At 45.0% G+C, this 121,896-nt stretch overlaps 1 protein-coding gene across 1 annotated transcript; it reads right to left on the bottom strand.

Annotated features, from left to right (window-relative positions):
• Positions 1-1,468: 1,468 nt before the first annotated feature.
• Positions 1,469-115,802, bottom strand: LOC142765573 (uncharacterized). Its single transcript, XM_075866766.1, has 16 exons — positions 115,613-115,802; positions 112,295-112,330; positions 108,576-108,605; positions 88,920-88,934; positions 87,406-87,468; positions 85,947-85,956; positions 84,164-84,255; positions 73,313-73,435; positions 62,888-63,148; positions 61,232-61,363; positions 51,041-51,276; positions 47,838-47,959; positions 46,009-46,129; positions 38,472-38,639; positions 35,964-36,083; positions 1,469-2,311 (listed from the first exon to the last, which is right to left on the bottom strand). Exons 1-16 carry the CDS (start codon positions 115,650-115,652, stop codon positions 2,120-2,122), a joined length of 1,761 nt encoding a protein of 586 aa, XP_075722881.1. The 5' UTR covers positions 115,653-115,802; the 3' UTR covers positions 1,469-2,119.
• Between the last annotated feature and the right edge of the window lie 6,094 nt (positions 115,803-121,896).

Raw genomic sequence — 121,896 nt, 5'->3', positions numbered from 1 at the left:
GTTTTATCGCGTGACCAAAATGTGGTAAGATCACGTCAATATTTCTGCCCGCCTGAGCCGCATCAGCTATCCATAAAGTGTAAAAAGGTATTTCGCACACAGAGCTGCCTTTTTTACTCTCAACTAGGGGGTTATGATCATGACGACTTAAATTTGGCTCATACCCACTCAGGGAGATCGGCAAAGAACTGATTATCTGAGCTCATTTTTCTTTTTAATTTATCAAGAAAAACTTGGCGAACCTATCTTTCCTTGGGAAAAATAAGAATATTTCATGGCAATGGCTGTCAGAAAACATGTCTAGGTAAGCAGTTGAGATTGTCATTTGAGTGAAACCAATAAGAAATGCAGTGGACCTAAGGGTGGCAGTACCGCCTGCAATAGATACTTTGGAGGTATATACATGCACTCTCTCTTGAGGTAACCTGCATGGCATGTAATGTATCAATATTACAAGCACATGTGCAACCTCCAAAAATGCACTGCCATAGCTGTTTCAAAAAGTTCTGCACTCCTAAATTAACTGTGGCGCCGCTCCTACTATACTACCTCTCAGTTCGTCAATGAAAAACAGTGACGAATATATGTACATGAACGGAAGATATGGTTCCGTCACGCTTTTAATTTGCCACAATAAAAAGAAGCAAACGTGTTCATTTTGCAACTTTCTGTAGTCTCCTAAACCTTAGAACTCTAATATAGTGAAATCTCACTTTTTTTTCAGTAAAAATGAATCGCACCATTGGGAAAGGTTGCATCACACAAGCCCCCAATGGATATGTAAACCAATATTCATGGTGCGAGTCTAGGTTGACGTTGCAGAACATCACATAGGAATGGCCGAACAAGCCTATGAAGGTACAGTCACCTGTGATACTCACGCTGCTATGGGAGCCTAGGCAGGCCTTCCTCGCCCAAGCTGACCTCAGGAGTCCTCTACCGAGTGAAGCTAATAGGTAGTCACAGAGCGTTCACTAAAAATAGTCGTCTAAGACTCTGCATATAGACAAGATAGTCACCTGCTTAAAGGTGTTTAGTAGTACTGCATTTTCTCATGACAGAAAGTTACTGAAGATAGCCTCAAAATTTAGGTACCCTCTTCCGTGCATTATAAACGCTTCAAAAGGCAATTCACGTAAAAAGTGCCTTCCTCCTCGACAGAAAAAACACAACTACAATACTTGCTCTCTCACGAAGCCTTGCTGTTTTATTGTTTTATACAATAGGCAGAGTATGTGCTGTCGGAGCGTGAAAAAATCATCAGACGAGGAACCGTTTTGAGCAAAAGTAAACTCAAGGTTTAATTTAATATACTTCGCCACCACAGTTCTGCGTCTAGCACACTAGACGCGTGGCTAGTGGCATTTTCGTACAAGTCGATTGCCAAAGAACAAGCTCGATCCAATAGAGCCCACCAAGATGGACGACCGGTGCTAAAGCAGTCTTCCAAAAGTGACTTTATTGTTTTTCTCCTTCGACCACAACTTTTCGTAACATTCGTTTCCTTTTTTATGCATGAAGCAGGACCTAACACTAATAAATAAACATACTACAGGCGCACTTTATTGCTCCTTCCGGTGTTCAGTCGTTTACCACCACAGATGTGTTGCGCCTCAGTACAGATCGCGACGCTAAATTTAGCTTGCATTACTTCTATTCAAAATAAATACCTTCAATAACTAAATATACCTAGCCATAAAACACGGCAGCCCTGAAAAATTAACTGACAGTGGCCCGTTATCCGTTAGCGAAAAGAAAATTCGTGTATGGCTGTCAAAACATTCGTCTCAGTGCGGGATTTGAACCTGGAACAAACGCCTTTGCGGGCAGTCGCCCAATCAATTTAGCTCACCAAGAAGCTAGAAAGTTTCAGAGTGATGTGCAGCCAATGAAGTGCGAATCAAGTCAAAGACAGGCGAAAAAACAAAAAAACAAAAATACTAGGATATAGCTAGAAGCATCGATAAAATGCACCAGCTCAGAAGTTCGTCTTCATAAAGTCAAGAAGCGGTGCGTAACGAGCGCCTAGAAACAATGGCCTTTCTCAAGGTTATTCTCGCGATATATTTTTAAGGGCTTTCGAAGCGGGAAGGCCGAGCTGGGTGGTGCCTATGTGCTTTCAAGCGGCTGGCGCCTTGCTGTCGGCCATGTTCTTCAGCAATTGCTTGACCTGCACGATCCTGTTGACGTTGGCTTCGTTTTGGGCCTTGTTCACGCATGCGGTGTTATGGTCCTCCAGGTCGACGTCATACATGGCCCAGCCAAATGTGGCGAATCCAGCCGTGCGCATCAGCTGGTAGCACTTTCGCACCTGCGCACGCCACGTTGTGAATACGCGTATAGTTAACATTACTCCGCATTCCAGTAGATACCTTTCAGCGTAGTATTTCACCCTGCTAGTGTATGGCTATGCCCTCAAATTAGGAATCCCGACAAGGATCGACGGAAAACTCAAACTATCACCATCGTCATCATTATTAGCCCTACTAATATCCCTGCCGAGAAAAGGTCTCCCCCATGTCCCGCCAATCATCCCAGTCCTATGCTTGCTTCTGCCAAGGTATACAGGAAACTTCTTAAGCTCATCGGCCCACCTACATTTCCATCTTCGTTGCATATTTGCCTTCTCTCGGAATGCAGACAGTTACCCTTATGACCAGCGATCGTCCTGTCTACGCGCAACGTGCCCGATCCATATACATTTTTTCTTCCCCTTTTCAACTATGATATCCTTAACCCCCATTTGTTACCTCACCCACTCTGCTCTCTATATCCTAAGGCTACACCTGTCATTTTTCTTGCTATTGCTCACTGCATCCCCCTCAATTTATGTTGAACACTCTTCGTAAGCTTCCAGTTTTCTGTCACATAAGTATAACGTAGCGAGTGCCGAAACCGACTCACATCGGTGTCACATTTGACAAGCCGGAAGGGCAGGCTTAACTTAAGGTCATCACGGCTGTTGTCTTCGGAAAGGGTAATGCAATGAAGGTGCAAGTAAACAGAGAAATACTCTTATATTGCAGCACTGCGTTACTCTTGTATTCCACTCGGGTGCCTCGTCCTAAGAGCAGTACGAGTTCCCACTATATCGGCACAGCGCGCTTTCAAAACACCGTTATTTCACCAAGAAGACGATTGGCGAGCCAGTGAACACCCAGCATGTCAACACAAGCGGCGCAGCCATGTTCAAGGTAGCGTACCATCTATAGATGTGACTTTAGATACTTTAAGAGCTTCGTCAGCTGCTGCATAACTGCGTATAGGTGAAAATAATTCAACAGACAAAAGTTTTATAACGTAAGTTATGGGTCCTTTCGTTCAGTCAAAGCGGCTCTAATACACTAAGTTTTTGCTTGAAAATAGGGACATTGCACACATATTCATGTGCCAATTAATGGTCTATAGTAATAAAGTTAGGATCCAAAATTGTGATGAACATCCTGACAATGCAGTTTTTTAACTTTTTATCAGATAATACCACTGTAATTTATCACTTCATTGACTACTTGAATATCAGCCTTAGAAGACAACAGGCCGGCCATTTCTGAGAAAACAAAGCAGAGTCGCCTGTCGAACACATATATACACGGAACTCCGACCCAGTTTAAAGGCCCGTTTTCCTTTAAAAAACCCAAAAAAAGTCCTCTGATGGTGTGCGTCTTTTGTTTGCGACAAACACTGCAAGTGGATGAGCTCTGCGTTTTACACCCGCCAACTTCTTAATCTAATCTGGAATTCGTGTCTTCAAGCATTCACTGCAAACTATTTCAGACTTTTAAGGATGTAGTTTCTATAAAACCACCCAACGTACAACTACTTTTTTCTGCCAAGATTGTCCGATTATCCCATTTGTCATTTTTGGGTGTACAAGAGATGTATGTTCCCAAATTACACCTAACGGTGTTTTCTTCAAAGTTACACCTTATATATATATATATATATATATATATATATATAATCAGCCTGTCCACTGCAGAATGAAGGCCTCTCCCATGTACTGCCAGTCAACTCGGGGTCCTGTGCTTGCTACTGCCGTTTTATACCCGCAAACTTCTCAATCTGATCTGCCCACCTCACTTTTTGTCTCCCCTAACCCGCTTTCTTCTCTGGGAATTTTGTTAGTTACCCTTAATGACCAGCGGTTATCCTGTCTACTCGCTGCATGCCGGCCCATGTTCATTTACTCTTTTTGATTTCAACTGTGATATCTATAGCCCTGGTTTCTTCCCTGATGCACTGCTTTCTTCTTGTCTCTTAAGGTTACACCTACCATTTTCCTTTCCATTGTTCGCTGCGTCGTCCTCAATTAAGGCTGAACCATCTTTTTAAGTCTCCAGGTCTCTGCTCCGAAGCTAAGTACCGACAAGATGCAGCTGTTACATACCTTCCTCTTGAGGCATAGTGGCGAACTACCGGTCATGATTTCAGAGTACTTTATAAATGTGCTCCACTCCATTCTTATTCTTCTAGTTACTTCAATCTCGTGGTTCTGCTCCGCGGTTATTACCTGTCCTGCGTAGACATAGTATTTTACAGCTTCATTGGCACTATTACCTGTCTCGAAGCACTGTTTTCTTCCGAGGTTGTTGTACATTACACTGCAAACCATTTCACACATTTAGGGGTGTATTTTCGATAAATCACCCATCTCCCACTTATTTTTTTGCCAAAATTATCCGAAAGAATGTAATTTAGGGTAACTCCCCCTTCATACACCCATATGTGAGTTTGAGGTGCACTAAAGCTGTATGTTCATAAACTACACCCAAGAGTGTTTTCTTGAATGTTACACCTATCAAATATGTATATATTTTAGAGCATCAATACATATCAAATTTCAAAAGATGCAATCAAACTGCATGGCAAATTTTGGTGAAAGTCAATGTTTTGGCATCTGTTTTCATTTCACGTTTCATCCGCTATGATATATAGCGCTATATACTATATATATATGTATACATTTATTTTACCAGCCCCTATTTACGTTAGGCAGAAGATTCTTAACATGTTCAAAGACCAAATAATAGGTGAGTGTGTGATTTTTATTAAAAATGCCTGCCGCTCGTGTCTATTCATCACTAATTATCACTGACACATCGGTAAAAGAGATATATGTTGCGCTTAAACATAAGGTGAAGTGCGTACACACTCTTTTTGACATTGTGCGCGCTTTCTCATTCGAAATCACACTAAGATTTTCTTACAAGAGCACTTGTTTTATTTACAATGGAATTCAAATATTTCTTCACACTGAAGCGTTTCACATCAATCCTCAAGTCACTGATTTATTCAGTGAATTATATTTAGGCTTATGGTTTTGAATCAGCCGAAATTAACTGTATGCAGCATCCGCATTGACATGGAAGTAAGCATTTTTACATTGAATTGGCTGAGCTCACTCTGCTGCAGCTGCTGGGCACGCATGCTGCACCACAGCACCAGTTTGGCGCACAAATGCTAAGCACAGGTGAACTCGTCCTTTATGAAACGCTCTACTCTGTGGGCACTTGCATCTTTTTTTCCTAATGGGAATGCTTGTGGGTCGTACAATATACGCGTGAACGATCACAGTCGACACTAGCGCACTGTACCTGTGCCAAAAGGAGGGAGAGTAGTTTACTAATTGCGGCATTGTAATTGACAGTTCTGTCTATGACGTTACGACGCATTGATATATCGCACATTCATATGCTAACACGAAATTTAACACATGATTTAAAAGGAAGCTTCATTCATACTTTGTCGGCAGAAAAAGCATATTCCCCAGGTTCTTATCAGTGATTGCTGAATTGAAAGGAAGCGGATAGCACAGCAGGGGTGTTGCTAGGATTTATGTATGGAGGGGGATAGAAAGACGAAAGAAGAGATATGAGCTATCTGTATGTACATTTATTCCCGCGATTATATACGCGCGGATCGAAATGAAAAGCTTTTTTTTTTGAAATGGGCAAACCCTGACTCAAATGTAGCTCACATAATGCTCTATTGGCTCATACATTCTCTCAACTTTCCTCTAATACAGTAATAATAAAATATTATTAATAATTAGAATTGTATCATTACTGCTGTAGAATAAAGTTGATAACATGTATGTGCCAATGCAACGTTATTTGAGCTTGTTTTGGTTCAAGACTTCGCCCTTTTATAATAAAAAAAGCTCCTGAAATGAACATAAAAAGAGGGCGGAGATATGTCGAATACAGAACAACCCCCGCCGCCCTTCGCTTACTTCCTACTTATAAATATGATACCTACGTAACAAATTTCAACTCCAAAATTGTCGAAACAACGCCGCGTTGACCCCTCACTATAGCAAAAAGAAAATGTGCATCTCGAAGGCTACGCATTTGCCGCCTGCACACATCAGTGGCGAAAAAAAAAAACAATGCTCCAGCTTTGAGAAAATGGGCGATTTAACCTGAAGTACACGAAAAAGGTTCCTAGAGCCTGTTACGAGCTCAAATATGAACAAAAAAAATCGGCAGATTCCACGTGCAGTGGGAATCGATTATATGCGAAGCACGAATGAGAAACTTGATATGTCTTATTAAATTCAGCACAGCGTTACGAGGTGCGGGTAAATGAGGCCGTACATGACTTCCGTCTCATGATTATCATGCTTGAAGATGTCGTTTTAGGGGCGAAGCTCCTTAGGGCATGGGCTGTGCGTCCCCTGTAGCCTGTATGTAGCCACCTCTAGTTTAGTTCTTGCAGTGTTCACTAGATGGCGGTACCGTCCCCTGTATGTAGCCACCTCTAGTTTAGTTCTTGCAGTGTTCACTAGATGGCGGTACTGTCTCCTGTATCTAGCCACCTCTCGTTTAGTTCTTGTAGTGTTTACTAGATGGTGGTACTTGTAGCTGATGATGAAAAGATGCAAGATGTTATGAACTAGAAAGCGGTACTTGTAGTTGATGAAAGACGCGAGATCTTATAAAATAGGAATGATGTCACATATGGCGCGTGCCATTGGTTGAAGGCAATCGTTCGATTTAGTGCGGCGACGTACGCTAGGGAGAGCGTTGTAATAAAATCCGTTCGCTGTTGGCGCGCGCTCGGAGTCGCCGGATGGATAAGGCTGCACAGCGGAGAGAGCGAAAGGCGGCAGCAGCGCGCGCTCGCAGACAGAATCCCGATGTGCAAGCGCGCGAGGCAAGGGACATGGCAAGCCATCCATCGTCTAAGAACAAATAAAAGTTGATTTGTGTATATACACACAAAGCGTTTCTCACGTCTTTACATGATGATCGACTGGGCGAATTACACGGAAGATTCACAGTTTACCGATGAATCCCTCCGGAGCTTCGCCCATTCATCATCATTCACCCCGTGAATATGCCGTAATTTTTCTTCCTTATCTATTCACCAAGTTCACCCATTCAACATCTGTACACCTTCGTCATCTATTTACGTGATACCAAATTTAGTATGTGTGGGGCTAGCGGAACGGCCGCTAGCAAACTATGAGCGTGGTAAGTTGTCACGTGCTTACATTACACATGTGTCAGGTTTATTATGATTGCACCAGCCATATATTCCGTCATGCAACGACGTCGCCTAACATCAAATTTGGTATATGTAGAGCTAGCAAAACGACCGCGAGCGCATCATGAAGGGTCCTATATATTTTAACGTAGCGTTGACGCGCTCATGCTGGGCACAGCGACGCAACGTTAGCAAAATGCAAGAACTCTATAGTCTGACGCCCGGTGCGACCGGCGCGACTAGTGTCCATTGGCGTGGCCCGAAGGCAACCAGCGCGACTTGCGACATGTTGCATTTCGCACCAATGCATTACCAGACGATACTGCGTCTCCCCCTTTTCGTGACGAAGGGACGCCGGACGCGCTGAAACGTGCATGCGTCAAAGCAACGCAGCACAACGCGCGTCTGCGAGCATTTGGCAGGACCAGCGCCTGGCGTGGAAACGCAGGCATGACGCGATAGAATGAATGCCAGCGAGCACGTGCACCGCGTCACATTGAAATGTAAAGGCGTTTTGTTTGTGGCCTCTAGTCATGTTCTCGCATGACACACATCTCATCATTATCATGTTTGTACCAGTAACATACCGTAGTCATCCATTGACGATAAGTAATACTAAATTTGGCATATGTGAACCTAACAAAATGGCCACGAGTGCATCATGAACGTGGCATGTAGTCATCTTGGTACATGACATGCATGTCGTCATTATGATGTTTCGATGTGTCATTTACTTATGTCGTCCGTTCGCGTCGCGTAATACGGAGTTTGAAACATGTGAAGCTAGCGAAACGGCCGCGAGCGCATCCTGAGCGTATCATGTAGTCATGTTGTTACTTGACACGCATCTCAAGTTTGTCATTTTTGCACCAGTATCATACTTTCGCCATCCATTCACGCCCCCCAATACCAAATTTGGTAAAAGTGAAGCTAGCGAAACGGTCACCAACGCATCATGAGCGTGGCATGTAGTCATGCTGTTACATGACACGCATACCATGATTGTCTTATTTGCGCCAGTCCCATACCTTCGTCATCCATTCGCGTACTATAATACCAAATTTGGTATATGTGACGCTAGTGAAGCAGCCGCGAGTACTTACGAGCTTGGCATGTAGTCATGTTGTTACATGACACGCATGTGATGATTTTCATGCTACGGCCTTTCGCTTGTGCTCGCCATGCAATCACGTTATACCATACCAGTTTTTCAACATACCATGTGAACGAAACCACCGCGAGAGCTGCTGAACCATAAAATGTAAATCATGACATTCATGACATCCATGCCACGATTTTCATGTTATGACTAGTCAAATATGTTCTTCATAGAGTCACGTTATGCCATACCAAGTTTGGTACTGATACCATTAGCGAAACGGCCAGGAAAGCTAAAAAGTATACTAAGGAGTAAAAATATTTATAGTGATTCACTTGATTGGTTTCTTCCTTTAGTTTGACATGACTAGAAGGGAAGGCCGAGCAATTTCGGCAACTAACAACTTCACCCTGTTATGCCTACATGAGTGTAATTTGATTTGCTGTGATAGGGAGTAGATGTGAGGTTGGCACATAGTTTCACTTCAAGCAGCGACTTGAAATGCTGTTGGAAACGGATGTAACATCGTCGGGGAGCCGTCGTCATCACTGTTTTCTCAGAGTATCCGAACGTTCATGGTAACATCATAAAGAATTTCTAACTAAAGAAAATAACGTGAAAATGGCGCACGATTCCTGAAAGTTTTAAGCCATGTGCTAATATAAACATCTCGGATTAGTCACACATATTGAATGAGAAGTGGTGGTACCTACATTCGAATACAGATATGATGCGTTGTGCTCCCATAACGCCAAGAAATGCTGTACTGGAATTTTTACTTCAAGGTAGGAAGAGTGACAATGTATATTTACAACTCTAGTGCAAAGCCATGAATGACACTCGGACCGTAAATCGACATGCAAATGAAAGAAAAAACAGGAAAGTCATGACTTGATTGAAACTTCAAGTCTTGCCGTAGGAGAAACTATTGGGCAAGCATGAACAGAGATTGCAAAAAAACTTCCAAGCATTTCCCCGAGGGTGAACATGGTTAAGTGCGAATGCACGGGGTGATGCTATGAGGGGTATTTATTAATTCGCACTATTATATTTATTAATCACACTATGGTGCCTTTATGGTGTAATGATTCCTGGGAATCGCAATTTGATCACATGGGGGAGTTTACGTTAACTCACTGGCGAATGCCAACGGATTTTAACTTTACTCCCCCTCATAGCATCACCCCATGCATTCGCATTTAACCATGTTCACCCTCGGGGAAATGCTTGGGAGTTTTATTACTGATGGTGAGGATTAAAGTGTAATTAATGCATTTAGGTGTTGTTTGTCATGAAGCATTTGTACACAGATACATTATATACGAAGTATTATTTATTTACACTTCACGATTTTCGTACGACGCATTAAATGCACACATCGCGAGCGCGTCACACACACACACACACACAAACTACACTACAGATTAGCACCTATTCGTGTTATCGTTGTAGCTCACGGTTAGTACCAGCGCTTTGTGATCCGAGAAATGTACGGTGAGCGGATCCGGCAAGACGGAGCGGACCGTACAGTTCCTACTGAACGCCAAGTCTATGAAGCCACCGTTGATCGTGGTTGGAAACTCGAGAGACAGACACGTCATCAAGTAATTGTTCAACATGTGGTCAACCAACCAGCCATTGTCCTTTCTAACGTCCACGTTAAAGTTACCCACCACCACAATCGGAACCGAGGGATGCGCGCGCATAGACTCACTCTCCATCGCCGCATCCATTTGCTCCAAGACGTCATCTCTCGAGAGGTTCGGGGCCAGGTAGACGGTCACAACCAGGACGGCATCGCCGGAGTAGGCACTGGTGTAGATTGACCGTTGCCCCGCGTGAGCCGCCTGATGCTCATGAAGGGGAGTCGAGGCGAGATGAGGCGCTCTTCCACCGGGTTCAGATCGGGGAGGTCCGCGGGACGAGGCAGGTACGCGTAGCCATGGCTCTTGCTCAACGGCGGAACCCGCCCGGCCAGCAGGGACTCTCGGCAGGACGCACACACCTGGAACGCACCGAAGGGAGCCAGCCGCGGGTCTTGCGCATACATGTCGTCGCATCGGTGTTCACCCGACCGTCTTCCAAACTCGTTCCAAAGAACCCGCAACGCGTTCAACCTCTCGTTCCTCACGCCGGAAATGCAGCTCAGGTTCTTATTGAACCACAGGCGGTCACACACGGCGCAGCTGTGACCGAAGCTGCGATCCACAAAGTCGCGTTTGAAACGCGCGTCCGGACGAGCGAAGTCCAGGGCTCGCACCTTCTCCCGCGCGGCACGTTCACTGGCTCGAACGGCTTCGGGAACGTCCACTCGCCGTTGACGATTGCGAGCGGCGTCTTGACGCCGGCCTTCATCGCCCTTCTCCGCCTGACGCTTGCGTTGTCGTTCCGCTTCTTGGGCCGCGTTCGCGGCTCGATGCTGACGCCTCATCTCGGCCTCGCGAGCGCGCAGTTCACCATCCGCTGCACGCTTCGCCCGCTTGTCCTTGGCCTCGTGAGCGCGAAGTTCGGCATCCTCTGCACGCTTCGCCCGCTTGTCCTCGGCCTCACGAGCGCGCAGTTTGGCATCCGCTGCACGCTTCACCCGCTTGCACTCGGCCTCGCGAGCACGCAGTTCGGCATCCGCTGCACGCTTCGCCCGCTTACGTTCGCTCTCACGAGCCCTTCGCAGCGCCGCCTTGTCTTCCAACGTCGGCGAAACCACCGCGGTACCGTCATCTCCAACGACGGGTGCAGTGCTGGCATTCGGTTGTACTGCATTCGTTGTTGATGATAGCGTTGCCTCCTGGACATCCATCGCACGTCCCGCTCTCGACGGGAGACTGAGAGAGAAGGCGGGCGCGCGAGAGAGAGGGGTGTGCGCGCAGCTGCAGCGAGCGAGGAGAGCGGAGGAGCGAGCGAAGGGGGAGGGGGACGCGCGCAGCGGCGTTAAAGATATAAGGCGCGTTACTGACACCGATATCAGCGTCGCGTCCGTGGCTTATTCGGTAGAGCGTCGCGCTGCGGCCCGCCAAGGCCTCTTTCTTTTAAAGATAGAGAGAAGACTGCGGACGCCACAGACGGCGGTGGATGGTTTGGGGTCGCTTATAAAGTGTATTCACACTTACAAATCACAGAATATCGACCGAGTGCCCGAGGATGAGTGCGGTGAAGCGTCCATCAGTCCATTTGCGACCCGTCTAACCGTTCGTCCTTGCTTCCGTACGTGTGTCTGTCGGTCTGCGCGACCGTCCGTGCGTCCATTCGTATGCGCATCCATCCGTCCGTGCGTTAGTCCATGCGTCCATCAGTCCTTGCGTCTGTTTGTGCATCTGTGCGTTCATTCCTTTATGCGCCTGTTCATGCATCCGTCCAGCTAGTGAACACGTTAAGTACCGCCATCTCACATCTTTTCATCATATATTCAGCACATAGAAGTACCACCATCCAGCGGACATTCCAAGGTATAAACGAGAGGTGGCACGGCCGGACTAGAGGAGCGGCACGCGTGCACTCCCTCACGGCCTGGGCTTCCCGTCTAGTTTCCACCTTTCACCTCCGCTAGTTGATTACACTGTGTCCCAACCTTGCTAAACATTGCTAGTAGAGAGTATTAGTACTGCGGAATGGTGCTACGTACGCAATACGCAAGCGCCTTATGTTACGGGGCGTCGTTTGCAACTAATCGGCTTTTAGTACGCCGCAGTACCCGCGTACGTAATGAGCGTGAAGCGTGCTGTGCCATCTGGTAGATCAAAATAGAAGCGCGTGTTGTTGACAGCCAATGTGAGCCAATCCAAGTGTTATAGCCACATTACGGCCATATTTTAAGCCACAGAGCCGGTCGGTGCTTGCCTTCGATGCCGCCATTTCGCAAAACGAAGTCTCGCGCTTTCGCGAACTTGTTCGAGAGCGGCGCGATCAGCTCATACGTACGCACGCACGCATCTCATGCGTGCGTTCGTAGCAGCTGCGTACGTAACGCGATACGTGTGCGTTGCGGTCTGCGCATGCCCACTACGCAGAACGTGGCGTCCTTACGTACGCAACGCTGCCACGTACGCAGCGTACGCAGTACTAAAACTCTCTAATATCAAGGAGGTTATGCACAGCGAGGCCTTTTTCTCTGTTTTTACGAATGAGAGTTCAGTTCCCGATTTTTCTTCACCTGCGCGCAGCACCGAGTCTATGCCCCCGATTGCATTTTCTACGGACGGCATCATTTCGATTATAGAAAAGATTAAGCTTTCTTCTTCTGCAGGTGTGGATGACATTAATTCAAAACTTCTCATAAATGTTAAACATGTGTGTGCCGCATACCTTACATTGTTATTTTCGCAGTCATTATCATCAAGCATTCTGCCAGCAGACTGGAAAGTAGGCAAGATCGTTCCAGTCTACAAATCAGGTAACAGAGATTCTCCACTAAATTACCGTCCCATATCCTTAACAAGTATCCCCTGCAAAATCATGGAACATGTCATCTACTCCCATATCATCAACTTCTTGGACTCAATGCACTTTTTTCATCCTTCTCAACACGGGTTCCGAAGGGGTTATTCTTGTGAAACGCAGCTGGCCATTTTCATTCACGACTTACATTCTAACCTTGACTGCAACATTCAGACCGATGCTCTTTTCCTGGATTTCGCCAAAGCATTTGACACTGTCCCTCACAAACGCCTAATTCTTAAATTATCTCTGTTAAATCTAGATCCTAATGTACTTGCATGGATAACATCTTTCCTGACTAATCGTTCCCAATTTGTGTTTGTTAATAATCACTCATCTAACCGACTACCTGTAACCTCAGGTGTCCCGCAAGGGTCTGTCTTAGGGCCTCTACTCTTTTTAATTTACATTAACGACCTACCATTGCATGTATCATGTAACTTTCGTATGTTTGCCGATGACTGCGTAATCTACCGATCAGTAACCAACATTCATGACCAAACACTAATTCAGCATGATCTTAACAACATACAAACATGGTGTGATCGTTGGTTAATGAACTTAAATCCTAATAAATGTAAGCTCGTTTCTTTTTCTCGCCACCGTAACCCTTTTGAGTTTACCTATTCCATCACTAATGTTCCCATACAATCAGTTCAATCATTCAAATACCTCGGCATCACCTTGGCTCATGACCTGTCTTGGCGTCATCACACTACTAACATCATCTCGTCTGCTAATAAATCACTCGGGTTTCTCAGACGACACTTACGCCATACTCCGCCTCACGTCAAGACGCTTGCATACAAATCATTTATCAGGTCCAAACTCGAGTATGCATCTTCCATCTGGAGCCCTCATCAATCATACATCATAAGTGAACTCGAATCACTTCAAAATCGGGCTACCAGGTTCATTCATTCTGCATATTCATACGATATCAGCATCTCATCTCTAAAGGCGGAATCAGGTCTAGAAACCCTTGCTTCACGCCGACGGTGTGCCACCCTCTCTCTTTTTCATATGTTTTATTTCAGTTCACTGAATCATCCACCGTACATCACGCCCCCTCCGCACATATCCCATCGCACTGGTCATCCGTTACAAGTCGCATTACCACGTACCCGGACCACTGTATTCCAAGCCTCCTTTTTCGTAAGAGCAGCAAAAGACTGGAATGGCCTTCCTCACGCCACCTGTGCCATCACTAACCCATCTATGTTTGCAGAAGCCATTAAAAACACCGTTGTATAGTTCTCTTTTTTTTTTTTTGTTATGCACCACCCCTTATGTAATACCCCTACAGGGGGTCTTTAAGGAAATAAAAGTGAAGTGAAGTGAAGTGAAGTTTAGTTGTGCTACTTAACCATTTCAAAATTTTGTGTTTACTTTCCACCAAGACCTTTTCAAAGACAACCAAATCTTCAAAGTTCACCTGTTTTCAGAAGCACACGCAAATAAATAAATAAATAAATAAATAAATAAATATATATATATATATATATATATATATATATATATATATATATATATATATATATATATATATATATATATATATTGTGAAGAAGAACATGTGCCTGCAGCGAGCAGCATCGCCAACGCCCGGCACTCTCGGCTCGTGCTTCAGTTTGTTGCTGTGCCGATCGCTGGACGGTTCTTCACGCTGTCTCGTCGCTGTCTTTAACGGCTAATAAACCTCCTCACATTTGGTGGAAGGTGCTGTTAATCCCCGTTGCTACACCCTGGAGCTGCGAAGCCGCACGCTACCACCTGTCATGACTGCCAACGCCACTACATCGACGCCTTCGCTCCAGTTCAACTGCCCTGGCCATCCTATACGCTACGGGAGCCGAAGGTCTTCAGCGGTGTGGATAGGACCGACGTCGAAGACTGGCTCGAGCACTACGAACTGGTGAGTGCCAACATTAAGTGGGATGAAGCCGACAAGTTGGGCCACGTGATATTTTATCTCACTGGCGTCGCCAAATTGTAGTTTAATAACCACAAACACAACATCCCCACATGGAGCGTCTTCAAGACGTCATGTGCTGAAGTGTTCGGTCGGCCGGCTGTCCGCAAGCAGAGGGCAGAACAGCGCTTGCGCGTCCGCTCTCAGCAGACTGGAAAGACTTTTACCAGCTATATTGAGGACGTCATTGACCTTTGTCGACGTGTGAATGACACCATGCCCGAATCTGACAAGGTCAAAAACATCCTGAAGGGCATCGACGACGGCGCATTTCAAATGCTCTTGGCAAGGAATCCAAGCACAGTTTCTGAAGTCGTCAGCTTGTGTGAGAGCTACGACGAGTTGAAGAAGCAACGCACTCTGACTAGGCAGCCTCAGCCGGGTGGTGAGTCGCTGTCCAGTTTCGACTCCATGCCCGACAATTCACCATTGCTTCAACAAGTCCGAACCTTCGTCCGTGCACAGTAAAAATTTTAAAACCGAAAAGGGTGTAAAATGGGTGCTTTTACAAGAAAGCACCCTTTGCAACACCCTTTAACACCCATTAATGGTCGATTGAAAAAAAGCACCCATTCGTTTGGGTGCTTTCCTCGATAGCACCCAAAAATAGGCTCTAAGGGTGCTTTTGTGCCTGAGAAGGGTGTAGGTGACGATTCATCAGATGGAATATGCAGCATAAGAAGAACACATAATTATAATATTTAGGATTTTACGTTTCAAAAACCTCGATATGATTATGAGGGTCGTCGTAGTGGAAAGTTCTAGAGATTTTGACCATTTGGTGTTCTTTAATGGGCGCTGATATCGCACAGTGCACAGGCTTCTACCTTTTCGCCTCCATCTGAATTCGACTGCCACGGCCGGCATCGAACCCGCGACCTTCGGATCGGCGGCCGAGCAGCGTAGCTACTGCACTAATATGTGGACCTTGCGTTAAATGACGGCCTAGACTTAGAATGTGTGGAGGTGCTCTCCGAATACAGCAGAATGCCAGCAGAAGCAAATCGCGTTTCATCTATAATGGCAATTAACTGCAATCCACGTTACGAAAGCTCACCTTAGCGTTGGTTATAAGCTACATGTTTGCTGTGGATTATATACAGGAACATAATGTTTGCCCCAGTATGGGTGTGTGGGCGTGACCCTGCGCATGTGTTCGCGTGTAAGCGCGATTGTGTGTACACCCGTGCATGTGTGCGTGCGCGTGTATGTGCGAGTCCGTGCTTGTGTTAAGCGTGCCTGTGCACATGTGTACGCCCATGCATGCGCGCGTTTACGGTCGCGTGTGTGTGTTGCCGTATGTGTGTATACGTGTATGTGTGTGCGCCTGTGAATAAGTAGGCATGTGTATCAGCCCGTGCGCCCTCAAATTTCGTGTGTGTTTGCGGGGGGAGGGGCACTGCTTCTTGGTGTTTAAGGTCCCACACCTGTTCAGACTGGGAGTCTATATGGGAGGTGGCTTACGAAATGGCGGTGGTCAAGGCACTGTACACGGACTATTCAGTACATGGAAAACAGCTGCACATTTTCGTACCTCATCATTGCTTATGAACTTGCTGTGGTAGCTGATTAGGTCCGCTGAGGCGCTTCTACGCTCGAAAACTTGGGTTATGACTAATTCACACGGAAAGCTATCACTGCACTTATGCACAACCATCGTGTATATTAACAACGTTTAACAAGAACGTGCCCTGCCTTTGCTACAGGTGCTTAGCTAGCTCATTGGGCGACCATATGGAATTATGTGCTGATCATGTGGTCAGCAAAAAGTTTGTTTTAACAACCTCGGCACGTTTCGTGGTCCGTGACAAGCCTTCTAAACATCCGCGACTGTGGATTAACTTGTTCCAGCTTCGACTACGCATTCAGTGTTTGCGGCACCATACGCGGAATCGCCAGACACAGACAATGCGAAAAGAAATTCCTCTGGAAAAAGGTGTAGCGATGCTCTACCGCTAATGCCACCGAGGACGAAATAATTATTGTTTCTGGCCATTCCATGGTGCACTTTGTTTTCCGCAAGTTTTGCTTCACTATTTTTTGCCCACTGCAATCGCATTCCGTCAAAATACTCAAAGAACCCGAGGCTGGTAAATAACCTGCGTCGCTGTGCGACTGGCTTGAAGGAGAGTTGCCGTTTACAAGGAGTCATTCCGCGTCGAACGGCCGTCCGCCGTATGCGCCATAGCGTTTGCCTTTCGGCGCCGTCTTGGCGGGTTTCCCACTCCCCCCCCCGCTCATCCCAGCCAGCGTTGCTCCCACAATGGCGGCGTAGATAAGCGAATAGTTGCGTCACCGAGCACCTGCGCCGACAGCTGCGGCGCCACCGCCAGTGCCTCCTCCTTCTCTCTCTCAACGTTGCCCTCTCTGTTTCATCAGTCTTTCAAATGCGTTGCGTTGGTCGGGGGTCTTGGTCGCTGTGTGTGTTCTAGCGAACAGGCGCATATTCAATGGTGGTCACGCATGACACCGTGTTCGAAGTGACGCTCGGATTAAGGAATATTCATGGAGTGGCGGACACGGACAATGTGGGCCTGTTAACGGTGAGTGTACTGTTTTCGTAGGTAGTAATCATACAGCGCTAGCTGGGCGCCTGCAGCAGCTCTGCCGAAGTAGGCTGCCAGCCATTTACAACAGCATGCGTTCGCGGGCCTGTTGCAGATGTCCGATTAAACGTGTGACTTAACGGGTTCACACTGCTATGCGCGATGTTGTGTAAGTGCCTGCATCACTCATACAGTGAGTGATGTGATCACTTATCAAGGGCGGGATAAGTTGCTGATCGCACAATGTCTCTACACTGCACAAAGTGATTGATATTGTTTCAAGATGTGCTTTGGGCTACATTATAATAACATTTCTATTAATACTCAATTGTGCAACGTGCTTCTGTAGGTGTAAGCGTAAAAAAAGAAAGAAAAAGAAAAAATTATGTACAGAGGCGCACTGTACGAAATGACTTTTTTTTTGCTTAAAGACGGTATAGTTGGAGGTGCTGATATGCCGCGATGCTCCGAGCACGTGCGCCTCGATCTTTTAAGCTATTTAGGACAAGTGCCACCAGCAACAGGGGAAGATCTAGCAGACTTCCAAAGGCGCGTTGTTGTGGCCGTCGCCGTGCGTTGTTTTCCCTCGTTTCTGTTTGCTGTTTTCGTGCTTTGCTCTCATCTGCGATAACGTTCGGCGTTATAACAGAATCGAGAGAGAGTATACGTGACTGTGGGAGCTATGTGCGGTAGCTCTAGCATAAGCCTTGGCTGCTGCAACGTAGACGGCGTCCGCGAGCGTTGGTGTCGTTCGAGCGCTCCCACTTGCTTGATTGTGTTTAACTGAGTATTTAGGCACGGGTTACGTTTGTAAATCCCGTGGTCAATAATCGCTAATAACGTGCCCCTGATTGCCATCAAAGGATGGTCGAAATATGCCAGACGCTTTTTCTGAAAGCAAGCTTTGAAAAAAAATTTTTAAAGAAATACTTTCATACGTGCTAGGCAGTGCCTATTGCAGGCCCGCAACTCTTTAAAAACTGGACGAGCTATCACATATTTTATCAAATTACAATGAATTAAGATGATTGAAATATAGATGACGAATTTCTGTGCTAGATTAGGTGCAAAAAACACATGTTCGCAGCCCTACGTCTAGAAAGCAGGCAAATAGGAAGCACAGCGTCAAATTTGGATTACATTCCATTGACGGAGCGTCTTGTGAGGGTAGAAAGAACGAGAAAATTGTTCATTTTTGATGCCCTTATAGAGGCAGTAAGAATTGCACTGATTGGTGATTTGTAACAATTCCTCAGATTGTTAGAGGCGTGATTAAAGTAGGTAAATCTTTTACTTTTTTTTTGCAGACCTCTTCGCTAGTGCCACGCCCAAGATCATTTGTTCTCATGTAAAAGAGAAAGCCGAGATGTCTTCACTGTTTGTACATGAAGAGGTAAGTTTCTTGTGCGTTTTGATTAATGCTACATGTTCTGAACGTTGTACTTTAAGAATTGTTTTTCACACTGGCTCACTACCCTAGAAGGAATTTGATTGTGAGTTCAGGCTTTCGTAAGTGCCATTTTTGAGCTGTAGCCTTACACATAACCCCATTTCGGGAATTCGCTGTATGCTGGAAAACTCTTATCTTTATCATAGGAAATTATTGGAATGTATGGGTTGTATGCTTCGAGTTCAGTGTAATGTCAATTACACGCCATTTCGAAGGATACACACTACACATTCTTTATATATGGTGCTGCCAGAACAGCACGAACATCCTTTTATGAGAAGTCATATTTGCTCTTATTACAGGATGAGAGGGTACCGCTGACGTCCTGCGTAGTCTACCCCGGACCCAGCCTAGAGCAAGCCTACTTCCTGAACATCCACATGGATAACCGAAAATTTTTCTGTGTCAGTAATGACGAAGAAGGAGTGACAGCACTGATGAGTTGATTTTTTTATTTTCAACATTGTCTACGCCCGCAAGGCCTTTAACAACCACCGTGATTGAGCTGCTTTTTCTCGGCGTGAGTTTGGAGTTTATCAAAGAAGTTGTTCAGGCAGTACGACGCTGAAAATTTTAGTGTCACATTGCCTGAACAACTTTTTCTAGTGTGGTCATGGTAGATGAACAAATATTGTTATTTGTGTAAGTTATTTTGCCTAAATATAGCTGGACCATTCCATGCCAAACGTCCCAGCCACTTTGGCGACCATTTGAATTGTATTTGAAAAAAAAAATGTGCTGACTTACTGCGTTGAAAACAGTGAACTGCTAGAATATTTCAGCGAGAAAAAAAGTTTTGTTCATGTGACTGGCTTATAACTTCCTGGCATAATGCCGTCTGTGTGCTGTTTGTGGAAAATTTTGTTTTAAAACTACCGATTATTTTTTCTAAAGCAAATTCGGTCTACCTGTTAAGAAAATGTGCTTCTTTAAGAAATTTGAAGCTCAATAATAATAGTGCAATTTTTTTGCCACATTCGCTTCCAAGAATAAAGCCAAAATGTGTTATGTTTGCATTTTTATTGCAATATTGCACTTTGTATAAATATCTGAGCAGTGAATACTTACTCCACAGAAGGTATATTTTGAAGAAAAAATATCTTTATACCTCTCAAGCTGCTAAAATATACGAGAAAATATCACAAATTTCACAAAATCGTGATTTTTGTCCGTATTGAGATGCAATTTGCTCCATGTTGTGATACAATGAAAACGCATCATTATACCTAAACTGTAAGAAAATGAAATTCTTTTCTGTAATAAAAATCTTATCGCAAAAAGGACAGGAAAGAGCGCTGTCAACTGAATTTCATTGAAGGTGCTACGAGCGCTTTTAAACTGAGCACAACACCAGAGCTCATCTTCAAAAACACATGTGTGACCATGACAAAATAGTTTTAACCGAGAAAAGAATACTCTTTTTCGGAAAAGATAAGTGAAGGTGTACTTATGCATTGATCCTTGGCCTTCCTGATAAAGAGTTCTAAGATCTCTCATATTTCTGCTTGCTTTTTTTCAAAAACCGTGTTTTATGAAACCTAGGACTACACTTACACTCTTTACAGTGTCGGGCCATGAGACTACTATAGCCCTTCTTAACATTTAAAGCATGCTGTCTTGCTTGATCATTGAAGCATTGCCCAGTTTTTCCTATGTTTACTTTTCCACGTGTTAGCGGTATCTCATACACATTAGATTGGCATTCAGTAAACCTATTCTAGTGACGAATGGTGCAAGATTGACTATTCCTGTTGCTGTAAGTACATGCACTTTTGAAAGCTTGCAAGGGGTGGAAAACAACAATGTCATATCTGCTGGCTCTTTTCCTAAAATTGTGAGACACCTTATGTACGTAGTATCATGCGACATGCAAAGGTGATTGGTCATTCTCTTTTTCTTTTGGTCCTGTTTCCTTCAACTTTACTTTCTGCAGGAGGGTTTCGCAAACAAGTGTGATGATGCTGTTGGGGTATTGGCTGGTGCTATCAGCCCAGGAGTGCTAAGAATGTTCTGCCTTTTGATAGTGGGCATTCAAAATTAGTAGAAAGAGGAATGGATACCACATGTATTCAGGCCACCCTTCAGAAGTCATGTTAGGACAAGGGTGAGGTCAGGCTTAAAAACCAGACTAAAAGACTAAAAGATGCTGGATATCCCATCAGAATCATCACACCCGTTTGCGAAACCCTCCTGCAGAAAGTAAAGTTAAAGAAGACAGGACCAACAAAAAACAATGACCAAAACCTTTGCATGTTATACCACATCACATGTCTCACAATTAAGAAAATAGCCAGCAGATATGATATTAGCGTGTTGTTTTCCACCCCTAGCAATCTTTCAAAAGTGTGTGTACTAAACAGCAACAGGAATAGTCAATCTTGCCCCATTCGTCACGAGAATAGGTTTACCTAATGCCAATTTAACGTTTGTAGAAGTATTTTTTATCAGGTAAACCAATGATCAGTGCATCACTACACGTTCACTTATCCTTTCCGAGCGGGAGTATTCTTTTCACAGTTAAGATTATTTTGTAGTGCTCACACGTGTCGTCGCGCATGAACACGGTTCTTGTACTCTGTATACAAGCGCTCGTAGCACATTCATTAAATTCAGTTGACAGTCGGTGCTCTTTCCTGTCCTTTCTGTCTCTTCCTAAAGTTGTCGCGCTGTGACTAGCACACAACCACAATGAACCAACTCTCCCAAATTAAGATCTTGTTACGCAACACGTACACCAATTTTCGTATGGAAAGAAGGAGCGGTGCTTTTAAAATAAAATTTTTCACATACAACACCTAGACGACATTCCAGGAAGTTCAGAAGGCAGCCACGTGACCAAATATTTTTCCTCTCGTAAATATTCCAGAAGTTCACTATTTTCAATGCAGCACGAGTTTTTCGAATACATTTGAGATGGCAGCCAAAATTGCTGGGAAATTTGGCATAAAGTGACCCAGCTGTGTCATTAGCCATAATTATGCATTACCTCTTTTGTTTTTTGTGTGTCCTGATTAGGTTTTGTGTTCGTTTTTAGCTTATTGTGTTTCTGATAATTGTATTGGTTTCTTGAGTATTCGCTAAAGTTATATGTGCGAAAGCCCGTATATGTTTGCATGTACATCATTTCTCATAACCAATTGTTATACATCCAGGAATACAAAGCTTAAACCACTGTGATTGTATACATTTGAAAACACTATCCATATATATTTTTGTGTGCATCACTTCTTGGGAACGATTGTGTACACGAAGGCGTATATAGTGAAATCATGGTGATTGTATATATTTGAAAGGTTCATACGTATATATTTGCCTGTATTTCATTCCTATTAACCGATTGTGTACACGAAGGAGTATTAAACTGGAAACCACTGGGATTGTAGATACTTGAAAGAATTATAGGGATATATTAGCGTGTATTTCATTTGTAGTCTCTATGTACTTGAAGCAGTATAGTAAACTGAAACCAGTGTAATTGTATGTTGCAAAGAATTGTCAATAAAGTGAATCTGAAAAAATATAATAAACATTTGAGGTGTTGCATCTGTAGTGTACGTATACGTGAACGTATATTTGGTGAAAAAGTTGTGTGGCAGAAGAAAAGGTTGTTTTATTTGCCTATTAAATAAACGCAATATGCAAGGGCAGCAAGGCTTCATTTTCTGTAACGCGCATTATGCATATACTGTGAAGTATATATAGATCCAGCACAAGTTCATACACGATTGGACGCGTTTATATTTTTGCCCACACGCAATGTATGGAGCTCGACAGGTGGCGCACCATCGATAATCAGGACCATTTTCTTCAAGTAGTGTTTAGTCAGTGCATGCTGATATCTATTAGTGCAGTCTAAAAGAATACTGCCACCCCTGCCATGGGCACTTAACACCCTTGTGCACCCTTCTCGCACCCTCCTCAGAGGGCGCTAAAAAAGTGATGGACATCGAAGGCACCCTTCCTTAAGGGTGTTTTTGTAACGCCCTACAGTTTTTTTACATGTACACCCTATTCTAAGGGTGCATGGTAAAGCACCCTTTTTGGAAGGTGCTGAGTTAACACCCTTTGGGTGTCGTCCACGGGACAAGCTCATTTACATCCTTCTGGGTGTAAAAATTTTTACTGTGTGAGGAAGTCGCCCGCCAACTTTCCCTAGTGCCCTTTACTCACGAGACCACCACCCGTCTACCTGCCCCACTTCGCACTGCTATATTGGAAGAGGTTGCACAAGCTGTTCCTCTTGCGCACTACGAGCCACCTCGATCTAGCCGTGGTCACTGCCCGGGTGTCGCAGAGCCGGTAGGCGCTCCTGTCGCCTATCCGCCAGCCGTTCAGCCTGTGGCCGCGCCCCTAACCTATGCAACGCAGCCTGTGGCTCCTCCTGTCGCCTTTTCGCAAGAGATGCATCCCGTAGCCGCGCCGCTCACATATGCAGACGCTGTACGTAGGCTCCCGCAACCACCCTACACCACGCGCTCACAGCCCGCACACCCAGCTGCTTATACTGCACCTTGGGCGGCAGCACCAGTCGCCAATCTCTGGAGGACACCCGATAACCAACCGATTTGCTACGCTTGCTTCACTCCCGGACACGTTGCTCGCTACTGCCGCCGTCGACCTCAGACGTTCGGCAACTATGCCCGGTCGTCGCATCCCGGCAGCCAACCCTTCGTCCAATACGGGCCGGTCTCGCCACCTCGCTATGCGCCTACTGACCACCTTGACTTCCAGCCGCAACGCGCACCCTCTCCTCGTCGGCGATCTCCCTCCCCCATGCGTCGCCGGCCCGGACCCTCCGACCAGGAAAACTAAGCAACGCAGTTCAAGAGGCAAGAACTGCGCCGTTTTCGAACTGTCTAAGCCCTCGCTCCTCTCCTGCTAACGTGGTCGCAGTAACTGTTGAAGGTTATTGTAGTTTCGCCCTTGTGGACACTGGCGCCGCTGTTTCTGTTATTGCCGCTAGTCTCTGCCGTTTATTACGCAAAGTAACGACGCCACTTTCGGGACTGTCGCTTCACAGCGCACGCGCACAGCAAGTAACACCTCTCGCAGCCTGCCCTGCAAGAGTCTCTATCGAAGGCATTCTTTACATCGTGGAGTTTATTGTTCTTCCTGTCTGTTCGCATGACGTCATCCTCGTGTGGGACTTCCTATCCCGCCATAATGCCGTCATAGACAGCGCACGCGCCGAAGTTGAGTTTTCACCCTTGTGTGATGTCCCATTACTGGACGCTCCTCATCAGCCGTCGAAGTTGCTCGTTCATGAAGATACCAATATTCCTTCTGGATGTTTCGCCCTTGTTCCCGTTTCATGCAACGCCTACACTGACGCTACAGTTCTTTTTATGCCTTCCGATATCTTCAAATGTCGTCGAGCTTTGCCGCTGCCTTTCCCAACAATTGACCTTGCCGCCGGAAGAAGCAACATGTTCGTAAGCAATCCGCTTTCCACACCTGTCACGTTGCTTGCGGGGGAATGTCTCGACCGCGTGCAGGATCTCGACCCTTCGTTTTTGTTTGATGTCCCGGACGACTACTGCGACCACCCAAAAGCACTGTCGGCACTCGGGGAGTCGTCCAATGATACGTTTTCCAGCGCCATCGCCGACACTCTCACTCCCACCGAACATGCCAACCTGCTGGATCTTCTGCATGAGTTCAGGAGTTCGTTCGATGTGTCGCAACCTCAACTGGGCCGCACATCACAAGTCAAACATCATGTTGACACCGGCCTACACCAGCCACTGCGTCAAAGACCATACCGTGTCTCCGCTGAAGAGCGCCGCGTAATCAACAATCAAGTCGAAGATATGCTTCGTAGAGACGTCATTCGACCATCTCACAGTCCCTGGGCGTTTCCCGTCGTCCTGGTGCGTAAGAAAGACGGATCTATCCGATTTTGCGTGGACCATCGTCGTTTGAATAAGATAACCCGCAAGGACGTCTATCCTTTGCCGCGCATTGATGACGTCATTGACACCCTTCACGGAGCGGAATTTTTCTCGTCGCTAGATTTGCGGTCTGGCTACTGGCAGGTCCCACAGGCAGAAGCCGATCGCCAAAAAACGGCATTTGTTACACAAGACGGACCATATGAATTTAACGTCATGCCCTTTGAGCTTTGTAACACGCCTGCCACGTTTGAACGTCTTATGGATAATACGCTACGTGGCCTCAAACGGAATATGTGCCTCTGTTACCTCGACGATGTCGTGGTTTTCTCCCATGACTTTCCTACGCGCCTCCTTTGCCTCAGGCACGTTTTGAGTTGTCTGACCAACGCTGGTCTGCAGCTTGACCTGAAAAAACGCCGCACGCGAGCTCGTCATTTTAGGCCACATCGTGTTCAAGCACGGCGTATTACCAGACCCAGCAAAACTTCGAGCAGTCGCAGAATTTCCCAAGCCGACGACCATGAAAGAACTTCGCAGTTTTGTAGGCCTATGCTCCTATTTCCGGCGCTTTGTTCGCAATTTTGCATCTATCATGTCACCGTTAACCCAGCTTCTTCAAGGTGACGTGAACCTCACCTCATGGTCCCCTGCATGGGATGTTGCCTTCACTACTCTGCGCGGTCTGCTCACTTCCCCACCTATTCTTCGCCACTTCGACCCGACGGCTCCTACCGAAGTGCACACCGACGCCAGCGGCGTCGGGCTAGGCGCGGTCCTCGTTCAACGAAAGCCCGGCTATTCAGAATACGTTGTAGCCTACGCTAGCCGCACTCTGACGAAAGCCGAAACTAATTACAGCGTGACAGAAAAAGAGTGTTTGGCTCTGGTGTGGGCGCTTGGAAAGTTCCGGCCGTACTTATACGGCCGCCCGTTCGATCTAGTAACTGATCACCACGCGCTTTGCTGGCTCTCCACTTTGAAAGACCCTTCTGGCCACCTTGCGCGATGGGAACTCCGCATCCAAGAGTACGACATTCGCGTCGTATACCGCTGCGGACGCAAACACTCTGACACTGATTCCCTGTCCCGCTTACCTTTACCACCAGATCAGACGTGCGGAAACCCTTGCCTCCAGACCTTGTCATCGCTAAATCTCGACTCGATTGCCACCGAACAACGTCGGGACCCATGGATCGCCTCTCTTATCGAATATTTATCTGGCACGCCCAACATTCCAGTATCTCGGTCCCTCCGACGTCAAGCTTTCCATTTCGCCATCCGCGATCAACTTCTTCATCGACGCAACTACGGTCCCGATGGCCGCCGGTGGTTGCTGGTCATTCCATGCACTTTACGATCGCAAGTATGCGCCTCCCTTCACGACGATCCGCAATGTGGTCACGCCGGAGTGTTCAAAACATATGAACGCTTTCGCCATCACTATTACTGGCGCGGCATGTACAATTTTGTACGTAAATTCGTGCACTGCTGTCCTGACTGCCAGCGACGTAAATCAACACTGCCACGTGCGACTGGCGCATTGCAGCCACTTCCATGCCCTGCCAAGCCATTTGATCGCGTCGGCGTTGACCTCTACGGTCCCCTTCCATTGACACCAGATGGTAATCGGTGGATTATAGTGGCGGTTGACCACCTGACACGCTACGCCGAAACAGCCGCTTTGCCGAGCACTACAGCTCAGGATGTCGCCTCTTTCATTTTGCAACGCTTTATCCTTCGACATGGTGCACCTCGAGAGCTCCTTAGTGACAGAGGCCGCGCTTTCTTTTCCGAGGTCGTCGAAACTCTGCTTTCGGAATGCCACGTCATTCATCGGAAAACGACAGCATACCACCCGCAGACTAACGGACTAACGGAACGGTTCAACCGCACGCTAGTTGATATGCTCTCAATGTACGTGGCATCTGATCATAGCAACTGGGACCGTGTTCTCTCATACGTCACGTTCGCATATAACATCGCAATACAAACCAGCACGGGATTCTCACCTTTCTTTCTTCTTTACGGACGTGAGCCTTCCCATACAATTGATACCCTACTTCCTTACCGTCCTGATGCTTCCGAGTGTCCACCTATCTCCGATGCTGCTAGACACGCCGAAGAGTGCCGCCAGCTCGCCCGTGCGTTCACCTCGGAAGAGCAACAACGCCAGAAAGAAACCCTTAGCACCTCTCTTCCGGATCCCAGCTATGCCCCAGGGTCTCTTGTGTGGCTTGCCATCCCATACCAAACACCGGGACTGGGACTCTTCTCGAAACTTGTCCCCCGGTACGAGGGGCCTTACACCGTTTAGGAGAAAACCTCTCCGGTTAATTTCCTAATTGAACCAGTTTCCCGATCGGACGACATGCGCCGGGGTGCACGTGACATCGTCCTTGTTTCCTGCCTAAAACCGTATGAGCCTCTCCCTGAAACTTCTTGGTCGCCAGGATGGCTCCTTTTTCAGCGGGGGCGATTGTGAAGAAGATGTGCCTGAAGCAAGCAGCATCGCCAACGCCCGGCTCTCTCGGCTCGTGCTTCGGTTCGTTGCTGTGCCGATCGCTGGACGGTACTTCACGCTGTCTCGTCGCTGTCTTTAACGGCTAATAAATAAATACATAAATAAATAAATAAATAAATAAATAAACATATATATATATATATATATATATATATATATATATATATATATATATATATATATATATATATATATATATATATATATATATATATATATATATATATATATATATATATATATATATATACAGGTTAGTGCAACTCAGAAAGGCAGAGAGTATCTCTCAGTCTGTGAAGAAGACGACGTTTGGTTGGCTCGGCGCACAGGCTGCTTTCGGCATTAGCACTTTACTTGTCGTGACCACTCTTCTATTATATGAAAGAGTGCCACTCTTAAAAGCCTCATTTTAATTGGTGGCGGTGCTGGGTTACGCATAATCCTGCAATTGCGAAGCCGTTCTTTGGGGCCCCAGGTGCTACTGTGTCCACGGACGACGATCAGCAGGCGGCCGCCTCGGCTCAAACTACTGCAGCTCCTGTCTGCCTCGGCTCCTTTCGGCAACGCGATCGACCTACCTTCAGTTGAACCGATGACACGGGCGTAGAAGACTGGCATGACAAGTAGGACGATGCGCACAAGCTTACCATCGCCCAATTTTATTTGACCGACGTTGCCAGAGTGTCGTGCCGTAATCACGAGAGAGACCTTTCCACCTGCTTAGCCTTCTGAACGGTGTTTGCGGATACATTTGGCCGTGCAGCGCTTCGCAAACTACGGGTCGAACAGCGCTTGCGTATTAGCGCTCAGCCGAATGGTGAAAATTACACCAGTTATATCGAAGATGTGGTCGACATATCAAATACATCTTGAAAGGTGTGACTCACTACGAATTTGAGATGCTTGTTGCCAAGAGCCCGCAAACGTTAGTGGAAGTAATCAAACTTTGCCTGAGCTATGAAGAGCTCTGGAAATAGCGTAACACCACTTGTCGTGCCAGCGTGCCATGTGCAACGATCTCTACTTTAACGTCGGCTGGCATTGCTGTATACCACACCAGTTTGCTTCTCGTATTCAACCAATTTGTACGAGAAGAGGTCGCATGCCAGTTGTGCCTCGTGCTTTTTACCTTCGAAGTTGTCACATCTATCTCAGCACCATCAATACAGCGAGTCATCCAGGAGCAAGTGTCCGAGGCGCTACTTACAGCTCACGCACCACATGTAGCTGCTCCACTGACCTATGCCCAAGCTCTGAACGAAACCCGACGTTCACCTGTTGCGAACCCCTACGTCCACGCGCCCCTTGGTCACCTCACCTGAGCCTATGTAGCAGGCTGCCCGTCTTTTCTTCCGACCACCACTGCCTTTTGAGAACACATGGCGCACTCTAGACAACCACCCCATATGCTACGCCTGTGGATTTGTGGGTCCCGTGGCGTGCTTTTGTTAACGGCGAGATTTTTTCCTGTGTGACGAGTCTGGACCAACACTTATTTTCCACCACGACCTGAGCCTGCTGTATCTGGCGAGCCTGCCACTATGGGCACATCTTCCCCTGGCCGGAACCTCAACAGACACCGGTCACCTTCAACTCAACGCCGCTCCCTTTCCTCTATGCAACGTCGACCTCACCCTGCCCCCGAGGAAAACTAGAAGCCGCAGTTCCGGGAGCAAGAACTGCGGATCTTTAGAACTCCACAAGACCTTGTTTTTTGCCGTCCAATGTCGTTGCTGTCTCTATTGAAGGTACACCTGTTTTTGCATTGGTCGATACTGGCGCCGCAGTGTCGGTATAGAGTGAGAAACTTCCCCGTCGACTAAAAAAAGTCACAATGCCTCTTCACGATTTAGTTTTGAGCACTGAGAGCGAGCAACAATTTTGCCCTTTGGCTGCATGCCAGCACGTGTCATTATTGCTGACGTTATTTGAGGCATCGAGTATGTAGTGTTTCCACAGTGTTCTCTTGATATTATGTTGGGGTGAAAATTTCTCTGTACTCATCATGCCATCATTGACTGTGCCCGCGCCGAAGTAGAGTTCTCACCGTTATGCGACTCTGCTTCACTCGACACGCCCATTTTACATGCAAAAGTTTTGGTCACCGCCGACACTTCGATACGTCCGTTCTCTTCCGCCCTAGTTCCGCTTTCCTGTGACGTCTTGAATGGCTCAACTCTTCTTTTTACGCAATCTGAAAGCGATGTCCGCCGCAAGTTCTTCCTTATCCCTTTGGCCGTTCTGAACATTCACGATGGATCAAGTGCAATTGATGTCATTTAATCATATGGTGTAGTAGCGCGAATTCACAGGGACAAAAAGAACAAGAAAACACGACACTCGCTACACTCGCAACTAATTTTTATTTCAGAAGCAGCACTTCATATATAACCCAAAACCCTAGCGACACAGAAAAGAACTACGAACACTGAATCATCGCCAACAGAAGCTTTTGCGCAGACTCAAGCGATAGTACACGGCAGAGACGCTTAGACACTTTAAGATGACATAACTAAAACAGCCCTGGGTAACATCAAATCATTCAATTTTTTGATACGATGTTACCCAGGGCTGTTTTAGTTATGTCATCTCAAAGTGTCTAAGCGTAACTGCCGTGTACTATCGATTGAGTCTGCGCAAAAGCTTCTGTAGGCGATGATTGAGTGTTCGTAGTTCTTTTCTGTGTCGCTAGAGTTTTGGGTTATATATGAAGTGCTGCTTCTGAAATAAAAATTAGTTGCGAGTGTAGCGAGTGTCGTGTTTTCTTGTCCTTTTTGTCCCCGTGAATTTGCGCTACTACACCATATGGTTAAATGATGTCTCACCAACTAGCCCAGCTCTCAACCCTACTGCAATTGATGTTTCAAATCCGTCTCTCTCGCCTTCCTAGTTACTGTGCGGAGAGTGCCTGGGCTTTGCCGATGACGTTGATCCCTCGAGTGCACGTGTAATTCCGGACCACTCGACTACGCTACCTATTGACACTGTTGATTGCTCCGCGTCACCCTCTTCTCGATTATTCACCGTCGCAATTTCGAGCTGCATCGACACCAACCTTACGGCCCAGCAGCGCACCGACATCATCGCCCTGCTCAAGCGCTTCGGCGCCAGCTTCGACCACCAACAACAAACTTTGGGCCGTGCTTCCATAGGAACTCACCAAATCGGCGCTGGCCTTCACGCTCCATTACGTCAGCGTACGTATCGGGTATCGGTATCTGAGCGTCGTATAATCGCAGAACAAGTTGACGACACGTTGAAGCGCGGCTTCATTGAGCCCTCTAACAGCCCGTGGGCCTCCCCAGTTCTTTTTGTCAAGAAAAAGGATGGCTCAATAAGATTTTGTGTCAACTACCACCGGTTGAATAAGATCGCGCGCAAAGATGTTTACCCGCTACCTCTCATAGACGATGCCCTTGACTGCTTACAAGGCGCGGAGGTCTTCTCGGCACTAGATCTGTGCTCAGGTTTTTGGCAGGTTCCCATGGCTGAGCCAGATCGACCTATGACAGCTTTCGTTAACCCCGATGGCTTATACGAATTTAACGTAATGCCATTCGGGCTCTGCAATGCGCCTTCCACTTTCGAGCGCATGATCGACAACATCCTCCGTGGCCTGAAATGGCTGACATGTCTGTGTTATTTAAACGATTTCATGATATCTTCAAGTGACTTTTCAAGGCATGTTCAGCGCCTCAAGACAGTGCTCACTTGTCTCACCTCTGCCGGTCTACAGCTCTTCTGCTGCTTCGGCACTCGAAGGCTCCTAATTCGGGGCCATGCTCTATCTAGATGCAGGCCCGTGTGCTCATATTTGTGTGCACGTTAAAGAACCCCAGTGGATCAAAATTTCCGGAGCCCTCCACTACGGCGTCTCTCATAATCATAGCGTGGTTTTGGGACGTTAAACCCCACAAATCAACCAAATGTCAAATCAATGCTCTATCCAGAGATGGCATTCTTCCAGATCCGACGAAACTCCATACCATTACCGAATTTTTTAAGCCGAAGACCTTAAAAGAACTTCGCAGCTTCCTCGGCTTACGTTCATATTTTCATCGTTTCATTCGCAAGTTGGCCTTCATCATGTCGCCCTTGACTGACCTTCTTGCCGGCAACAGCGACCTTTTTCGTTGGTCGTCAGCTTGTGATGATGCATTCGCCACACTCCGCCACCTTCTTACGTCACCTCCAATACTTCGACATATTGATCCTCTTGTCCCGACGGAAATACACACGGATGCTAGCGTAGTTGGTCTCGGTGCTGTGCTCACCAAGCGTAAACTTAGATTCGATGAGTACGTCGTCTCTTACGCCAGCCACACGCTCACAAAACCAGAAGCCAACTATTAAGTCACCGAAAAAGAGTGCCTAGCCCACATATGGGCGATGGGCAAGTTTCAAACCTATCTTTACGGGCACCTATTCAGCGTAGTTACAGATAATCATGCATTATATTGGTATTCCTCGTTAAAGGATCCCACCGGCCGGCTCGCCAGTGGCGCGCTTCAGCTACAAGAGTATGACATTCACGTCGTTCAACGATCTGGACGAAAACATTCCGACACAGACGCTTTGTACCGATCACCTCTGCGTTGTGGTGGCAAGTCGCCGTCTTCGCCTGCCCTCGAGGTATCTGCACTTTGTGCCAGCGACATGTTACAAGAGCAACAAAAAGATAGTTGGATCGCTTCACTTATCACCTTGTTGAGTCGAACTCCCTCGCAACACATCCCAAGAGGTATGCGCCGTGAAATACAGCACTTAGTTATCAGAGATGGTTTGCTATGCACATGTAATTGTCTCTCCGAAGGACGCCAATGGCTCCTAGTTATTCCCAGAGTTCTCCGCTCGCACATATGCGCCTCCTTTCACGCCTACCCACAATGCGCCCGTGCAGGAGTGTTAAACCTACGCACGCCTGTCCCACCGCTACTACTGGCATGGAATGTATCGCTTCGTTCGTCGCTACGTAGGTTGCTGTCTCGCTTGCCAGCGCCGGAAGAATCCCACTCCACGTTCTCAGCTCCACTTACAACCCTTACCTTGTCCTGCCCGACCGTCTGACCATGTTGGTATCGATCTGTATGGAGCTCTTCCGATTATCCTGGCTGGAAATCGCTGCATATTCATCGCTATCGATCACCTTACGTGCTACGCAGAAACTTCACCACTCCCTTCTGCGTCAGCAAGTGACGTCGGTCGTTTCATATTGCATCGGATCATTTTACGTCACGGTGCACCGCGTGAACTATTGAGAGACCGAGGGCGTGTGTTTTTGTCGGACACCGTCGATTCACTTCTCAAGGAATGCCAAGTCACTTACCTCCCTATTCTACCACGTATTATTCTCAAACTAATGTCAATACAGAATGATTGAACCGAACATCAGAATATATGCTGACAATGTACGTTGAAACCGACCACTTCAACTGGGACAGTATTCTCACTTTCGTAACGTACGCGCACAATACTGTTGTCCAGACAACCACTGGCTTCTCTACGCACTTACTACTTTATGGCCGCGAGCCCTCTTGCATGCTGGACACCATTCTCCTTTACCGCCCGGATGTTGCCGAGCCGACGACAGCGTCACAATCTGCTAAATACGCGGAAGAGTGTCGTCAGCTTGCCCCCTCCCTCACAAGTTCTTAACAGCAACGCCAGAAACACCACCGCAATAACACGACGCGTCCGACCTCTTATAACCGGATGACCTTGTCTGGCTTCACATCGCTTCAACCAGCCCTGGTCTCCCAACCAATCTGCTGTCCAAGCATCAGGGCCTTCACCGTGTGTTTAAACAAACATCACCCGTCAATTACATTGTGGAACCGCTTGGGCAGCCCCATGATCAACGACGCCGTGGACGTGAGACCGTCCGCATAAACCACCTATAACCGTATTACTATTCCTTTATTATCTCCTGCCCATGAGTCGCCAGGATGGCTCTTTTCCGGATGGGAGGAAAATGATGCAGTGAAGATGAGTGCCACTCAGAAAGGCAGAGGGTATCACTCAGTCTGTGAAGAAGACGACGTTTAGTTGGCTCAGCGCACAGGCTGGTTCCACCTTAACAACTTGACTTGTAGTGACTGCTATTCTGTTATATATAAGAGTGCCGCTCTTAAACGCCTCATTTTATTATATATAATCTGTGCTTATGTGCGCGCGTGTGCGTCTTAATGTGTGTGTGACTAGACCACAACACGCTCAAACAGGACCACAGTGAGGCGAGAAAACAAGGCTAGGTTTCCACCTTTCACAGGTGGAAGCATATGTATGTAATTCTTTAGATTCCACGGGCTTTTTTTACTAACCGAAAAAAAAACGTCCTTGATTCGTCCTTCAGAGGGATCAGTAGAACACCAAAGTGAAACTTGTCCTTACAGAAGTAACTGAATGTTCAGTGCACATCGATATAAGAGAGCTTCCGCAATGTACTTTGATGTTTGACACCTATAGCGCCGTTTTTTGTGAACGCACTCACGTTGACTGTTGTCATGTATACATATCTATTCCTATGACTAACATTCATGATCAATGATGAAACAAAAGTGGTGTGACAGGCGAGTGTTGAAGATTGGGCGAGTTGGTTCGTCGTACTTGAACTGGTATAGCGCATTACGGGCGAGAAGAAACGGCCGAGCAGACCGACACAAGAGGACAGAGCGCTAACTTCCAACTGAGCTTTATTGTCAAATTGCATCAAACCTCTTGTGTCGGTCTGCTCGGCCGTTTCTTCTTCCCCGTAATGCGCTATACCAGTTCAAGTGTGACAGGCGAGGCGTCAACCGAGCGGACGGTGAACTTGGGCTCAGGTCGCCCACTCATGGCAAGTTGGAGTATTGAACGCCACTCTCCAAGTATAAAGACACCCAACGTGTGTCGTGTGCTGGTACCTCTGTCTCTTCAGTATTTGCCCTCGTGTGTGTGAGCTTAAGCTTCATTGCGCCTACGCTGTTGACGAGCCGCGGCTTGGGACGAGTGTAAGTGGAAAACGGGAGTTACAGCGAGGCTATGCCAGCCACCAAAGCTAGGCGACGCAGAGCTATTTTAGGTGCGAACGGATGCTACGAGCAAGGCTAACGCTAGGGGTAATGTGGCCACCTTGCGTTGTGTTAATGCTTCAAGAAATTAGCTGTTCTACTAGAAACATGGCAATTGAGATGGGCGCGTAGAAGCGACGCTTGAAGAAATAATCATAGATGTCACATTCATGATGCATTACTCAGTTTAAACAGAACACTGTGAAGTTATAACGGATAGCGGTAGATATAAAAGGCGCCTTTGTAAAGCCCTGACCGCATGCACGCGATTTCCTATAGCGATAGAGACGGACTTGATTCATCGCGCCCGACGGCTGCAACCGCATGTCGGCGACAAAGTGTCCTTGTTGGTTGCATACAAACTATCGCCTGCATACCGACAAATTTCGAATAGAAGTTTAAAAGTTGGGCAATGACAACATGCCAAACTTATTACCGTCTTGTGTGGAATATGGAAACCATGAAAGCATCTCACGACTTTCTGTTTTCGCAATCATTGGTTTAACCACAACAAGCTGCCCAGATGCGCACGCCACGACGGTTACGACGCACTTCACACAACGATTTAGCATTTCAGCAAGCGACTAAATTGTTACAAGCTACCACCCAGACATCAAAAGAAACCTGCGATAACAAGATTTAGGACAAAATACGGCCGCTTTCTCTCTCCGCGTGAGATGAGAATGTAAAAAAGGTGGCCCATACACTGCATTTCTTGAAGTACGCACGGATAACAAGCTTCGAGAGCAAATCGCAACCGAAGCGAAGACCAGGGGCGCAGCCATGCTGCCAGAAACCACCAGGCTGGCTTCCGGGCGACAAGCGATTTTTTCTAGTTTTACTGAAGCGTGTAAAGCGACAAGCAGCGGTGACGGATTGGCCTCCGCGACAGCAAATCTTGTCGCTTGTCGCTGTCGTTTGCCGCTGCCACGTGGAGATCGCGTGCCTTCGATTAGCGCTTAAGCTGCCGGAGTGTGGGGCCGTGAAGCAGTGTGTAGCGGGCCCGGCCTTTGTCGACACGGAATGAAAGTCGTGTGTTCAACTCCTGTTGACAGAACTCTTTTTTTTGCTTTGCTTTCTGATCGTGAGTACTTTTTGAACGTAAATTATGTGACACAAGTACGTGACTTAACCTTTGATAGACCACAGCATAGAAACATACGATAGTGTTAAAAATAAGTGAGCACGCAGTTAGTGCGTAGCTTGAAAGAGAACAGGTAAATGCCAATTAAACATGCCTATACGTGCCTTTTTGACATATTACGATCAAGTCAGTGTCAGTCGAGTAAGAAACATAATTAGGGCTAGCTAACTAAACCTCAATAACTAAAAAAAGTAGTGGTTACTAGAATGCGCTGCGAACAATAATATTTCGAATGACATTCCTCCACTTTTGAAGTCCTGCTGCGTCGTACTACGCATATATATATATATATATATATATATATATATATATATATATATATATATATATATATATATATATATATATATATATATCTTTTTGACTGACCTTAGCCATGATGCTCTCGGTGGTTTCAAAAGAGCGCCACGTCTTGCTCTTCTTGCTGAAGTCATAGACGATCAGGTCATCAGCCCCCACCGTTCCGCGCGTGAGAGGGTTGCGGCACACCTGCGTATACCATCGCATAGCTTAGGTACGTCAGAACCGGAAGAAAACCGTCATATTTACTTCGGAATCGGCGCTGTCATGCCACTCAGTTCAACTTACAGTGGTTTCCAAAGTTAGGGCTTTTTTTTGCTGAAAAAGCTTTTTACAGTACATAGCGCAAATGAAATATTGCAAATCAAGAACTGCAAGTACTCGTGCTAGAGTAACGGAGAGAGCCAACCGGTTACTTTGATGTTCCAGATAGGCAACTCGTAATATTGAATTGCAATGTGCTTTAGGCAGAAACAGAACTAATGCAATGGTTAAATTTACAGAAGCGGCTCAAGAAACATTGAAGCTCGTTGTTGGTAGGGGAATTACGTGGCCCTCTCGGTCAATGTTACGTCTTTCCTTGGCAAAATGGAATCAAACCACAGCTTACCGCAGACCTTCCCAGAGTGTTGAAAACTCCCGCACCAGAACTAGCCTGCATAGTTGGCTATGGCAACTTTGGTAGAAGCGCGGGGCTTTTTGTTGCTCGTATACTCATCTCGTGCAGCGGGAAAATTCGGTGCGGTGGCTGTGTGCATGGGTGTCTCCGTCGGTGGGCGCGACTGATAAGCATCGGCCGTAGAGAGTTTAGCCACGCGTCATGAGCAGTGTTCGGTTACTTCTTTTTTTTTGCGTATGTCCAACGTTTTACCTCGTTCTGCTAAAGACCCTGCAACAATTTTTGAGCGTAGTCAGAAAACTCTGTCGATGAGTAGTCGAGGCTCCCAGGCTCCCGAGAACACGCAAGTCATATAATATAGCGCTGCACGTGGAGTGGAATGTACCACAATTTAGCAAAGTAAGCTAAAACTAGCTGTTACTTTTCTCGACAAATGATGCTCCATATTCGAAAATCACTGCGTCACAGGCCAGTATCCCGCCATTGGCCGAGTTACTGGGGACGCCACGGGAGGACGCTACCTGTCCATGCGTGCACCCGTGATCGTACTGAAAAGCTGTGCTTTGAAGAAAACAGATGTGAAAACGTACTTAGAATTATAATGCCAGCGTGACGTATTTTATTTGCTCCATGCAACTCTTTCCTACTTAGCTGCCAGTGATTTTCTTGGTCCGAGAGAAGAGAGAAAGGAATTGCAGTGTCTGCCAAATCTTTGATACTGCACTCGTACTGGACAGATACTAAATAATTTTGCGACGGTGAATTCACGAGGCAACAAGCTGCTTTACAGAATTTGGTCCATGATTACACGGAAAGTGTTTCGGGGTCCTGTAAGAGGTTCGCCATGAAGAACTGCCCCTTTCTCCAGATGTGGCAGAAACAAAGAATCGACCGTTACCAGGGTTCTCCAGAAATAAAAAAAATAAGCATAGTCAATGCTTTACTTGAAGCTCTGAATATATCAACCCATTATTTTCATGACCAAGCCCTAGATTTAGATGTTAGAAACCTACAAACATAAACTCAGCAAAGCTAGGTGAGCTGCGAGCACACAATGAATTTATGCGTTTCCTTACCATCCGTTTGCAGAAGATAACCGCAGGCAACTGACGCGTGTCTAAAGCCATGTGTTACTGATTTCGCTGCACCGATTCATTTCAACTAAAATTTCGAGTTGACGAAGTCCTAATTTTAAACTCTGAAGGAGCCTACAAAAAGAAACCACAGAAAAAAATATTACGAGTCGGGAAACACTTTCTCAGAGGATACGACACAAATATCAAACTGTTCAGCACTATGGGCTTTTATTAGCTTTGCAACTTGTCAGTGACAAGTGCTTTTTCAACGTTTTTGTATTAGTAGTTTTCGAATTGACTATGCCTTCAGTAACGTGAACAGATAAGCCTCTTCATAGAAAGAGATGCCGCCATAGTGGTCTAGCGCATATGGTGCTCTACTGCTCCTCCGCAGGTGGCGGGATCGCATCCTGGCCGCAGTGGCCTCGTTTTGGTGCAGGCGGAAACGCTCGAGGCAGGTGTACCGAGATATAGATGCACGTTCAAAGAAATTCAGGTGGTGGAGATTTCCGGTGCTCTCCTCCACGGCATTCTTTACAATCACATCGTGGTTTCGAGACGTTAAACCTAACAACTATATGTTATTTACTTACGACATTGAACTGAGAGAACACGTAACTAGCACCTCTGAGTGTACTTGTTGTGTATTTATTACTTCTATATAGCGTACAAAAGTACAACATTTTTGTACAAGAACCATCTGATGCCGTGGATAATCAAGTGGGCTCTCACTGGGTTTGCAAAGAACATTTTGGCTTTTTTTTGTTGCGTTGACAATCGCGAAGGGGTCAGTGTGTTGTTAGAAGCATGATGGACTGCCTCACATCTAACTTCAAAAGTGTTTGATGCATGATAGTGTATTGGGATAGCTCGAATATCTACCTGCTCGAAGGGTTCGAGGATGCTGTTTGAGCAGGCGATGTTCCAGGTGCCATCGATGCCTGCCATGCCAGCCGCCGTGACGCGGTAGTCTAGGATGCCCATGGTTAGTGACATGGCGAACGTTGCGCTCACGTTGCGACCGTCACGCAGCATTTCCAGCGTCCCACTCTGCGCGAGAAAAGCAGACTTAGACATCACTTGAACCATAGAAACTTACGAAGGAAGGAGAAAAAGCTAGGGGATGCTACAGACCGGGGTTCAAAAAAACAAAAACAGATGGCAAAACAAAAATTTTAGACTTCTGGAAGGATCTTAGGTAATCGTTTACCGAATTTCTATCATATGCTGACAACATATAAGCCTACAAAAGCAAATGATTAGTGTCAGGAGAACAGAGTAAACTTTTACACTTCCTGTTGAGCACTGCCAGAAAAAGGTCTTGTCAAAAATAGAAATCTATTGTTCCAGTTGAAGTTGGAAGTCTGTGGAATACATATGTTATCGTAGCATAGGTTTATTTTAGATAACAGTGGCATGCAACTGTCGTGATGCATAATAAACAATGCAAATACTATACTATTCCTTGAAAAATTGAGAACAGATGAGACAATCGAGGCCCCTGGCGGATGAGATCTCAATCACACGCTTTTCTACACGTGACCTCCAAGATCAGCTTCGGCAGTGCGGTGAAACATAAGCATAACCCAAGGAATGCACCAAAGTACATAAACGTCGACACGCGAGTGTTACAACGCATTTAGTTTGCCATAGGTTTACATGAGGGAGCTCTGGAGCTGGTGTCTATGGGCGCTGCAAGGCATGGTGTTTCAGCTGGGATGGCAATGATAGGTTGTACATGATTTTCTCTGATCTTAGTTTTTTCAGCCCCGTCAGGCTATATATGTGGTTTCAAGCCGCTTTGTTGCAAGACGAAGTTGAGCGAACATTTCGCAGTTCCACTTCACCCCCGTTACCTTTCAAGGCTCACAAATTCAAATCTACTCGTGAAGTTCACAATGATCCAGTCTTTTATCTTAAGCAAATGGCGAAACTCAACAATAAGCAATGTCACAAGTGCGTTCGAAAACACAAGTGTAACGTCCAGACAAAACCACGTGAAGCTCATCATTTTCACAGTGGCTAAACTATTGCAGTGCCAGTACGCTTTAGTATAATTTGCAGAAAAGGCTACTTTACAACCAGGTACTCAGAGTTAATCAATCGTACCAGTTTGAAAGCTACGTTAAGAAACCCAGAAATGCCCACGACTCATTCTACCGGTACCCCCCGATAGACGCGCATCTGCGAGTAGCAATACAAACCACTAAATTTTCGTGGCACAACCATTGCGTGTGTTCCTCGCATGTTGCTCAACGCTGCAACAGAAAGCCTACGTCTTCGGAAGCCCTTTTGTATTAATAGATGCGAAGCGGCTCGTTTACTAGTCCGTGTAACGCAGTCTGTCATTGTATCCGTGCCAACCTGCTGCACCGCGCTCTCCTCACCGCAGGTGTTGGGGTGGTGCCAAGTAGGTCAAGCCTTCCATCGCAGAGCGCGATGACGTCTCTCTCTTTCTCGCCTGCCATACGCTTGCCGCGAGTCACCTTTTTTTCGCGTCAGCCTCTCCACTAATGCAAACGTTCGAGCACACATTGATTGAACACTCTTTTGGCTCGTTTATTTGCGATAGATTGATTGACGTGTAGGATTTAACGTACCAAAACCACCATACGATTATGAGAGACGCCTCAGTGGAGGGCTCCAGAAATTCTGACCGCCTGGGGTTTTTTTAACGTGCACCCAAATCTGAGCACACCGACCTACAACATTTCCGCCTCAATCGGAAATGCAGCCACCCCAGCCGGGATTCGATCCCTCGACCTGCGGGTCAGCAGCCGAATACCTTTGCCACTAGACCATCGCGGTGCGGCAATCTGTGATAGAGACGACGCCGGAAAGCGAAGTTGCTTGGCACAGCTAAACATGAGCTAAAGCAATTTTTTCTAACCCGGCCTTCACGGGAGTTGCGAGGGTTAGCAGAGCCGATCGCATCCGCGAATGACGACGTCGCGCCTGTAACACTGACGAGGCGTGAGCTAGGGAAGCCAAACGCAAGCGTCAGTAGTGAAGCGGGCTTGACTCGCACTGACGAGGTGCGAGCCAAGCACGCCACTAATATCTAAAGGGCCGCTAAACCACTAACAGACGCTCGCGTGATGCTCTCTGTACCTTTCTTTATTGACAACAGTAGTCATGACGTCACGTGTAAGATTAGGTGACGTCGCAAGCAACAGAATGAGAGCCTGTTTTCTGCTAGCGGACGCGCTCTTTTTGCGTCTCCACCTTGGACGCGCAGCAAGGCCACTCGGAGAGTTGTACAGGCGAGCGGACGAACGAAGCCTAGCAAAGGAAAGAGCGGAACGAGCAAACGTGTGCAACCCTACCAGTGTTCCTCATAGACTCGTGTTCAAATGCAACGCCACAACAAAAGTTCGACTTCTGTGTGGTCTAATTAGGGGCCTTTTCAAGATTGCAGATGGCCCGTGGGTAACACCGACGAGACGTGAGTGAAGGAAGTCGAGTGCAAGCGTTTTGAACGCGTCGGCAACACTGACGAGACGCGAGCCAAGGAAACCGACTAGAAGCGCCGACAGTGGAAAGGCCAACGCAGGCGAATCCTCGACGTGGCCATCGTCGGCAACGTCTCGAAAGCACTGCGCGCCCTTCACCAAAGCGCCCACCCGCAAGCGCCGGACTCCGCCTGCCGATCCGGAAGTGAACTGGAAGAACGATCCGCTACCTCTAGAACACATTTCTTTTCCTAGTGCGTTGCCGTGCGCGTTAGCGACGTCGCAATCCTCGCGCTGTACCTCGCTCCCAACATGCCGAAAAAACAGGTGCAGCGTTTTCTGTAGGAGACGCTGACTGATTGCAGTGACGCGTGTCGATGCGCACCTCCTATAGTCGCAGGAGACTTCAAGGTTGACATCGGTGGAGAAGAAGCAGAATGGCTCGTTGATTACTTGCATGACGTGCAGTCGCTAAAGTGCGTGTCGGCAGAACGGAAACATTGCACTGCACTAAGGAGAACATGCATCGTTCTGGTGTTTGCCAACTTCGATGACGAAGGTCCGTAGGAACCTCTCGACATGCACTTCACCGATCACAAGGCCGTGTTGGCCAAGCGAATCGCTTGCTAGCTCCGGTCCAGCGCCCATGTGCACTTTGGCAAAACGACAAGCCCTACGCCAGCCGTCGATTCAAACGAATCTTCTAGCACTCACTGCAGCACCCACGTGAGCGCTGTTCAACATTTTGCGCTACCTGTGCACAACGCTACTGCATCGCATAATCAGGGTTTCTTTTGCGAAAAGGCGTAAGTTTCCAATGCGAAGTATTTCTTGGCGAACTTCGGCTACATTGAGCGTATCTATCTATCTATCTATCTATCTATCTATCTATCTATCTATCTATCTATCTATCTATCTATCTATCTATCTATCTATCTATCTATCTATCTATCTATCTATCTATCTATCTATCTATCTATCTATCTATCTATCTATCTATCTATCTATCTATCTATCTAGCCTGTTACGAGTTTAGGCTCTCCTGGCCGTTTCGATAATGCTATCGATACCAAACTTTGAATGGCATAACATGACTCTATGAGTAACATATTTGACAAGTCATAACATGAAAATCATCCCATGTATGTCTTGAATGTAATAATTTACATTTCACGGTCCTGCAGATCTTGCGCTGGTTTCGTTCACATGGCATGTTGCAAAAGTGGTATGGCATGAAATGGTTGCATGACGAACACAAGCGACAGACCCTAAAATGAAAATTATGACATGCGTGTCATGTAACAACATGAATACATACCACACTCATGATGCGCTGGCGCCCGTTAAGCTAGCTTTACTTACACCAAATATTTTATTACGGGACGTGAATGAGTGGCGAAGGTATGATACCGGTGCAAACATAATAAAGATAAAATGAGTGTCATGCAACAACATGACTACATGCTACGCTCATGATGCACTCGCGGCCGTTTCGCTCGCTTCACATGTACCAAACTCGGTAACACGCAATGCGAACGGGCGACATAGTGTAAATGACGCATCCAAACACGATAATCACGACATGCGTGTCATGTAACAACATGACTACATGCCACACTCATGATGCGCTAGCGGTCGTTTCGCTAGCTTCACATATTTCAAATTTGGTATTACGTGACTTCAATGAATGACGGAGGTATGTGACTGGTGCAAACATGATAATCATGAGATGTGTGTCGTGTGAAAACATGCCACAGTCTGGGCGCGAGTACATTTTGACATGACATGGTGCGCTTGCTCGCCGGCGTTCATCTTCGTGGCGTCACGCAAGCGTTGCCACGACAAGCGCCTATCCTGTCATATCCTCGCAGGCGCGTGCTGCGCTGCGTTACTTTGACGCATGCGCGTTTCGGCGCGCCCAGAGTCCTTCCGCCACGAAAAGAGGGAGATGCAGTGTTGTCTGGGTAACGCATCGGAGCGAAATACAACATGTAGTATTTCATGCCGGTTACCATCGGGCCGCGCTGACGGACGCTGGTTGCGCCGGTCGAGCCTTGTGTCAGAATATAAAGTGCTCGCGTTTCGCTAACGTAGCGTCGCTGTGCCCAGCGTGTGCGCGCGTCAACGCTACATTGGAGTAGAATGAGCCCTTCATGATGCTCTCACGGCCATTTTGCTAGCTCCACATATGCCAAGTTTGGTGTTACGTGACGTCAATGAAGGAAGAAATATATGACTGGTACAAAAATGGTAATCCTGACACGCGTCTCATGTACGAACATGACAACATACCAAGCTAATAGCGTGTTCGCGGGCGTTTCGCTACTTCCACATATACTAGATTTGGCATCACGTGATGTGAAAAGATGAAGGTAAACGACACACCGAAACATGATAATCATGAAACGAAAGTCATGTACGGCATCATTTGCCTCCAGCACGTAACGTTAGGCAGATTTTAAAGAGGCATATCAACATTTCTCATTCGTGCTTCGCATATAATCGATTCCCACTGTACGTGGGGTGTGCCATTTTTTTTAATTCTTTGATTTTTTTACATAGAACTGCTACTTATCTTTTTACATTGTTTCTTGGTCAACAGATGACACCGCAACCAGCAGGTGCCCCAAGATTTGCACCAACGGTGAGTCTGGATATTGAAACACTTGAGTTATGGGTAGTTTCACCCCTCGAATGATGAAAACTCTGCCAGACATCCGAGTCAACTACAGAGGTTGCCTTCAGACGTGGTTATGGTGATATGTTGTGCACATACGTAAATATGTGCGCCGCTTTTTGAATTGACACAATTCACCTACTTCTCCTGGTCTATCATATCAAGGAGTTCCGAAAAATAAAAAAGATGCGCTCAGTATTGCTACAGTTCTTCTTTATATTACTCTAATAGAAACCTCCAGTAACACATTTTAGTGCTGTTTCACACCAATACCAGCAACCTCTTGTTCTTCACAGAACATAGGTAGCGTGTTCACGAAGATATAGTGTTAAGCGTTATCTTTCTGAAGCTGCACATAAGCGAAAATGACCAGGCGTATTACGGTAAATAACGCGCTTGGAGTGTGGTGTGTTATGTTTTAATATGTGCTATGCGCCACATAAAAGTATCCTCTTTCCCAGACCCCATTATTATTTTGAACTTTTGTCTCTGAAACACTTTCAATGCGTGGTAGCCGACGAATGAGCAAAATTTACATAACTAAAGCTTCTGATCTATCAGCGTCTCTGCTATATTTCTAAAGATAAACACGTCAAAGATGTTTTTTTTTGTTCTGGGCCTAACTGAGCCTAATAAAAACTGAGCCAGCGAGGTTTAATTTCACCTTTACTTTGCACGATAGAGAACTTGTAGTGCCTCATAAGAATTTGCGGAAGGGCCATATGCTTATAGGGGCACTTAAGGCAACAAATTGTTCGACGTCTATTGTTGAAATATCTTTCCAGAAACCTCACAGTGTTACTTTTGTGCAAAGGAAGGGCCTATTTTGCAATAAAATCACGTTTTAGTGGTCCGCATTGCGTTACCATACTTCAAGTTACCCGTCTCAAGAAGCGGACTTTCCGGACCATCTCACGTCACTGTTGCCGTGCACAACGTTGCCCGGCTGCACTGCGCTAGTAGCAGCAGAACAAACGCAGCGGGAGCCACAGCAGCAACAACGGCTAATTCAATCCCACTGTTGGCTTAGATTGCAGACGTTTTTATTTTTGATCAACTGCATCCCGCTACATGGCACCACCTGTCAAGTGTAACTACACGAAAATTGTATTTTAGAACTACTCGAGCTATTCCCCATAGTAACGTCCGGTGGTTCTTATTTCCATGAATTAAACACAAACGAACAGGCAGCATTTATTACGTCTCTTGATGCACGGAAGGTGTTTTATATTTAGTGCAGCTATATAGACTACTAGTGATTAATTGTAGGTGGTCCAACCGATGTCTTCGGGATCATTTTGGAAATGTCCTACTGTGGCGCCTGTGTTCTTGAACATTTACCTCAATTTTTTGGTAAGTAGGGCGCTGTTCTTGGGAACATTGTTGTTTTAGATGGCATACATTGAGCGTTAATTCTGAAGTAAATTGTTGTTTAACGTCAGTGTCCCTTGACTTGCCTGCGCAAGACAGGCTGGGCATTTGTAAAACAGCTTGAAACCTGGAAGTGTTCTTCACTGTCACATGCCCGTTTCATTCCGCAGACAAGCAGAACTAAGAATCTGTAGACATTCTGAACACTTGGTTAAGTCAACGAAAGCTAGCTGGGTTTCTGTTATTGCTCTGTTCCATCGGCATGCATGTTTCCAGTAAAAAGAACTTCTGTGCGAAGCCACCCTTCTGTACCCTCATAGGCTTTTACTCATGAAGATGAAGTTCCCATAATTATAAAACATTTATTCTAGTGTAAGCACATTTATCGTGCTTCATTGTTCTATAACTTGTACAACACCATCCATATATCATGTCAATTCTTCCTCCTTTTAGGTACGTGTTCTGAGCCAAGGCAGACACTGTGGAAGAAACTGTTCAGCTGACCTTTATGGTCAAGTCTTCCTGCGTCTTTCAGAGTGGCGGAGTTGCTTTGTAAACTGGTAATACGCTTATAGTCCTCCAAACGTGCGCCTAGCTGGTTTTATCTAGCCGACTTCCTTGCTGCACTGTCTTCCCTACAGTCGGAAATACATTTTGTATATCCTTTACAACGTCATAGACTTACAAGCGCATATGTTGTTAAGAAACAACAGATCTGTGGTTGTAATCTTCAGAACAGAACGTTTATAGCCGTGGTATACATAAGCAATTGCCTTAGGCGAATCAATTGATGATACATTAGCCATTGCGGGTAGGGACCTCGTGGTAAAAAGATGCGAAAAGCCAGTTATGCTGGATAGGGTATTGCGCCGGAAAGCTGATAGAACTAACTTCGATATTATTTTCACACGGTACTTACTAAGGATGGCAGGCTGAAGTCATTTATGTGCTCGTGAGTCCAGGAACTGGCCGGCTCGACCTTGCAATCGTTGGGTGACAGCACGGGTGTGTGCGAGATGGCGATGAACAGGTTGACATTGCTAGACGAGATGAAACCCATAGCTTTAACGAGGATGACAACGGCTTGCTAGTCTTTAACATTTTGTTTTCCGACGTTTTCTTCTTCATGGCTTCAAATTTACATGATAACCGAAAAGAAATTCCATGAAGCACGCGTAATATAAAGGTAAGAATGTGCGAAAATTCAAACCAAATTACATTATAAAGTTTTGCTTCGGTAACAATTCAAATTATTTTCTTATACGAAGGAATCGAAGTGAATGAGTGGACACTTATGTAAACCATATGTAACCCCTGTGAAATTAGTTTCGCTTCAGAAGAGGAGTTCCCTAGAATGAACACACTTATACAGGGGAAATTATCACGGTCGCGAGCCTCCCTTTCAACTTCAAGTGAACACATCCCTACACCAACTCATCATTTTAAAGTTCAAAAGCTTGTTATGCCTGTATAAATGCTCTAAGTGTTGTATGCTTCACCACGCAAGGTATTATACAGGTTATGAATTGTATACTCATCAAAAGCCGAATCCTTTTGCTAATCAATGTTGCTTCCAATTCCCTATAAGGATTTAAATTGTACCTGCTTCCTTTGAAACTTTAAATGTACTGTAGAGTCAGTTCAGATACGAAAAATACCCCATTTTTATGTGATGAATACCATTCCCATACAATTCGAAGTTATTTGACCTCATCAATATTTGCTTCGAATTTGCTTCAAACCTGAAATCAACGATTCGTACATGCCTAGTCTTAGTAGTTTAGCCAGCGTTATATCAGATATATGTTGAAAGAGAACCGCAGTGCATGGTCACATTCATTGCTGATTCATCCGGATTATTGGGAAGATAGGATAGTTTTGCAGACTGTCGTTTCCTGTTGCCCTTCATCTTTACCACGAGAAATCTTGGCTGGCGGTCGTAATTTTTTGAGAGCCACTTCATTGATGGTAAAGGGTTACAGAATAAGATAAGTCTCGAGCACGATAAAGAACAACGTTACAACAACAACAATAACAACAACAACAACAACAACAATAATATTAATAATAATAGTATTAATAATAATAATATATGCGAATCAGCGTCCCAAAACCGCGATACGATTGTGCCCGACGTCATAGTGAAGGGCTCTGGAAATTACGCCCACCTGGGTTATTTAAACCTGCACTTAAATCGAAGTACACGAGCCTGAAACATTTTCACCTCTATCAAAAATGCAGCTGATGCTTCTGGGATTCGAGTTACTTAACAATTATAGAACGTTCCTGTATTCATGACTTTGCAATAATTCAATGGTTTCACGACTGAAGAAAAGCTCTGATGCAACTCAGATGTGTAGTTCTTTCTTCTTTGACGACGGCTGTTGCAAATGCTGTTGACCCATATGCTCAAATTTGGGTGTACGTTAAGGAACCCCAAGTGGTCGAAATTTTCGGAGCCCTACACTACGGCGCCTTTCATAATCATATGCTGGTTGGTTTCGGGACGTCAAACCCCACATATCAATTAGTTCTTCCTAGACGCTTTGACATCGAACGCTGGCACTTGTTTGAGCCGCTTGTTTGATAGTCAATTGTGTCGAGTTGCCGCCGAGATGCCAGAGCTGGTAAGGGCTCTAAATAGGCCGCTGAGATAGTCACATGACATACGGCGTTGTTGCTAATGAGAAGTGTATGAAGGAAAGTGGGTATGTTCAACAGATTAGACAACATATTTTGTTATCCCACCTTGCGATCTCCGTCGGAAAAGGCAGCATGGCTCCCTTAGAGTTCTGTATTGCTCTGAGCAACACCCCTACAAACGACACGCCAGAAGTAGGAACGGCCGACTTCATAGCAGTGTTCAGCAGCTGCGCAGAAACGACATGGGCATCTGTGATAACGTGCTTTATCATGATACGTAGAATACAGTAAATTTATTTTCCGCTACTGTGATCACGAACGTTGCGAGCCATGCGAGGCTATAATAAGTGAAATTAAAGGCAATAACAAAACCGGTCGTGCCTGGCGTGCCGACATGTGGCAACTCTGTCGTGTCCGACCGAAACTGTCCGTGACGACCAAGTGAGGAAGTTTTAATGAAGAACCGTCAAAGCAGCATTTTTTCAAGCAACGCGACAGGTCATCTCACTTGCATGAGCGGATTACTTTACTATTGCGTGTGATAGTTCGCGCTTGTTTTTTTTTTTTTCGTGCGCAGGAAAATCGGTAGATGAAGCTTTTGAACAAGCGATGAAAGGTGGGCTAGCTGATACATTTTGTATAAGCAGTAAAGAAAATAAGGCATAAACGGGACGCAGAGCTCCTAGTGTGCCATTTTTGTCAATAATTGTGTGCCTGTGGTCTTCTTTCGCTCAGTCCCGTTGATGCACTCTTCTCTTTCTTTCATTATACGTCAAGCTTTTTTATTGTTATTTTTCTATACAACATGCTGCAGGTCATAAGGACAAAACAGGAATGGCAAGGTGCAAAAGAAATTAACATATGTTCAATTCACAAAATAAAATATTTGACCAAATTGGGCTATCAAAAAACACTACATGAAAAATTATTAGGAAACAGTGGGGACGGTATTCTGTTTTTTTTTTCAGGCGAGTCTAAATAAAACAAAAACAGTGTTAGGTTCAATTCCCGTGCAGCTTGGTCGAAAAAATAATATTGAAAGTCTTTAGTTCTGGCAACCTAAGGAGAGAGAGTGAAAAGGAGAGGAAATTATGGCTTTTTTAGTCTCATAAAGGGTTCTGTAGGCTCTGGTAAAGTTCATTACAGAATCAATGGTGCGGTTTTTCGAAAAAAAAAAGTGAATCGCGTGTTTCTTCTCTGTACTCTTTCAAGCGCAGTAATACAAGTTTTGGTGGAGGGACTTCAAATACTGGAGGTGTATTCTAATTTGGTTCTGATAAGAGTGATACAGGCTATAGTTTTCACGTCATGGGATACATGTTTGTGGCGGAAACGCCCCGATTTTCTGAAAGCTCAAGAAGCAATGTTTTAAATGTGGGTGCTTCTATTAAGGTCGTTAGCAAGGGTAACTGCAAGCCATTTGTACTCGTTAACTTGAGTGAAAATGTGTCTGGCAATACAGTATGAAAACTTCAGAGATACTTTTTTTAGCTATGCGCAGAAGCACAGACTTAAAAGAGTTTGGTTTCATGCCCATTTATTTCTCCACCTGAAAATACTGTATATGCTGGACTAAGCAACAACTGATTTTTAACTGTATTATTATCGTTAAAAACGACGCACACGTCTGCAAAAAGGTGAATATATGCAGGCCCTTGCAATATATCTACTATGTGGTTACAATAACTATGAAATATCCGTTGGCCAAGGTGACTTCTTTGAAGGACGCCGGAGGTTACCCGCAAAAGAAAAGAATTGCTGCCTGTGAATCACAACACATTTTTTTTCTGCGATACATAGAATAAGAAGGTATCTATGATATTATGAAGCAAAAAACAAGAAATATAATTTGTAGGTTAATTTGTCATGAGAAACTACATCGGATGGCTTCTGAAAATCTAGAATTATGATGTCAATTTTGCCACCTCTGTCACGGACAGAAGCAATCGAAAGAGTGACCGTAATTGGATGACTGTCGATAGAACCTTCCTGAAGCTTTGCCGAAGGGGAGCTAAAATTTTGCGTTGATTTAATAGGTTATATAGTATACAGCAATATTATGCTGAGCTATTTTGAAAGAAGATGATAAAATTCAAATGCGATTGTAATTTAAGACTGAAAATGGGTGGCGCTTTTTGGAAATGGCTACAATACTTGTATTTTTCAAAAAGGTGCAAGCATAGCGGATTTTAGAAAGGTCTGAAAGAATTCCACAATAAACTTACTTAGTGGTTCATTGCAATACCGGTGTAAGGAAACGTGAACGCTATCCGGACCAATTGATGATGTTGTCTTCAATCTCCTAAACATGCTCAGCACACCTTGTTGAGAAATACTAATATCCAAAGGCAGGACCGTGCAATTTGAAAAGAGGGCTGAGTAGGCAAAGAGAACACACTCTGTAAGTGAGTATTTAAAAGATTACCAATACGCTTGGCATCAAGCATTGTAATACTATTGGGGATAATGTTCGTTGGTGGTTATGTTCATCGAAGAAAATTTAAAACTTGGGGGCAACCATTGCACGCTTCATATGGTTGACGGGTGAAATAATATTTGGGGGCTATTTAGAGTTGACAAGAAATCTCTAAGCACCACACATTGCACCCTAACATCGCACCCTAGATTCGTACATCTTTGTTTCAGATAGCTAGCCGTTTTCCTGTCCAAGAATGCTGTGTATATAGCTATATATAGAACAGACTGAGCTTCTTCGACGCACGATTTTGCTCCGAGTTTGCGCTATTGATGTAACACAAGCTACTACACTTGCTAAGCTGCAAAAAAAAAACAACAAAAAAGTCATATATATTGCGTGAACGCCGACAGTTGCCTATAGGTGAGCATCCTCTTGCAAATAATTACGTTCGGCCGACTTGCAACAACTCCGAGATCGAGGAAGTGCATGTCACCAGAAGACTTCAGTGAACGTGTTTTATTCACTGAGAAACAGCTCGAACAACTCGCAACAAATTGTCTGTGTCAGCACTGTACACACGCCTCGCCACCCGTTTTCCATATTAACTTGACAATGGTGCTGCAACCTAGAGCTATATCTTGCGACGAATACCATACCTAGTTTTGCGCTGCTCCTACAATGGTCAAGTTTTGACCGGGCAACCGTGTCATGTGATGCGGTCATGATGACATTACAAGTTTTGGTGATCTGTGACGTCATGATGGCCTAGTATGATGATGTCATCGCGCATCGACTATTTGCACTGCCCTTGTTGACGCCATCGATGTGGACGGTCAACTTTCACTCAAGAAGGGGCACTTGAAACTTTTACTTTTAGTTTTACCCTTACCTTGAGCACCATGCTGTAATCGGTACACACGTTGTGCAGCTGCTCGGCTGCGATCTCAGCTCGCGCGAATCCGTATCCGCGGATACCGTGTGACGCGTAGCTGCGGATGAGTTCAATGGCTGCAGGCGAGGACAGGAAGGGCACTAGCTCGCGACGCATCTTAGCCGGAAACGAGAGAAGAAACGTGGTGCTCGAGGACTTTTCGGCCTCTTGAAGGTACGCGTCCAGCTTGCCGCCTGCAGTAGGAACACAAACGTTCTGAGCACTTCACCCCATAGTCAGGGGCTGAACGGACTGGCAAAGCGTGGTATTGTGCCTGTTTGGTATTTTTACCACAGTACGTTAGCGCACCGGCTGACAGGAATGAATTTAGAAACAATGAGTAGCTTTTATTCTTCATTATTAACTCACCTCCATACTCAAAGCCTGATAGCTCTTACGATTGGTTCGTAAAGCAGTCTGGCTGCACGCTATTTACAGACCGAGAATGGCTGTCCTATTACACTGGGGCACAAACATTTTGGCATTTCTCTTCGCATATTTCACCGTTGTAGTGCTTAGTTTTGTGGGGCCCAATGAGGTGGGGAGACACCTGAGAATGCCTCAGAAGTATGCTACTGTTTACTCAAACAGTAGCAGACCGGAACAGTCTATCTCTTAGAGCACTCAGAAACACCGACTCAATCGTATTCATTACATCTTAAACCTAGCCTTGTACAGATTCATCTCGAACAACACTTGCATGCTTGAAAAGACCCTACTTCACGTCACACAGGCTTCATAATCACTTTAGCTATACCCACAATTACGAATCAACACGTGCATTCAACTGCTCCGCGCTTTCACGTGCAGTCCGATGTTGGAATTCCCTACCGGATGGGATCGCATGTCTGACAAACATTAATACTTTTCCTACGCATTGACCAGTTATCTGACCAACGAGGTGTAAAAAATGTTTGCCATTACCGCAGTGTGCTCTCTTCGTTGTTACCTTTTGCAGTCTCTTATTGTATTGCACCGTAGTGTCGCTTATATATTTACTCATTATCTGTTTTATATTTGCTAGTGTTGTTGATTTCTTTTTTTGTACTGCTCTTTTTATGTGGTTTGCTACGTGACCGCTGTTAAAGAGCTTTGTGTTATGTAACTACTACGGAAGTCCACTTTTTTGTACTGCCCTCCTTACACAACGCATCAACGTAGGCCTGTAAGGTATGTTTAAATAAATAAATAAATCAGCTTGTATAGAAATTTAAGCACGTAGTAGGGTAGAGCGGACGGGTAACCATAGCATTTACATCCTTTCTATTGTGTTTTAACGGCTCAAAGTGCATGCGTTGGTGTGCTCAAGGCAGCTTGGAGAGCGCAAAGCCACGTAAAGGCCAGTGTTTGGCATATGCGCAAGACTATGGGTTGCCAGATAGAGACAGCACGCTTTGTAAGCAATATGGTGGCACTCACAAGAAAATTGTTTTAGACACGTTGGTAACAGACGTCATCATTGCAGCTTTCTCGCCATTCTAGCACACCTGAAAGCGGTTCAGTCAACAGAGCTAACCAAACGACAGACGCTTCTTGCTTGAGCGACGTATCGATAAAAGTGATAATCCAGTAAAGAACTGTCATAGCCGAGAAGCAAGAAAATGTTTCCATGACACTATGATGGATTGATGTCATCTCACAACATTACTGGGCACATTATTGATACGTCATTGCTGCTTTATTGCAAGAATTATCCCATATTAAGATTTCGACTATAAACAAAGAAGCCAATAAAAAATTATATTTACATTACCCAGAATGATCGTGTACTCGACCAGGGAACAATGATTAGAGTTCCCCTGCGGTAGAAGGCAGCTCACATTAAATGGGTTTACGCTTTAAGTTGTGTTCTTACACCTTAACAGCAAATGCAAGAAACCTTACTCCGCAGAGTTCACTATTAATGACAACAACGCAATTTTTACCAAATGATCAAGGCGCATACACTGAATAACGAACAAAAATGTTTCACCGAAACAGCAATGTGGTGATTGGGTGTCTCTAACATATCTAAAAGGCTAAAAAACAATCTTAAGAGCACAAAAAAAGAACAAAGTCAAGCTGGGCAAGAGATGGCAACATAGCGCTCAGCTTGTCTTCTATTCCGTGTCTGTCGTTTTTCTGTTTTCTAAGATTCCTTGTGAACACTTGTTGAAGGGTCATTCTACGGCAACTGTCCCAACCAGGGCGTTCGCCAAGAATCAATTTCAATCAAATGGACTCAAAAAATTTCACATATATAAGAATTAGTTCGAAACGTCTTTCCAAGATATTGTCACGGGTATAGAAAGGTACCTCAGGCACGGGCACCAAAATAACACAAAAAGAATGCAGACGACGATGTTGTTGTGGTGCTGTGTCTGAGCTGCCCTGTTGTCCTGCATCCTTGCGCACTGTGTGCAGTGTTAAACTAACCGGCGTTAACTTAATAAAACTCCCCGTCGAAGACATAGCAGGGGTAAGAACTTTCTTCAGGTGGAATCGAAGACGTGCTGGGTAACATCCCAACTCTGGATCTCCATAGCGGAGCTCACCTTCGTCCAGCCACGATGCTTGAAGGCAGTGCGCCGTCCGTCAAGTCTACGCCTGCTCTGTCACCTGTGATCCCTTCACATCTTCTGGATCCTGGTACATATTGTCGCCCCGACGCAACTGACGTTGACGAGTGGCTCGTCCTATATGAGCGCGTCAGCGAGCAATACAGCTGGGATGAGACTCTTATGCTGGCCAACATCATTTGTTTTACCTGCGAGGTACTGCACGCGCCTGGTACGAGACGCATGAGGAAGACCTGACGAGTTGGGACGTGTGCAAGCAATGCTCCATGAATTGTTCGGCCGCTCAATCGCTCGACAAATGGCAGCCAGACAGAAACTCGCGTCACGAGTTCAATCTTCCACCGAATCGTACGTCACCTATAGTCAAGACGTGTTCGCCTTGTGCCGGAAGGCCGACAAAGACATGACGGAACTAGTCAAGGTCAGCAATTTGTTGAAGGACATAGCTAACGATGCTTTTAACATTCTAATCGGCAAGAACTGCACCACCATTGACTGAACTGTCCATGAATGTTGCCGGTTCAAACAAGCCAAATGCGGAAGAACCACTCAACGCTTCACTCGGTTCCCAAACAACGCTGCGACTTCTTCCTGTGAGAATCCAGTGGCGCCACGTCCATTTGTGAATTCTCCCAACATCACAAGGATTGTCCGCCAGGAGCTGGAAGTCATGACTCCCTCCGCTTATCAGCCCCATGTGCCAGACAACTTGGCCACAATATTGCTTGTTCAACCCGTTGTGCGACAAGAGTTTCCCAACGTGGGCGTCTTAGCTCCCTAAATCTCCAGCCACACACCCCAGCCCATAAATCCTATCGCTGATAACGCTTACTGCCACGCTGCCTCACTTGCTGCTGCTGCCGCGTCGGTCCCGCGGTTCTCATCACGCTACCGAAATCCATTAGAGTGGCGCACACAAGATGATCGACCGCCATGCTTCTCTTGCTATCGTGTTGGCCACATTTCTCGCCCCTGTCGCAACAGGTGGTCTTCCCGGCAATGTTTTCTAGACGACCACCGACAGAATCGTGGGCAATATTCGCCACCTCGTTTGGCCGATGACCACTTTCAGGACCTCTCACCTAGCCCTTCTACGCTACGCTCCAAACCATCCTACTTAATGTCGTCACCCAGAGAACCAGGTCCGACCGCTCGCCGTCGCCTCAGGGTCGCCAGCCCCGCTCCTCTCAACGCCGTCGCTCTCTGTCACCGGCATATTCTGGGCAGTTCTCGGAAATCTAACGGATGCAGCTCCTGGAGGTGGCGCTGCATTGACGCATTGGACCGAAAAACCTCTAATGACCACTAATTCCAGAGGAAATTTACTTTGCGTTCTCATCGATGACTTGACCGTTGCAGCTCTCATAGACACCGGTGCCCACATATCCGTTATGAACTCACGTATTTGATCCCGTCTGAAGAAAGTTCTCACCAGTGTTATGTCTTCGACAGTACGAGTAGCCGACGGCAGCCGAACATCAGTTCTTGATATGTACACTGCCCGCATCACTGTTGCCTGTCTTCAGACTTCAGTCTTTTTCGCTGTTCTAGAGCCTTGTCCACATGACGTGATTCTCGGCGTTCACTTCTTGACCGCTCACTCAGCCTTCATCAATTCTTCAACCAGCACTTTACGTTGCCTTTGTACTCTGATGTCCCTCCTGAAACTTGCACACGGCTACGGTTCGTGGAGTGTCTTCAATCACCGCCTCAGGCCGCTGTGTACCTTTCAGTGTCGCCATTTCCACCTGTTCCTGATGGCGACTGCCCGGGAGCTCCACTCATTCATTGACCTGACTCTTTCCCAGAACGTCATACTTCCTCATACTGAAGTGTGGATTAGTGACAAGAAAGCGCTTTTCCCTGTCCTCAACTTCCACGTGTCGACCCAGGTCATTCCTCAAGGTATCGCCTTAGCAGAACTCTCCACTCTGGAGTAATGTAGAATTTTACCTTTCATTTCTGACAACAAGACTGCAGCCGAAACTGTGGCAACCGCGCAGAACAGAGCTTTCATGGACAAAATGATGTCAAACGACCTGTCACCGTCCCAAGTTGAAGCGCTCCGTGGTCTTCTAGTTTCTTACCTCGACATTTTTACATCGACAACCGTTCCTTGAACCGCACGAGCATCGTAGCCCACCGTATAGACATTGGCGACGCCAGTCCCCTTCACAAGCCTCCTTACCGTGTGTCTCATTCAGAGCGCAAAATACTCCAGAAGGAGGTAGAGAAGCAGCTCGACAAAGACGTCATATAGCCTACAACTAGTCCTTCGGCATCGCCTGTAGTGCTTGTTAAAAAGAATGACAACACCTGGTGGTTCAGCGTGGACTATTGCCATCTCGATCAAATAGCCAAGACGGATGTCTATCCTCTGCCTCGAATTGATGATTCGCTCGACTGTCTAAATGGTGCCAAGTATTTCTCTTCAGTGAACCTATGATCTGGGTACTGGCGAATTTCAGTCGATGACCGTGATCGCGAGAAGACCGCATTCATTACTCCCGACGGGCTTTATCAATTTGAAGCCATGCCTTTTGGGTTGTGCAATACGCTTGCCACTTCTGAACACAAGATGGTCTTCCTCTTTCGCGGTTTTAAACGGTCGACGTGCCTGTGCTATCTAGACAATGTCATTGTTTTCTCGCTAACCTTTGAAAACCATCCTCTACGTCTGTCGGCCATTCTCGACGTTTTTCGCCCTGCTGGCTTCCAGCTTAACGCGTCAAAGTGCACCTTTGGACTTTGTCAGATCAGCTACTTGGCCCCTTTGTTGACGCTACTGGTGTACGACCCGACCTTGGAAAGTCCGCGCTGTACGCGAGTTCTTGGTCCCACGTTCCACTCGAGAAGTACGCAGCTTTTTGGGGCTCTGCTCGTATTTTCGTCCCTTTGTCAGCAACTTAGCAAAAATTACTCGGCCCCTCACGGATTTTCTCAGAAAGAACGTTGCTTTTTTCTGGCGTGGAGACCGAGAATTTCCCTGTGCGTCACTAATTTCTGCACTTACATAGCCACTTGTGTTGGCTAATTTTGACCCAGCCGCCCAAACGGAGCTTCGCACCGACGCAAATGGCCATGGCATAGGGGCAGTACTCGCTCAAATGCAGAAGGGCACGAACCATGTCATAGCATACGCTAGCCGCCTACTTTCCCATTTGGAAAATACCTATTCCATCACTGAGCGGGAGTGCCTGGCTCTCGTCGGGGCTATCGTAAAATTTTGTCCATACTTATACGGACGCCCGTTTTCAGTCATCACAGACCACTATGCACTCTGCTGGCTGTCCACATTTATGGACCCAACAGGAAGATTCGGGTGATGTGCAGTGCGATTGCAGGAGTACACGTTCTTGGTAGCGTACACGTCTTGCTAGCTTCACAGCGATGGCGACTAATTATCTCGACACAGTGTTAATCCACCCAACACCTCCGAGTTGGAAGCCGATTACAACATCCTTGCCCCTTGCCAAAACATATTTTCTGCACATGGTCGACAAACAACGCCGACATCCATCGCTGCTACCTATGATTGACCGTATTCAATCTGGCCATAGAGACCCTTAACTGAGCCTGTTTTTGCTTCAAGAAAATGGTTTGTACTGCCGCAACTTACAGCCCGATGGCGCGGAACTTTCGCTCGTCGTCCGACGTCATCTGCGGAAGGACATCTTGCAATAACTTCCCAAAGCCCCAACATCTGCACATTTAGGTGACTCCAGAACCCAGGACCTCATTCAACGATCGGTATTCTGGAAGGGCTTTTATCGTTCCGTTCACTGCTACGTTGTGTGTGACCTGTCTCTATGTGACCGGCGGCGAGAGACGTAGAAGCCTACGACTCTACCCGCCGGTCACCTCCAACTTATTGAGGTCCCAGTCGAGCCGTTTGATTGTGTGGGGTTGAATTTGTTACGTCCCTTCCCAACATCGACAACGGGAAACATATGAATAGCAGTAGCTACGGATTATGCCACTCGGTATGCAATTACTCGAACACTACCCACCAGCTGCGCGACAGACGTCGCAGATTTCCTTCTTTACGACATCATCCTTCAGCATGGCGTTATTCTCACCTCCCCATGGACCGTGGCCGCTGCTTCCTGTCTTGTGTGGTTGACGACGTCCTTAGATCCTGTGCAACGCGGCACAACTTTACGACATCTTACCATCCTCAGACTAACAGACTTACTGAACTCCTCAATCGAACGGTGATGGACATGCTTGCAATGTACTTTCTGATCACCACTCCGATTGCGTCATGAAACTGCCGGCTATTCACCATTTTATGATCTATTTGGCCGTGATCCCTTACTACCTTTCGATACTTTGCTTGCGCACGACCCTCCGTCAACCTTTTCGTAAGCACAAGATGCCATCTCCTGTGCTCTCATCGCACGTACAGTAGCCCGCGCTAGGTTGTCATCATCCCAGAGAGCACACAAGTTGTTCTACGACCGCCGACATGGTGATGTTGATTTCCCTCCGGGCTCTCTCCTGATACTGTGGCTCCCATCCCGTCGTGTCGGCCTATGCGAGAAACATTTATAGTGATACGTTGGTCTTTACCGAGTTCTGCGCCAGATGACACCTGTTACCAATGAAATTTCCCCTAGTACGAACCCGACTGGTACATCCAGAACTGACATTGTCCACGTTTCTCGTCTGACGCCCTATCACGGTGTAATGTCCGTCTAATAACAGCAGGTACCAGGACGGTGCTTTGTCACCCTGGGTAATGTGCAGGTATAAAAAGGTACCTCAGGCAGGGGCACCGAATCGACACAGACGGACTGAAGACGACGATATTGTTATGGGGCTGTGTCTCAGCTGCCCTATTGTCCTGCATACTTGCGCGCTGTGCGCAGTGTTAGCCCAACCAGCGTTAACCTAATAAAACATCCCGTTACACTATTTTCAGGGGCCATGGCCCCAATATGAAAGTCGCGAATTGCTGAAAAACCAGGCCAGAAAATTCCCTATAAGTTTGCCGTTCTGCGCATTATTTCAATACTAGCTTTTCTGTGTTTTTAGAGTAACTTTATTTCATTATGAAATAGTTGCTCATAAAAGCTTGACAATTTTCACACATTAGAGCGTAGTCGAAGCTATCTAAATTGTAGAGTTTTCGATATTTTTTACAAAGCACAACCACTTATATAATTCATAAATTATTTTTATTAAACTCTCCGTAACACGTACTAATTACGAATTGATTTTTCTGCTAGTGTGCAGCGCATAGGCTCTCAAATAAAATCCGAAACTCGCAAAGAATGCCACTTTGGTTCAATTTGAGACATCTGTAGCACCTTAAGGTGTTCCAAGAAAAAATCTAGAAACAAGTGCATACGAGTGAGAATCATTGCGGCTTTGTTCACAGAAATTTCGATCGAAGCAATTTTTCTTCTAGCAGAGAAAAAACATTTTTGAATTTCAGTCCCACCATTCTTTTGCTATGGCGTCAATACAATCCAACTGAATTCGCTGCATAAAAAAAGAGTAGTAGTTCTTTTGCAACAAATGGTTCAAAGTCAGCTTGTTAATACTCTCTTCTGTATACTACATATCGAGGTGATAGTAAACAGGGCTAAAGATATAATGAGACTAAAATATATGCCACTACGCTCCTACTAATGAATCGCGTTACATTTAATGCATGAGCCACACAGCGCAGGTGGCAGCCAACGACTACACCATAAATATTTGTTGAGATATCACAACAGCTGTGAAGTAGTGCATTTTACCACACTGACATTCATACTTTACCCAAGACCTCTTTCCCGCAACAAACCAAACAAGCTGTGAAAAAGAGCTACGTAAACTCCGCCCGTAGCGTCGTGGACGACGCACGGTTGGCGTGAATGCGCAGGGCGTGGTAACATTGTGCGCCGCATGCTGAATACATAGTTGAACTTCGTGTGGATCAGCTATAAATGACCACGCTCACGCCTTCTTCCTACGATCTATATCAACTTTTCGACAAAATTACAGCGAAAGCCATTATGAGATCACAACTCGGGTCACGCGCAGTTGTCCGCCGCCACCACCGGTGTCCGTAACCACTTCGTGCGAAATGAGAAAGAAAAACCTAGCATTAATGAGACAGTGGGGCTCAAACCCGGGTCTTCTGGGTGCCAGCCCAGTATGCTACCACTGAGCTATGCCGGTGCTTGGGATTCGTTTGCACGTTTGCCTCAGGCAGGCTTGATGTCGGAAAAGCAATCGCGGTAATATGACTCATAAAGCCCTATAAAACAGTGAAAGAACAACCAGTCACCGCACAATGCAAATAGCGTAACGAGTGGGCAATCCAGTGCTCCAACCCGTGACAAAAGCTTGTTCTTGTTCTCCTATTAGCTGTGGCGCATACCCACTTCAGCCATAATTCCCCGTCATCGTCAGCCACTGCATGAACAATTCCTTGCGAATATTTAGCGGATACCACGCTAGTCAGACGAATGACGAAAAATAGCACAGTGAATGCCAGCCTATACTACCCAAATAAATTTATCAATAATCACTTAGTGGTTATCAAGCAAGTGTGCTTGCAGTATTCACCCAATAATTGTTTCGAAAAGGCTCTAAAAAGCCACTGTTCTAGCTTTCGCTGTGAATTTGCTGCGCCTTCCGTGCAAGCCTAACGTTTTTTTTTGACACCGATGATTTATAGCCACATGCAATAACTGTAACGCAATTCATTATTGGGAGCATAGTGGCATATATTCATTTCATTTGCATTGTTATATCTTTCGCCCTGTTTACTATCACCTCAATATGTAGTATACAAAACAGAGTACAAACAAGTTGACTTTGAACCATTTGTTGTAGATACATTACCACTCTTTTTATGCAGCGAATTTAGGTGGCTTGTATTGGCTCCATTGCAAAACAATCCAATGATAGGACTGAAATTCAATTTTTTTTCTCCTCTAAAACAAATATGACTTCGATTGAACTTTCTCTGAACTAAATCACTATGATTCTCAATCATATGCACTTTTTCTTAATTTTTTCTTGGACAACTTTAGGGTGCTACAGATGTCTAAACTTGGACCAAAGTGGCGTTTTTGCCAAGTTGACGATTTTTAGAGCCTATGCACGGCACGCTGGCAAAAATATATTTGTAATTGGTAGGTGTTATGGAGAGTTTGATAATAGCACTTTATGAATTCTATCAATGATTAGGTTTTGTAAAAAATTATCCAGAACACTACAATTTACATAGTTTTGACTATGCCCTAAAGTGTGAAAATTTTCAAGCTATCATGAGCAACTGTTTTATACTGAAAGCAAGTTGCTCTAAAAACACGGAAAAGCTAGTATTGAAAGGATGCGCGAAACGGTTAATTTATAGGGAATTCTGTTTTTGCACCTAGGGATTAGAACATTTCGTGATTTTCAAATAGTGAACACGGGCGCAAAAAATTTTTGCCACTCAAAATATCTTGGGAAAGTAGTTTAGGCCTAATGCCTATATGTGTGTAGTTTGCTGAAATAATTTGATTGAAATTGATTTTGGTGAGCACCATGGTTGATACAGTTGGCATGGAATGACCCTGAAACATGTAGAAACAGGAAAAGTTCATACGGCTGCTGGCGGAAACCCATTCGTTGTCGCCGAAGATGACATCACGAAAAATGGCGAAGTCGCAAACGCCATCGACGGGCAGCAGTGGAACTCGCGCATGGGTGCCAGTTACGCATATTAGAGGAGCGGAACCTGCGTTCAAAAAGAAACTGGTAGAAGTTTCAGTTTCACCGCAAGTGCGAAGCACTCAGGAATAGCAACAAACTGGAATGCGATACGAATTGAGGTATAGAACTTTATACAGCCGGCTGTTTTCATGCAATATTTGGCGTACTCAAGCAAAAAAAGCCGAACTAAGAAAATACAGCAGCTGCAGCGAGTGATGCGACCTCCATACGACCTATGGCTTCAACTCAAGCTCTGTTCTTAATTGTGCTCCTCGAAAAAAAAAACGATAGCAAAAAAGGAAGGAGGTCCGTGTGGTTGCATCCTGTGTGCTATCACTTTTTCTTCTTTTTTTATTTTTTGTGCACCACCGTAAGGATGAGTCACCAACTCGCCCAGCAGTTCGTGCTTCTCAAACTCTATCATGAGAACCCAGCACGGTCAAACGCACGAGACATTGGCTCATCTCCTGTAAAGATACCGCGCACGCTACCACCGACTACCTCACCCCCCTCGGGCACCCTTCCCAGAGCCGTTCGAGCGTTGGATTTGTCTGGCTCGTTTCGTCTCTGCTTGAGCCGCTACGTTGACAGTGCTCACGCACTCCCACACGTACATATCACTAGGACGCACTGAGGGATGTTATTTACTTTAAACATAACGTGGCCATCACGGTAAAAATGCATTCCAAATTGTCCATAAACGTCCTCTACCTAGTCAAGTATGAGTCAGTGCTCTCTTGATAGGTTAATTGGCCCGATCATGCTTTCTGAGCGTTCAAAACTGGGGTACCGCGGGCGCAGTTTCACAGGTTTCTTATAACCCATACATGTGTCATACCCAGATCTCCTCTAGTTCATGAGAGAGCAGACTTTTGCTTCGCTTTCGTATTTGCGCGAAATGTGTTTATCAATGGCTTCCTATTGTCTCAGCAGAACATTTCCAGAGCGGCCAGACTTGTCCGATGTCTGGTTACTAAATCTATGCAAAGTTCTCATTGGCAGCCTGCACATTCGCTAGTGCGCAGTGTGAAAACTGCTGTATGCACACTGTGTACATAATAAGCGACATTCCTCGCACTTCCACGTACATTAGAATATACGTGTTTTGAATTTTATACAATCTATTCATAATGTGCACATGAATTTGTTGAATGTTTGGCATCCTCACTTCAAACCAGCAAGCAACAAAGCCAACGAAGGTATCGAAACTGCCAATCGTACTATTTTAACGGTACTTCATCACTGCGGTACAAATTGGAGTAAAGTTAACGAAAATACAAGTTGCCCTTGGTAGGGAACGAATGTGCGACTTGCAATCCGAAGGTCAAAAGCTGAGACGACCTGCGATCCTAAGGTCAGCCGAACCTGTGACCTTCGGATCGAAGGTCGTTCTAACCTGTCACCTTCGGATTGAAAGTCGCAGGTCCGGTCCCTACCAGCGGCCAGTTGTCATTTTGGTTTCACACATACATCATAATGATAGGTGCATATTCCTTATGTTAATAATAAGCACTGTCAATTTGCACCCCGTAGTCCCGTAAGTACTCACTGATAGTCACCGCTGGCAGAGTGTCCACGTTTTTGCCGCTCGATGGGAGTGGTTTGTCAAAGTCCGAGGGCCGGTGCTTGTCGTGGTCAGCGCCGGAGGTAGCAGGCGGCGGCCTTTCGTCGGCCTTGGCGACTTCTTCGGGCAGAGCAGGCGTCCTTTCCTCGGCGTCCACGTCACTTGTGATGGCATCTATCTCAACGTTCGATCTTCGAGTCACCTTTTTAGGCTTTCCGGGCATTTTGACTACTGGTGGTGCTGGGACTGTACGATTGACATGGGCAGTTAGACAGCGTTATAACTAACCTTGAATTGGTTAAGACTAGCACACTAGCCCTTCAGGAAGGACCTGGGTTTTGTTCATTTTAACCTCACTTGTCTTCAAGTTGTTGATATACACGCTAGCAGTTCATAAAGAGGACAGCTGTTAACGAAGCACTGATTGCTTCGTCACTTCTTTCTGTCAGCATTACCCACTTCCCGGTTAATATAATTAACCCCTGCATGTACGAGTCAGCGGTGGTTATAGCTAGGTTGAAAATGGTTCATACCAAAAAGAAATGTTGGTGCTCAATACCCCAAAACCACGATATGACTATGAGAGACGCCGTAGTGGAGGGCTTCAAAAATTTCCACCACCTGGGGTTGGGAAAGCAGGGAAGATGTCAGTACGTCAACAAGACAAGCCTTCATTTTACTGCCCTACACCAAGGGAAGGGCATCACTAACACAAAACAAGAAAAATATTGCCCTACTCTGTTTGCCAAATTGCATACAAGCTGATGAAGATGTGATTGAATTCTTTTATCTTACATCTTTTTTATGGATATAGGCTTTTTTTTTCTAGCGCAAGAGCACAAGTGAACTGTCAAGACTTTACGTTTGCAGCGTCAGAACTCTCCCTAAATAGAGCATATCCTTCATACTTGATATGATTTGCTGGTACAGCAGATTATACCGTTGATTTTCTGCCGGTAATGTCATGTTTGGTTCCCCTAACCTTACCACTAATCCCACATGAACAACAGTTGCATTCAGCTTTATTTTCTTTTAAGGTTGGAACTCGATATTTCACTGAAGATTCTATGCATCTGCGTGTATCTGATGCGAACTGTTCAGTAAACAAAAGGTCTTCAGCAGCCTTCAATCTGTAATTAGGATGGTTAATAACAATGATCTGCTCATCTTTTAGAGCATAGTGCACGGAGTTCATCTGGAGCTGTTCTCACACTGCCAACTTTATTTTAACATCAACTCATCAACCTAATTTTATATCTCACAGACCTTTATAATACCCATCAGTTTTGACAGTTTAACAAGGTGTAATTATTCTGTTGAGGTTTCAACTTTCATTTTTTGCCGTTATTTTATCGGATAGTTCGCTGTTTCGGAATGTCAGCATACTTTAGCCTCCGTGCTTCACATTCATTTACTATTTGTGCTTCTGAATTCAGTTCAATTACAGATTAGTTAATTCAGACTCTGGGTTGTCTTTTTTCTTGCTGTTGCTCATTTTCATCTTTTGCAAATAAACATTCGTAAATAGAATTCAAATTTACAAATCTCATGGAGCAATCAGTGTCATCCGTTATTTTTTTTAAAGCCCTCTCACTTGAACCTAATGAGGTACATGTTAAGCTTGACTGTGAAAAAGTGCTGGTAAGTGAGAATATCATTTAGTGTAATCCGCGAATAATACAGTTGGACAAAAAGGTCCCTTTCTACTTACAAAAACATACACAAGTCCTAGCGAGAAGGGTAATTAGGAGACAATCTCCGAGAAGGTATGTGAGAAATCAGGCAGCAGATTGGTTTTTTTTTCGCTGACGTGTCGAGTTGTACAGTGATGAAGCCCTGAACTGGTGTCATTCCGACTACGTACCGAATGACTTGGCTTAGCTCCTTTGTTTCTGAAAATAATTATTTGTGCTACTTATTTGTCACTCGTGATTATGCAGCCGTATCACAGTCTAACGTAGCGCTACAAACTATCCCAACAAATTCAAATACAGCTTAAGAATGCTAACAGAAGGAACACTTTGGATTTTTCGACGTCATTTGCAAGGCACTGTTCTTCCAAGCTCTACACTGCTTTCAGCCGCATTCGCTTATGAAGTAGGATGTGCAATACGGAATCCGATTTCATAGCTAAATGAATACCATGAAGAACAAAAAGGCAGAGGAAAAACTTGACTAAATACATGCTGTTGTTGTCAACCCAACTGACATTCGATCACTCATTTGAAACCTGAGATGGCAATAGAAAAGTACGCTTGTGATATGCGATGAATATAGGCTAGTGGCAAATGCCAAATCATTAACACCAAATTGTTTTATGACAAGATCTACCAAGACTTCAGTGGCGTAATTCTGTCACGAATGTGACGTTGCAAAATGATTGCTCACAAGTGAAAAAGTAGAAGCATTCAAGAATAGATTGCCTTGTTGGTCTTTGAACTTCCATCGCCTGGCTAAATGACGAAAAGCACCCGGTGCTCTACCCACTGAGCTATCGAGGCAATCGTTGGGATTCGTACCGACGCGTCTTTTATCTTTCACACATTCTCTCTTGCTCCGTGATCTCTGTTCTCGAAGTGGGGCGGTGCCACCGGGTGTGAGCACTCAAGAAAAAAAAATCAACATGACGCAAGTAAAGCATGGCATCTAAAATGGCGCGCCAGGGCGAAGTCTTGGAAGTCATAGTTGAATCGCCTCGATAGTATAGAAAAACCCTGACTGAGCGAGCGTCGTAGAGTTGCCGACGCAGTTATGTGCATTTCGCTCCGTGTTAGTCAGAGAAAGCTCGGTATTGAAGCGGTGCAGCTTCCACATGCACCAATGATGTTTCACCTCTGAGTACTTCAAATGTGGAAGCACCGGCTTAATAAATGCGAAGCATTTCATAGTGAACTTCGGCGACTTCGAGCGTATCTATCTATCTATCTATCTATCTATCTATCTATCTATCTATCTATCTATCTATCTATCTATCTATCTATCTATCTATCTATATCTATCTATCTATATCTATCTATATCTATCTATCTCTATCTACATCTATCTCTATCTATCTCTATCTATCTCTATTTATCTCTATCTATCTATCTCTATCTATCTATCTATCTCTATCTATCTATCTATTTATCTCTATCTATCTATCTATTTATCTCTATCTATCTATCTCTATCTATCTATCTCTATCTATCTATCTCTACCTATCTATCTCTATCTATCTATCTATCTATCTATCTCTATCTATCTATCTCTATCTATCTCTATCTATCTATCTCTATCTATCTCTATCTATCTATCTCTATCTATCTCTATCTATCTCTATCTATCTATCTATCTATCTATCTATCTAGCCGCTTACGACTTTTAGCTCTCCTCGCCATCTCGATAATGGTATTATTATCAAAATTGGTATGGTAGAACATCACTGTGTGACTAGTATATTGTCTAGTCAAGTCATGAAAATTGTGACATGTATTTCATGATGTACTTTTTGTAGTCTTCCCACTCTTGCTGTGGTCTCGTTCAGATGACAATTTGCAAAACTGGTACGGTATGACATGACTGCATGGCGAACATAAGTGACAGACCCTAATGTGGAAGTCCTCACATGCATGTCTTAATTTTCAAGTTATAACTTGTCATTACTACACGCCACGCTCAGGGCGCACTTGCGGCTGTTTCGCTGGTTTCACATATACCAAATTTAGTATCGTGACGTGAATGGAGATGAAGAAAAATAGCACGTCCAAATATGAAAATCATGACATGCGTGTCATGTAAAACATGACTACAAGCTACGCTCATAGTGCGCTTGCAGCCATTTCGCTAGCTCCACATATTCCAAATTTGGTATCACTTGACGTGAATAGACGACGAAGGTAAATGGCACGTCTAAAAATGATAATAATGATATCAGTGTCATGCGAAACATGATAACATGCCACTCTCATAGCATGCTAGAGGTCATTTCGCTACCTTCACATATCACGACACGTGATACTAAATTTGAATTCACGTGACGTGATCAGACTACGAAGTTGAATGACAGATCCAAACACCATTATCATGGCATGAAAGCCATGTACAGTATAATTAACGTCCGTCCACCTCGAAATCTTTCGCTGATTTTTAAGTGACATTACAACATTGCTCATTCGTGTTTCGCATATCATCAATTCTTCAGTACGTGGGATCTGCCATTTTTTAATGCAGCAAAGCGACGATGTCAACGGAATAATGTCGTGCTTTGGTGGAGCGAAACTAAAGCTAGCTAGATGTGGAACGCAAGCCCGCGTATCTATCTATCTATCTATCTATCTATCTATCTATCTATCTATCTATCTATCTATCTATCTATCTATCTATCTATCTATCTATCTATCTATCTATCTATCTATCTATCTTTCTATCTATCTTTCTATCTTTCTATCTTTCTATCTATCTTTCTATCTATCTATCTTTCTATCTATCTATCTTTCTATCTATCTATCTGTCTATCTATCTATCTATCTATCTATCTATCTATCTATCTATCTATCTATCTATCTATCTATCTATCTATCTATCTAGCCGCTTACGACTTTTAGCTCTCCTCGCCATCTCAATAATGGTATCAATATCAAAATTGGTATGGTAGAACATGACTGTGTGACGAGTATATTGTCTAGTCAAGTCATGAAAATTGTGACATGTATTTCATGATGTACTTTTTGTGGTCTTCCCACTCTTGCTGTGGTTTCGTTCACATAACAATTTGCAAAACTGGTACGGTATGACATGACTGCATGGCGAACACAAGTGACAGACCCTAATGTGGAAGTCATGACATGCATGTCTTAAATTTCATGTTATGACTTGTCATTACTACACGCCACGCTCAGGGCGCACTTGCGGCTGTTTCGCTGGTTTCACATATACCTAATTTAGTATCGTGACGTGAGTGGAGACGAAGGAAAATCGCATGTCCGAATATGCTAATCATGACATGCGTGTCATGTAAAACATGACTACAAGCTACGGTCATAGTGCGCTTGCAGCCATTTCGCTAGCTCCACATATTCCAAATTCGGTATCACTTGACGTGAATAGACGATGAAGGTAAATGGCACGTCTAAAAATGATAATAATGATATCAGTGTCATGCGAAACATGATAACATGCCACTCTCATAGCATGCTAGAGGTCGTTTCGCTACCTTCACATATCACGACACGTGATACTAAATTTGAATTCACGTGACGTGATCAGACTACGAAGTTGAATGACAGATCCAAACACGATTATCACGGCATGAAAGTCATGTACAGTATAATTAACGTCCGTCCACCTCGAAATCTTTCGCTGATTTATAAGTGACATTACAACATTGCTCATTCGTGTTTCGCATATCATCAATTCTTCAGTACGTGGGATCTGCCATTTTTAATGCAGCAAAGCGACGATGTCAACGGAATAATGTCGTGCTTTGGTGGAGCGAAACTAAAGCCAGCTAGATGTGGAACGCAAGCGCGAGTTCCTGGCTTAAGCTGAGGAGCTAGACGTCCCCCTTTGCTGAAGCTCAGCATGCGTGAGCGCTGGCGTGTGTTTTGCAGCACACACCGTGCTGTTTTCTCCCTAACTGACAATCTTTGAAAAGGCGCAAATCGAGTACCAGTGTTTAGTGTATGCTTGTTGACGTCATCTTTGTGCGTGGGTAATGATACGCTGTGTTCAGGTATACGTTTCGAATTTCCGTTACCACAAAGAATAAATCATGACCATGGGTGGTAGTCGTCGCGATGGAGACGTGCCACCAGGCATCAACATGGCTGTGTCGACATCAAGTGGTGCTATGGCTTCGAAACGCTATTAAAAATTGTATAAGCTCTCATATATTGCTACACAATAATGAAGAGACGTCGCATTTTCGTGTTATACCGATTCATTTGACGGACGGATAAGCCATGTTTTTTATGAATTCAGGCACACCAAAGAATACATGAAAAGTTGAGTAAATTCTTTGAAGTTCGCCTCGAATATAGTAGCTTCTTTCATTTTAGTGACAACTCACAAGGATCGTGCATTTAAGTTTGCATTTTGATCACCTTGAAGCTGATACGAAAATTGCCACAGCTAGGAAACACCCTTGTGAAACCTACAAACGGTTAGATTCTCCAACACATCTTTGATGCAAAGCTAAGACGTGCACTACATCACCTATATGTGTTACAGGGCCTTTTCGTATACGTTTTTTTGTCACGACGCAGGTTCTCGATGGTACCGACAACTGTTAGTTGCTGCACTTATCTCGGTGGCCTTATTCAACCGAAAAAATGCTCTTGTTGGCTAAAATGGGAATTTTGGCGAGTTCGTACGAAGCTAAAGACAATGAACAGCGCACAAAGGGCACACCGCATGAAAATATCTGTGTGATTTTTTCCTGCGGTGTCTTCCTTCGGATGGTGCCACTTGGCTAGATGGTTAAGCGGCTTGAAGCAGCAGAACGACGAAATAAACAGGAAGGCAAAAAGGCAAACATTAAGTACACGTAGTGCTACATGAGTCTGTGTGCATTTACACTTTCCAGTTTTACTTCAGCGATGAGTGTAATGAAATCAGAACAGCCCATTTTGCGGCGTAAAGTACCGTTGTCATTGCCGGTGTCTGTAGCCATAATTTCGCCCATTCAGACATCATGCCACGTAATTGGCGTAACGTGTCAGTTGTTTAAAGCTGCCACCAATCACAAATGCCTCATACATCATTGTTCCTTGCCGTCAGCCGCAGCACTAATGAAGTGCAGATAATGCCTTGCAGGTGTAGATGCCCCCTCTCTTCTCCTGAAAAGAATGTAGGACTGCCCAGGAGGTATTACACTACTTCCCAAAATTATGAACATTACTGGTGTAGTTGATACCTTCAAACTATAGCTGTGGTTGCCCCAGCATGGTTGTCTAGTGGCTAAGGTACTTGGCTACTGAACCGGAGGTCGCGGGATCGAATCCCGGCTGCGGCGGCTGTATTTACGATGGAGGCAGAAATGTTGTAGGCCCATGTGCTCAGATTTGAGTCCACTTAAAGAACCTCAGGAGGTCGAAATTTCCGGAGCCCTCCACTACGGCGTCTCTCATAATCATATGGTGGTTTTGAGACGTTAAACCCCCCATATCAATCATCTATAGCAGTGGTCGTCACTCTAGAAAAGAATGCAGCGGACCTTTAGAAAGGCCGCGCTTCAATTTTACGCTGTTTTTGTGAAGTGTGGACAGCGTAAAGAGCGTAACGTTCCTTTCCGCTCTGTTCCTTCATTTGAGATTTCTCAGCTACAGGATAGCCGGAGGTTCGTACTCGGAAATCGCTTGTGCTCGGAAATATTGCCACATTGAATATGCAGCGCGAAGAGGACAACGAAGAACACGCACAGCGAGTGAAGAAGACGAGGTTCTCTCCCGATCAGTTTGCCAGTATTCTAACACAATTAAAGTGAGTTTCCTGGATTCGACTGCTGCTGTTTCTGCATTGTGACACTGGTGGAGGTGCGGGGTACATGTTCGGGACGCCTGACAACAACCCCGCATCTGGTCAAGAAAGACTTCCGCGCATCGACACCCCCGTTCACCGCAGCAGCCGGCGCCTGTTAGGCCTCAGCCCGGAGTTTGGTCCATTGCCGGAAAGCGTGACTGTGCCAGAAAGCATGACGGCGCCTGGAAGCACTGGCCCCAACATGTCCAGCCCCAGCACGACACAGGTGACTGTTTTGAACCCTCGACTTCCGGTTGATTTCCACGGAAACGCATATGAGGATGCACATGACTGGCTCGAGGAATTCGAGCACACAGCGAATGTTAACGGTTGGAACACCACACAGAAATTGGGCTACGTTTATTTTCCGCTTCAAGACGGAGCCCAAACGTGGTTCACGAATCGCGTGTGGTCGTCTTGGGACGAGTTCCGGCAGAAGTTTCTCGACACGTTCGCGAGCACTGAAAGACGAGAAATCGCACAGCGTCTCCTCGAATCACGGATTCAGAAACCAAATGAATCCGTTACGATGTTTGTTGAGGACATGGCACGGCTATTTCGTCGAGCAGATCCTAATATGCCCGAAACCAAAAAGGTTAGCCACCTCATGCGGGGCATTAAGGAGCAGCTGTTCGCTGGTCTCGTACGAAACCCGCCTACAAGTGTGGATGAATTCTCCAAGGAGGCGACATCTATCGAACGCGCACTGCATCTACGTTATCGCCAGTATGACCGCCCAACCCACAGTGCACCGATCAGCGTGGCAGCCTCTACCACAGCAACAACACCCGACGAAGGTTCTTTGCGCCAACTAATACGAGAAATCGTACAAGAAGAGGTCAAGAAACTCGTCGTCAAACCGAATGACTGCGCGATCGCCTCAGTGACGGAAGTTGTACGCCAGGAGATCAGGCAAGCGCTCTCGCTTCCTGAGCCGAACACGAGCAGTCCCAGGGCAAGCTATGCAGACGTAGTCCGCCGACAGCCAGCGAACGTGCCGACACCACATCAGTACCACCAGCAACATCCGCCGACAGCGCCTTGGTACTACAGAGAAACTTCGATGCCGAGGCGGCCACCACTTCGCAAAACTGACATCTGGCGTACCCCTGATCATAGGCCCCTGTGCTTTCACTGTGGGGAAGCAGGCCACATCGTTCGGTATTGCCCGTATCGCGCCACAGGGTACCAAGGATTTCCTTCTACGGTTCCTCGGCGCCATTTCAACGGAACATCTGACGTCGACACGACTGTCATGACCCCGCGGGATGTTCCTCCTGGGTTTCGGTCACGCTCACCCTCTCCTGGGCGTTTTTCTCCATCCTCTAGACGGAGCACCACTGACATTCCAAGAGGGAGATCTCCTAGTCCACGCCGGGGAAACTAAAAGCAGCGACCTTAGGGGGGAAGGTTGCGAATCGTCGAAGTGCTGAAAATCCCCCATTACTGCCGAGCGAAGAGAGACACATTTTCAATGAATCGACGAAAGATGGGGTTGTTGCTGCCGAAGTTGCAATTACGATTGACGGACATGACGTCATGGCATTGGTCGACACTGGCGCGGACTTCTCGATAATGAGTGAGAGTCTGGCAGACACGCTCAGGAAGGTTAGAATAGAATGGACAGGACCGCAGATTAGAGGAGCTGGAGGGCAGCTACTCACACCTACCGGAAAGTGCACCGCAAGAATGAAGATAGGGGATGCATCCTTCGTCGCAACTTTTGTTATCCTTTCTGAGTGTTGCAAGCAGGCAATCTTGGGGATGGATTTCTTGCGTGAATATGGTGCCATCATCAATATTCCGGACGGTGTACTGACCTTTTCAGCGGATCAAAGCGCGGCGCTACACCGAAAATCCCTACGAGTCATTGACGATGTGACCATACCTCCGTTATTGTGCCGCCTTGTTCCAGTCACGTGCAGCGAGCAGAATACTGGAGAAGGAATCGCTGAACAAGTATTGACGCTCCTACTCTCTCGCGGTGTTGCAATTGCCAGAAGTATCGTCAACGTTGTGTGCGGTGAAGCAGAGGTTCTGTTGACGAATTTTACCAACGAGCGACGACACATTACACAAGGCACTACAGTTGCCTACTTCGACGAGATCACCGAAATCCGCGAGTGCTGTGTAGTACAACAGGACGAGCTGCAAGCCACGTCAGCACCACCACCTATTGACGTAAGCACGGATTTATCACCAGCTCAGAGGCAGCGTCTAGTAGGTCTTCTTCACCAGTTCAAAGACTGTTTTTCATCGACCTCGAGGGTCAGTGAAACGCCACTGATGAAGCACCAGATAATAACGGAGGAGACGGCAAGGCCAATACGACAGAACCCATACCGCGTAGCACCGAAAGAGCGTGAAGCAATCCAGGAAACTCACTTTAATTGTATTAGAATACTGGCAAACTGATCGGGAGAGAACCTCGTCTTCTTCACTCGCTGTGCGTGTTCTTCGTTGTCCTCTTCGCGCTGCATATTCAATGTGGCATTTGCCCCCTCCAGAGAGCAGCGTCCCGATGCTCTTCTACAAAAGACGGTGTAGTAGATGTATGGTGTAAGTCAGTCCGAAAAGTAGGGCTTCATTCGCACAACGTGCACGATTTCAGTTTTTTTTTCCGGCGAGTTGTGGAGGGGCTGTAAGGAACGACCACGTAATTAACGTCACTCAGGCGTTGTAAAACTGTGTAGGGGCCAAAATACTTCTTCAGCAATTTTTCAGACAGTCCCCGGCGGCGGATAGGACTCCATACCCAAACTTTGTCGCCGGCCAACTTTGCTGCTGTTTCTGCATTGTGACAATATAGCCCCGCAAGCAACGGTTTGCCAAACACCTCGCGTTGAACGACCAAGCTTCACTGAAATATGCACTCGATGTTTAAGACTAATGAGAATCACGGTCGGGCCCTACCTTCTGATTCGTCGAATCGGTCACTGGACGCGTGGCCACGGCCATCGCCGCCTCGCACCCGCGGATCGTGGCTGTCGTCGCCAAGTTCGGCGTGGATCCTACGCACAGCCACTCTTCTAGGAGCTGCAATGGGAGACATGCCGTTAGATTTACTCTCATATACGTGCGAATGCAAGGGTCTGTCAGATTTAAATACACAATAAAGCGGAGCAAAGCAAGGACAGAGAAAGATGCACACAGGACGAGAGCTACATTATGTATTTAGGTCAATACCAACCAGCCCAAGTTCGAGCTTTGTCTGTCTTATAATCCCCTGCAGGCCGCGTGGATCTGCGCACATGTACCTATGTGTGTGTGTGTGTGTGTGTGTGTGTGTGTGTGTGTGTGTGTGTGTGTGTGTGTGTGTGTGTGTGTGTGTGTGTGTGTGTGTGCGTGTGTGTGTGTGTGTGTGTGTGTGTGTGTGTGTGTGTGTGTGTGTGTGTGTGTGTGTAACTTTTACGGTTGGAGTGTACTGAAGTTCACATTTAGTAAAGAGAGAAGCAAAGGAGGAATACACAACCGAGTGATCAACGTAGCTAAAACAAAATTTCGTGTTCTATTTAGGCACCCTTCACTGAAGCAACGGGGAAAAAATATAGGAGCCCTTTTCCTGGCCTGAGAAAAAGAGCTTTTTCAAGCGCTTTAGTTGCTGAGCTGTGCTTCCAACCAGGCTACAGAATATAGGCGCCTTTTTTTGTTCTTTCAACCCAAATCACTGCCACCAATTTCTTTGTGCAATGCTTTTTTCTAAAATATTTCTTGCTTCATACCAAGAATTCAACCTTTACCCACGTGCCGAGTAGCGCAGCACTAATGTTGCTACAGCAGTGATGACTGCCTTACGCGATAAAACATAATAATTGTAACAATGAAAGAAAACATTGAAAATTGGCAAGGTGAAATATTCAGGAAACTCACTAAAATACCAAATTTTCTTGTGATAGACTACGGTTCCGAAAGCCGTAATCACCCTCCTTCCCCTCCCACTGTTGATTCTCATCATGCTCAAAAAATATCAGGAGCTGATCGACGAAGTGAATGCAGATGATGGATTGAAGCTACTCCTAAGGTCCATAATGTGTACGCCGACGTCACTGACTAGTATAAAAAACGGACAGACACACAGACGGATGGATGGACAAATTCACGAATGAACAGTCAGATGGACGGAGGGTTAGGTGGAGGGCCAGATGCTCGGCCATAGGGACGGACGGATGTTCGAATGGACAGATGTACGGGCAGAGTACGGTATATGCATAAACCATATGCGCGCTATGAACGCCATATGTACGGTACGTGTAGGGCCACCGGTGCTTCCGTCCTACGGGAAGCTACGACAACGACAGCGTCAACGGACATCGTGAAAGCCTGAAGATCTTCTTTCCTGAATATCTCGCAGTTCCGTGGCACTCTGGAAAAGCCGCTGGAGATCACCAAGGTCAGAAAGTTTGAGAACACTCGACGTAAACCATTGCAGCTAGTGGCATAACGGCAAAGTCAACACAGGGTGATTCCACGAGAGATCGACACGGGTCGAAAAGTTGCTATTTAAGATTTGATTGTTCATTTTATATTTGGTGCACATACTACAAAGTAGCCCGAAAGTGAACTTCATTTTTTAGTAACTGGATAGTTCAGGAGAAGCAAAAATATTGAACTTATTTTGTACAGCGGGACCAATTTCGTCCCTTCTGATTTACGAAAGTTAACGACGATACAAAAACACAGGTATTAGCTTGATGAACACGACATCTTCCTAAATGATTGTATGCGTAGGGATGAGTGAAGCAGCATTGTTTGAAGTTAGTATGCTGAAGGAAAGTGTTTCTGAAAAATGTCTAAACAGGTGACATTTTTTTTCGAAAGATGCTTGATTTGAGCTTTTTTTTCCTAAGCTAAATCAGGTAGTGTTTCATACCTTTTTGTCCTATTAAAACATATTGGTTACAGTATTCCGAGTCAATACCGTTGCTGTACCTCAAACACATATTTTATAAGTGGCCTCAAACTTTCAAACTCATCGACAAAAGCGTAATAAAAAATAATTATATAGAAACCCCAATTTCAATTTTTCTTGAAATCTCATAAAACATTCTTCACAGAGAATTGAAAACGACTATCTAAAAAACATAATGCGTTATTTTATATGCAGCGACAATATTACGGCAGGAAGTTTCAGCTTTTAGAGCATGCACTCGGGCGATAAACGCATGAAAAATAGGCCTAAAAAAGTGGGCTTGAGCTTCTGAGTAGTTTGAACAGGACCATACTTACACAGGAAAAGCAGATTTGGGGAACAGGAATGACCTTTTCAAGCGCGCCCTACGAAAATATCTCAATTTGCCGTTTAAAGTCAAGGCTTGAGATTACGAACTTATTCGTACCTCAGTTGCTCAACTCGGTTACATGAGGCAGCTATTACATTCATGTGCTTCTAACGTATTGGTTCATTAAACCTAAATGAGAATAGGCTCCCGCGAGGAACCACCGAAGCTTAACGAATATTGAGATTTAGTAAGGCTGCGGCCGCCTCCTTAACCTGAACCCGGATTAACGTTTCCTTCCCGATCGTCTGCTGAAGAATTTTATGCGCACCCCCTTTTGCAGGCAATGTATGATATCATAGGGTTTTATCTATACGAAACGGTAAAAAATCTCTCATTTGAACGAAGCATCGTTTATGAAAGCCTAGCAAAGCACAAACTCTCACTCTCCTACCTAAATGTGGCAATCTTGGGAGTGATTAAGCTGGCATCTGAAATGATAATGAAGAAGACCATATGGCTGAAGAATGTAAAAATGCTCTATGCAAATGGAGAATACATAGAGACCATTCGTTACTTTAAGATTGTTTTTGTGCATATTTTTGCCCCGTGTTGCAGGACTATGTTTTCGGTGCGTTTGGTCAACCTCAACTAACGATAGAAATTATGGTAGTGATTTGTTAGTGTCAAGCACTGCTGTAAGTCATCTGAAAAAAAAAGTGCAGCGTTTTGAGCACACCATGGCTTTTTTTTCAATGCATTCTTCAGCTTAAGAGGCCGGGGATAGGGGAGGGGTCATTTGAAGTGTTCATGTGCACTCTTCTGTGGTCATATGCTAGTGTTAGAGCATTTCAACTCTTCTCGTTGTCTGATAGTACAGATTGCCTTAGAGTTTGACATAATGCATTGCTCATCTGCTATTAAGCTGAGTGAAGCGCAACAGAAATACGCCTTTACAGAAATTTATTCCTCGATGTGCTAAATGTGCTTATTCTTTGGAAGTATGGTCCTGTTCGAACGACTCAGAAGCTCAAGCCCACTTTTTTTAGCCGAATTTCTCATGCGTTTATCGCCTAAGTGCATGCTCGAAAAACTGGAACTTCCACCCGTAATATTGTCGCTGCAAATAAAATAACGAATAGATTTTTTTATATTCGTTTTCTGTAATCTGTTAAGAACTTTTTATGAGATTTTAAAAAAAATGATATGGAGTTTTTAAATATTAGTTTTTCATTAAGCTTTATTATCGACAAATTTTAAGTTTTAGGCCATTTATAAAGTTATGTATTTGAGGTAGAGCAACAGTATTGACAGGAAATGTTGTAAACATTATGTTGTAATTGGTCCCTAAGTTATGAAACCCTACATGATTTAGCTTAGGAGAAAAAATCTCAGATCAAGCAACTTTTCAAAAATTTCAGCTGTTCAGAGCTTTTCACAAACACTTCGCTTCAGCATTGAAGCTTCAGACAATGCTGCTTTACTCATCATTAGGCGTACATTTACTGAAAAAATTCGCATTCTTCAAGCCTATATTTGTGTTTTTATATCGTTACGTTTAGTAAATGAGAAGGGACGAAGTAGGTCCTCTGTACAAATTAGGTTCATTATTTTTTCCTCCTAAACTAAGCAATTACTGAAAAAATGAAGTTAACTTTCGGGATACTGGGTGGTATGTGCACAAAATATAAAATAAACAATCAGACGTAAATACCACCTTTTCGACTCGTGTAGATCTCCCGTGGAATCACCCAACTCCGTTCACCACAGCAATTTTGACAAAGCAAGGGACCGGTAAACTGGTACACGAAGACAATGCTCCCTCGCAGTTCAATCATGGTACGTGCACGTGGTTGTAGGCATCTCACAAAGTCTAATTTGTCGACTCTCTTTCACTTAACATAAAGTTATATGGACACAAACTGGTCGTAGAGGAGTAAGAAAATACAACGTAACAAAATGTGTTCTCAACTACTTATACAATTCATTCGGGTATACTATGCTAAAATAGCCTTATAAAGACATGAGCGCAAGGCATTGGTATAGTGTTGTGGAAGAGCATGAGTGCGTGTTTGCGTTCTATGCTTTTAAAATTGTTACTTATGAACGGCTTAGAAGAGCGCCAAGGAGATCTATGCAAAACTTTCTGAATAAAGGGAGGGGGAGTTCACCAGCGCTTTTTATGCCTTGGCAACTGAACTCTGCCATTTTTTTATTGTTCACTGATTGGCGGGTAGTCTCAAGAGTCTCACTCGTATTAAGGCGAAAGTCTACTATCTCACAACCGTGGTGACGGTCCGACCGTACGTACCCTGGAATTGTGCCAACTGAGGCCCCGTCCCTCACTCTCTCAGCAATCTCCTGACTACTGAGAGCATGTAAAAAACAAAAAATGTCATGCTAAGTCGAGTGGCCACAGGCTTTCGACGAGAGCACCTTGGAATTTACAAAGTATCTTTCAATATTTTTGGCTTATATTTGACACTGTTTCACGACGCTCTTTTCTTTAAACAAGTTAATGTGGATCTGACTGCGTTTCAACTAGGGGTCTGCACAGCCCACGAAAACGTCAAAACTTTGACAAAGGCCGACAGCAAAAATGCTCGGGAGTTTTGGTATTTGAGCACAACAGGGCACATCTGTACATTCATATAATTCGTTGTCCACAACGTACAAATACGTAGAGGGGCGTTCGGCTGTTTCACCTTACTTATCGTACATACTTGAAAACAGTATCATGTGATAAATTTAATTGGTATTCCTTGAAGTCACTGTAAAACGACAGGGCCTAACTGTAACTTTATTGTACAATTTTAAAGTATTCGCAAGAGGACACTGATCAGCCTTATCAAACGATATTAGCATATGGTATTACATGGTTTACGTAGTGACGCACCTTCTATTGACTAAGGAGCATACAGTGGTCAGTATACCGCAAAGGCACTCGTACACACAGGACATAAATATGTGCCCCTGTTCATGGTATTCACTGTTATTAAAAGGTAACCATAATCCCCCATAGTATGCGATAATTTTTATGAACACTCTGCTAGTGATGCTTAACGAATAACGAGGAAATTACCGAAGAAGAGTAAATGAGAGAATACAGAATTTTAGAGTGAAATACAGAATGCTAGAGAGTGTAAATGAATGCGTATAAGCTGAATGCGACTATCGTTAGGCGTGAATAAAGTTAGTTGGAAAGCTCACTGAAGTGACGCAACGTAGTGGCAACACGAACTAAACTCTTTATTCATTGATACATGATCTTTTATAGTCTGAAACCACGTGAGACACTAGTGACAGCTGAGTACATCGGGGCTGGCTTGCTAACTAGTGATAAGGGGATGGGCGGGTGATAGTAGTTTATTGCCAATGCTGCATATCTTCCCCTTTCAAAAGTTTAAAAGCCTAGTCGTTCCGGAGGGTGTCGTGTTCGCGTTCAACGATGGAGTAGATTTGGGACTGCTTCCGGCGCCCTGGTTGCTCGCGTCGAGACGGGTGACTGAGGGGTCGCTGGACTGGAGTCAATGGTTGCTGGACTGGCTTCTCGAGCGTCTGGGGCCGGCTGAGTTTCCGCTGGACTTGTGCTGGTTGCCGATGGGTTCTTTTCTGGCATGCTTGACGTCAGCCGTGCCCTCAGCTCATCGACATGCTGGCGCTGGGTCTCCAGGGGGTCTCCACTTTCACCATCCCTTTGCCGTCCGTTGCTATTACTGTCCCTGGCAGCCATTTCTGCCCTTGTTGAAATTGGCTGTACCAGATGGGCTTTCCGGGTGGGAAAAGGGGCGGCGTTGTGACCGACAAAAGTCGTTATCGGGTAGCTTCGGCCTCGGCAGGCACTGCCCCTGCTAGAAAGTGGGCGGACAACCTTGTCCGCGGATCGAATCCCAGCAGCAGTTAAGCTGGTGATTTGCCACTCTCGAGGGGTGTAGATCTTTCAATATCTTTGTCTAATCCTGGGTACCAGAACAGCGTGCGAGCGAGCCTCTTCATGGCCCCAACACCTGTGTGCGTGTCGTGCAGCTCGTTGAGTAGGTAGTGACGGGCTGCCTCTGGCGCGACCACACCATGACCCCAGTAAACGAGGCTACGGCTCATAATGAGTTCATGTCGGCGCGTGAAGTACGGTTGCAGATGCTGCTGCTGCCCTGTAAGACGTGATGGCCAGCCCTGCTCGATCCACTCCCGGATTTGCCGAAGTGTGCTGTCCTCCTGGGTCAAAGTAATGATTTAGTTAGACGGAAGCGCTCTTGCGTCCAGACCCTGCGTATACAGTACGTATTCTGTCACTTCTTGACTTCCACGTTCATTGTCTTCTGGCAAAGGCAAGCGACTGAGGGCATCTGCGTTACCATTTTGGGTTCCTTTGCGGTATTCTAGATTGTACTGGTAAGCTGATAGAAGAAGCGCCCAACGCTGAATTCGAGCTGCCGCCATCTGCGGGATGGGCTTGTTGAGGTGGAAAAGCGCGGTGAGTGGCTTATGATCTGTCACCAGCGTGAAACGGTTCCCCAGCAGGAAATCGCGGAATCTGCAAGTTCCAAACACCAAGGCCAACGCTTCTTTCTCTATTTGGGAAGAATTGCGTTCTGCTGACGTCAGCATTCTTGAACGAAAAGCTATCGGGTGATCCACGCCATCAATGCGATGCAATAATACTGCCCCTAAGCCATCTGATGAAGCATCACACTCCAGCCGCAACTCTTTCTGCGGATCGTAGTGAACCAGAAAATTCGCCTTTAACAAGGCGCGCTTCGCTCCTTTGAACGCTCTTTGGTGCTCTTTTTTCTAATGCTAGCATTGCCCCTTGCTCAGTAAGCGATAGAGAGGAGCCAAGGTTGTGGCCAAATTTGGCAAAAATTTCGAGTAATTGGTTACGAGCCCCAGAAATGACTTGAGTAGGCTTACCGGTGCTGGCCTTGGAGCAGCTGTTATGGCATCAAGGTTGTCCCGCAGTGGGTGAAGGCCAGACGCATCAATCTTGTGCCCCAGAAACTGCATTTCTTTTTCACGGAACTGACATTTGGCTTTGTTCAGTTGGTGGCCATTGGCACGAAGTCTCTGGAAAACTTGTCGAAGCGTGGCAGTGTCCCATTCTTTCCCGGCGATTATGATGTCGTCTAGGTATACACGTAGTCTTGGCAAGTCCCGGAATAACGACTCAATGCACCGCTGGAACAATGCGGGGGCCGACGAGATGCCGAAGGCTAGTCGGTTGTACGAGTACAAGCCGTAGTGCGTACTGATGACAGTCATCATCGCTTCTTCATCAAGCGGGAGCTGGTTATAGGCATTGCTCAAATCCAGTGTAGTGAAGACTGCTCCCCCGTAAAGTGCGGCAAAAATATCATCCACCTTAGGCAAAGGGTATTGTTCCAGGTGAGTGGCCGGATTCACATGAGCTTAAAATCAGCGCACAATCTGATGTCTCCATTTTCTTCACCACTGGTACGACGGGAGCAGCCCATTCGGTAACGCTCACCGGAGTTAGGACACCTTGCTGCACGAGACAGTCGATTTCTGCTGAGACTGCCTTGCGAAGCGTGAAGGGCACCGGGCGGGCCTTCAAAAACCAAGGCATGGCCCCTTCTTTCCTGTACAGCTTGACAGGCGTACCTTTGTAACAGCCAAGCCGATCTTGAAATAAGTCCGAGAACTCTTCCAGCAGCACTTTTAAGTCAACTTTCGCCTGCAGCGCGTAGACACTCGGAAGAGCCCTTTCTTCTAAAAGTGACACGCCCGTTTCACGGAAAGACTGAATGGTGTTTCGGCCGCACAGTAGTGGACCGTCACAATCCACTACCACGAGCAAACTATTCACTTGAGGCTTGTCGTATTCGACGCTTAGAACGACATTGCCGATTACTGGAAGAGTACTGAGGAGGCAGGATAGCCGAAGTGGCGTTTTTTCTAGTCTTGGCCACCACTTACGGTTTTTCCTGAAGACCTTTTCTGGAATCACGCTAACTGATCAACCCGTGTCGATCAGCATCCGCAGTGTCCTGCTGCCCCAGACAAGGCTCCGTTCGATGGGCCGTGTATCTGGCTGGTCAACGTTGTTTTTGGCATATAGGGCGAAAAGCATTTCCTCGTTACTGTCCTCTCCGTCCGAAAGCTCTCTGAGCGCGTACGATCCTTGCCGGCCACTGCGCCTGCGCTGGCACATCCTAGCCAAGTGTCCTTTAGTGCCACACTTGTGGCACATCTTTCCGACATGATGACATTTGTGTTCCGAATGGTTAGAGCTACAGCTCCAGCACGACTGACGCGGTGCACCTGTGTCGTACCCGCTGCCTCTTTTTTTGTCCGCTGCTATGACGCCTTTGAACCAGGTGCATGTTACCCGCGTCGTTCTCGCCGTTTACATCTTTCATGAACCGGACGTTACGGTCAGCAATTTCTGACGACATGGCGAATTCCTCAGCTTCCTGCACAGTCAGCTTCCTTTGGGTCAGCAGAAACAACCTGGCCTCATCATCCCATGCCGCACACTATTCGGTCACGTAATATTCTGTTCAGAAAACTGCCGAAGTTGCAGTCTTTTGCAAGACATCGCAAGTCTGCGACAAAATCTTTGACCGTCTTGTTGTCTCCTTGCCTCCGCACAAAAAATTCGTGATTTGCCGCAGTCTCGCTCACCTGCGGCTTGTAGTGTTCTTCCAACATCTCTGAGACGTCTTCGTACGTTAGGCTGTTCACGGGCGTCGACGGGCATCGTCCCTGAATGACTCGTACCACGCTGTCACTGAGTGAGGCTACCAAGAGTGCCCGACGCTGTGAGGAGTCCGTGATATCATTGCCTTAAAAGTAAGCCTCGAGACGCACCCGGTAGGCATCCCAGCTGTTCGCTGCCTCGTCAAACTCCGGCGGCCTCGATCCCATCTTCGTCGCCACTGAAGTGACGCAACGTAGTGGCAACACGAAGTGAACTGTTAATTCACTGATGCATGGTCTTTTTATAGTCTGAAACCACATGAGACACGAGTGACAGCCGAGTACATCGGGACTGTCTTGCTAACTAGTGATAAGGGGATGGGTGGGTGATAGTGGTTTATTGCCAACGCTAGACTCACCAATTTCTTGCAGAGGGCGTTTAATGGGCAAAAAATATATATATCATTTTGTGGACGTGCGAATAAAGTAAGCGTGGTCTAAAGTACGCATGCCAATGACAGCTCCTTAAATTTAACTACTTAGCCACGCTTTACGACATCACTTCACCGAGTTTTGAAGGAAATTGTGCGTGTTTCCTTTAGATTTTTAGCATCGCAAAGTGTTTTATCAGCGTAGCAGTGTGTTTTAAAGCATCCCTGTCAGCTGTAATGGTATAGAGTATAGAGTAGGTTTGGCCACAGAGTGCTATACAAATAATAGAGCGTTAGCGGCGACCAATCACAATGATGCGATGCAATGTGGCTGCCATGCTGTATAAAAACGCTTGCTGTATAGGAACGCAAAAGATACATAGGCGTTATAAAGATGACAGTGTCGTGTGGGAATATCTTCTATGAGTGCTGAATGAGAAACAACTGACCATGGTAATAAAATCTGAGGACACATAAATAGTGGGAATGCGTTCTTGAAGTTCTTGTGTTCAGAAGCTAGGAAACAGGTGTTTTCCAATTTCTTCATCACATCTGGCTGGATCAAAACATCACTGCATGAGAAAAAAGTGCCCATGTGCGTGCATCTATGTGTTTGTGCTTGTTTATCTGTTTGTGTGTGTGTCCTATTTGAGCAGCAAAAGTGATACTGAGGTATATGGACAGTGGACAGTCCCTGCGTGCAATTTACCAAGCACCTTTCAGTTTCATAAACAATGCCAGTATTTCCTATTCGCAAAAAACGCCTTTCCCTCATCACATGGATAGCTGTTTATGATGTGGCAACGTTTTGCATGCACTGATGTGGCAAGCTGGTTAGTCAGTACGTTGCCTACGATATCGCGTTGCCCTGGCACCCTGCGTACTACAGCATGCTGTTTGGATGTGTAAATTGTGCACAGGAGAGAGTATATTCAGGCAATGGCAGGCTTTATGCACTCTAAGAGTTTTTCAAGCTCTCGGGACACTTAAAAAAATTGGTGTGCATGAGTGCACTTGTGATTCCAAACATTTTGATGTGTTTTACGGCCGCTAGTATTGCCTAATGCTCCACTAAAAATGATTCTGTACGAGTGGCAAATACCGGCATCAGAAAAAGATATAGTGACTGCTCCATAAGACGCGGCCGTGTAAGACTTTGATGACTCTGTTCCAAATTCGGCACAAGTGCACTTGAGTTGCAGCTCAGTGAAATGCACTTGAATCGTAGGAACTTTGAGCAGTTCTACTATTTGGGTAAGTTTCTCTGTAGTGCTGTTGCGCAACCACACGCGAACGCCATAAGACTGTTGCGTAACAAGGTACCCAAGCGTCACCGAAGATTTGAGGAACCGACAACGTCAGCCACCGGCTTTTGATCCAATGCGTGTCTTAGAAGTGCCCAGCCCCTAAGAGGTTGACCGGTTGCGAAATACAAGAAGTAAAACGCCGTCGCTGCTTACGCGCTGCTCTGGAGTGGAAGAACATGACGACGCCCAGCAAAGCCGCGAGCCCCACCGCTGCAATGCAGAGTGCCTGCGCCACTTCGGGATTCCTGGCAATGACCAAAGGATGAAACAACGTATATATTTAGAACGCACTCAATGTTTATTATTACAGGCGCAAGATAGCGCAGCTTAAATTGTTTGGTTGACATGGCCAGCCGAAATAAACTGAATTATAAATTGCTGATTAAGATAAAACCGCATTTTGCTTTATGACACTTATTCCTATATGTGGATAGTGCACCCATTCTATTCGGAAAACATACAATTCATTCGGAAAACATTATGAAGATTAGAATATTTCACGTCCAGATACGCACATGTCCGTGCAAAAACACAGCCACAGATACTAAAGACGCACGCGCACACACACACGCACGCACATTCACATACATTCAGGAGCGCATGAACATCTGCGGATATTGTTTCAACAAATATCGTCAACCACTCATGCTTCTAGAATGCATACATGTGTATAGAGCGAGAAAGAGCAAACTTATTCAGAAAATCACAGAGCGTCAGCAGTAGCTGATGGAGCTACAGAATAAAGTATTTCTTCTGCTCATCCAGGTTGACTTGTAAGTACTGCTTAAAAAACGAAGACAGGCAACCTGTAACGCAGTCTACTGCAAAAAGATCATCTTCTCCAATCACAACAAATACATTTATTTCCAAAGCGGTAACGCAGAGCCCAGAGGCCGAATAACAATGGAATAAAGGTTTTTTGAAAATCCGTAAGATGCTTAAGTCTCTTGATGAATGAGTTCATCGGGTTCATTTATATCTCCGCGTATTCCTGTTCTGCGAAAGAAGAGATTTCATACATTTGTTCCGTAGTTTTAAAGAACTGAAATTTTTTGCTCGCACGACTGAAATTAAGGTATACTCTAACTTTAGGAGACAAACATAGAGCCCAGATACTTTGTGCTTCGAGCGTAATTTTCTGTTATTTCGAGTGAAGTGATTCTAAGGGTAAAACGTTGAATGACCTTTTCACAGCACCGTGGAGCTCACGTTGTTTGTATTCCTCAATCAATAGCTCCTTCGTTACAAGGCCGAGGGACAAAGAAAACAGTACTTGTTTGTTTTATCCAAAGGTCAGTGACCTTTTGAGCGCAAAAGCGTAAAGGAGTTTTGTACTTTAGCTTTAAAGTTAGGTAGTGTTTTGGGATTTTCGTGCTGTTTTAGCAAAGGGTCTGTACTAAACGAACATTCAATATGCAAGTCCTGTAACTATTGACTGGGTCACGTATTCGTGCCATTGTTGTCACGACACCATAAGCCTAACCTATATTCAGAACAGAAGAGATAACCAAGGAAAGTATAGGGGATGTTATAAGAAGTAAGTACAATGTAATTATCAAATGCATGTTATAATTTTTTCTAATATCACCTCTGGACTCTTCTTAGTTTCCTTGTCTTTTAGGTCAAATTAACGTTGTGCCGGAGCAAACAAAAGAGGAGCCCTGAAAACTTCCCTTTTGTTACTTTATAGGGCCGGACTGATGTTTAAGCACTATTTTCGCAAGGGCCAAGTCTTCTTACGTTGTCGTGCCCTTAACTCTTCTAGACTGTTGAAGTTACAAGTGACGCAATTTAGCTGGTCAGAACGAAAATCCACGGAACTTTGCAAATTGTCCTACTGCATGACTGCGTGACGCCAGATTAAGTGTAAACAGGAATGGTGTAATCTCTGAAATTTTCTGAAGCTCGGTGGAACAAAGAAATACTGCAGGCTTACCCTTTGACGTCTGCAATAAATAATAGGCAGCAATACAACTCACCATTAGTATAAAGAACACTCGCCATAAACAATTTTTATGATGATTTGACCTTGGTAATTGTGCATTAGAAGACTGATATTTTGTTGAAAATTATTTTGTCTAATATTTTAATTTAGACGCGGAAACCTAGCACAGACACCTAGCACAGACACCATTTTTCACTGAATAAAAGCCAAATTCTTTTAATTGTATTGTACAAATTATCTATGTGCGAATATTAGAACATTTTATAACGAATGGAATAGTGTTTTATTCAATTCAGTATTCCGATCGAATAATAATAATAATAATAATAATAATAATAATAACTGGGTCTTACGTATCAAATCCACGATATAGTTAGTAGATACGCCGCAATGAAGGGCTACGGGAGTTTCGACCATTTCGTGTTCATTAACAGGCGCTGAATTCACCGAATGCATGGGACACACAATTTCGCCTTCGTCTAAATGCGACCGCCGCGGCCGGTATCAATCCCACAACCTTTGGGTAGGCAGTAGAGCCCCTTAACCACTGCTACACAGTGGGGAACTCTAATCGAATAGTGAATATTCGAAACGCCGAATAATTTTCGAATAGTAAGCACTGATGAAAAAGAAAACTTTAAAGCAACAAAACGTTCAAATATGGGGAGTAGTTTTTATTGTTTTATTCACTGAACTAAGTGGTGCATGCTGCCTTGGTTTTACAGGAACATATTGATCCTGTGCTTAATTGCAGGATCAAGGCGCATTCGCCTAAGACTGCAATGCCGGCGAACCGACTGAATAATTAGTTATATTCCTCATAACATTCATGATGATGTCAACTCATGAATACTACTTAATAATAATCGTTATATCAATTTTCTTCGAAAGCTGGTCACAAATTCTCACCGTTATTAGTCCATCCTAAAGGCACTCGTGTATTTCAACCTCCAGTTACATAATGTTTCTACATTCCTAGCTGTTGCCCTATGCGAGCTTCCCATATTTTACGAAAAAGTTGTGTTTTTGTCAGTGAAATTTATAAATATTGTTCTTTTGTGAAAGTTATTGAGCGTTTATTCAAATAAAATAGAATGAAAATTGCACTGTTTGGAAAAATTGTATATTAAAACTCTTAGGTTGCTTTGAAAATGGTTGCACTAGTGGTAAAACCTGAATTCTATTTCAATTTTATTGTATACGATGTCCCGTCTACTCGATTTGAATTCGAATCAATGCCAAAATAACTGCTCGCACAACCTTCGTACAATTATTAAGAGCATATAAAAAACACATTTCGCTGTCGCGAGCTATGCAGCTGAACATTCTGCTCGCATTTTTTGACTACCACAGTGTCAAACATTTTGAAAATGATAACATCCTTAAACTTATTAGGGGACAGAAAAAAAGGCAACTCAATTCTTCAGAGCAAGAAGGATGTCATGCGCACCTTTGGAATTTTGACCATGTCTTTGCTCCCGACGATGCCCATGCGGACGCTCCTCATTGTCACCTGCGTAAGTGAAAGACTTCTGTTCTAGCGACAGCTTTTTCACCTGGAATTTCACGCCACAGATTTTTTGATACTGGCAGGGCAGCACAATTATTCTAGAAAAGCTATCACATAAACTGCTTTCATCAGTAAGTCAGTCTTACTGTCCTGACCCCAAAAGCATGATCACTCTATATCTGCAACAGCATGTTCAAATGAAAAAAAAATACTTTGAATAGACTACGCTGCCCATGGTAGCTCAAAATTATTTTCATCACCTACTTTTTTGCGGTTTTATTGCACAATGGTGAGTTGTTTAGTTACTAAGAAGGTGTTCTCATTAGTTGGAAACAATGCATGGAATTGAAGTCAAGTAAGACTTTCCCAAAGCCGCCTTCACCTTACTGCGCGCATGTCATGTTGAAATGGCAGTACAAGCAGTAAGCAACGCCATAGTCGATGCCATAGTGTGATGCTATCAAGATAGAGTAGACAACTTGTTTACGTCACTATTTCTTGGAAACTAAAATTCCAGGTAAACCCGGAAACTGGAATGTAGACACAGATTAATGGACAAGAAGTGCAAAAACTAGAAGACTTTGCGGCGTCGCCAGCTGTCGTTCTCATATTACGCAGAAACTGTGAAAGATCACTAGGGGCCCCGCCACGGTGGTCTAGTTGCTAAGGTACTCGGCTGCTGACCCGCAGGGCGCGGGTTGGAATCCCGGCTGCGGCGGCTGCATTTCCGATGGAGGCGGAAGTGATGTAGGCCCGTGTGCGCAGATTTGGGTGCACTTTAAAGAACCCCAGGTGGTCGAAATTTCCGGAGCCCTCCACTACAGCGTCTCTCATAATCATATGGTGGTTTAGGGAAGTTAAACCCAACATATCAATATCAAAGACCACTAGGGGTAAATTTAATACCTGACGCGCATTTAGCGATAACTGATCTACTTCTGACAAATCCTACATTTTCGCCCAGTAGCGCGAAGACAAGTTTACAGCGTGTCTTGTGCCGATTCGCAAATACTGTCGCCAACGATTTTTGAAGAAAGTAGACGTTGACAGGATTCCCAAAAGTTTACGTGTTCTAAATATCACAACAATGGGCAACACCAAGAGAGCTTCTACATAACTACGTTAGCCCTTCCTGGTTATATAGTTGCTTACGTCGCTGCTCATTTTTTAGAGAATTCATTTCGGTAATGGCATAACCAAACAACAAAAAAAATAGGGACATGGAGTCAATTGAAGTAAAAACATAAATCATGCACTCCCATTCAGATTTCAAAGGGCATTGAACACGATCACATCAAATTGCGGCCTTGCGTATCTTAGACATTGCCAACAATTTAACTGAATAATTACACGCGATTCCGCTGATCAGTTGGCTCAAGTTCAAAATTCGCTTCTGTCCTAAATAAGAAAAAGCTACAATCTGCAAACAAGAGAAAGAATAATCAGAAACTTACTGCTGGATTCACGCTCTGAAAACAAAAGCATGTAAGTGTGAGCAACACAAAGCAGATGGCCTGAGAAGATCACGCTTAGAAACTACGTGAAATATTTTCTAAAGGAGAATAAGTATGAGCTGGTGAATTGGGAAGATTTGTGCAGTCAAAAAAAGTGTAGTTCAACTGAAAGACCACAAAGCAACGTAGCAATAGTTGAGTTCGGCTTCTAAATCTGTTTTCATACGAGGCCAGAAAAATAAGTAAAACCTCGTCCGATGGGCAGAATGATGCTCGTGTTCGCTATGACTACTATATCACAGACCAACAGTCAGTCTGCAACTATTTTTCTATTATGTCTGACCAAGAAGTTTATTTCAACACCCTAGTCCATCTCTCCAAAAACGGCTTGAAGACATTGTTCTCGCGTAAAAATAAATTTGGAACAGATTCCTTGTTTTACTGTTGTCTGCTGTTTGCCATAACTGAATATTGTGTGAACGAACGTTCATATCTTTGGTTCGTAAGCTGGCTTCATGGCACTACTTTTCAATAATGCAATTAAGGTATCATAATGCTCACAAGCGGAGGCCTGTATAATATTTTTTAGTTGTTCTTTTTCTGTGGTTAGTAGTCAGGGAGCAGGTTATGTGCTGGTGCGGGTTATTTGTGAGAAAATATGTTTTTCGTGAACGCAGTGCGCATCATAAAAAATTGTTTTCTCTTTCTGAATACATGCACCGGGAGTAAACATCAACAGGAAAAAAGACTCTCCAACCATCTTCAAAAAATGTATTATTGTTGCTTATGTTTTCAATAAACGAAATGTTTTTGTTGACAAGATGAAAAAGAAAAGCTTGAAGTTCTGAATGTATTCCCAGTAAAGCCAAAAAGACTGCTCGCAAATGTAAGAAGCCCGCGCCAATGAATTGCGCTCTGTAAATGTGACAAATTTCAATTTCATGTTAAATGCGAAGCATTTCTGAGCAAACTTCGGTGATATTAAGCGTATCTATCTATCTATCTATCTATCTATCTATCTATCTATCTATCTATCTATCTATCTATCTATCTATCTATCTATCTATCTATCTATCTATCTATCTATCTATCTATCAATCAAGCCGCCTGTGACATTTAGCTCTCCTGGCCGTTTCAATAATAGTATCAATATCAAATTTCGTATGGCATAACATGACTACGACGGGCATAAGTGACTAGTCATAACATTAAAATCTTGAAATGTATACTAATATTGTCATGACTTACATTTCATGGTCTTGCTACATGTTCTTCGGTGATTTCGTTCTCATGACATTTCGCAAAACTGGTATGATATGACATTACTGCATGGCGAACATAAGTGACAGGCCCAAATTGGAAAATCATGACATGCATGTCATGATTTTCATGTTATGGCTAGTCATGACTACACGCCGCACTCATGGTGTGCCCTCGGTCATTTCACTAGCTTCATATATAAAAACGTGGTATTACGCGACGTGAATGGGCGACGAAGGTAATTGCGACGTCCAAACGTGATAATCATGACATGCGTGTCATGTAAAACAAGACTACATGCTACGCTCATAGCGTACTCGCGGCCACTTCACTAGCTCCACATATACCAAATTTGCTATTAGGTGACGGGAATACACGACGAAGGTAAATGAAGCGTCCAAACATGGTAATCTTAATATTCGTGTTATGTAAAACAGTACTACATGCTACGCTCATAGTGTGCTCACGGTAGTTTTGCTAGCTCCACATATTACGTCACGTGATACTAAATTGATTATTGCATGACGTGAATAGACGAGAAAGAGAAGGGACATATTGAAATATGATAATCATGGCAAAGAAGACATGTACAGCATAATCTACGCCCGCTTCGTAACTTTCAGCTGATTTTAAGGTGAAATACCAACCTTAGTCATTCGTGCTTCGTATATCATCGATTCCCTCAGTACGTGGGATCTGCCACATTTTTCATCACTTGGCATCGATATTGTTACGAACGAAATAACAGAGACAGCCACGAATCGAAGTCTTGCTCGCACCCTGACCGGGAAGCAATGTTCTCTTCTTTCTCCACTTCCAAGCGATTTCACGCTACAGTTGATGGCTCATACCCATGTAACTGTGACATCATTCCCTCTCCTCAAAAAGCATCGTCTCGATGCTGGGGAGGATCGTCGAAAAAAAATGAGAAAGAAAAGACGCTTCTATGGAATCTAACAACAGTGTGTTGAGGCAAAAAAATGGGCTGGTCTTACAGTAGTACTCAATAAAGAAAGGAGTTAGGGCACAAGACACATCAAAAAGCAACAAAAGTGACAAAAAATAAGTAGTCATTGCATAATAAGTCAGTCCACATTCAATTGACGATGCCAGAAATATGGCTTGAGCCTTGACACATGCACCACATCACTTTGTGAAAACCCATGGGAACATCTTGATGTGCCCTCAGGCAGAACTTCCTATGTAATGTCACTGAGTCGGCATGGAACTTCGTACGGACCGAAGTACCACCGCAGAAACTTTTCCGAGTGACCACGCTGTCGGATGGGGGTACATACCCAAGCTTCACCGGCCTGTCAAAGGAGCATAAGATGACAAGGAAAAGCTAGGTGATGTTGGGCAGCGAGGTGGTGGTGACCGTGATTGGTGGCGTTGACCAAGGTGAGGAGCTTGCTGGCCTGTAAGGTACGCTTCGATGTTGCGGGGACGCTCACCGTAACGCGGGCACCGAGAATCAGGGTGGAAGCCACGGAGACCAAGTTGGCGGAACTGGCAATAGGTGACCAGTAAAAAAGCAAAGAATTGTGGAATGCACCGCCTGCTACCGGCTTCCGGTTTGATAACGGTAGACGACAGCTATCTGCTTCACTGCAAGCCTCAAATTATTCAGAATTCGTGCTCGCGGTCGCCCGTTTATCTTCGTCCTGACAAACCATGCTCGGTTGTTCAGCAGTTAGCTGCTCCAACTTGAGCGTGCAAGGCCAACGCAGGTATCAATTCCCACATAATAAAGACAGAAAAACGAGCTGAGCGGTGACTCTGCAGAGAGCCACAGAGACAGGTAGCCTTTGAGTACGGAACTTTGAAGCCACAGTGCGCGAAAACCTTTTTATCACAGGTACATGTGTATTGAACACTAAAAAAAGCATGCACATAAGTTTGCTGCGAATAGTATGTTGAGAAATAAATTCTCCCGCATGTGCGCCAAGCAAAGATAATATGGGATAGGGCGGGCGAAATCTACTTGTCATACGAGATTGGTGCCGGTCATTGCACCCATATATATTGTTACGTTTGAAAGAGACTGGTAGAGGTTGAAAGGGGCCGTTTATTAGGTCGTGAGGGGCAGCTCAGAAGCGGCCGGCTGGTTAGAGATCCTTCTGATCTTCTTCTTCTTTTCTGGCTTTGGGCCACAAGTGCGTTCACCGTATACGCTTCTTTGTCTTTGTGCATGTGCACAGCATTCCTCTCCGTTCAGCGAAGGCCGCCGGACGAGTCAGTCGAGTTGTCGTGGCGTGTACAGTTTCAGGCGGGCAACATGAACCACATGAGTTTTGGAAGCTCGTCGGCCACTCACCGTGAGACGAGCTATTACATAGTTGACCTCTGTAAGTCTGTCGACAATGACAAATGGTCCATCGTAAGTGGCCAAAAACTTTTGGCATAACCGGCGCTTGCGCATCAGAGTCCACAACCACACAAGATCACCACGGCGATAAATCACTGGTCGATGGTGAATGTCATAGCATGCCTTCGCTTTGTCTTGCCATGCCAATGTGCGTAGTCGAGCTATGCGACGCACCTCTTCGGCGAGGCAGAGAGTCTCGGCGACAGTGAAGTTGCCGTGATCACAGAAAGGTTATTGAGTCGATTGTGTGCCGGGGCGAACGTGCATACAGCAAAAAGTAAGGGCTATAGCCTGTAATCTCATGCTTCGCGGTGTTGAACGCGTAAGTAATGAACGGGAGTACGTCATCCCAGTTCTTGTGGTCGCATGAGACATACATAGACAACATGTTGATAATGGTGCGGTTGGTACGCTTCGTCAGCCCATTAGTTTGGGGGTGGTATGGTGTCGAGTGACGCAGGCGGGATTCACATAAACGGAGTAGCTCCTCCACGACATCCGCTGTGAATTGTCGTCCACGATCACTGATAATCAGGCGAGGTGGGCCATGTCGGATAATGACGTACTGTCACAAAAACGACGAGGCTTCACTGGCAGTTGCGGAGGGGACGGCCGCCGTCTCGCAGTAGCGTGTGTGGTAGTCGACGCAAACAAATATCCATTCGTTGTTGCCCTTAGCCGATTTCAGAAAGGGGCCCAGAAGTCAATCCCTACTTGTTCGAAAGGTGCGCTTGGAGTAGGCATCGGCTGTAGAAGAACAGCTGACCCGTTGATGGACGTTTGTGACGCTGACATTGCATGCAGCTTGCCACATAACTCTCAACGGACTTCTGCATACCAGGCCAATAAAAGCGCTCTCTAGTCCGGTGAAGCGTCCGCGGCAAATTTAAATATCCAGATGTAGGGTCGTCGTGCGTGACACTCATAATAACTTTTCGCAGGCTCTCCTGGACCACTAGAAGGAAAGCTGCGCCACTGCTGAAGAGGTTCCTTTTGAACAACAGTCCATCACGCATACAGAAACGGCGTGCAATAGTGGAAGCAGATGCAGCTGCGAATAGTGGCGCTAGTTTAGCGTCCTCTATACGGGGCAGTGGGTATACGTCCTTTTTAGTCACGGCATTCAGTCGACGATAATCGACGCAAAATCTCCAAGATCCATCTTTCTTCTTAACAAAGATTACCGGTGCTGCCCACGGACTGGCTGACTCTTGTTCCACTTCCTTTTGCATCATTTCCTGCACTTGGTCGTTGATAATTTGTCTTTCTGACAGGGAAACACGATATGGTTTTTAGCGAATGGGACTTGCCGCGCCAGTGTTAATGGTATGGCGCGTTCGAGACAGGGGGATAAGGATTACTTTGCCCTTCTGCGCAAAGTCAAATACCGAAACGTGCTTCAACAGCACATTCAATAAACTTCGGCGCTCGCTTGAGCTAAGCAACTTATTTATCGTTGCCATAAGCGCCCGTACAAATTGTGACAACCAGTTTCGTCACGTTCTTTCGGCACGTCTGTGAGCTCGGCCACGGATAATCTCGCGTGTTCTTTGCTGACCGAAGCTAATTACAAACCATTGGTTAGTGTCACGGGCTCAGAGGAACAGTTTACAGTCCATAGGCCAGTTTGTCCGCCATCGATCGACACAAAACAATGGGGAACCAACACATTCTTCGTCACGCAGTATGTGCATTGGTTCTACGCTCGCATCAAAGCTGCCAGAATCCGCGCCGCGACAAACAACAGGAACACGTACGGTAGACAACCCAGGTATGAACGTATCGCCACAGACACACAGCGTAGTTTGGTCATTTGCTGGAGTTTCCAGAAGTTCTGACGGCATTTGGCCACTCACAAAGACTTTCCCCGTGCGGCAGTCTACAGTGGCACCACATTCTCGCAAGAAGTCCATGCCGAGAATGACGTCATGTGTCGACCGAGTAATAATCGCAAACTCTGTCGTTATTATAAGGCCTCCCAAATATACTTTGGCACTACACACACCAATAGGGCGCAACGGCTCTCCGCTCACTCCACAGAACGTCGAAGTTTCATCCCAGGTAAAAACAACTTTCCACCCTAACACGTCTTTAAAGGAAGCACTCATTAAAAGAAGCACACGGAAATCATTGCACCTGTGTCCAGCAAGGCCATCACAGGCACATAATATATCAAAACACGCACTTTGTTTTTAAACATACACACAGGAGGTATTTCTGTCAGTAGCACGTTTCCAGCGACCTCAACCCCATTGGCCGCGCTGGCTAGTTTTCCGGTGGCGAAGAGGGTGCTTTGCGACGCAGCAGTGAAAGAGAACGAGGAGCACGAGGTCGCGGTGGGGGCGTTAAACTCCTGTCAGATGCCGGGGAGTGGTTGCGGAAGTAGCTGGGCCAATAGTTGTCATCAGGTGGTATATGGGCCGGCCGACGGACACCATGACGCTGTTCGAAGGGTCGTGAAAAGTCGGATGGTTGGTGATACCGAAGAGTCACCCGACGGTTGCAAAATCAAGATATGTGGCCTGGCACACCGCAGGAATAGCACACCGCCTGAGCTCGAAACGTTGGTCGCTCGTCGATGAATATGGGGTCACCATTTGCTCTTGTGTGATGAATGTACTGGTTGGGTACGTCGTACCGAGACGTCGGGTGTCGAGGAGGCATGCGCTGAGAGCGTCGGTCATACCGCCAAGCGGGAAATATGGTTGTCATTCTTGACTGTGGGGCTGGGCTGTACTCCACAGTTGCCGCGCTCATCGTCGGTTGCCATGGGGTCAAAGAAGGCACATTCATAGCCTCACGTGGCAGACACAACTCGCGATGGTCACCTGTCGAACACATTTCTCGGTGGGACAGTTCCTCACGAACAATCTGTCGAATGGTAGAAAAGAGGTCGAGGCCAGGATTCATGTCCACACTGGCAACAGTTGTAACGTTAGCCAGCTGACCAAACTTGGGCGCAATTCGACGAATCTTGAGCGTTTCAAACGTTCGGCAATGCTGAATGACGTTGGACACAGAACTGAGGCTTTCTTTTCCAATTAGAAAATTATACGCGTCCTCAGCGATCCCTTTGAGCAGATGCCCAACTTTGTTCTCTTCCGACATGGTAGCGCAGACCACCTTGCACAGCCTTAACACTTCTATGTAAGTGGTGCATGTCTCACCTGGTAGCTGTGCGCATTGCGTCAGTGTTTGCTCAGCCCGCTTCTTTCTAGCAACCGAGTCGGCGAAACACATTCTGAGCTCTTCAACAAAAAAATCCCACGTCGTGAGTGCGTCGTCATGGTTCTCGTACAATGTCAGTGCGGTGTCGGTCAGGGAGAACACTACGTTGGCTAGCATAGTGGCTGCATCCCAACTGTTTGACTTGCCCACATGTTTGTACTTGGTGAGCCAGGCGTCGCCATCTTCTTCGGTTTTTCCTCCGAAGGGCGGTGGAACTCGGTTGTACAGAAGCGGACCAGACGGTGCCGTCCTGAAACGCCTGCTTCTTCGGGCATGTCGAAGTCACTCACGGCAGATGGTGGGAGACCGGCAAGTCGACGGCTTCGTCGAAGCTGTGGCAGGGATTGTTCCGTAGTTGAAGCGCTTACCCAGCTCCTCCACCACTCTGTTACGTTTGAAAGAGACCGGTAGAGGTTGAAAAGGGCCGTTTATTTGGTCGTGAGGTGCAGCTCAGAAGCGGCCGACTGGTAATAGATCCTTCTGATGTTCTTCCTTTCTGTCTCTGGGCCACAAGTGCGTTCACCATACACGCTTCTTTGTCTTCGTGCATGTGCGCAACAATATGACAAAAAACGCGAAAGCTTCACTCAAGACTAAGTTTACACAAAGCGCTGGACGAGTTCATTTTCATTTATCTTGGTCAAACTGTCAACCAAGATGGTACCCAAATGAAGTGCGTTAAACAAGCACAGGGTTTTGATTATTCGGCGCCGTCTATGTCTGAGTGTATTGTTTATGTGCCGCCGTGCCACGCAGCATGACCAAGATCAGCGTTCAAATAACCATCTGGCTTCGACTAAAAATGCACCCCATAGCTTGCTGAAGGCTAGAACAAAAAAATATCTCAACGCGCTCAATAAGCGCTGCGCTTCATGCCGATCAACTGACAACGTCGGCCGAAGCAGCGATTCCAAAATGAACTCTTAGCACACTGCTACAGTCATCCACATCCCCCGAGATCTTTAAAATGGTGACATTTTATCTGCAGTAGAGTATCATACAATGAAAACTGTTTTTTGAATCGACTGATCTGCTAGCCATACTGACAGTACCCCCGAGCAGCATAAAAACAATGCAGATCATTTAGAGCGATAAAAAATGTTTCCTGGCCGTTCATGGCTTTCGTAGCTTGTCATTGTCACAGTAACGGTACGCAAAAACAACGAAAAAAACAACTTCTAAAGCATTGACATTGCATGGAGAGGTGCTTTTTTAACGAAGCAGTACAATAATGCGTGCGTGCCGCTGCTGACCTGTGTGGAGCATCGAACCGGAAGCCGTCGTATCCCTCAGTTTCCTGCGATTGCCCATTTTACCGGTCACCTATTGCGGTAGACGTGACCTGCTTCGCCACAGTGGTAGCAGATTGGATGGTTATTCGACGTACACCCCACGCTGGCCTTTGTGGCGTTCTGTCGTGATCCAGACGGATGATAAGTGAGTGCACTCGGAAACCTTGAGGCGGGTGACAGAGTCGAAGAGCTGCCCTGGAATCGATAACTAGCCTAATCCATTGTCCGCATAGTGGGATCAGGAGCATGTGGTGCAGGAGATCTCAGGGCTGCCGCATAAGTCAACACAGGGGCCTCGGGCCTTGTCTGGGTGAGTGGGGTGACCACCTGTCTGATCTCATTTTGAATTAAGTCCGCGAGAGCATTTACAGGTGATTAGGGTCCCACTGCTTAGAGTTGGCGCAGCTCGTCCCGCACGACACTTCTTATGAACTCTGCGAGGGCATGCCTCTCGCTGTCAGCGCCGATAGAGCATGCAGCAGTGGTGAAGTCGTGGGGATCATACTGTGACGACCGATGCTGGAGAGTACTCCCCGTTGTAGTTGCCTCATTTATGACCTGAGCCACAGTTGTCAGTGGATTGCGGACGAGTCCGGTGAAGAGTTGCTCTTTTACCCCACGAATTAAATGCGACACCTTCCTTTCTTCGGACACTTCAGGGTCAACACGCTTGAAGAGTCGAAGCATGTCCTCTACAAACATCAAAACTCTTTCGTTAGGTCGTTGGTTCCGAAACGAGATGGCCTGCTCCGCCCTTCTTTCCTTTCGGCGCTGCGGTACGCCTCGCGAAACTGTCGGCTGAACTCTTGCCACGTCACAAAGGAACCCTCGTTGTTCTCATAGCACGTTTTAGCAGTGTCTTCCAACGCAAAGTCAACTCTCCGTAGCTTGCAAGCTTCATCCCATTCCTTGAGGCTGGCAACTCGATCAAAGTGGTCAAGCCAGTTAACATCGTCATAAACGTCTCCATGAAAGGAGCGTGGTGTTTGCTGGAGAACGGAATGCGGGAGAAAAGAATAGGCCTCATTAGTTTGACTTGCCTGGTTCGTAGTCGAGGTTGCCATATCGTCTTGAGAGAGAGGACCGTATTCGGGAGATAGTCCTCGCAGGCGGTGACTGCGTCTTGCCATGGGAGCTGTATCTGTCTCCAAGTATCTCGGTGTGTCGGCTGAAAATCTGGAGCCGAAGCGCATTTATCCAGCACCTCCACAAGTGCCACGAACGAAATAACAGAGACAGCCACGAATTGACGTCCACTTCCAAGCTATTTCACGCTACAGTTGATGGCTCATACCCCTTTACCTGTGATAATATTGCAAGATTTTTTACACATTCGGCAACGTCTTTTTCGTCGAGGATAAACACAAAGCAACTGGCCTAAATTGTACGCAAGGCTCCTTATTGATCACTGCTTTTGTAGTGCTTTTATTGCTATGGGAAGCTTGAATGACATCCTCGTGTAATTAATCAGAAGCATACCATACAGCAAGCTTTACTTATAAAACTACACAGAAAGAGAGAAACAAAAATGCATGCCGTGCACAGAGCACGCTACACTTCTATCTTGTCTTCGGCCAATAGCTTTATCAGCATCGAAATACACAGAACGTAAGCGTCACGAACAAAGTATTGTATCGTGCAGGACACGTGCTAGAAATTCTATCTTTTATCGTGTAATCTATATCACTGACAGCTATTCTCATATGAATTTTCTTTGCGGATACAACTGCTTGAATATTTCTACCACCGGCGAAAACAGTGCCAAGCTGGCTTTTTCGCACACTGCTTGTAATTGTGAAAAAACAAACAATATAGCTCCGTTGAGGCTGCCTGCAGCTGCAATAAAAATCCCTTTAAATATACTCATATGCAGCCGAGCACGGGTAAGGAGCCCGAGATGAACGTAGAAGTGCATTGACCTGAGGTTGCGTCCTGATCTATGCAAGTTAGTCATAGAAAGTAATGGACAATGGTGCTGCTTATTTTGTTTTTTCTTTTTTTTTCTTAGCAGTTCAAAGTCACTCAAGGTACCTATTGACAACCAATCAAAAGCTCTTTCAACTTATGACATAAATTCATATGCTGTTATCGCATCGCGTAGCTCTAGCAATGCAATACAAGCGGCGTCCATAATGTCTTCATCGCCACTGCAAAAGCTCACAGTTTGCTGTTAATAATCATTAGCTTACTAACAAAACATGTTTGGTGTGAAAAAGAAAGCTAGCGTTGTGAGAGCGTTATCATGCTGGTTCGTGGAAGATCTAGTGCAAGAGGTGAACGAAGGAGACTAGTGAGCGCGGTAGCGTGCTTCCAGTTTTTCTTATTCGTTTGGGGGCTTCGGTTTTTGCGCCCAGAAGGCTACCGCCACCCGGACAGGACGTGGCATCCAGTGGGACATCAAGGTATAGCATAGCGTCTCCCCTAGCTCAGACCAGTCATCCAAAAACATCGCCGACACCTTCTGAGCGCCACCGCGATCAACTCAAGTCAAGTTGCTGGATGCTGAAGTAATCGCAACGATTGTGCCTGGGAGAGAGTTCGTACGCTACACGACATTTTCCGCAACTTGGACAACTGAATCGATTTCCCCTAACCCTATGCCGGGCATTTTTTATTTTATATTGCAGGGGTCGACCACCTTTTCAGGCGAAGAGCCAATTTGCATGGAGCTGACATATCGGGGGGCGGGGGGAAATGTGTGCCGGAAAGAAGGGTGGTTGCGGGCAAAACACAAAGATTTGGCTAATTTATAATACTTTCGGAAACAGGATTAGATATCATGTCTATGTTTCCTTCACATATGACAAAGTTGCAATCAAACACAAGTTAAAAGTGCCTGTTCAATTTCACGTCCAGGTTAAGTTACTCGGCTGCTGACCCGCAGGTCGCGGTATCAAATCTCGGCTGCGGCTGCTGCATTTTCAATGGAGGCGAAAATGCGGTAGGCCGGTGGGCTCAGATTTGGGTGCACGTTAAAGAACCCCAGGTGGTCTAAATTTCCCGAGCCCTCCACTACGGCCTCTTTCATAACCATATGGTGGTTTTGGGACGTTAAACCTCACATACCATATTCAGTTTCACGTCCAGACTTCCACGTCAGCCTTCAGACAGGAAGTAACAATAAAAGAAGAAGGGGGTTTGCTCGTGCCGGGAGCCGCTTAATACTGCCCACCGGCAGCATGTGGCCAGTGGGCCGCAGGCTGCCCCGGAATAACACGAAATGGACATTAGAGTTTTCTATGTGTATAGGAAGCCATGCATGGGTGTAGTTTAAAAATTGTGCAGTTGAAAAATCACTGCACTTTTAAAGCTAAAGAAAAAAGTGCATTTATTAGGATTTATCTCACTCTCCCAATGACTTGGGCCCCAACATGTACATTCCCGTCGTCACATGTAGGAGGGTGAATGAGATTACGTCCCCGCCCTTCACGAGCAAACTTTAAGGGCTTCTGCGACATTTACTATTTTATCATGTTGTAGACCTACAAAAACACAGCAAAACAGGAAAAATGAACACGTGTATTGCAGACGACGTGCCCATGCATACTCGTATGAAATTATTTTCTGTTATCGGAACGAGCCTGTTAATTACGTCGGCATTTTACCTCGACATCTGCGGCTTCAACTTTCTTCGAGAGCTGCGTGAAGGCTAAACATTTGGTGACTTATGTGGAAGGAAAGACCCGATAGCACTACAAGGTAAGTTTGGCATTTTTGTTTTCATGTTTCTAGCCATTGTAGGTGGGCTGCAGGTGGCCGAGCAATATGTAAACTTTCGCAACAGCGCCGATGTGGTAGCGAGGCAGAAACGTTCTTATAATCGCTATCGCAAAGTATACGCCATATATAACCTATATCATCTCATGGCGAGTCGTTACAAACAAACATTTTGTTTCGTCGCACCATAACGCACTGAAGGTCCTGATAAATTACACGTCGTAAACATTAATCTTGCAGAGCCCTCTGCATATTAATGAAGGTGGGCGGCAGCTGGCACCCACAACTCTGTAGGTGCGACGCTAGAAATGCGGACTAATCAGGACCCAGCAAAACAAATGAAAATTCGGCAAGCTCAAAGAAATAACAGTTTACTAGAAGTTCTTCACGGAAAGCTAGAAATTAATTGATTTTGCGTATCTGCCTTAGAGCTGCCATCAGAGAGAACCAGCAATACGTCCACTATGAGTTTAGTACTGTGGAACATGAAACCTCACTGAAAGAATTATCAAGTAAAAGAGCACGACGCTTCCATAACAATATGGTAGTGCGAAGGTATTCCAGCTAGAAATTTTTGTCGCAGTAAAAGAAATTAGTGTGTTCAAAAAGTAATCGGTACAATACGCAGAAAATTATTGTAAAAAGAAAATAAAGCTGGAAACTAATGCAGGCGCAAATCAACCAATATGCTGCTCAACAGAAACGAGGTTTTTTTTCGCTATGGCTTAAAAGGTATTGCGCTCGTGTGCGTGTTTTTCTTTGGCTAATGACAAAAAATATGTTCCCAGAATTTCCTTCTTCAATTTGCATCCCATATCGTCGTTTTGTTTCAGTGAAAGAGAATAATATTTTGCGGCAGTCCATCAAGTATCTTCTTTCCAGGTTAAGTTCATGCGCGAGTTTGTTCAAAAAAGAACCACCGATGTTCGTTTGACGTACTATGCAATGAAAATTATGTAGTTAGTCCTGCTTCGTCCCGTGGTTTTCTCGTTGTTGCGAAAATTTTCGGTCATGTGTTTTTCCAAATGTTTAGCGGAACAGTCTTTGGCAAGTTTCATGTCGCCAGCAGTATCGGTCTCTTTAGTCATCGCTTTGTGGATGTGTCAGTGTCCTTTCGTCATCGTGCTTATCACCCTACATTCTTACGATTGTAGTTTTATCGGCAGTTTGGCGTGCTGCCGTTCCTTAGCTATCTTTCGGTCAGCACATTCCATACTTTCCAATTACTTGCAGTTGCAGTTGTAGGACGAAAGAAGAGGCAACACGTGAGGAACACTTGCGCCAATCAATTGCAGGTTTCCGGCTTCGCAATAATACACTTGAATAGCCATATCACTGCGATAGCTGTAATGCACCCCTTCCATTCGCACACGAATTGCTGGTGTTGGTGTTCCCGCATTCAGATGGTCGCGGCCTCGACAGCGCGTATACGCTGCCTGTACATGGTGGGATATAACGCTGTTACCTTCTAAAAAAATTTTTAGAAATCTTTGGAGCAGCGATCATTCTTTTTTTAATGGCAGTGAAAGGTAGTAATTGATTGATATGTGGGGTTTAACGTCCCAAAACCACTATATGATTATGAGAGACGCCGTAGTGGAGGGCTCCGGAAATTTTGACCACCTGGGGTTCTTTAACGTGCACCCAAATCTGAGCACACGGGCCTACAACATTTCCGCCTCCATCGGAAATGCAGCCACCGCAGGCGGGATACGAACCCGTGACCTGCGGGTCAGCAACCGAGTGCCTTAGCCACTAGACCACCGCGGCGGGGCGTGAAAGGTAGTAAAGTGACATTCTTGAAACAAGAGTGTATTTTCGTTATAATGTGTTGCAGCTTTACTTAAAGCACCTCCTTTAAGTTTATTGTCATCAAGTGCGATTCTATGTGAATACAAAAGAAATCAATATATGGGCTATGGTGGCGGTGTACTTGTTATGTTGCTGGGCAGCTGACGCGAAAGAGGCTGGTGCGATCTCGGCCATGGTAATTGTTTTTCTATGCAACCAGTATGTCATAGGGTTGTGTACTTGCATTTAGGTCAACATAAACAAACTCCTGGTGGTTGGAAATTATCCGCAGACCTCCTGTATGGCGTGGCTTCATTATATCTTGGTTTGGACTCTTAAGATCTGAGAAAATGAGACCCAACGTGCTAGAAACATTCTAGCGACTTAGCCTAATTTCAAAACATGCAGCACTGGAATATTGCCCATTTTAGCAGGGAGAAAAGCGTCGTATCTAATCAGGCAATTCCTATAGAAATAATGCATCGAACGTTGAGGGGGCTGAACTACATTGTGCTTTCGGCTCTTAGAGAGTGTAAGTGCTCTTTTCAGAATATTTTATATACAACTGTGGATTCAATGGTTCTCATAGCAGCGCATGCGCTTGATTGTGAAAAACGATGAAATTATGCCATTAGGACGCCCCATCTATCTTTCAATGATTCAATTAGTCTTCAGGACGCCTCCATATCCACTGACAGCCTGAACTTCGTTCGCACTGGCATTATGGGTTGCATCATAGAGCATGTGGGGCACATATCTTGATCTATATACGGAGAACGGAAGTAAACTTTACGGCAATTGTTTCACTAGTGCTGTAAAGCCACTATTGTTTCTAGTTCATCCGCTAATAAATATTGCAGCCACAGTCGTAATCACAGCTTACATATGCCTGCCGTCATGGAGTCAATAGTGGAATTGACATACTTCGAGAGTAGTACGTCGCCTTCACCTACGCTTTCATACGCATACGGTGTGGCTAAAGGACGTTCACCTTTGGAGGAGAATCTCGTGGTTGCACCATGTAATGCATGCGGACAAATATTTGGGAACTTCATGCTGAGCGAGTCTATGAGGGAAATCCCTTCCCACGCAGTGGGATGAACACAAACATTATCTAGGTGGAATAAGTTTTATGCAATTTTAGTTGTTCTTGTACGCAGCTCATTGTCTGAAATATTTAACATTTTTGAACAGTAGTCACGCTTACGAATTCTGACTGCCCGACTTGAAATGTTCGTTATTTCAGACTTTTTCAATTTTGGCCCACCTCAGTCGAAGAAATCGCTGTGCAGCGCGTACGCTGATGTTATCAAGTGTTCACAAATCAGTAGTGGAGACGATGTCATGCACCGGTAGTAGACAGCTCTTTTTCCTTCACGACGAAATCGATGGTCTATGCTTATGCCCGAAGATGCTTGGCATTATGCTTCAAATCACATGCACTGCGCGGCATCGTTCGAGTGAGCAGCTTTCTTGTCCGACATTTGTTTTAAAGACGATAATAAAGGCGATAGTCTTTCTTGGGGACCTTCGACGCAAAAATTTGGGTCTGTCTGTCTGTCTGTCTGTCTGTCTGTGTGGCTGTACATCTGTCTGTTTGTCCACTCTTAACAGCATCTGGTATTTGAAACGGCCGACCCCATCCGCAGTGCCCACCTATGTTGCTCAAGGTTCAGCGTTCACACTTGTGCAATTGTCGATTGAAAAGCAATTATTGCGCGTGCCTGGGCCACCATAACAACACGTATATATTCTGCATGTGCGCCTTTTACTAGAAAAGGCATATATAAGTAATTTTAAGGACCGTTGCACTTATCACGCTGCGCTGACCATCAAACGCTTGCACGGAAAGGCGAGTGGCATACTGTTGCACTACTTGATTTGTTGCTTTCAGCCGTACAAGTGCACGCCACGACACTTGCTGGTGTCCGCAGTATTGCAATGTGCATGCAGTGTTTTAGGCTGCCATCCTGCCAAGGCTAGTTTGTTTTCGAAGATTTTTTTAGAAGCACGTCCTCTGTTAGTTTAGGAGAAGAGTGGAGTACAAGGTTTTGCCTGGAATAGCTAGAGTGAATTCATGATTTGGTGGAGGTATAAATATTAATTTCTTGAACGAGAGACTGTACGGTGCTGCTTTCGCCAGATTCGGGAACATGGTGATTTGTGGTGCTTCGTGATTGCTGATAGAGAGAATAAAATGCATCCTGAAGTAATTTGCATAACAAAAATTTGGCGACGTATTAGTGAGGTACAAAAAATTCACATTGAGAACTGCATAGAGCTTGTTAAGTTTAATCTGTTGATTTTTAAAGCCAACATGACTTCAGATTTAAAAACATTACATCGCGATGCTCTGGCACTTATTCGTAACTGCTTTGTAAAAAAAGCGACAGTATGCAGCAGAACGGTGCCCATGTTGCACTGTTACCTGTTACCTGTTACCTGCTACCCCATAGGTATAGTTTATAGTGCTAACAGTCATACCTGAAATGCAACTTAGTTCTTAATGTGGGTCCTGTTATTTCACACATGTATGCCTCAGATGTGTAGACATTATAATAGTACTTTGATGTAAAAAATTGACTGGGACAAGAAATATCAGCAGCGATGCCATGTCATGCAAGCAAGCATATAAGCATACAGGTGTCAAGGCAAGACATTCCACTTCGCACATTGCATTCATATATTGACATACATGCTTCGAGCAGCATGGTATATTATGTAATTTCGTAATGCATACCCCTCTGTATATCCAGTAAAAACACCATGGCGGCATTGCGACAGCAGTTGCAGTGCCAGCTTTGCTGCTAAGCTCCACTACGCTGGTTCAGTGCTCCACCAAGACATGGCTGCGCGTCGATAGCTTCTGAATACATTGGCACCCGTCTACTTAGATTTTCTGTGCGTTAAAGGCCACCAGGTGGTTTCATTTATTATACATTGCCCAATTACTGCGTGTCTCAAAATCAGAGCCTAATTTTGACACGTAAGTACGCAGGAATTCTACCCAGAGCTGTATAAAAGCATAGATGGACAGTTTAAGTGTACACGAAGCATATATGAAAAATTTTATATATACCATTTAAATATGGTAAGAGTTAAAATGATCGTCTGTGTATTTTTGAAATAAATTAAAAGTAATGCCGGACTCAATCAACGTGCCCAAGGCGCTTGTATAGTATCTGCGCAAACACCTTATAACCCTTGCCTCCGCACTTGTTCACGTGCGGCATGGGCACGGCAGTAACCTAGCTATAGCTTCCACTTCCTAAAAAAATTTTGAATCTAATAAATTCAACGTTTTTGCTTTCACGTTGAGAAACCACGATCTCATTATGTGGCATGGAGTATTGTGGTACTCCAAATTCATTCTCATCAAATATACTGATTGTACATGAAGCTAGGTATTATTTCACTGTCGTTATTGCATATTATTCTCATCCAAACATGGCAGATGTGGTCAGATTCAAAGCAGCCCAATCTTGTTTTACGGTTGAACGGTACAGTGTCATATTTACTGTGCGGCCACGGACAGTCGTCTTGAGGAACAGAAACCACAGTACCAAATCATAGTTGATATCAAAATACGGCAGGAAATTCAGTTTTACACTCCAAAAAAACGAAGTTTATTTTTCTGCCCCACAGGCTGGCCTGATAAGACTTGGCATTGCTTTGCAAGAGCCATTTGCCGAACATGACAAAGCTGTAGGTGGGTAAAAAAATATGAGCGCCACCATTTTGCCGCAAGGTGGAAGTAATAAATGAGATGGCAAAAAAATTGCAATGTCACACTAAGGAAGGTTATCAAAAAACTCCCTTAGGGTTTGTTCTGCAGTAACTTTACTAGGAGCTGGCGTGAATAGATAAGGCAGATTCAGTGAGCGAAGCCTACGGCATTTCTTGCTGCAGATGTCGCTTCATTACGAAGTAAGCTGTAAGAGCAGAGCACGTACGAATGTGTTGGCTATCCGCTGATCCCCTCCAGACATACACGGTGGGCACGACCACGGACGAGCACTTCTTGTGAGCCAAAATGAGCACTTTCTCCTGAATGCAAACCGATGTTTCTGGGATACGGGTAATCCAGTGTGCTTAAGCGCGAAATACTTTCAACTGACCATTCTCACAATGTGTGGGTATAAGATGTGGGGACATGTCATCCTTCTTACTTATTTTGTTTTTATTTGAAATACCGTGTGAACTGCGTGAAGAAAACTGTGTATTGGCATGTTATTTGAACTGGTTTCAGTGTGCTATTATGTGTTTTCTTTTTCCTTTTCTGTATTGTTAATTTTGGGTACCGTTCTGTATTATTATTTTATTTTTTCGCTGCAGAACTTTGTGATATGGAGTAGCCGAGGCAATAGGCTCCTCAACCTCTCCACAGCAAAACAGTTAAAACAGAACAGAACAGAAATACTGCAGCCCTGTAAAATGGCTATTGGAGGAGTGGGAGTATACAGCGCATAAAAATTGCAATTGCCCTAGCTCAGCATATAGCGTCCATTCTAGACAAGGACCGAATGACAATCGATCAAAATCACCAATAAACATGCTACAACTGAAGAAGCAATAAAATATAAACATTCCAAATGTTATGTAATCTAAGGATTATTTTACGTTTTATAGAAAAGTCTATGAAAGCAGTGTACTTTCGGTAATTTATCGAGGCTACGTGATCGCCATATATTCGTCTTCCTTCTCCTCTTCTCTCTTGCCTGCCCTCTTACAGTCCTCTTATCTTCCTTGTCGCTGTTCGGTCTTGCACTGTCAAGTGTGCGGAAAACAATATTTCATAGCGAATAATTATTTCGTGTTAAGCATCACGTACCCACAGGTCTCAAGTGTGGGCATTAACCTGTGCTCGAACAGCAGCTGTAATATGGGAGACTACAAACGGCCAAGAACATCAAAGTAATTTGATACAACAGGGCCTTGATTTAGGAGCCTTGATTCAGTTTTTCGAGCGCACAACACGAATAAAGTAGGAGAGGAAGGGAAAAAACATCACGACGTAAGGAGTTCCAAGTAACATCTGAATAATACTACACATTATTTATTTCCCTAGTTTCTGATTCGAATACACGCTTTTATGCGCTGCCCTTAGCGTCAGCTAAAACGACTGACGACTGGTGGGGCATTTGTGATTCTGTACTACTGAATCACACAAAGAGCAGGGGAGCTTGAAGCTTTTTATGCAGTGTTCTATACATGGAGCTTCGCCCCTCGCGGTCACATGCGAGGAGAAATCGGCGTAGTCGGTGCCACATAAGAGCGCTTCATACGTGTTAACGTGAGATCATATTTATAAACAACAGAACGCAAGCAACAATAATTCCTCTGCTTCTATAGCTGCAGCGTAGTGCGATTATTGTTGTGGATTTTTTCTTTATCACATACGCTGTGTGCTCCATCTTCGACCATGGAACATACACTATTGAGAGAAAATTAAGGGCATGTAAATAACGACATATAGACATATTTCGCACAAATAATAGGGAGCTCTAGTTATCAGAACTACGAACAGGTACACTTTGGGTGCATGCCGTGTATGCAGTCCTTATGCAGCACTAACTTCAGTTAAACATGTTCAGTGGCAACCAAAGCGACGACTTGGCCGATTTTAGTCAATTTTCTATCACATTGCAGTGGTGACCAAATCAAACATTTGAAGATGTCTGTATTGATCCATTCAAAGCAACTTTCTCTTGCTTTATTGAAACAATCGGTGATGTAATAGAAGATTTCTTCACCACTCTGTTCATAAAACAGGTTTCATTTGATGTCTCATATTTCTCTGTGCACATTAGGACAAGTGAAAAAGAAGTTACTCATAATCAAGCTTCATTTAGAAGCCCGGTTGATGATCGGTAACTATTTCTTCTAAGGTATAAAATGCTTAAACGCTTATACTCTGCCGAATATCACTGTTCAGGCCATTTTGCAGACTCATTGCTAATAATGCGGCACAAAATTTACCGATGACATTCTTCAACTCACCGCAGAGTTTCTGCAGGCTGGACACATCCACTACGTAGGGAAGAAGAAAACAATGCACCTCCAAGTTAGACGTTTCAAGGCTTGTTTACTATGTGCCTCCTTGAGTAAATATGCGTGTGCGTACGCTCTATGCAATGGAAGGCACAAAGTAACGTATACAGTGGTCAACTCTCATGTCTTCAACGACAGATTGCTGTGATCAAACATCACGAGCAACATCTGCAGTCTGAAACAGGCCTCATCTAATCACGTGCAGCGCCAGTAATGCGTCTGCTTTACAAGGTCGTCACCATGGCCACAGTAATTGATTTGGCTGTCAGAAGCGCTGTAAACTATACAGCGCCAAGAAAAAACACATGTAACTTACTAAGGAATCATGATACCATATGATACCGAGAACACTACGTTACGGTTTTATAAATATTCTTTGTCAAGAACTGGTGAGAGCTCTTTCGACTACTAAAGCAATGGTTGTATCTGCGGTGATGAGCAAGGTCAAAAAATGCAAAAGTGGCGCGTCATTGGTGCCTCGCGTGCACAAAATTACCATATTTACGACTGCAGATGTCGCTTATGTAGTTCCGAGCATGACGCTCCATTGTGCTGGACACGGGAATTCAACCCTCTACAAGGCGCTCTCAAAGTGGCATTCAAACATGGTGCTGGTTACTATCGTCAGAACAAAAACCGAAGCGTGTCATGCATCAAGCATACCTTCCCTTAAATAGTGTAACCACCGAGAAACGGTGAAGGGGGTCCAAGAAGAGCCGAGGCGTACATGTATATATTGTCGCGGTGCAGCGCGAACCAAAGGCAGATGAACGTTGACACAGCGACTCTCAGCAGCCGAACAGCAAGATCGCCTTCTTTATCTTCAATCAGCCAGAGCTCCACTACCTGGTGTCTGCCAAATCCCCTTATTGTCGTTTTGGTCCACCAGTACACACGCGTCATTTTGGTTCCGACGCCGGGAATCGAACCCGGGCCTTCTGGGTGAAAGCCAGATATCCTAGCCACTAGACAATATGCAGGGTGTTTCAAGAAATGTGTCCAATATTGTTTAAAAATCAGCACAAGCCACTATTAGCTCACTGTCTTCAGCGTTGCTTATTCTCTTGTGGCAGGCATCTTAGGGTAGTTGAAGACATCACTGGGAGCTGTAATTAGAGAAGTTAAGTAATTAACTTTTGAAGTAGAGGAGTTGGCAGTTAAGTCAAATAAGAGAATTGAAGTCCTTGGGCGAAGAGCTTAGTGTTTCTTTGAGATTTCTGAAAGGTGGACTCAAGGTATAACGGCAAAATAATGAAATTTATCTGAATTCTGCCGTGAAACCAAAACCGAAACTCAAAAGAGCGCAATCGCTATGTTCGTCTGAGATTTCCGAAATGAAAGAGCGTTGTTAAATTGGGTTTAGGAATGCTATTCAAAACATTTCATTGGTTGATCAAAATAGATAACTTTTGTTACCTTTCAACTCCCCATTTTTTATCTAAAAGAACTGACCACCAACTAAAATTAGAAATTTTTTCGCAGGACAAACAATAACCAATACTCTTTTTTTTCGTTCCCAATCTCCCAGAAGAATCGGCTTCCCTAGGAGATTGCAAACTGCCGCACTGAAGCAACTTTCAGGGACATATTGCTACTGTCAAATCTACATTTTTGTTATGATCTGTTATTAGGTACACCTTGTTTTTGAATCGTTCTTTTTATGTAAACGTATGTTACGCTGTGTATTTCCCTCTGCAATAATGCCCTCAGGCGCTGCAGGTATTTCTAATGAGTAAATAAATAAATAAGTCATCAACCGACTTTGCAGAGTGGGCGTTTGTGCTGCGTTTGCAAATAGAGCACGCATGACGCACACACGTTAACGAAAGCAGAAGAACTGCAGCCCTGTATTAACTGTTTTTAACAGTGACGTAATTGTAGTCGTGTGCTTGTTGCGTTCATAGGTCCTTTGGTTTCGATTTCGCAACAGAATTCAGGATAACTTTATGATTTCGCTGGTTATTACTAGAAGCCGCCGTCTTTCCGAAATATAAAAGTGGCAATTGGCTCTTCTTCAGTTCTACTATTTCACTTAACCTCTAACTTTTCTATTTTAGAAGGTAAATAAATTACCTTCCCTAATTTCTCTTCTAAATGATGCCTTCAACCCTCTTAGGATGTCGGCCGCTACAAAAAAAAAAAAAGCAACTGTGTAGGCAGCGAGCAAATGGTGACGTTTGCTCATTTTAAAGAATATTGGACATATTTCGTGCAGCACTTTGTATATCAATGTGTGTGTATGCTCGCTTATGAATATGCATGAACGGCTCCCAAATAACAAAAGGAATATTGTGATGTCTCTTGACGATGGGTTTCTGCCTGCAGTTGGCGTCAAGATTGCACCTGTCATTTCGAACTTCTGCCTAATGTAGGTTCATTTGTGTCTGCTTAGAAACATGGTTGTTTCGCACTGCTTCATTGCGGTGCAAAAGCATTTCAAAAGCGCGAAATAATTGTCTGACGGCGCGGAACCATTTGTTTGTTCTGTCTATTATTGATAAAATGGCCACTTAAGGAAAATATATAGGCTATTGTCAACTACAATAAAACATATCTCCGTTGTGTTCAAAATCAAGCATGATAAAGTAGTGCCATGTATAAGAAAAAAAACTGTTTCATGAATTCCGCCTTCATTTTCAGTTAACATTCACTGGACTTTGAAGCATACTCATAAGCAGTGTCAAAATTGAGCTGCGAATCTTTCAATGGTAGGAACAATAAATTTCATTCCAAATTCAAAATATTTAGAAGAAATTCCACGTGAAAAGAGCTGAGCAAAGAATGTTTTGCCTGGTTAATGTTACCTAAATAATTATCAGCTTCAATTTGACACTTTTGAACCCTTGTACACAAAGGGCTTTTGAACCCTTGTACACAAATCTGTACTGAAATAATAATTCTTAAGAGCAGGTTGTTTATTTGAGCGGTGCAATATGATTGCTGTGACACACACACACATGTTTAATGAGACCCCTTCTTTTTTATTTATAAAGTGGCTTAGAAGTTTTCGAGTGGCCCAAAATAATTGTTAGATTGGCGCATTACATATCTGCTAACCGTACGCGAGTATTGTCATGAGTATCCACAATACATTATTCAAACTTATCTTGGAATGCTTTTAGTTTTACAGCAGAACGAATCTTTGGTGAAGTGACATCCAGGCTGTTATCGTCTGTGAATTTCAGTAGATCTACTATATATATTTAAGGTATTTTGTGGGTCCAATTAAACATCGCAGAAAACCCCCAAATTCCTGCTTCTGAGGATTTCACAATGGTCATTTTATACAAAAAAATTCAGGCTTCTTTTCCACCCGAAATCCTTTGTAAGCGAACGAATAACTATTTCGAGGGCTTTTTTCTTATTTTATTTGAAGGTCACAGCTTTGGTTCCCGTCAGCGGCACTTTCCTCTCAATTGTTACAAAACACTCTAAACATTATGATCAACGCTCCCTGTTTTTTCCTTGGCTTCATTGTCTGCTCTTTTTCATTATTGTTTTGAGAATTCGTAATTTAAGTATCCCTTAGTAAGCTACTAATCGAAATAAGAAAACCTAAGACAAACACTACAAATGACAATTGCTTCTTCAACGAAGCGTTCATTGCCGCTGTTTTGACAAATGGATGGACATTACTATGTGGTGTGTAGACTACTGTATCCACTCACCAGTGGTAGAGTCATCTTTCCACTTGGTGTGCACTTCTGCAAAAGAAACAACACTATCATAAGAAGAGGGGCTACTTCCTTTTACTCCAAAAGTGTAGCAACGCAAGTGTAAGTATCCACAAGTGTATGGCCCCAAGCATAGAGTTTTCTAAAGTTAGCTAGAGGGGACGGCGCTGGGATTATTCAGTGACCATGAGAATTATGGCTAAGCCATGACTTTGCGTAGTCTTCGTTCTTGTGGGCGGCGTATGGCACTTGTGGTTTCCTTTATTGCTGTGTTTTGGTTTTGTTCCGAATGAAAGAACACACCGTTTTGAACTTTGTGAGGTGATTTGAAATGGTGATCCTAAAAGGCGAAGGTGATGAAGCGTACAATTGCCAAACATTTGCTGATTATTTGTTTAGTGACAAAGGATGTTCGATTGCCACGCGAAACCAGCAGGAATGTAAAGTACGAAGACTAGGCGAATCTATGTACTACTCACAATTTCTAAGCTCGCTGAAACGCCATGCGTTGGAGCTCCCTCAGACACTCGCGCTAGAATTCCCTCTAGTGTATATATAAGAAGCTCTACGGCCACAAGTGTCACGAAACATGAGGGCATTTCAACGCTACCTAAACTATACTATTGACCACGGCCGCCTGGATCGGTGCGCGCTGCGATAAGCCTCCACGCGCGCCGATCCAGGCAGGCATGTATTGATTATAAAAGCCTAATTTTCCCAGGCGTAGCCAAAGCAGAGGGTGGAAGGGGCTTGCTTTGTTCTCAGAAGGGTCTCTGTCTTCTTGCAGACCTCATGCCTTCATGTAGCATGCGATAGAGTATTGATCAGCTACAATCCTTCCAATGTTGCCGTGACGCCATCAAGCTGGGAAATGGTGTTCCAAACTCGCTGTATTGGCTTCAAGCGGCACTCATTACCGCTCCGAAGTTTAAAAGCCCAGATGCACCGAAGATACTGTACAGGAGAACTGCCCCTACCGTAACTCTATTGGTAGAGCACCAGACGGGTTGTTAGAAGGTCTCTGGTTCGGTCTCAGCCGGCAAAAAGTCTTCCTCCTGCCCCCTTTATTTCCTTCGCGCTTGTATCACAATTAACAGAATTTACATCCCCTATACCTTCCTTGGCTTCATGATCTCTTATTTATCGTCATTGCTGAATAATTGTCTTTTAGAACAAATTAAAATAACTTAGCGTGTCAATACATAGTCTCGTGTGCTATCAGCTATTAAACTATTCATAAAAGTTTTGCGCTATGTTTAATAATTAAAAGAGAGAGGCGCTTCAAAGCATTATATACCTTCTTTTCGCAGTTCGCTCTATATAGCAAGTTACCCGTCGGTGGGACTGCGCCCCACTGTAGTCTAGCCGCTGTAGTCTTGGACTGCTGATCGAGGGCGGGATTGATTCCCGACCGCGGTGGTCGCATTTCAGTGGAGGTGAAATTCTCGATGCCCGTGTACTTAGAGATTTAGTCGCACCTTAAACTGGCAGAAATTTCCAGAACCCTCCCCTACGGCATCTCTCACGAGCATGCATATAAATGTTTTGCAAAGCAAAACTAGAATATTTGTTATTACCAATTGGTCAGGGGCCTTGTTTTGGGATCCACTGCAACAATGTGGAAAGTCCAGACGTGTTTTCCAGCAACCAATCAGAGCGCCATGTGTTAGGATCAACATGCAGTGCTCTGCATCAACATATTTTTCGTGTGCTTTTTGGCCAGCAGGATGCGTGTGTGCACTCGTGCGTGGTTTGCATGCGTGGCTTGCGAGCCTCGTTAGCCGGAAAAGCATTGTTGCGGATCGATGAATTTTTCCTCATGATTGTATTCGTAGCGCACGGGATCTGGGATTACGGATAAGTTCACGATGCTTGTGTGCCATACGCTTGCGATTGTATTACCTGATGTAGCACGTTTTGAAGGCTAAGAATATGTGCAACATGTAAAGAGCATCCGCATTCCCTCTTTTAGTTTGATGAATACAACGCGTGCATGTACCTTTCTCTAAAAGGTAGATTAAATGTGCCTAAACCTTCTGCCGTGCAATACGATGCTCCGTGCTCGACAAACATTCCCTCATGCTCCAATTCTTCTTTCGCACACTGAGCAAAATCAGAATTAAAATAGGGCAGGCTCTAGAAGGATCAGTGATTGTCCATTCTAAAACAGATTACAATGGTAAACATTGCCACAGAAACTTCAACTTGAAACAAGCCCTCTGGAGTTTTTCAAGTCGAAATTGGTGCAATGTATACAGGCAAAAAAAAAGGAGCACTTACGCGGACAGCCATACTGACGGTTTGTTTTACATCTAAAAATTCACTAAGCGGTGGTGTTTAAGTACCATATTCAAAACTCTATTACGCGATCTCGTTCAAAGACTTCACAGTCATGTGTTGAAGGTGCAGCATGTCATTTATTAAAAACTGTGAAAAATACTCTTCGAGAAAAGCAATATACAGGCATTTGTATATGCCTTCGGCAAGGTACTTTTAGTTTCAAAGCGGACTTATTCTTAGTCATTCCCTTTAGCAGCAGAATATTATATTCAATTTAAAAACAACCTAATATTTGCATATCCGCTAAGTGAATGCTAATTATGGGGTGAAGCTAAGTAGGAGGGCTATATTGTTTACGTTGAAGTCGCGGACCAGTATAAAGGACAGACAGATGGGTGAACGAACAGACGGAATGTACTGACCCCACGGTGTTTTTTTTTTCACGTCAGTAACTGCGCTGGGAGATGTGTTTGTAATGCGGGCACTGACAGGCAAACATGCCATGCTAAATAGGAACGCCACCTATGCCCGTGCAAGCTGTGAGGTTGAAACTACCGTCCTTATTGCGTTTTCAGGCTCGCCTTCGTATCTTTATTGTAACAATAATGATCTCCTTCTTCCCACTTATGCGTCAGGCCATGGACTGTCTTCATTGTTATAATGCCTTAATGAGTTGGTTGTTGCGCTTGTTCGAGTCCGTTTTGTCCTCTGTCTGTATTTGTACCTAAAAACGTTTGTAACACAACAATTAGCTCGTGTGTAGAGATTAGTGAACCTTAGAGCAACTTTAGCGTTTTTTTTTAAACTGGCTATATCGTATTTCTCACGCGCAGCTTATTTATCAATAACTTCGCTAGCATACTTTATTAGAAGTTGCTGAAATGGCGCAGTTGAACATAAAACACCGGTGGAAACGAACTTTTTTTTCCTCGTGTTGGAGCCGTGCTTGTCGTGTCGCATCGCACGCCTCAAGGCACCTTTGGTGCGCTTGATTACCAGCACAATCAACGACGCACACTGTAGAAAGCTCACCATTCTCTTCGGCGCTGTCCTCTTCCGGACTGTCGCTCATCTTCTGGCCGTGCAGAACAGTGGTCTACGAGGAGTCACGTCTCACGACGACAGCAGAGTCCACGTCAAGGCATCGCGCACTGCAGCGTCGCCTCGGCCCCGCCACCACGTCGCTCGAGGCAGCCAGGTCGGTGCCCTTCGTTGTCTTCCTCTTGGCTGCAACTGGGATACAGTGATGATGATAGTATTGCTTCAACAATTACGTAATCTAACGCCACCATCGGGCTTAGAAGCTCGCTGACGCAATATTATTGAAAAAATAGGTAACGAGCATTTAAAATAAATATTAATGTGTAAAAATAATCAACATTTGGGATAATAAATGTCTAAAATAATAAAAAAATACCGGGGGTAAGAAAACAGGGGTGCAAAAGAAATAAGCTCTTTTGTCTGTATGGCATTGCCAAAATAGTGGTGATGAAAAGACAAGAAATATTTACTTCAACGATTTAGCAATAATTAAAAAGCGAAAAAATAGCAAACGTATTTTTCTTTTATCACTGAAAAGGTCATCATCTAAAGCTTAGCAAACGCTTCTGTGCTTGCACAATTGCTTGAAATTACGGTATCACAGCGTTCCGTGCAATGCATCCTGCTAAACAGCTGAAATCGACTGATACGTCAAATAGTTCATTGCAGTTTTTTCTTACGCAGAATGAGCCAACCATCGAGTGCCAAAGTTTTGAAATCAAAAGTAACGGCGTTACACGAGGCACCATAACTTTAAGTGCATAGATTAAGCAAATAACGTGAACGTTGAAGTGCATAGGTACGCAAGCGACATCGCGTTTGTCGCTTCCACATGTGGTAATCACCCACTGAATGCAGCATTACAATCGTATTAGCAAATGTTAGAGTCAAGGTTTCAACATATTCTGACAACTCTGAAGGCTCGCGAAAGTTCCGTGATTGTTTGCATGCCCGTAATTTTTTCTTTTTTGCATTCCCTCTATTTTCATGTCACTAGCTTTTAGTTTGGTTGTGTTATGCAGACATTCACACATTCCTTGAGATTGTTTAGGTGTGTTTCAAAAGTCTACACTGCTAGAGTTCAACTCGAACTTCGGTGCCTCAGCACGTACCACTGGGCGGCAGTGCCCCGGAAAAACGCATCTCCATGAAGTGAATAAGGACGAGTGGGCGAAGCTCTGGATATCGTATCAGTGATATCTGTTGGACATTCAAGCATTGTCCCACATAATCTAAATTGAGTGTCAATAAGTGGTATAATGCGCCATGACGTCTACGTTAAAGTCACTGACTAGTATGAGAGTTTCATATTTTAGGTGTTTGATACTGTTCTCTCACAACTGTGATTAATATTAGTCCATTGTTCACCCTTTTTTGTGTGTGCCTCACATCCATGAATCTTTCCGTGATGAACACCTCAGACAAACAAGACTTGCCCTGAGGCGCTTGCCTTCTGAAGCCTACCTAATCGAGTTGCGACATTTTTCTGAAAAACGACTGATTACTTTCACTTACACACGCTTTGACCCTTTCGGTGGGCATACATAGAGGTCGCATGCATTCGCACCTACCACGAGAACACCGCAAAGACAAAGTTTAAACGTAGCCCGTGAGCTCACATGATATTTTCTTTATTTCAAGTGACCTTGCGTTAAAATAGTCTTCTATTCCTAGATAAACATGTTCGTTGAAGAGAAGACAATAAGTGTAACGAGTCAATCCTTCTCTATTTCGGTTACAAAGGTTGGACAGTGTTTGTAAACGAATTTCGCGAAACTTGTCGACACATATGCGTTCTCACAAATCCCCCTTACAAAATAGGGGCGTTTCTGCATAAGGTATAAGATTATAATGCCTACTTCTGCATGTCATAATTTAGTATATGAAGACTTGACTGCTCGAGAGAGCATGGAGAGAGTGAGAGAAATAAGACTGAAAAAGCAGGGATATTCCCCAAGCTATTGCTCGATAGGATAACCAAAAGGGGGGGGGGGGTCATGAAAATTTACGAAAAGCGAGCTTTTCGCAAGTTCAGTGACTGGCGTGATGTTCATTTTGTTCGTGCCTCGAGATACTAGACGAAGGACAAAAAGAAGCTTGGTATGCATGATCCACAAGTTAGTTCTTGTTCTTGTTCACCTCCATTTGTGGCTGATACCCTATATGGTGAATTGGCCAAAAACTCAGTGTTCTCATAAAAGTTTATGGAATTCTAGAGTCATGGAATAGAAGACAGTGCTGCTTGCTATCATTGTGGCAGCGATGAAACGATAGAGCAGGTTCGCTGTGACTGCCTCCCTACCGCGTGCAAAGACAGCCGCTAGCTGCTGCGTTAGCTCGCCTTGACGACAAACCCTTGTCAAAACAGTCAGTGCTCGAAACCCAACATGATCTGTTTTCCCACAGAAAATCAGTGAAGCTCTTCTTGAACTTTTTGCCTAATGCGCCAACACGGTAGTCTAGTGACTAGGTACTGGGCTGCTGACCCGCAGGTCACGGGATCGAATCCCGGCTGCGGCGGCTGCATTTTCGATGTAGGCGAAAGTGCTGTAAGCCCGTGTGCTCAAGCTTGATTGCACGTGGAAGAACCCCAGATAATCAAAATTTTCAGAGCCCTCCACTGCGGCGTCTCTCATATTCATATGGTGGTTTTGGCACGTTAAACCCTACATATCAATCAATGTTTTACGTTGTAGTGGTCTATAGAATAGGCTAACACACCTTACTCAGTTTTTTTGCGCGTCTATTTCACTCTACGCTCTCTTTCTCTTCTTTCTTCCACATTCCCCTTTCCTTGGTGCACGGTAGCAAACCGGATGCCCGAATTTCTGGTTAACCTCCCTGCCTTTCTCTCATTTTTGTCTCTCTCTTTTAGAGTATTGGGGGGTATAGAATAAAAATGTACAAATGTTGTGTGAAATTTTGATAGTGACTCAAATGTACAATAAAACATATTTTATTGGTAATATTTATTAAAATAAATCAACAGTCTATTTTTCACAAAAACATAAAGAAATAAACGTTATGCATCAGTCGACCCAGAAGGATAATAATATAGATTAGCTTTCTTCTCTACTAACACATTGTTACAAATACATATTCATTTACGATCTTTGCCCCCCCCCCCCCTGAACAGGTGCTGGCATCTGGGTGCGACACTTCAATACTATATTCAAATAATACAGCACAACCAATTTGGTTTTCGTTAGTACCTTCGGTATTACGTACAATATTAAATGCTGAATTCAGCAAATACCTTAAAAACAATATTTAGGGCCTCGCCGCCGTGGTGTCGTTGCTAAGGTACTCGGCTGCTGATCCGCAGGTCGCGGGATTGAATTCCATCTCCGGCGGCTGCATTTTCGATGTAGGCGAAAATGCTGTAGGCTCACGTGTTCATGTTTGGGTGCACTTTAAAAACCCAAGGTGGTCGAAATTTCGGGAGTCCTTCACTACGCCATCTCCCACAATCTTAAGACGACACGGTGGTGGCCAGCTGCCCGTCGCTTTGCGTTCTACACCTTATCGCCTTCGAGACAGGCGCGCATATTTCTCCGTGCGCACGCACGCCTTTCTTCGTTTTCGGAGATAACTTCCAGATGGCGCTCGTGTCCAAGGTGCCTCGACGGAAGTGGTGATAGAGGTCGGACGTGTTTTTGGAGAGCTCCGGAATGACAGCTACAGATAAGTGTTTTTGCATGTTTCCAGCTTGCCTCTGTATGTAGCGTTATGAGAACGTAAGGCGCTAGCGTAAAGCTTGATTTGGTCTAGTACGGTGTACGTTTTTTTTTTAGTATTTTGTACTGTGTCTTTTTTTCTCCAGCCACCACGTGGCTGAGGCCTGCGCGTAGATCGACCACGTGCATGCGCAGGTGCTGTGAAGTGTAGCGTATTTATTTATTATTGTGGTTCTTTTTGGCTTAGACCAGTGTATTTTAGTACAGTTTTCTAACACGTGGGCATCGGTAAACTGAGCTAGCCATGGTCAAAAAGACCGTAAAGTGTTCGGAGTGCGGGGTAGGGTGGAAGGTGGAAATTAGTGCGGAAGAGAAAGCAGAAGATGACGCCAAGTGTAGACAGTGCGAGTTCGAGGAGAAAATGAAAAATATGATGGCGGTCCAGAGTGGGCTCATGGAGAAAATCGCAGAGCTGGAGAATGCATTGGCGAAGGAGCGAGAGAAAACGTCAGCCATGGAGGAAAGGCTCCGGGCAGCCGAGAAGGGCCTATCGAAGGTCGCGAAAGGGAACGAAGACGCAGGTGACGGCGGAAGCATTATGGCGACGACCCCCCGTGCGGGAGAGATGAGGGAAACAGGCATGACAAAGGCAGATACATTGGCCACAGGGCCCAGCTACCGGGAAGTAGTTTTGAGGGAGGGAGGGAGCAAACCAGCAGCCGTGACTCACGCTAGTCACCTAGTCAGCAGCCAGGTGCAGGTTTCAGAAGGAATGTCTGAACAGGTCATCATCGCCGGTGACTCAAATTTAGTCCGATGCGCAGCGGCAATCAAAGAAAGGGTGAAAGGCGACAAGAGAGTTGCGATAGGGACGTTCCCAGGACAAACGCTGGGGACAGTAATGAGTCAAGCGGGTGAACAACTCGCAGCTAAAGCTAACAATCGTAACCTCGTTGTAATTGCGGGAGGGTTAAATGACGTCCTGAAAAAAGAATCGTCAGGACTAGCGACGACCTTGGCGAAAGGGGTGGATGACATACGCACCGTGTCCCCCCAGGTGCAAATTGTAGTATGCACAGTACCGGAAGTACCAGTACGCAACGTCAACCTGCAAAGAGCGGTTGTCGACGCAAACAAAGAGATATGGTGAATTAGTCGAGAGAAGGGTTTCGAGGTAGTGGATTTAAACAGGGAAGTGCACAGGTGGGGTGGATTCCAAAGAGACAAGATTCATTTCGATAAGAGGCTTGGACACGAGGTGGGCTGGCGACTGGCAGGACGCGCAGTAGCTTTTTTGGGGGGCTCACGGGCCCTTCGGAGTCCGGGGTAGCTTGTAAGAGGGAAAACAACCAGGAGGACGCTTTGACAAGTAGAATTGCGAAAAACCAGAAAAAAGGTAAAAAAAAAGGAAAAAGGCGCGTGTTGCAATTAGTTACATAAACATGCAGGGTGGCAGAAAGAAGGCAAAATGGTTAGAGATTGAGGAGCAGTTAAACAAAGAACAGATAGGCGTGTATGCGGTTACAGAAACACACCTTAGAGACTTGGAAGAGCCACCACATATTAAAAATTATGTTTGGGAAGGGTGTAACAGGACCATATCGGAAAGGAAAGGTGGGGGTGTAGGAATGCTAATTCACCGCGGAGCCAAATGGGTTAGAGTGAAACAGACGTGTTCAGAGCACCTCTGGGTTCTGGGCACAGTAGGTGGAAAGGAAACGTGGCTAGGGGTAGCCTACTTGTGGACGGGGAATAACTGCAGAGAAAAGAATCAGGAGATAGTGGATTGCATGAGTGCGGATATTAAGGAATTTGGTAATGGGGCCGAAATCATCCTTCTAGGGGACATGAATGCCCACATACATGACCTTGACGGATATTCAGACACCAATGGGAAGTTATTACTAGATCTTTGCGAGCAACATAGTCTGGAGATAGTTAACACGGGGCCTAAATGTGACGGCCAGATCACATGGGAAGTCGGAAACAAGCAATCAAGTATTGATTATTGTCTCATGACTGAAGGAATTTACCACAAACTGACAGAAATGAGGATAGACGAGGAAGGCATTAACAGCTTGGGTAGTGATCATAAACGAATAACATTACAAATGGGATACGAAACTGAAAATATGAGCATGGAATCAAAGTCTGGCAGCTCGTATTTAAATGACAAACAAATAATAAATATAGCCGCAAGAGTCGAGGAAGAAGTAGGCGAAATACCAGGCAAGGACTGGGAGTATAGTGAGCTGTTACATCTAATGACGAAGGAGATAGGGAAAGAGAAGAAAACTGTTTGCTGGAAAGGAAAAAGGAAGCCAAAAAGTTGGTGGAACAAGGAAATCCGGGAGGCGATCGAGAAGCGACGCGAAGCATCACGGGAGCATAGAAAGGCAAAAAAGGAGAAGCGGCCGCAGGACGAAGTCAAAAAAATATGGGAAATATATTTAGAGAAAAAATCCCATGTACAGAAATTGGTAGAGGCAAAAATTAAAGGTGAAAGTGAACGCTGGATGACAGAGATACACGAAAAAAAGGAGGCCGCGCCTAGGATTTTTTGGAGCCACATAACGGCGCTAGGTAGGAAGTCTGTCA

Source organism: Rhipicephalus microplus, chromosome 1 (genome assembly GCF_043290135.1).
Source record: "Rhipicephalus microplus isolate Deutch F79 chromosome 1, USDA_Rmic, whole genome shotgun sequence".
Taxonomy (NCBI): domain Eukaryota; kingdom Metazoa; phylum Arthropoda; class Arachnida; order Ixodida; family Ixodidae; genus Rhipicephalus; species Rhipicephalus microplus.
Note: the sequence above shows the minus strand (reverse complement) of the source record. Positions and strands in the feature narration are given on the sequence as shown.

What these genes read in the sequence shown, in the direction of transcription:
- LOC142765573 (XM_075866766.1), bottom strand. Translation starts at nt 115,652, where the DNA reads ATGAGCGACAGTCCGGAAGAGGACAGCGCCGAAGAGAATG. An exon ending in GAAAGATGACTCTACCACTG is followed by an intron (nt 108,606 to 112,294) that starts GTGAGTGGATAC and finishes TTCCCTACGTAG; the next exon opens with TGGATGTGTCCAGCCTGCAG. An exon ending in ATTACAGCATGGTGCTCAAG is followed by an intron (nt 47,960 to 51,040) that starts GTAAGGGTAAAA and finishes GTTTCTGCGCAG; the next exon opens with CTGCTGAACACTGCTATGAA.